This window comes from Nannobrachium achirus (genome assembly GCF_963921795.1).
Source record: "Nannobrachium achirus genome assembly, chromosome: 19".
Taxonomy (NCBI): Eukaryota; Metazoa; Chordata; class Actinopteri; order Myctophiformes; family Myctophidae; genus Nannobrachium; species Nannobrachium achirus.
In genome coordinates, this window is record NC_137826.1 from 8555568 (window position 1) to 8665820 (window position 110253).

At 43.2% G+C, this 110253-nt stretch overlaps 4 protein-coding genes across 6 annotated transcripts; 1 reads left to right on the top strand and 3 right to left on the bottom strand.

Annotated features, from left to right (window-relative positions):
* Nucleotides 1–1845: 1845 nt before the first annotated feature.
* On the bottom strand, nt 1846–43187 carry LOC308304997 (transcription elongation factor SPT6-like). The gene is made up of 33 exons (XM_080749623.1): nt 43093–43187; nt 40931–41043; nt 40130–40327; nt 38304–38377; nt 37949–38132; nt 37492–37573; nt 36415–36670; nt 35561–35662; nt 35158–35271; nt 34666–34755; nt 33464–33606; nt 33198–33343; nt 32981–33091; nt 32663–32792; nt 32027–32528; nt 31800–31933; nt 29832–29949; nt 29530–29606; nt 28688–28823; nt 27891–28028; nt 25954–26121; nt 25072–25407; nt 22865–23012; nt 21757–22236; nt 19863–20008; nt 19167–19259; nt 18798–18911; nt 18464–18588; nt 17296–17408; nt 16432–16509; nt 4451–4635; nt 3023–3318; nt 1846–2314 (listed from the first exon to the last, which is right to left on the bottom strand). Exons 2-33 carry the CDS (start codon nt 41031–41033, stop codon nt 2125–2127), a joined length of 5310 nt encoding a protein of 1769 aa, XP_080605749.1. The 5' UTR covers nt 41034–41043; nt 43093–43187; the 3' UTR covers nt 1846–2124.
* A 3968-nt stretch (nt 43188–47155) lies between these two features.
* On the bottom strand, nt 47156–70097 carry kiaa1191 (KIAA1191 ortholog). 3 transcript variants are annotated; one of them, XM_080749631.1, is made up of 9 exons: nt 68779–70097; nt 63290–63434; nt 59038–59102; nt 56374–56546; nt 55525–55642; nt 54891–55018; nt 53178–53281; nt 52747–52973; nt 47156–49529 (listed from the first exon to the last, which is right to left on the bottom strand). In XM_080749631.1, exons 3-9 carry the CDS (start codon nt 59060–59062, stop codon nt 49321–49323), a joined length of 984 nt encoding a protein of 327 aa, XP_080605757.1. In that variant the 5' UTR covers nt 59063–59102; nt 63290–63434; nt 68779–70097; the 3' UTR covers nt 47156–49320. The 3 variants fall into 3 exon arrangements, with proteins under 3 accessions (XP_080605757.1, XP_080605756.1, XP_080605758.1); XM_080749630.1 differs by lacking the exon at nt 68779–70097 and adding an exon at nt 65051–66527; XM_080749632.1 differs by lacking the exon at nt 68779–70097 and having other exon boundaries at nt 63290–63820.
* On the bottom strand, nt 66533–74882 carry LOC308305001 (protein ABHD15-like). Its single transcript, XM_080749629.1, has 4 exons — nt 74137–74882; nt 72966–73172; nt 71291–71520; nt 66533–68681 (listed from the first exon to the last, which is right to left on the bottom strand). The coding sequence occupies exons 1-4, from the start codon at nt 74710–74712 to the stop codon at nt 68645–68647; spliced, it is 1050 nt and encodes a 349-aa protein (XP_080605755.1). The 5' UTR covers nt 74713–74882; the 3' UTR covers nt 66533–68644.
* An 8814-nt stretch (nt 74883–83696) lies between these two features.
* LOC308304574 (von Willebrand factor A domain-containing protein 7-like) lies at nt 83697–109742 on the top strand (the record flags this gene model as incomplete). Its single annotated transcript, XM_080749202.1, has 16 exons — nt 83697–83888; nt 84578–84799; nt 90618–90711; nt 92324–92467; nt 93089–93275; nt 94609–94784; nt 95525–95640; nt 95778–95894; nt 96515–96602; nt 96821–96936; nt 97433–97565; nt 102241–102387; nt 102710–102802; nt 103156–103436; nt 104652–104945; nt 109284–109742. 16 exons carry the CDS (start codon nt 83697–83699, stop codon nt 109740–109742), a joined length of 2859 nt encoding a protein of 952 aa, XP_080605328.1.
* Nucleotides 109743–110253: the final 511 nt, after the last annotated feature.

The following is a 110253-nucleotide window of genomic DNA, read 5'->3' on the forward strand; positions in this document are numbered from 1 at the left end:
ATGAGCCCCAAATACATACAGGGCTCTGATAATACAATTCCTGATTTGTAGACCCAGTAGCAGGCTTTTGTACGTGAGGGAGAAACTAAAGGTGCCATGAATGTTTTTGCTGTCATTTCTCCCTGGTTTCTAGATCAAGAGTCTTCAACATTTTCAGAGAGAGATGAAGCAGGGACCCCCCCCACAACCTTTTCAGATTCCATATTAGTTTGACAGCAAAATCGTCAGTGTATTTTGGATTCATGTAAATTGTTTTCAGATATTTAACCACTTGAACTTGAACCGTCAATACTTAATACACTTGACCTTTCACGCTGTACCCCTTTTCACGTCTACACCAAACCTCTTTGCCGAAAATAGCTGATCTACAAGCTCACGTCGTCTCGCAGCACGAGCTTGTAGATCTGCAATTTTTGGCTAATGTTCTCAGAATATAGACACTACGGTGGTTAATATAAAAAGTTTCTATCACACAGATTTAGAGGACTCCCTGTAGTAACTCTTGAGGACCCCCTATGGGTCCCAGACCCCCCGTTGAAGACCCTTGTTCTAGACGTTCTTCTGCCACCTCATCTGAAGTCATTATCAGTAAATATAACATAACAGACCCCAGACTGTGGAGGTGTGTCTGCCATGTGCTATCTGTGATGTGTGAGTGTGCCTCCTTTAACAGATGTGAAGAGTGCAGGCCTTCTGGCTCAAACTGGAAAAAGGTGTCTTTATTCATTTTGCATATGAAACAAACAAGTGTGGTCAACGTCCTGATCGGCTTGGCAAAGCGCTCGTTTGGCAAAAATCCACCCCTCACACGAGGGGGAGGAGGCAGGGGATCTGGTGGGTCTTTTGAAAGTAGAAACTAGGAGAAAATAAAAAAGCTATGATTGCCCACTCTGTCAAAGCCACTATTTTTAACCAAACAAAAGCCACTGATTACCAAAGAAGATGAACTGTTACGTTGTCTGACTATATATACAGTAGGTCCATGTCCTATTTGCAACTGCTGTCAGTCATTTCAAGTGTATTTGTGTCATTATCACGGCTGGCTTGCTGAGCGACATGATGACACAGTGTTGCGCTTACTATATAAAATACCGTGTGGCCAGGGAACAGCAACAGTAGCTGAGGGAGGAGAGATATTCATTAAAAGAACAGGCCAGATAACGGAGGGATAAACTGAAAAAGGAGGGAGACAAGGGAACATAAAAAACACACCCTCACACAGGGTGTAGTAGAGATGACGTTAGCAGGACAGTGGGTCTCAAACTTCTTAACCCATTTAGGCCTGAACACATTATGACGCAATATTTTATGCTTTAAATATAAAAAAATAGCAGATATACAAGCTCACAGCGCGGCACCGAGTGCCGCGCTGCGAGCTGGTAGATCTGCTATTTTTGAAAAAGTCGTGAAAATGTGTTCACATCTTTGAATATATGTATTTTCAAAGCGAACGTTTGTAACTCAAAATTTGCTTCTGGGTGGTCCCTGGAACTAGATATTTTGAAATGGGGGTCCGTGGCCAAATAAATATCATTTTGGGGGTCCTTCACATGAAAAGGTTTGAGCACCACTGACATAGTAGTCTCTCAAGAACACACTAACTGAGCTCCAGGTTAAGTGAAAAGGACCTTTTCTTTGACGATGGCCGGCCAGATTGATGACATAGTTTTTCCAAAAACCTTAGAAGGATTCAAAAGACACTTATAGAATCGGGTCAAAATTCTAATTTTCACGATTTTTCCAAAATAGCAGATCTACAAGCTCGCAGCGCGGCACTCGGTGCCGCGCTGTGAGCTTGTATATCTGCTGTTTTTTTTTATATTTAAAGCATAAAATATTGCGTCATAATGTGTTCAGGCCTAAAATGGGTAGGGGCCCCCTGTGACTCTTTTTAAGGATCCACCGAACCCCACATTGAGAACCACCGTTGCCGGAGATGGATAGAGTAAATGTTGCAGCTGGATAACAACAAGATGGATGCAATGATTGGGTGGGGGTGTGGGTGTTCGACAACACACTGGTTGGATGGAACCCAGAAAAGGACAACAAAAGAAGTGTATGCAGATGAGGAGATGGTAAAAAAATGGAAGGACAAAGGTCTTGGGTGAGGGGGGGGAGCCGGTCCTATCGGTCCATTTCGTCCAGGAGGGGCGTAGCGTCCCCGGCGATGGACATGGGCGTGCTCTCGATCATGGGGCTGGGCGAGGGGCGCGGGGTCATGCGCGGCGTCTTCTTGCGGCCCTCCGCCTCCTTCTCCTTCAGCCACTGCTCGGCCATCTTGCCCCAGTCCACCGCTGAGCTGCTGGCGCTGGACCTGGACGACGGGACACGATGGGGGAGTTGGTTACAGCAAAATATCATACCGTTTGGCTTTGTATTGTTTTATAATGCAAATAATCGGTATCGAATCGTTTTGCAATGCAAATAATCGATTGTATGGATAATAAGTACTTGTGCCTTGTATTTAGTACATTTTATAAGAAAAATTAAAAAGAGGGGTCTAATTACTTCTCCATTCCATATAGCTACTCTGGTCTATCAATATATGTGTGTAATCACAGTGTTCATGTCAAGGTGCGAGTTTGTCCATATGTGATGAAATATAATGTCCATGTATTTGCTAGAGAATCACAGTGTTTAGTTATTTATATACATAATAAAATGTTTCCTACTATATCGATTTTAAATCATTGAATCGAATCGTATCGTCATGAATGAATCAATATCCTTCATGTATCGTATCGTCAACCATGTATTGTGATGCGTATCGTATCAATGTTAAATGTATCATTACACCCCTAGTAATGACTAAACGTTCGCATGTGCCCTGCGGGAAAATGCGAACAGATGCGTTTGCTAGCTATTTCCACTACTTCTTCAACATTTTGTTTTCTAATTCAGGGAATTTCTTTGATATTTTATTCTATTCATGAAATTACTTTTGAAGAGTTGTTGATTTTTTGAAGAAATGTTTTAAAATAACAACTGACAAGAAAAAATGGGAAACAAGTGTTCCACATACTTAGGCTGCTGCGGTTGTGGCGTCACCGGTGTGCGGCCCCTGGAGGACGACGTGGTGGAAGACGGCGTGCCGGACGAGTGTCCTGACGAGTGTGCGTGGTGACCGCCGTGGTGTCCTCCGTGGTGCGACGGGTGTCCTCCCCCTCCGCTGTGGTGCGGGTGGGCGTGGGCGTGGGGCGGCTGCGGGGTGGAGCCGGGGTACTGCGGGGTGCCCAGCGCCTGCTGGCTGGGCGTGGTGTAGGAGTAGCTGGGCGTCAACATGGGCGTGGCCATGGGCTGCTGGGGCGTGGCAAACACCTGCACGGGAGGAACATGGGGGACACGTGTGACCGGAGTTCACCGTTGAACGTCATGTTCTCAAATAAAACACTTAACTCATTTAGCACTAAACTTCAAATATTTATTCAAAATTACAAAAAAATCTGTGTTGCTATACAGATCCATCTAAAAATAATAATATTGTGTACAAAAAAGCATTGCAGATGCCCCATCACCCCAAATCATAACTGACTGCAGAAACTTCCACCTGGACTTCTGAAGTCAGAGTGGGAACTCTGACTTCAGAAGGTTGACATTTCTGTATTATACATCCTCGTTTTGACTGGTCTTGTGTAATATATTTTTTGAAATATGCACTTTTCACATTCATGTTGTATGCCATAAAAAAGGTTTGGAATAATTCACTGCCTGTGCAATGTATCTAGAATATATGAACGTTTCAAGAAAATCTACTTTTACTCAATATTTTTTAGATGGATCTGTATACTGTACATAGCAACAACTAACCCAAAAGGGTACATCAAACTTTCCATAGATTTATACTTGCAAACTGGTGTTGGGCACTGCGAATATACGGTAGCTGATTTACAAGCTCACAAAATCAGCGCAAGCTTGTAGATCTGTTCATTTCAGGCAGGCAAAACAGTGTGTAGCCAAGTATATAACGGGCCATTGGAACCCTTTAGAAATCCCTCACATTGCAACAGACAGGTGCATTTCTCTTTTACCACCCTGTAGACAATATGCCTTCCGGTGTGTTCCACGATTTCTAGCGGAAGTCTGCGTTTAACGGACGTTACGTCATGCGGTGCGGGTCTGTTTACATTCCCCAGCGAAAAAACTAAAATAGATTGTAGCTCTTAACTCGCTCTTAGTAGGTGTAACATTGCTTGAATCAATGTTATTGTTTGTATATTGTTTATTTCGAGCGCAACCGACGGAGCAGGAGACGTAGACCAGAGTTTTTCGTGCAGGGAATACGTTTGCAAGAACACCGCACTGTGAAAAAAATACAGCTTCCGGTGAAATTCTCACGGCGGAAGTTGAACGCTTTCTGCCTTCTATTGTCACCAGGCTTTTCTCTTCGGAGATGAGTAAGCCTGGCTACGCGAGGCTACTCTTTTACTGGTAAGAAAACCCTAACACTCACGTGATAGGCCGAGGAGCTGCCTCCACCTCCCCCGGTGCTGCCACCGTAGCCGTACTGACTGGAGCCCCACTGGGCCGGCGTGGTGTTGGCGTTCTGGTTCTGGCCCTGGCCCGTCACCGCAGCTATGGCGTTGAACATCTGGTTGGTCATGGTGCGGGGCAGAGCGTTGACGGCTCGCGTCAGGTCTGGGGAGGGAGGAGATGAGTTAAATCAAAACGGGTAATCAAAGTCAGACTAATTCAAAACAGCATTGTGCGATGATACGGAGAAAGTTTGATTTATTAATGTATCTGATATATTCTTCTAACACTCATCTGGAGGACATTTGAGTTGTGCAAGAAACCCAAGACCATCCATTATGTGTCATTGCTGTCATTTGTATTCTTAAATGTTTCTCCCAGTTTAGGAATAATTCCCAATCCCCCATGTAGTCACTGCATACACCAGCTGGTCGGTCTTGGGGAAGGTACTGTACAGACAAACATGTGTATCCTCCAATACAGGGGTTCCCAAACCTTTTTGTCTCAGGGCACCCCATAAATATTTTTTTAATCCAAGGCACCCCAACATTATAATTTTCACGCCCAGCACCTTCTATTTATAGCATATTGTTGTTGTCGGGTGGAAACCTTGTATGTCCAAAACCATTTCTTTTGATTTATCATCTATAAAATGTACTAAACTAGTGAAAACAGCAGATCTACAAGCACACAACGCCTCGCATCGCGAGGCGTTGTGTGCTTGTAGATCTGCTGTTTTCCCTAGTTTTGTGCGACAGTCTTGTATGATGAAAGGCTTGGCTTTACCAAAAGACGTACACATTTGAAACTTGGAGATACAAGGTTTCTGCCCGACAGTGACGATATTTTAGTGATTATGTTGCAAAGAAAACGTTGATATAATTTTGGTTAGAACTGACTGAAAATAACTTTGTACTTCAAGTTTAAAATTTTACGAAATAGTTTTGTGTCCAAGTGGCCAAATAAATTCCAAATATTATCAAATTATCTCGCGGCACCCCTGGACTGCCGTCACGGCACCCCAGGGTGCCCCGTCACCCACTTTGAAAACCCCTGCTCCAATACACGTGATGTCACCAGGCACTTCATTTCACCTGACAAAGGAGTTTCAACTGGGAGGACGCAACACGCCATCCTTCCCAGTTCCCCTCCCTACAGAACAGGCATCCCGAACAGACCTGTAGGAATTGCTACTTGCGAATGCAGCGACTGAGATCACCCAACCCTACCAGCGACAAACAGAGACGACTCTTTCTGTTGGAGCACCCAGCCAAGCCAATCCATGGAGGATCCAAACCCGGTAAAACGAAAGTTACGTATGTAACTACGGTTCTATGAATCCCGAATGACCGCCAGAGGCGGTGCTTAAAGCACTGAATATCTCCCTTCGCGCATGCGCATTCGAGTATGAATACCAACAAAGTCACTTGTGACCCCTGGATGACCCCACAGAGGGTATATCATCCGGGGTTATCCAATGGATCATTTCCTACAGAATCTTCTCGCGAGACCACGAGGATTCTGAGTGACCCAGTGCTCTGGCGGTCATTCGGGATTCATAGAACCGTAGTTACATACGTAACTTTCGTTCTATTTCATCCCTCCTGACCGCCAGAGGCGGTGCTTAAAGCACTGAATGACTATGCCAACAAAGTCACGAGGAATCCTGATTACAAACCTCAAAGAGCAGAATCGAAGGATTCTGGGAAGAGAACCACCCCCAATGGATATGGAGTGGCAACAATCACCCAATAGAACCTGGAGAACGTGCCAATGACTGCCATGAGGCAGTGGCACCAATATCTTCCAGGGGTACTACTCTCAGGTAGCCCATGATGTGGGGGCACTATCATTAGAGTGGCACCCTATACCAGATGGCAGGGGACGATTACTCGCCTTGTAGGTGTGGCTGATGGCACCCACAATTAAAAATGGGGCAGGCGCTGTATGGGGAGCGCAATATCTGGGCCATCATAGCCACGGAAGAGCTGTTCTGGCCGCCGAAAGCATGTGGCAGGGCTAACATAAGCTCTATGGGCCCACACTGGGCACAACAGTTCCAGCTTGTCCACCCACTCTCGTGGTGGAGGTTAAGCTGGGCAAGCCTTACAGGCTGGTTGAGGTGCGGCTGAGACAGCACCATTAAGGAGGAACGCTGTGTTCGGCCACATAGCGACACCTCAGCCGTCTAAGAGTCACTGACAGGCAGGGTGTGTAGCTCACTGACACGTCTGTTGAGGTAATGGGCAGGATGAATGCCTTCTCACCTGACCCCAACCTAGACTGCCTGTGTCAAGGGCTTGAAAGGGAGGCCTGCAAAGGGTGTCCCGTACCATGGGAAGATCCCATGATTGAAGTTCTCAAGGCTCTTGAAGGATGCAACCTCAGAGCCCCCTCCGGGAAAAGGAACACTTGACTGTTGTTCCCCACTATGGCTGTGCCATTGTTGATTCTACCATGTCGACATGGTCTTGCAGCTACGTAAGATTTTAGAGTAGACGGAGAGTGGCCCCAGTCTAGGAGGGACTGGTGAGATTCCAGAAAAGCAGACACAGAGCACATATACCAGTTGGAAACAACTTCCAACTGTTATCTTACTGTAACCTAGTGGATGGCCTTGGCCCTCTAGCATTCAGGATGGTATGCATGACTGGATCAGCACAGCTGCCCCGCAGCGGTTCAGCTGGAGGCGTTGAGGATTGGGATGCCAGATCCGACCTCCTAGTCGAGAGGAGACCTCTCCTGTCGTGGAGGGGCTATGGCGCACTGCGACTGAGTCTGTGCAACCGAGGAAACAGTCCTCCCTGGCCAGAAGGAAGCCACCAGTCAAATGGTGTGACCCTCCTGAAGAACTCTTAAGCACTGGTCGTATCAGTGGAAGCAGTAGAATGCATGTGCAGTGCCTCTGGGCATGTGCACATTTCAAAGGAAGGCGCCCTTCGGGCGGCAACCTACTTGGGGCTTTTGAGGTGATTCTACTCACCCGGTAGATAAATTGCCCTTAGGCTAATCGGGCAGGGGGCTGCCCAAGTCATGAGGTCCATGGATGCCTACAGCAGCCGTGCAGACCTGGTTCCGCCCCGATTTACCGGATACGCGGTCAAGGTGTTACGTGCCCGCATGAGAATGTGCTTGCCTCTCAGGCACGGCAGAAGGCACTGTAGAGCCAAATACACCACCTGGTGCTGGCTGTTATAGTAGTGGCATTTAAGGCCACAGGTGTTATTGATGTTACAAATCAATGTTATGGTCAGAGATGCTCTAGGCAACTCCTTCCCTTATTTACTGAGCCCTAGATGGGCCATGCAGGACGGGTGACGTGCTGCAACTTGGACACCTGATTCTGGGATGGTACGCAGATCAGCCAGTTGCCCAGGTACGACGGGACCCTCATACCCTGAGACTGCAGCGGCACAAGCGCCGCTGCCAGACACCTTGTGAACACCCTCTGGGAGAGGGAGAACCCGAAAGGAAGCATCCTGAGCTTCCAGTGATGGCCTTGATAGGCATAGCACAGAAACTGCCAGTGTTGACAGGCAGCGGAAACTGTGGGTATCAGTTTGCAGATCATCTGCTGAGGTCAACATATAAGATGACATGACCTTAATATACCTCTTGGGACCCCCCAGACTCAAGAAAGTATGTCGATTAGAACTAGCCTAGCACAGCTAAACAATCCACCCATGTTAAAACAAGGTGGGTACGCTATACTATACTGCAGTTAGTTAGCTGCATTAGTATATAGTCTGGCCAAACCAGGCTAGATTAGAACCTCCTTGTCTGACAGAGGGTCTACAGCCTCGATGGCACCCTTCGTCAGGAGGACGGATAGCTCCAATGTTAGGATTTTTTGCTGGGTCACTGACTGCCTTCTTTGCCCCAGCCAGATGTGGGGGGCCGGTGTCGGAACTGATGCTTATATCCGGCGTTTGAGGTGGCAACCACCAACACGTCTAAAGTGTAAGCAGCCCAGTATCTGAGCTGCAGATGGGAAAAAATATCCGACAGCTGGCCCAGTAGCCTCAGCTGCAGCCTGGTCTACTTAGCCTGCATGGTTCGCTTCAGTGCTTCCATCACTGCTGAACCAAACTCTACTTCCAGCTCCACTGGGAGACTACAGAGTTCTCCTAGGTGCCTCCATCAGGTTTAACTGTGAAAGCCACACTCTGGGATGAGTTTGAACTAGGATGGGTATCATCAATCCGAGTTCATGGAAATAAACCCAATGCCTCTGGTGACACGTCACTGAGGGTGATGGGGTCAGCATTCCCATTGCCCTTTGCAAAGACGTTGAGAGGGCAAGCATAAGGTATTATAGGGAGTTGCCCAAACACCTAGCATTCAAACCCCCTGCCACACAGCCCCCTCGGGGAACACAACGTGGAATGTGATGACAGGCTTGATAGCTGGCCTGCAACCCAGGCGAGCACTTATTGCATCATTCATGGCTGACAGGGGTACAGGCATGAGGAACAGAAAAGGCAGTGGAGGGCGGCCTGTACCTGGCGAGGGTGCTTGGCCTGGTTAGGTGCTGGCATTCCAGGGCTATGCGAATGATAATGCGCATGGAGCTGTACTATGTCCCAGCCAATGGCTCTGAGCTGAGGAGTGGGAGCTTGGCTCTAAGGCCTATGCATCTTCCTTATATTCATGGAAGTGTGTAGCTCAAGCTGCAAGGAAGATCACATCATCCTCTGGAGTCAGCTGTGGCATTGGAGGAGTAGGCACTTAAACATCCTCCAAAGGTAAACAGGTTGGCGGGCAATGGCCCTCATGTAAGCCAACTCAGCAAATAGCCAATCCAACATGGTTGAAGTCAGACCTTTTCTTCCTGGTACACAGGGCAGAGGTCATGGCCAGCATCCGGCTGGGGAGGAACCTCACACGAGGTGCAAAAGTGGGAGCTCTCCATTGTGGTGGCACCGGTTTCTCTGCACCGGCCAACACACACCAGTCCCAACTAGCCCAGAGCGCGGACGCCACTGGTTGCTAGACAATATTGACCATATGCTGGAGGGAGGGAGCGTGTAACGCTGCCTATACCAGCAAAGGCCATAATTTGAGCAGGATAGACAACTCTTCAGCTTATCAGAGCGCGAACGTCACTGTTAGCTGGAACGTCGACATTAGCTAGACTGTAGAACCTGTATGGTGGGGGGAGGAGCGCGTACGCTACCTGTACCACCAGCAGATGCCCACTCATAAACAACCGGCTTGTAGTAGCCGTTAATCAAAGTCTGCTACCATACATCTTTCTTTCAATGCTTTAAATGCTTATTGTTGCACTGCTTGAGATTTACAAGTTAAGTGCATTATAAAACCAGAGCGTGAAAGCTGCTCTTAACTGGACTGTGGAACATGTATGCTGAGTGTAGAGGGAGCGCGTAGGCTGCCTGCACCAGCAGAGGCTGTTAGTTGGTCTGTGGACCACTTGCTGGGGGGAAGGAGCGCTTACGCTGCCTGCACCAGCAGAGGCTATTGTTGCCAAGAAAATGTCTCAACAAAGATTATAAATATATATTACTTAAATGTAACAATAGACTACTGGTAGCTAGCTACACAGTAGATTAGCTGCAGTAGAGGCTATAAGCTGGGGGGAGGGAGCGCTCACGCTGCCTGCACCAGCAGAGGCCGTTGGTTTGGTCTGAAGACAACCTACTGGGGGAAGGGAGCGCTCAAGCTGCCTGCACCAGCAGAGGCCGTCGTTGCCGAAAATTGTATGTCAACCAAAAAAGTTATATAAAAAATATAAAAATATAAAGTTAGGCTATGGAGTACCAGTAGCTAGCTACCAAGTAGGCTAGCTGCAGCAGATGCCTTAAGCTGGGGGGAGGGGGCGCTCACGCCATCTGCACCAGCAAAAGTTTTAATTACAGCATTTAGTCGGCTCTTCAGATAATCAGGACTGATAACTGCAATACCGCCGCGCTGTTAGTTGGAACTTGTTCGGTGTGGGAGGAGGAGCGTGTACGCTACCTGTACCACCAACAGAAGCTGACTAATAAACAACCAGCTTACAACCTTCAATAAAGGTTTGGATGCTGCCAATCATGTAGCAGTGTGAGATGCTTCTTATGCCAATGCTTATTGTAGCACTTTGAAATCTATCCAAATGTAAAGTTGTTTACTATGCAACTTACAAACAACCAGCTTATCACTCTCAATAAAGGTTTGGATGCTGCCATTTATGCAGCAGCATGAAATGCTTCCATTGAAAGCTACCCAACGTAAGTTGGTTTATTATTATAAGAAAACGGCAAGTGAACACAGCTTAATATTGACAATTGTCAATTCTTGTTATGCTTGCATTTACCAGTAAAAGCTAATCAAGTAGCAAACTAACAACACTACTTCCAAACACGCTAGTCGTAGTAGTCTGAGTTACAGATCCATGCTGGGATGAGAGAGCGTTATGCAATCTACACCAGCCAAAAGTTTAATATAAAGTTTTGGAAATTAAGCTATGAACGAACTACTGGTAACACCACCAGTAATGGGAACATGCTGGACGAAGGGCGCCCGTATCAGCACTCAGCAGTGGCTAATAAACAAAACAAGCTGTATACAATATAGTTAAGAGTTTGAGCTACTTGTAGCTCCACTTAGTAAAGGACACTTGATGGAGGGAAACAGTGCGTACACTGCCTGTCCAACATAGGCCAATAAAAAAGACAGATAGACACCATTTATAAAAGCGATTGCGCTACATAGTACAAACTATCGGTAGCTACGGTCAATCAATCATGAATAGAGACCATTTTGCTGAGGCAGGTCGCGCTATACGCTGCCCGCCCTGTACCAGCTGGCTAATAACAAGACAAACTATACAAAATAGCCGTTTACGAAAGCTTGAAGCAAGCCTGAACGCTGCCAAAAGCTATTAGACAATGTCTACCAAAAAATCATAGTAAGTAGGCCGCCACACACAGAAAAATAATGGTTCTTAAATGGTTCTTTAAAAGGCTATATGGTTCTTTGAAGAACCATCGCCTACTAAAGAACCATTTTATTTAGCAAATGGTTCTTCAGATTCCTCATATGGTTCTTTGGGATTTAAAAGGTTCTTAGGCCTATATGGAGGTTACAGTATGTATTTTGCAAATGTAAATTATAACCTACATATTAAAACAATTACAATTTTCAATGTAGGCATTTGGCAGATGCAGAGATGGAAAGATTTATAAAAAACAATATCCTATATTAAAATTGTTTTAAAGGAGGACCTTTTAGCCAGCCGGCAGGCTTATCTCTGATGTCACTGACTCAGCCGTAACCATACAGCTACACCCAAATATGAAGTGTATCTATCCTAAATGTGTTGTCATGGCATCAGGTGCAAACAAATCAGTCTGCTCCATATAGCCTATGGGTACAAAGGTAGCATGCCCATATATGGATATATATGACATCAGGGATATAAAAGGGATTGACAGATACAGAGATCTCCATGTATGAGCATATCAGTTGGCTTGGTGGCGCAACATAAGTGTGAGCATGCCCAAACTATATTATGTGGGGCACAGCAGTTGCGGTCATTTTGCTGTCATAAAGATTTCTGAAAATATGCATATAAATTATTATAAACCTGGAACCAGAAGACATCCAGTCCTGGTGAAACATGACCATAAAACATCTTATTCTGTCAAAACATATTTGAAAAACACCCAAAAATGGGTATTTATTAAATATGTAGGCTAATATAATTGTATATAATATATAACATATAACATCATTTTTCAAATAGGCCTGTCTAGAATCTAATGTTTTAGGCTATTGGTGAATCATGACCAAACTAAAACCTGTTGTCCCTTTGGGCATAGCATTACAGTTATTCTCTCTCTCTCTCTCTCTCTCTCTCTCTCTCTCTCTCTCTCTCTCTCTCTCTCTCTCTCTCTCTCTCTCTCTCTCTCTCTCTCTCGCGCGCACACTCGCACACACGCACACACACACACACACACACACACACACACACACACACACACACACACACACACACACACACACACACACACACACACACACACACACACACACACACACACACACACACACACACACACACACACACAACAAGCGGGCCAGCATTATGTCGGCCCCGCCCACTTTTTCCTTCTATGCTGCGTCACAAACTGGAGTTTTATTTAGCTATTAGTTTGGCATCTCCATCCTTCAACATTTCCTTCATTCTGGAAGAAAGGTAAGGTTTTTTCGACTTTGGACATGTTTTAGTTGACGTTAGAATGTTCCACTGCCATCATAACGAGCAGTAGTTACATGTGTTTGTTGTGACAGCCTGGAGCCAGGGCAGAGGGAAGAGACAATACTGTTGGTTAGCTGTTAGCTGCAGCTGCTAATTCAATTGACTGTTAGCTGAAAGCTAAGAAAGAAGGCATGTAGTTGAACATTTGATGTAAACTAGCTTAAAAGTCAAGTTTAGTAAAGTTGTTGAAGGCATTTTGAGTAATGTGTGGTCTGTGTTATGTAAATGACAGGTCAATGTGTTTAAAAAGAGGGGGAAATTGACTCAGTTGAGCTCTGTATTTCTCTGTATCCAGAACGTGTGAAGAGATTTGCTGGCAGCAAATGAAGACAAAATGGGCTGTGAGAAAGCAAAGTAAGTTATCCTGTGTGTGTGTGTGTGTGTGTGTGTGTGTGTGTGTGTGTGTGTGTGTGTGTGTGTGTGTGTGTGTGTGTGTGTGTGAGTGACAATTGCATGTGTGCAATGACACATCCACACAAGATAATGGCACAAAATAATTAAATGTCAGTAATATGGAAAATTCTGTGTTTTTAGATTATAATTTATGTAGGCCTATGTTTTATATTAATGGTGAAATCAATGTTTGACAAGTATTGGACTAATGTTAAATATAAACATTTTGTTGACCCTACTGTACATTAAACTTCATTTAATTGGTCCTCACTAATGTTCATGATAAAATAGCAAAATTCATAGAACTCCGTCTACCAGTGACATCATCGATGGGGAATCAAAACAAATAGAAACTAGGCTTTCTATTCTTGAAAAGTTGCAATGTTATAATGGAAGCCATTGTTTTCACTATAATAAAAATATTTAAAATATAAAATAAAAAGAATCTTCCAATCGATGTCATTGGTAGATGGATTTCTGAACTTCCCACAGCCCTCCTATGAGACACAGAGTAGAGACAAAATTGCGAGCATTAATGAAGATGGGTTGAAAAGTGGGTCATCATCAAAAGTGGTAATTAAGGTTTATGCAGTATAAGATGACTTAAAAGGTTTATACAATTCTGTAAATGTAATTTACATTTTAAAAGAATGAATGCAGCATTTTTTCTTTTTTAAATCATTTCAAGAGTAGCTGCCGCTGCCAGGAAGGGTTCTGAGGTCAGCACTGTAAGCTGGGACAGGCCACCACCATCAGCATGTGTCTGCTGCTATTCTATGGTAAGTGGAGGAAGGGGTCACTGTGTCCGCACTGAAATTACTCAGTATTGCAAATGTAACCAAACTAGAGGTTCTGCTAGTATCTAGTAACTAGTAGCAAAGGCCCTCACATTCAGTAGGCAACGCTATCGACTATATATAGCTCTGAACACAGCACCACCAGTTCTAAAAGATTAAAGCCAGGTACTTGGAAATATCCTCATCTTTGGTTTTGAACTGCTGTTATTCTGGTTTATCCCCAGCATCATGCAGGCACTATCCTTTTGCACATACTGTCTTTTACCCACAATAATTGTGTGTGTGTGCATGTGTGTGTTGCAGCTGTATTGGTAGCAGTGACCGTATGGAACCAGAAAGGCAGTCGTCCCTGCTGAGCACGAGAGCTGGGAGGATATCAGACAAAACAACCTCGACTACAACGTTCTGTATACAAAAGGTACTGGCATAAAAGTAAAAAATTCAGAATCATATAAAGTATTTGTATCATGATGTTGGATAAGGGACACACTAGACCCCAAAAGGGCTGAGAAACTGCACTAGATGCATTGAAATCAGATTGGAGCAATCTGTTTCCTCAATTGTAATTCTAAGTGTAAACACTAACAGGATAATAAATGCACTAATTGTGCATGCACACATACATCTTTTTGGCCCCAGAAAGAGAAAGTGAACATTTAGAACAGTAAGACTAGGAGGTGCTGTTATTCCTATCGTCTATCATCCACACAAACCTACCGCTAACCATTTTCCATTTTGTATGAAAAGGATAGACTTAACTATCTTAAATGTGACTAACTGAACCTCCCCCTTCTTCAGAACGCGTACGACAGTGTCCCCTGTGCTCCAGCCTGTCCCAGTCGTCCGCTTATCAAGTCCTCCCATGGCTCCTAGGAGGATGTGCACCCGGCTGGCTTCTCCTGCAGCAGCTTGGGTGCCCTGTACCTCAGCATTCCCCACCACCATCACCACACGGCAAACAGAAGCTGCACTAGTTGTGACGCTGCTTACGACGCCAACGAAACTGGCCACGGCACGAGCGGAGACGTGAACGACGCCGGCTACGTGGATGTCGCCCAGGCAGGACGGCAGTCCCACGTCGACTTCAAGAGCTATGTGGCGCGCTTCAGCAGTGTTGGGATTGGAAATCTCATCAAAGATGATACACAACCAACAGTCAGTGACTTGTCCCTTCAAGAACTTCCAGTGAACTTGCAGGCTCATTTTAAGAACTTGGAGGTACCCATTGCTGTTGATGAGAAGCTCTGTAAGAGTAAACACATTGTTTTGAACTCTGTCAAGTATGCGGCTGGAGCCTGTATGAGGTGGACTTGCTTTGTATTCTTCTTTTTTACTTGCACAGCACTTAAGAGATTTAAATGTTTTGAAACTGTTGTACTGATGTTGAATTTTGATTAAATGATGATTTGATTAAATTCAAAGAGTTATAACTAATCTCGTGTTCATCTTTTCCTACAAATCTGATAGTGTAGTGAAACATTTAATACCCTAAGACCCACTTTTTTAGCTGAAAAAATTTTTTTAGCTGAAGAACCATTTTTTAGCTGAAGAACCATTATAAAGTTCATTTTCCAAAAGGTTCTTCAGAGAACCATTTTTTGACATGGTTCTTTGAGGAACCAGAAATGGTTCCTCAAAGAACCATTTTTTAATGGTTCTTTGAAGCACCTTTAATGGTTCTTTATCGAACCATTAGAATAAATGGTTCTTTAAAGAACCTTGGTGAAAAAGGTTCTTTGTGGAACCAAAAATGGTTCTTCTATGGAATCGCTCTGAAGAACCATTTTTGGTTCCAGTTGGAACCTTTTTTTTTCTGTGTGCATGCTGTGAGCAGGGACGGCTATCGAAACAAACGATAAAGAAACTCGCTAAAAGCAGCGTGTTTTAGCAACAAGGAAAGTAATAATAGTCTGCATCCTTGATAATGGTAGAAACGGAGCGCTAACGGTCCGTTCACAGCAAACGAGAATCTCGTATTGGAGGGAGGCAGCGCCCGCAGCCTTTCGCAACAGTTTATTCTCTTATACAAACAAACACAATGTAACTTTAACCTCATCGTAGTGCGGAACTTACCGCTAACAACAGTAACCTACCTCTTGTCCGGAGAGTTAAGACCCTCGTCAAGATCGGACGCTTTCGCGTCCACATGAAATAAACTCCGCTTGTAGAGGAGATAAAGTCGCAGTTCCTGGAGGGCGAACTCTCGCTACCCCGACCAAAACGGCCACGGAACTACTAGCGACTTCAATAATAAGGTAGGTTGCATAATAATGCATCGTATACTGATGCATATTGTAGCTCAATGCAGAGCTTGCAAACGAAACTCGGCGCGCGAGAAGAAAAAAGGAAATGATCCATTGGATAACCCCGGATGATATACCCTCTGTGGGGTCATCCAGGGGTCACAAGTGACTTTGTTGGTATTCATACTCGAATGCGCATGCGCGAAGGGAGATATTCAGTGCTTTAAGCACCGCCTCTGGCGGTCAGGAGGGATGAAATAGAACTTACCTGCAATGTTAATATTAGCCGGCGTGGCGTTTAGGGATGCGGGTGTCCTTGTTCTGCTGCCAGAGCTTGGGGTGATGCCTTTAACAGAAAAATAAAAAAAACATGATCTATTGAAGACATGGTTTATTGTTTATGTCAAGACTTCATTCTTAGGCCTTCTGTGGGTGCCATGGCCTTATTTTAACCCATTTAGGCCTAGAATTATTGAATGCTTTAACCAGTGAAAAATAGCAGATATACAAGCTCACAGCGCGGCACCGAGTGCCGCGCTGCGAGCTTGTAGATCTGCTATTTTTGAAAAAGTCGTGAAAATGTGTGCAAATATTTGAATATATGTATTTTCAAAGCGAACGTTTGTAACTAAGATTTTGCTTCTGGGTGGTCCCCTGGAACTAGATATTTTGAAATGGGGGTCCGTGGCCAAATAAATATAATTTTGGGGGTCCTTAACATGAAAAGGTTTGAGAACCACTGACATAGTGTAGTCTCTCAAGAACAGACTAACTGAGCTCCAGTTAAGTGAAAAGGACCTTTTCTTTGACGATGGCTGGCCAGATTGCTGACATTCCAAAAACCTTAGAAGGATTCAAAAGACACTTATAGAATCGGGTCAAAATTCTAATTTTCACGATTTTTCAAAAATAGCAGATCTACAAGCTCGCAGCGCGGCACTCGGTGCCGCGCTGTGAGCTTGTATATCTGCTATTTTTTTTTTATATTTAAAGCATAAAATATTGTGTCATAATGTGTTCAGGCCTAAATGGGTTAACATAACTTCTGTTGTGTTTTGTAAAAAGAAATGTGGTGTGATAGGGAATTGATAAACCTTGCATTTCTAGTCAGACTGGTAGCATGGTTACACACCTGGTAAGGGCTCTTGGTAATGGTCTTTGAACCATCGGAAGAGTCCGTTCACTGAAGGGAACATCTGAGAGCGATAACGGAAGCCATCTGGGGTGATGGTCACATATTCAACCCTGAGGAAGCATGACAGTGACGACAGCATGTGAAGATCAAAACACTGGCTTTCCTGCATAGCCTTTTCTTTTAAATGGTTCCCTATTAACTCTTTGAGTGCCACCTTTTCACCACTAGAGGGCGCCCAGTGGCCATAGAAAATCCCATTTCCCATGCTGGTATATGCTGAAGCCCTGCAGCCATGACATGCCTGAACACTTTCCTTTGTGCATGTACAGGAAGAGGATGAAGTTAGCTTGAAGTTAGCTATTGGCTACCAAGCATTTTAGAAGATCTATTTTCGGCAATTTAGCCACGATTAAACCTTGCACACCTCATGCATGGGAAAAAAAACAGAGAAGAATGAGCTCTAAAAAATCCAATGCAATCCTGGATTGCATTGGAGTGGATTTGTGCAGTTTGTTCACAGCTTTCAAACAAAAAAATCCGATTGGAAATCCGTTCAGGCATTCTTGAGATAATAGCCATTATGTTTTACATGTTATGTAAACAAACATGGCTGCCCTGTATGTTAGATGGGGTTGTATGGGGGTGGAACATGCAAAATCGCGATTGAAATCATGTTCACTAGATTTGATGGGGTCCAAAAAAAAAAATTCAAAAAAAAAATTTCAATTTTTTTTATTTTTTATTTTTTTTTATATCCCGAACTAGTTCGGGATAGGCACTCTGGGATGCGATAATATATCCCGAACTAATTCGGGATAGGCACTCAATGAGTTAACTCAATGAATGCCCCCTCAAGCGCATTTTTTTTGTTTGAAAGCTGTGAACGGCGTGCACACAAGTGGTGCATGATCTATGCATGGGCGTGCATGATCCATGCACTATGAATTACATGGAAGTCTATGGAGACTTGTGGCAGCCTGGCACTTTAAAATGGCAAGTTATGTGTTAAGCGGCAACAATGACTCTACATTTAAATCATCCTAGTTTTTAGAAATAAAATGTATTTGATGTACAAAATGGATATGAAAATGAGTCAAAGTGAGGGCTTATGTGGTATAATGTACGAGCAACTGACAACAGAAGAATAAAATACATTGAAACTGACCGTGGTTTCCCACGAGGCTGGTAGCCCAGAATAAATTTCCCTGGCAGGTCTTTACAGGCCGAAATAAAATATGGAATAAACGTGGGTTTCTCCCTCTTCGTCTTGACCAGCATCTCTTCCATTTTCTATTGGAGAAAGAGAGAAAATCAGCACTGGAGATATGGCAGATATTCTGTACATCATGTCAAAAAGGCAGTAGTATGAGGGCTGAGTAATATCTAACTACAACATGAGAAAAAACAGCAGTAAAATACACAGTAAATTACAATTAGTCTTTGGACTAATTATTTTACTCAATTCGAGTATCTAAAAGAAAAAAGTAACGTAACGTTACCTTCCTGTCTCCTCCATTACAATCATGGAAGTACTTGTGCCCTAATAGATCCCGAGCAAACGCCGCCATTGGCTGAATGAAGCGAGCAGTGATCTCATCCAGATCTTCAAACTCCTGCAGATGGAAGAAAGGGTTAGAAGAGGGCCATGTGAGAATTGATGGTGGAGGTTGTGGTTTGGCAGGCAAGGAGTGTGTGTGCAAAATTTGGCATGGATGGGGGCAACGGTTGCGGAGATATGAGCAGGGCAAAAGTGTGACGTGTGACGGACAGACAGACAGACAGACAGACAGACAGACAGACAGACAGCCAGCCGGTGGAGGTTTTGATAGTAAGTGCGACCTAACGGTCGCAACTAAGCGAGTGCCTACCTCCGTGCCGATCCATAACGTGTGTCCCAAGCTGAAAGCGTTCTCCTTGCCTTCCTCTTTCACGTCCACGTGCTGGTAAATTCCATCTCCCACCTACCAAAATGATTAATGCAACAATCATCAGACCAAATGTCAGGGTTTAAATAATCGCTCAGTGATGTATCAAGTAAAGAATTTGATTATGTTCCACAGAATTTACAGGTATAGTCTGCAGTCTCTGCACTCTAAACTGAACCCATTTCTGTCTCGCTGCTGCAACTTGTGGGTAATGGGGGTATTGCAGCCATCAGATGGAGCAAAACGGGACCAAATATACAAAGGTTCTGAATTTGATCTGGCTTTATATAGTTTATAGATGATAACCATCAATTCTGGATGTACCGCAATGGATTTGGTCCAGACAACCGTCAGTGTGCATGCAGGTACTTGGCCTCTTGAACCTCCCAAAATGTTCAAATGCTTCCGTCATACAGTTTGTACATACAACCGAGGTGTTGAAAACAATCCGGTGTAAAGTGGATGTAAAAAAAAAAAAAAAAAAACGTAAGTGAATGGAAACTGCTGACAGCTTCCGGAATAGCCTTCCAGAGGGTTTAGTTCCAGACTCTATAGCATTTGGACATTCTGGAATAGTAGTATGGCTACGCAAGACTAGCAGGTATTAGACCTGAATGCTATCCCTCCATCAGTGCTTACCTTCCAGGTCACAGTGAGGTGGTTTTCCCCTTTGCTGCTGGGCCTGATGACCAAGTCTCCCTGATCCAAGGTCTCCATCATCTTCTCTGCCTGCTTGAAGCTGATGTTGTGGAAGTTGGGGTGGGCGATCACACGCTTTATGTAGGCTGGAGAGAGAACAAAAGAGGAAAACATTAGTTATTATTAGTAGTGTACAGATTCCTAGCCTGGGATCGAGACTGATTCGCTCCGCTTGGCGTTTTTATTTCTCACTTTGCTTCTCAACAAGGTACTGATCCTATTTCCAAGGGGCTGGACGGGCACCCACGGGAACCCAGGCACCGCTAGAGCTGTCACGATATGACATTTTACATGACGATTAATTGTCACTCAAATAATTGGCGATTAACGATTTAATTGTGTTTTTGTCGTTGATAATTACATTTGTTTGGCTTTTAGGCTTTGGAGTTGTACATGGTAGATATGACACATAACCTAAATATACAAAGAAATTACTGACATATTTGACAACTTACTACTTAAAAAATAACTTTGATAGTGGAAATAGCCGATCTACAAGCTGAGCTTGTATATCTGCTATTTCCACTATTTCGGAAATTTTTCAACATTCACGATTATGACGATTATGACAAAATAATTGCGATGTCAAATAATCACGATTAGACGATTATGTAATAATTGTGACAGCCCTAGGCACCGCGTCTTCTGATTGGTCAGCTTCCAATGTAAAATTCACTTCCTGATTTGCCAACTTAACAGGTGACGTTTTGAAAAAACGAGTCAAATAGGACCATGGCCGGACTGACAAGCAAAGTGAGAAGAAAAAAGAAGTCTGCCTAACCAGGCTGGATACCAAGCTAACAGATTCCAACTATAATCTTCCATCCATTGAGGCACATTTTCTCCACATTATCAAAGTTTAATAGGGTTTGTGATCTTCCATTGTTACTGCCCGATTATACTGACACTTTGCTCTCTGTTCCATGTCTGGTTCCATCCTCAAACTGAATTAGGGGGTAAGACAAATAGCTGTCATTTAATCACCGATTTATCATTTGACAGAAAACCAAATGTGTAATTTTTGAGCGGTGGTCACAACGCTCCTATACGTGGCCGTGTGTGTGGGTCTGTCTGTCTGTCTGTCTCCGTGTCTCCGTGTCTGTCTGTCTGTAGCCTGCAGTAACCTTTTCTGGCCACACATGTTAAGGGAGGGGCGCTGTTGCACGCGCGCGCACACACACACACACACACACACACACACACACACACACACACACACACACACACACACACACACACACACACACACACACACACACACACACACACACACACACACACACACACACACACACACACACACACACACAGCTCAGTTCAGTTCACACGAGTGTGATTTTTTGGAGCGGTGAAAGCGCTCCCAATAGACAGGTATGTCCGTGGGTATGTCCGTGGGTGGGTGGGTGGCTGGGTGGCTGGCTGGCCGTGTCCGTAGCCTGGCAATACCTTGAGTGGCCACACACAACACACTAGTTAAAGGAGGGGCGCTGTTTTGTGCAGGCCAGGCACACTCACCACTCACTCACAGGCACAGTTTACTCACTCACTCACTCACTCACTCACTCACATAGGGTACAGCTGCTCAAATTCACCGCTCCACTTCGAACCGAGGTTTGATTTTTTTAATATGTGCTATTCTTTACTTTAATATACGTCACCAAAAATTAAGGTAATGCTTTTGACTACTGGGTAAAGACTGAATATAAGCAATAAATAAAAAACAAGACACCCTTATAGCCCTGCCACTAGCATTGCATGAATCAAATCAAAAGATAAAATAAAGTCTATTGTATTATGACAATAATTCATAATTGCAGCAGACTGTCATACTGACGTGTTCGCTGTTGTTTCTTCTTCAGTTCCTCCTCCTTCTTCTGGTCTTCCGTCTCGACGTCAAAGTCGTAGTAACTGTCCTTGGGGAGCTTCCACTCGTTGCTCTTGTCCATCAGGTCGGAGGTGCGACACGTCAGGTCAACGCTGAACTTCTCGATGTCGATCTTCATGATGCGGCAGTGGACCGTCATGCCCACCTTGACCCTCTCCTCCGGGTGCTTGACCACCTTGTCGCTGAGGAACTTGGTGGGGATGAAGCCCTGGACGCCGTTGTCCAGCCTGGTCCGCACGCCGATGGCCTGGCCCGGACAGGAGCCGCTGTCGAAGTGGTTCCACACCTCGCTGAGCTCGGGGAAGTTGTCCTGCTGGCAGAAGGGACACTGCCACAGCCCCGTGGAGTCGTTCCGGATGGCCTGGTCGTAGCTCTCCCCTTGAGGCCTCCGGTGGGCGATGCCCGTGACCGAGCTGGTGATCAGCTTCCCTGGGAAATTAAAGAAAAGGGAAGGGTGTTGATTATACTGTCATGGATACAGAAGCAGGTTGCTACAGCTGCCTTTTTGTAGGAAAGATAAGAAAATGCATGAAATGCATGCACAGAATATGACGTAAACAAAGCAGAAAGAAATGCATGCACAGTGGCAGTTTCTCATGCTTCCTTTTTATTGAGGCAGCCTCTAATTTAATCTATCAACAAACGTTGCTGTGTGTTTCATGCTTTTACATCGTATCTATACCAACATATAGCGCCGCCAAGATAGCGCCGCCCATGGCTGCTGTGGTGACTACGTGTTGCGTTCTGTCGGTGTTTTTGTGTTTGTCTGTTTTTTGTTTTTGTTTATGTTATATGTGAAAAAATTGATTTGAATGCAAAAATGTAGTATGCCAAAGCAAATTCCTATGTGTATTACACAATGGTTAATAAAGAAATCTGAATCTGAATCTGAATCTGAAAACATATGGGCAATATTTCAGCCCGAAACTACGGGTAGCTTGTACAAGAATTGTGTCGCTCATCGGTCCAACGGCTCGCAAAATGAGCCTCAACTCAAGAGCCTCTTCTACACAGCTTGCCCTACAAGAGCCACACCATAAAGATGTATTTGGGTTACCTATATAGAAGGTCTCTGGCGTCTCCTTGGTGAGCAGGTTGAAGACCTCCTCTGTGTTGGGCATTCTGTAGGTAACTCTCAGGTCTTTGTACCTGCAGCTCAGCTCAGCGCGGATGTCATAAAGAGTGATCCCCTTGTTGCCATAACCCTACAGGTGCAGAGCAAACAAAAGATACAGTCATTTCTGCCGTGGGTGAAGGCAAGTGTACAGTACACGTCATGCCACTTTTTGATTATAATAACCAATAGGGGTGGGCGATATGGTGATTAATATCGTGGAAAGGATACAATGTCTCCATGATATGCCTTTTTAGAGATATCGTATGTATCATGATACAATGAGGGAGCCTCATTAAAAATCCTGTTGAATTGTTAATACAGAGATTCAATGAAGAATTCAATTTAAACCTGCATTTTTGTCTAAATCAGTAGTTCTGAAACTTTAAAATGTCAAGGTCTTCCCTTAACACCTTCTAAGCCTGGCCGTACTCCCTCGGACTTCCTACTGGGTCCCATCAGCCACACGTCTATTCCCGGACTTTTGATATAAATTATAATAAAAAAAAAAAAAAACATCGGAAATTCTTCTCTGTGTCTTTTTGGAGCGATCTGAAAGGGTTAATATGCTCTGACAGTCATTTTCTGGTGCTGGGTGTGATACTCCTAATATCCAGCAGGCCACGCCGTTGACTCACATTCTGGATGGATGGCTGGCCAGGAGGAGCCTCATCCTCTCCCCAGTGTTGAAACTCAGCAAGAAGCTCAAACAAGATGGCTGGTCTTTGTCTCTGTTCGTGGATCGCGGTTTCAATCACGTTCGGGCGCCGCTTCTCTATCGCTCCTTTCCCTGCTTCGCCGCACGTAAACGAATGGAATTGATCTCCCCTCCGCCTCGCCAAAGTAAGATCGCCGACCTCTGCAGGATGAATATGTACGCTGTGTCGAGCACTCCAGTACGTGTTGTTATCATGTGGGCTTTGTTTTTTTAAAACATGTTTGTAAATAAATGGCTTATTTCTTCGGCGCTACCTCTGTTCAGAGGGTTCTGCCGCGGCTTGCAACGTGTTAACAGTATACTGTTAAGGGTCTTCCCTTAACAGTATACAAATGAAACCAAATGGACCCTTACGGGTCTATTTGGTTTTATTTGTATACTGTCAGAGTTACATACTTGTAAGGATCAATTTAGACCCCCCAAAAGGAACCCAGAGAGTCCCTGGACCCCACATTGAGGACCACTGGTCTAAATGGTCCGTTACTCTTTTTTCTTTTTAGTTTTTGTTACCTTTTACTGTAGGTGGTTGTACTGTTAAGTAACTTAACTTAAAAATAACCATAAAAACCAACATGAAAAAGAATCGTGATAAGATCGTGTATCGTAAATACAGCTTGGGAAACTATCGTGATATTGTAATTTTCCATATCGCCAACCCCTAATAACAAACAATAATCGGTCTAATTTGACTGTGGGGAACAAACCCGTGCCAATTAGAAATCAGGACTTTGACGTTATTGTGTGTGAAAGAAGACATAGTGGAAGAAATATGTAACAAAAATAGGCTAATATGTTCACTTCCGGCAGAAAGCGTGAAAATTTGCACCTAGGGGTATTTTTGTGCGCCGAATTCAAAAATTGACGGTCCCAAGCACTTTTCCCATGGGATCTGGTGGCTCTAATTCACTTACCATACTAGGGATAAAAGACCCCCCAAAACATCTTCTTTAAATAGCATGTGAGGGGTCTATCTAGGGGGTTTTCATGATTCTGAATCCATTGCAGCATTTGTTTTGCACGAAAAACATTCCTTGGGCAAGAAATGGACCCTACACAACTGTGAAAAGTGATGACTCATCACTAAACCATAGTTTTGTGGGGTCCATTTCTTGCCCAAGGAATGTTTTTGTGCAAAACAAATGCTTGGAATGGATTCAGAATCATGAAAACCCCCTAGATAGACCCCTCACATGCTACTTAAAGAAGATTTTTGGGGGGTCTTTTTTTCCTAACCCCTAAGGTAAGTGAATTAGAGAAAAGTGAATTTGAGAAAAGTGCTTGGGACCGTCAATTTTTGAATTCAGCGCACAAAAATACCCCTAGGTGCAAATTTTCACGCTTTCTGCCGGAAGTGAACACCCTTTTCACATATTACTCCCACTAACAAGAGCTGTAAGCAAAGCAGCGTGTTCTGCTCCGCAGGGAGACTCACCTGTCTCTCCAGCTCCTCTGCGAAGGCGTCCAGGTCCAGGTCCTTGAGGCGCTCGGGGTTCTCCAGGATCTCTTCCAAGGCTCCGGCCGGGTTGGCGTCCTCCGCCGACTCGTCATACTCCAGGGCGTCCACGGCCATCTTCCGAGCCCACTCGTACGTTTCCGGGTGAACCCGGGAGCCGTCCAGAACCTCGATGTACGAGTCCGTGCTGTCTCCGAGCGACGCGGTGTCAATCTTGACGAAACCGGCGCAGTTGATGAAGACCTTGGGCCCCATGTGGCACATGGTGACCAGCTGGGTCCTGTTTTCCAGACGAGTGTTGTTCTGCTTCAGAATCTGAAGTGAAAAGACACGAGAAAACTAAAAGGATGATCTGCATAATCACAATCATATAGCTGTATAAGCCATAAACCCATAGCACTACTGTAACAATCCCCTTCCCTCGATGACCACACATGAAGCTAGATAGCATTTTTAGGTTTTAGAAAAGATTTTTTTTTTACTGATTAGGTGCGTGGTCTACCTATGTTTTTGTTTTTTCTAGATTGATATTCCTATGCATTTGTTGTTGATGTACTGCGACATATTATCTTGCAATTATATTGATGTATTATCTGCTTATTGTAAGTCGCTTTGGATTAAAAGCGTCTGCTAAATGCCTAAATTGTAAATTGTATAGCAGGTATAGTAAAATGCAGTACAGAAATGGAACTCTCACATGTAGCCGGTGCAGTTTGAATTCAGAAACAGAACTGCATAGTACCAATCTTTCGTTCATAACATGACCTGCTCCACAGTCCACACCCCGTTACATCATTCTGAACAAGGCTCCTCCCATACATGCTCATGCTGACATAACGTGAAATCCAAACCATCACACACCTTGAGGAGGTGAGCTCCCTTCCTGGGTCCAAGGCCGCACACAAACTGGACCAGGCTCTGGGTGTAAGGATGGGCGATGGCTCTGTTCACATCCACTCCCACCTCATTGACCCGGTTGATGAATTCACAGTGCAGAGCGCTGAGCAGTTCTTCTTTCACGACATGCTCCTGATGCGTGGGGAAATTAAACATAAACAAATATGGGACAGCATAACAGAGTTAGTTCAGTTAAAGGACTAGACCATCATCCAAAAAATGTATTGTCCATTCAGAGCTTTAAGCAGTCCGTATATCAGACATCAGTGATTCTCAAAAGTTTTAATTTCAAGGACAGATAATTTAGCCGGGGACCAATTTGAGAACTATTCCATGCATAGCTTAATTTTTTAGATTTTGTGTTTGTTTCCATTATTCACAAGTCATTAAAAGTTAATGTTTGCTAAAGATTATTGCGAGGTTAGAAGGTCATGAACATTTTGTTTGGAAGTCAATCTTGACTATTTTCAGCTAGACTTTTCAAATCAACCCTCTTTTTAAAGCAGCATTCCCACTGGGCAAGATAAAGATTAAAAATAGTGTTTTAAACATCGTTCTCAACTCAGGTGAATGGTAGCGTCCTGACTCCTGTTGTTTGCAGGATTAATTATCTTTATAGTTATCTTTATCGTGCCCGGTGGGAATGACGATAAAAACGCATTAAAAGGCAATAATATTATAATAGCAATTTGACAAACTACTATGCATCATTGATATTTAGTACATTGTAGGCCTGGGGCGGTATGGACATTTTGTTACCGCGATTACCGTCTTCCCATTTACCGCCGGTACTGCGGTAATTACCGCACCCCCGTATCTATTAATTAAGGTTCGGCGATAAGCCAAAATATTGCAATCATCTTCCCAAAAGTCGCCTCTCCACAGTGGAGAGGCGACACAGCCTGACCGCCCGAGTTATAATTCTCCGTACAGCACAGCGGGTCTGGCTTTCAAAGGAGCAGATCTACAAGCTCACAACACATCGCATCCGCGACGCGTTCTGAGCTTTTAGAGTTACCATAGTAACGTAGGCTAGCTACTTGGGCTTTTCAGACACAAACAGCTGTGTAAACAAACCAGAAGAGGAAGGGTAGTCAGATCGTGTACAGTGATTCTGTAAACTCACGTCACGTCTCAACCCTCAAATCGCAGTGATTGAGTGCTGCTATATACAGGTTTTAGTTACAAGACTTGACAGAAAAGGTTATAAAATCGCCGACGCGCCGCCGGACGGGCACAACGTGCGACGCGGTGGAAAAAGTAAAATAGTTTCATTTTCGGTTTTAGTCCACGCGGCCCGCGCTCCGCCAGTAATCCGTATGAATAAAAAAAGATATGCCACAACACAAGGTATGTATTAACATCCTTGTGTCGAGTGGATTACAGAGAAAGTTTATGCTGCTCCGTCATAGAGTTGTGCTCCGTACTCTCCTGCCCTGTGCAGTGTGTACTGTGTGCAGGTCTGTGTCTGAGTGACGTATGTGGCTTCCAACGTGTGGTACACGGCCCAGAGCAGAGCGGCATGGAGCGCATGCGGTCCTTGCTTCTCCCCCGTTTTAAAACTCGCTTGTTTTCCAATAAAAAATAGACCTTTTTTTTGTCTTTTTACCGCGGTAAGCACAATGACACCGCGGTAGACCTCGGTATACCGCGGTACGGCGGTTACCGCCTCCAACCCTAGTGCATTGGATTATTTATCAATTCGCAATCTCTGCAAATTGCTTCCAACTTTCGAGCAAGCCACTGGCCTCCTCGAAAATCAAAAGCTAGCTCTGGAAAAAGGTCGGCAGTAATACTCAGTGGGATAAAGATGCCAGACCACAGTTATGTCACATGCCATTATCATACTGTACTTTTCATATAGGCCTACCACTGCACCCACCATGGTCCCCATCTCTCACCTGCAGAGGGTGCAGTTTGAGGCAGAGGATGTCCTCGTCGGTGCTGCAGACCTGAGAGTACTCCACCAGAGGATCCTGGATCTTCCTGGCTATGGACACAGCCTGTCGCAGCATGGGAGGGTAGTCTCTGAAATCAGCCTGAACACAGGGACAGACAGGGGGGGGGGGGGGGCACACATTTATTACAACACATCTGGTGCAAGATACGCCATTAGCTGTGTCGGTGTGTTTATGCTGTGGTTGTTGGTGTTCATTGAGTTTTACAAGCTGGGCTGAATTGAAATGCATCATAGCAGACATTATGTAGAGATTTTTTACTTTCAGGCGCAGAAAGATTGTTTTGGAGAATTGTGCCACTTATACATACCTGGCATAGTTAGTGCTAAAACCTACTTATAGACTCAGAGGTAAAGGCCAAAACAAATCCCAAGACTGACATTTATTCTCAGACCATGTCCAAATATGTGACTTTTGAAACAATATTTGGGGTTTCCTTGAAGTCCAGAACTGCCTTCACTGAATGTGTGTGCATCAATCCATGCTTCATTTTATAGAAGTATCTATTGAAGTTCTGTTGTATTACATTGCTAGTCTGGCCAATTCAAATACTCACATCTTGAAATTATAACTGCTTTGGAGATCACTTGACTAGCATTTTGACGACTCTCACGCCACGGCCACCTCTCCCTTATTAATTTATTTTTTGGCGGATCTGCATTGATCTCCCCAGGACTGAGAACTTTAACCCTTGTAGGCTTCTTACATGGTGGTGTGTGTGTGTGTGTCCCATTATTTACCTCAGACTTCTTGCTATTCATGTACAGTGTAGCCAGCTCATTGTCGACCAGCTCCACTCCCACAGGAGGCAGCGAGGTCTCCTGTTCGAGCTCACTGACGGCCCTTTTGATGTCCTCCATTACCATATGAGCATCTCTTCAGACATATGAAAAACAAGCTTGGCATCAGTACTAAGAAAACCCACTCGTGAGGAAGCTGCTTAACCCATTTAGGCCTGAACACATTATGACGCAATATTTTATGCTTTAAATATAAAAAAATAGCAGATATACAAGCTCACAGCGCGGCACCGAGTGCCGCGCTGCGAGCTTGTAGATCTGCTATTTTTGAAAAATCGTGAAAATTTGAATTTTGACCCGATTCTATAAGTGTCTTTTGATTTTTTTTTTTAGATTTTGGGAAAAAACCTAGGTTTCTATGTCAGCCATCTGGCCAGCCATCGTCAAAGAAAAGGTCCTTTTCACTTAACTGGAGCTCAGTTAGTCTGTTCTTGAGAGACTACTATGTCAGTGGTTCTCAAACCTTTTCATGTGAAGGACCCACAAAATGATATTTATTTGGCCACGGACCCCCATTTCAAAATATCTAGTTCCAGGGACCACCCAGAAGCAAAATTTGAGTTACAAACGTTCGCTTTGAAAATACATATATTCAAAGATTTGCACACATTTTCACGACTTTTTCAAAAATAGCAGATCTACAAGCTCGCAGCGCGGCACTCGGTGCCGCGCTGTGAGCTTGTATATCTGCTATTTTTCACTGGTTTAAAGCATTCAATAATTCTAGGCCTAAATGGGTTAAAAATAAATAAGACCATAAAAAAGGGAATTCAAACACTCACCTGTTCTCTCCAGCTACTGCCACCACATGAGGTTTCTTGCCGTTCAGAAACTTCTTCAGGTTTTCAATATCGATAGCCTGAGAATGCCAGGAAGAAATACAACGTAAATGCAAGTTCAAATGCAGTAAAGCATGGCATTAAAGAATGTAATTCCTAGGTAAAATGCGTGTGTCATATGAAAGTAGAGTACTCAGGTGACAGTTTAGGAGTGGGATTCGAACCTGTGATCTGTCTGTTTACTGTCAGATAAATGTACCAGCTGGCTGTCGGAGCCAACGTGTTGTCTTGTAATCGTTGCCTACCTTTTTCTCCCTCTCATCTTCTCTCCAGGTGTTCTTCTTCTTCATGAAGTAGGGCAGACGCAGGAAGTCAATCACCTCTCCTTCACCGTTGATCAGAGCACAGAACACTGGCGCATCCCTGCGGCAACGACATGCAAGGATGCAAGTCATCATGATTTATATTTTACTTAGCTTTTCCCATTGTTTTTAAAGAAGACATACAATGAAACGACTTTAACACACTGGCTGCCTAACCCGACTTAAGTCATGTTAACTCAAATCCAATGCTGGATGGCGCTGTTCGCTGCCTGTGGTCACCGAATATCTTTTGATTCAGGGGCACGTCGCCGATGACGTCATGACATAATCGGCACCAGAATGCCTCTTTCTTTTTTTAGGATTAAAAAAGGAAAACACACACGTTTTATAGGGAGTAGCTGGGAGCAGTGTGCAGTGAGACGGTTGGATCTTTCACGTGCGCACTCGCCGTCGGACAAGGATTTTTTTTCTGATTCTAGCAGATCCGTGGGCATAATTTGAATCCTCTGGTGCACAGATGCGCGCGGATTGACAGAAAAACTATACAAATATCCCCCCAAAAAAAATAAAAAAATATATATATATACACATACATTGTAAATTGTATAGCAGGTATAGTAGAATGCAGTTCAGAAATGGAACTCTCACATGTAGGTATACACATATATATACAAACAAAGCATCAGTGCTACCAGTAAGACTCCCTAATCGGGAGATAAGCGACCGTTGGTCGCTTATCTCCATAAATAGGCCAAAAAGTAGTTTGTGCAAAATCGTCCTGATGGTGGCGCTAGATGGGACAGATGCGTTGTGATTACATGACTGTAGAGATACTGTGTACTGGTGTGCATGATTTTAGGGCAAAATCTGTAGGAGCAGGGTGACTGTAGAGATACTGTGTAGTGGTTTGTGTGATTTTAGGGCAAATTCTGTAGGAGCAGTGTCCAAAAATGTGTTTTTTAAAAGTCAGCCAGATGGTGGCGCTAGATGGGACAGATGCATTTGATGACATGACTGTGTAGTTATGAACAATAGCTAATGTATACAATTGAAAGTGAAAGAGATGACCTTTTTAACATTCCAGCATTTACAAAAGCAGTTTCTGTTAGCTAAAGGGTGGGCATCTGTATTTATGGTTGCTGTCTTCAAATCTTGTGTGTTGTCTTCATTGAGTTTGGGAGAAATGCCAATACTAGCATGCAAGATGCAAGCTCTCCTGCTAAAAGTAGACACACCCACAGGCAGATCTTGATAGTGGACCCAGGTCTGTTTATTTAAGCATGGAGGCTCATCCTTCCTGGAGTCCCTGGTGTGAAGGGGTGTGTGTGTGTGTGTGTGTGTGTGTGTGTGTGTGTGTGTGTGTGTGTGTGTGTGTGTGTGTGTGTGTGTGTGTGTGTGTGTGTGTGTGAGAGAGAGAGGACAGTGGCAACATTCCTTGCCACTTGGCAGGTCACACATTATGTTTGAGAGAGAGAGAGAGAGAGTGTGTGTGTGTGTGTGTGTGTGTGTGTGTGTGTGTGTGTGTGTGTGTGTGTGTGTGTGTGTGTGTGTGTGTGTGTGTGTGTGTGTGTGTGTGTGTGTGTGTGTGACACAGAGAGAGCAGCCCCGTTGGGGTGGTCATTTGGTCATTTTTGCACATTTGGTAATTTTTTACACCTGGGGGTCCCCCAGGGACCTGGGGGTCCCCGAAACTCCGGGGGTCCTTGGAGGTTGTAGTTTGGCAGGCAAGGAGTGTGTGTGCAAAATCTGGCATGGATCGGGGCAACGGTTGCAGAGATATGAGCAGGGCAAAAGTGTGACGTGTGACGTGTGACAGAGGGAGTGACGGAGTGACGGAGGGACAGCCGGTGGAGGTTTGGATAGTGTGCAAGTAACTGCGACCTACGGTCGCAATTATTTAAAAAAGAAATACGATAATAACCATAGTATCACACCCTGAGGGAGACCCACCTGCTCTCGGAGAAGGCGACTCCCAGGACTCGGATGCCTTTGCCTTGATCATCATCATCATCATCTTCCTCCACCTGCTGATCTGGCCTGTACGGAGACACCTTCAGCCAGTTGTACAACCGCCTACAGCAGGACTAGAAGCACAAATGGATAGGAGATGTGTCACAGGAGATGTGCAGTGCATGTGCACAATCATGCGAAGCGTATCAGATATCAGGCTCACTTACCCGGACAATGTTCTCCTTGGCCTCAGCAATGAGCTTGTTCTTGAGCTCCTTGGACATCTGAGGGTAGAGGAACTGGGTGAGGGATCTCTCTATGGCCAACGTCCTCTGCCTGTTCCATTCTTGCACCTGGTGGCTGAACTCATCCCTGTAGTAGAACTGTTTGATCTCATCGAAGTATGTCTGGTCGCCGGGAAACCCTTTGACGCCGATCATATCGATACAGATGTCTATGGTCAGCAGCCCCTCCTCCTCGGCCAAGCACATCTTGAGGAACTGGTCGCCGTTCAGCTCTTTCACAGGCTTGTTCTTCAGGTACTTGAAGGAGTAGGAAGGGTGAGCCTCGTCTATCTCCTTCTTGCCTTTCTTGGTAGGCTTGATGTTGACCTTGGCCCTCTCCTGGAAAGTCTGCCGGAGAACGTGTCGAACGAGTGGCTCCCGAGCGATCTGCATTGCCACCATGTACCTGGTCCCTTCAAGCACCGCCTCGGGAGTGGTGAACTGACTGGAGAAATAAACAAGAGGGGTGGCAATCAGTCAGTCAGTGTGAGATATTTCTTTCCTCTCCACTTCCACACCCAATTCCAAATGTGCAGAGATGTTTTTATAGAGACAGAACGGAGGTCAGGGGAAACTCACCTGCAGCAATAATCTTTGGCCAACTCCACAGGCTCAGCAGGGAACTGCTCCGTCTCGTGGCGCTGGTAGCTGTCTCGCAAATTCTCTCCGAACTGCTCTGGTGTTAAGCCAAACTTTTTGGCTAAGCCATCTGACAGAGGCAGATTGTAAAACGAAACATGAGCGTGAGTGACGTTAGAGAACCTTTGGGCAAGAATATATAACATTTTAAAGTGATTTCAAAGGAAATAGTGTGACTGCGACGTACGACTATCGGCCAGTGATTACAGAATACACCAGTGCAATCTGAACGCTGGGGCTGCAGTCAGTGTGACTCACCAAGTCCGACACTCTGGCAGATGCTGTACATGTCCCTACGTGACGCCTGCTTCAGATCCGGTCCTTTGTGCTCCTCCTCCTCCTCTTCTACTTCCACCTCCTCCTCCTCACCTGCCAAAACGACAAGCATTTTCATCTCTCCATCACCGGTCCTTGCTTGACCTTCTATCCACCGACACCCATCCATCCATCCGTCCTGTAATCAATCCCTTCTTACCGTCCTCGTTCACCTCCTTGATCTTCTTGAGTCTCTTCTTGACGACCTTCACAGAGTTCTGCATCTTAGGGATGTCTCGGCCGTAGTACAACAGGAAGTGGTGGTACACGTCGTTCAGTTCGTCGAGAGTCTGGACGTCTTTCAGCCTGCAGCAAATCAACAGCAGTACAACTTTGACTGTGGTGTTATATGGATCTATCTTTATGATCCCAGTTCCCTTGCCGTGAGCGTCTCAGTCGATTCTTTAAATGTTTAACCACAAATACCTCTCCATGTCGGCGGTATCCAGTGGACGGATGCCATCTGCCAGGGGTTTGTCGGGGTCCGCGGAGATCTGCTCAAACTGGTAAGACTGCATCCTCTGAAATAGCCGCGCCAGGTTCTGCTTGCGGTTCTTCAGCTGAGTCCACTGGAGAGGGGGTCAGGAAGTTGGTCATTAGGACGTCAGTAAGTGAACAAAAACTGCATACATAATAGCATGAAAACCTGTATGTTTGAGCACACCCAGACCGCACAGAGCTCTTTAGCTTCATGTGATCTCTACGAATGTAAACACGCTGCCAATTTTTTTTTGTTTACATCTGTTGGGTTTGTGGAAAGCTGCAATGAAAGTTTGCTTGCAAATACCATGCGTCGCGCAGACAAAGAAACAATCTGTGTTTTAAATAGCATAAGGATTGGGAGGATCATTTTAATTTTGGGTGAATTATTTCTTATAGTTAACTCATTGAGTGCCAATCCCGAACTAGTTCGGCTTTATTATCGTATCGCAGAGTGCCGATCCCGAACAAGTTCGGCTTTAAAAAAAATAAAAAATAAAAAATAAAATAAAAAATAAAATAAAAAATAAATTTGAATTTTTTTTTTTTGGACCCCATCAAATCTGGTGAACATGATTTCAATCGCGATTTTGCATGTTCCACCCCCATACAACCCCATCTAACATACAGGGCAGCCATGTTTGTTTACATAACATGTAAAACATAATGGCGATTATCTCAAGAATGCCTGAACGGATTTCCAATCGGATTTTTTCGTTTGAAAGCTGTGAACAAACTGCACAAATCCACTCCAATGCAATCCAGGATTGCATTGGATTTTTTAGAGCTCATTCTTCTCTGTTTTTTTCCCATGCATGAGGTGTGCAAGGTTTAATCATGGCTAAGTTGACGAAAATAAGGCTTCTAAAATGCTTGGTAGCCAATAGCTAACTTCAAGCTAACTTCATCCTCTTCCTGTACATGCACAAAGGAAAGTGTTCAGGCAAGTCATGGCTGCAGGGCTTCTGCATATACCAGCATATCTCTATGGGATTTTCTATGGCCACTGGGCGCCCTCTAGTGGTGAAAGGGGTGGCACTAAATGAGTTAAGTATTAATATAATTGAACTTTTGTAGAAAATAAAACAAGTGTAGGTAAGTGACATGTCATGGTAACAAACAACTACAGAGCAATACATAATGCATACCTTCTCATCCCACTGCCACACTTTCCACAGGTCATTGATGTTTAGTTCTGGCTCCACATACTCCTTCCTGTAGAACGCTATGAATGGAACCTGGAACATTGGCAGGGCGATATAGAGACACCCACACAATTAAACTGGTTCCTGGGGACAGCGTGCCAATTTGTCTTTACGCTATTAAGACCTGAGGCCGATTCTACAAAGTCTTCTAAATCACATTAGTTTTCAGAAAAACATATGTTGCTATATCAGTGGTTTTCAAAAATAGCAGATGTACAAGCACGCAGCACTGCACAAAGTGATGCGCTGTGAGTTTATACACCTGTTACGTTTGAAAAGAAAAAATGCTACAATCTAAAAATGCTTTCCTGCTTTTAATGGGTTAAGCCATCTTGACAAGCTTTATCACTAGCCATGTGCTTCTGGTATAGACCACATGGTATGGGTTAGTCTGAAGAGGAAACAAACATGGTTCAGTGTAGGACAGGTCTGTACCTCAAAGTGCTGGTTCCTCATGAAGTTGAGGGCCTCCTTAATCTTGGCAATCGTGCTTGGGCCTTTCCTGCTGAAGTTTGTTGTCGTCCCTCTGTCTAGGTAATCCGTGCTCTCCTGATTAAGAAACAGACGTTTCGTATTGTGTCACATTTTAACCTAATAGATGTTTGTGGGATGATGAAAATGGCATGCGAGCTACAATTTGTATAAGCTAGTAGTTAGTAAGACAAATCAAAAATATCACTGAACAGCACATTCGGCCTCAATTTTTATTTATCAGCTCTTGGAAATTAACATTTCAAATATGGTTGCATGTGCGACTGGGAAAACAAAATGTACATCTTAGCACAAAATGACGTCTGTGTGTTTGTCTCATACGTTTACAGCTGATGTCGTACAGTACCTGCATTGAAATGGTTAGGGTGGAGAAGCCGTGTCTAAAGATCCATTCAGCTTCCTCCTCCAGCTCGTCATCCTCAGCAGATTTCACTTTGATTGCGCGCAACTGCGTGACAGAAGACAAAGGGGTGAGAGAGAGAACAAATGAAAGAAACAACAAGTCCATAACATACCTCACGTGTCATCTCATACTGTACATTAGGGGTGTAACGATATAGTAACTGAATCGAAAAATCTATTTTAATTTGCAATGATCTACTATATCGTTTGCAAAAGCAAAATATCGTACCATTTTGGCTTTGAATCGTATCGTATCATTTTAAAATGCAGATAATCGGTATATCGAATCGTTTTGCAATGTAAATAATCAATTGTACGGAAACTAAATGTTTGCCTTGTATTTAGCAATTTTAAGAGGGAAAATGAAAAAGAGGGGTCTAATTACCTTTCCATTTCATATAGCTACTCTTGGTCTATCAATAAACGTGTGTAATCTCTAGTGTTCATGTCAAGGTGCAGGTTTGTCCATATGTGTTGAAATATAATGTCCATGTATTTGCTAAAGAATCACAACGTTTACTTATTTATATCCATAACAATAGATTTTTGACACGGTTCACAGATTTAATTTCTTTGCAAAATAGTTACTATATCGATTTTAAATCATTGAATCGAATCGTATGAATGAACCAATATCGTCCATCATGATGCGTATCATATCGCTATTAAAATGTATAGTTACACGACCCCTACTGTACATGCAATTGAGTGATCCAAAGCATCCGCAGTAACAAAAAAAGACATCGCACAAATCCGGTATCCAAAGCAAACCAAACCACGCAGTACAAGAACACCCACCTGGAACCTCTCGGGCATGTCGGTGGAGCGGATCTCGTTGTCCTGGTCCGTCATGTGGCTGCTCTCCAGCTCGCTGGGCTCGTAGATCTCAAAGATGCTCTTCCTGCCCTGCCGCCTCTTGGTCTGCTTCTTGGGCCGATCCCAGCCTTCCTCGTCCTGGTCCTCCTCCTCTTCCTCCCCACCCTCGTAGGTGTCTTGCACAAAGTCGTTGAAGTCAAAGTCCCCGCCGAAGATCTCCTGGGCCTCCTGCAGGGCTCTGGGGGCACATGGACACAGGAGGACAGTGATGTAAATAGCATGAATAAGGATTAGAGAAGGCCATCCACAGCATTCTGTTTATTTACTATATTTTCATAGAATTTCCCACCCGTTACATCTCATTTAGTTTAATTTCGTTCAGGGATGTGCGATATATCGGCGGCCGATTAATTATCGTCTGTTTTTAATTAATCGGTATCGGCGCGACATTCAAAAAGCTCCGATTATTTCAGCCGATTATTGATTGAGTGCTTCTGTGCGCCAAAATGTCAATTTTAACACAAATCTTTTCCAAATTAGCCAACAACTACCGACAATAGAAAAGGATTTATAGTGGGATCGATAAGGAACCCATGTTTAATCATTAAACATGGGTACAAAATCTCCCCTGAGATATTGTTGTCTTTGTGAGCCTTTTTGTTAATGATGAATTGGTCTTAAAATCGGACTTTCCTAGACCTGCAGATACCCAATTACATGTATTCTTCAGAATTGGCAAAATTATTATTATTACTATTAAATACAATGAGATCATATTGATATCGGCAATAATCGGTTATCGGCCATAACACAGATTAATTATATCGGATATCGGTATCGTCCAGAATTATGATATCGCACACCACTAATTTTGTTATGGCTGACTTTGTCACACTGTTTCGTTATTCATTTCTTAGTTTGAGTTATTCTATCTGCTGTTTTAAAACAATTGTTAGGCCCTGTGTGTTTCTTCCCACACACAGCAGCTGATATTTGTCATTTTCTATTCATTTCAAACTAAACCAAGCCAATGTTACATATTTTAGTGCCAACACTCACGCATCTGTGTATGCAGAGAATTTCTTGCCCCTCTTCTTGGTGATGGGTTGGCCGTCATCATCCACAATGAAGTCATCTATGTCTACAAGGAGATAAAAAAAAGAACAGTAAAGATCTGTGTGTGTGCAGGATTCCTTCTGAGAGGAAGGATCTCCTTCCTGGAGCTCCCCGCTTATCTCAGGCATTATGTGCAAATATGTAGATCATTTGTTTGCTTTTCTTTGATTGATCTCCTTTCCCCCTTGGCACCCGCCCCCATTTCTTTTTTCTATGGAAATAAAAATACGGCGGGAACATGAAACGAATTTCACCCGGTGTGTTTTTACTTCTGTAAACCTGTGACGTGACAATAAAGCAATAAAATAAAGACAATAAAGAAACTAGTCAAAATGAGATGAAGTTGATACTCATACATGATAGCTTCCCCAGTTGTGAATAAACCCTGGAGTCAACCCACCTGACTCCTCATCTCCCTCTCCCTCTTCCTCGTCCTCTCTTTGAAGCGGCGCGTCAACCGTCTCTCCCTCCTCCAGCTCGCCCTCCCCGTCGCCGTCGCCGTGTGTGAAGATCTCGTCAGCGATCATGTCCTTCTCATCGTCCTCGTCGTCGTCCAAGGTCTTCAAACGGTCATATTTCTTTTTCTGGAAGAAAAAGGCAGGGGAAAAAAATGGTTTACGCATTTTGTAATGAATATTGTATATGCCATTACTGCTCTCTAAACCTAGGTGGAATGGGTTGTGAGCAGGTGATAACATGGGAGGGTAAACAGTTGTCTATCGCCACAACAAGTAAAGACAGAAACATGGCCTTACCCTCCTTTTCACTTTGACACCCAAGTTCTCCTCAATGAGATCTAGATCGTCGTCATCTAGGTAATCATCATAATCTGCAAAGGGGAAAATTAAGTCTCAGACAATTTTTCAGGACTATGCCTAAATGAGTGAAAGTAGATGTACAGACATCTGCAGTTTAGTCTAGTTGTCACAAATCAAGATTGTTTTTATTCCATCAACACAATCTTCTCCAAACTAATCTGGTAGATCCTAATGCCTCCCAAGTGGCATCTCATCGCAACGTCCATAGAACCTACTGTATGCATTCCTGCAGGGTGTTCCAAATTTGTAGCTTCGCTATATTCTGCTAATATTTGACTTTGATACATGGATGCTTGACATTGCATGTTATGATCTGATCCATTCTTCATGACAGACTCTGGGGTTTTCTCTTTATACGTAGTTGGGGTTTACTACAACTCAGCAATGAGAACCAAAATGGAAATGGGGCTTGGCATCATTCGCTTATCAAACATATAATTTTCCGAATGTCTGTCTGAGTGTCTGTCTGAGTGAGTGTCTGTCACAGCGTTTCTCTTCGGTGGCTGGAGCAATTGATCTAAAATCGTATCACCATTAGCATATGAACACACCTGACATAACTGTGAAGCCTGTTTGTCACTTTCACAAATCATATGCTATCGATCGATGCTAACGATCTGAGAAGACTGAGATCGTTTGGCGTGTGCAATAGGATGCTACAGATGTTCTACCAGTCTGTCATGGCAAGTGTCCTCTTTTTTGGAATAACCTGCTGGGATGGCAACAACAGAGCGGGCGACACCTTTAACCTAAATAGACTGGTGAGGAAAGCGGGCTCTGTTGTTGGGTCCTCTCTGCAGGGGGTGGAGGAAGTTGCCAAGGTGCGAACGGCTAAGAAGTTGGACTCCATCTTGAACAACTCCTCCCACCCCCTCCATCTTGAGATCTTCAGTTACTGGAGTAAGAGAGGAAATGACCGTTTTGTCTACCCAGGGCGGAGATGCGAGAGACTAGGAAAGTCTTTTGTACCGCTTTCTCTCAAGTTGTACAACGAGACACACAACGGTCGATTGACAAGGACTACCTTCCTAACGTAGGACGACGGTAGCCTTTTTTTCCTTACTGGAACTATATCTGCACTGACTTTGACCTCTAAGGACCTTCCAGGGAGGGTGTTTTTTTGTGCGTCTTGCCGCATCACCCTTTCTTGTTTATTTTTATTCTTTATTCTTTATTCTGGCCCTGTTACAGATGTTGTCCAAAAATCATGCAGATCGGTACATGCAGATCGGTACACAGTACCTCTATAGCCATTAAACGAAACGGGTATTTCTTACATTGATGCTCTTATCATGCAAGCAGCAGTTAAAGTTACTTTCCATCCCTCATATACTGTGTGCACAGTGCACATCCCATAACCCACACACTGCACATCATTTCGGAGCTCATATCTTTGAACGGGTAAGGGCTAGTTGTTATAGATTACTGAATTTGCTCTTGTAGTCCTTAAAAGCTGTTCAATTCAGCAAATACACGTTTGTTATGAATGGCTGGAATTCTTAAGAACACAGCTATAAACGGTGTGATAAACCATTCTAGAACCAGTATGGAAGCTCCCCAGTCCGCCCCTCCACCACGGGTCCCTGGCTGACTATGACACTAATGGAACACCCTTGCATTTGCTGTCAAACATACCCATTTATTGGAAGTTAAATTCAGTTGCTCTCTGGATTCAACTGTATGGAATACACTCACATACACCCTGGTTTAAACGTACATACGTTGTCATGTTCAATCAGACTTTTAGGTGAGGAGGCACTTACGGGGGCGCTTCTTCCGTCTGTGTCTGACTTCCTCGTCGGAGTCGCTGCCTGCTGGACTCCCACCACTCCCGCTGCGACTCTGACTCCTCGGAGGGGCCCCCCCCTCCTCATCCTCCTCCTCTTCGTCTCCATCGTCGATGAGACCCCTCAGGTTTCCCCTCTCGTCCTGGTCCTCCGTGTTCTCCTCTTCATCTTCATCTGTTGTGAAACATCCGAGGAGTGGATCAATGACAAAACTCATACATTGCTTGCTTGCTCCACACAGTTCCCAAGCCCACCCCCACAGCACTCACACACGTTTTTAGCTCATCGACTGCCCCAACCCGAGATTCCCAGTGATATTCCCGTTCAGGGTCCAGGCTGCCATACCTTAGATTCCCGAGATTAGGGACGGGACGTTACAAATTTCATATCACAATTACTGTGACCAAAGACATCGCGATTTACGATATTATCGCGATAATCAAAATATCCCCAACATCCATTATTCTGGGGCGGAACATTTGCCAAAAAAATAGCAGATCTACAAGCTCACAACGCGTCGTGTTTGCATCGCGTTGTGAGCTTGTAGGTATATTATGAGTAGGTTTTACCAATAGAAGGTTTAAAAGGTACCGGATATGCAGCTTGACAAATAAAAGGTGAATTGATCCCAGTGCATGACGGAGGACGATTTCACGATAAATTAAATCTCCAAATACGATTATCGTGAGTGTTTTATATCACGATAACTGATATTGCGTATCGTCCCATCCTAACACACACACACACAGCAGAAGATTGGGGTTATGTTATCTTTACCGTCATCCTCCATAAACCTCTGCGTCTTTTTGGGCTTCAGGTCCTTCTCTTCAAACTCTTCCTCCTCAGACTCCTCCGCCTCACTTTCGATAAAGTCGGACATGTCTGCAAGTCTGGAGAAATAAACACAAATGTCATCTATAGTTAGACATTTTCTATATGACGTTACTTCAGTTCAGTAGTGTGCAAAGGTCTAGTTTAGATAAAGAAGTCTGATAAAAGATTAGTGGCTTCCTGGAAAGCTTTTTTTACACTATGGCTCCTAATAAATGTCAGGTCACGTTATCCGCTTTGATCTCTCTTTTCTAACCGACAGCTGTTTTTTATTTGAACACTGTTTTGAAATCTTGCTGTCATTAGGGCTGTCACGATATGACATTTTACATGACGATTAATTGTCACTCAAATAATTGGCGATTAACGATTTAATTGTGTTTTTGTCGTTGATAATTACATTTCTGTTTGGCTTTTAGGCTTTGAAGTTGTTCGTGGTAGATATGACACATAACCTAAATATACAAAGAAATTACTAAACATATTTGACAACTTACTACTTAAAAAATAACTTTGATAGTGGAAATAGCCGATCTACAAGCTCACAAGATGCGACGCGTTGCGAGCTTGTAGATCGGCTATTTCCACTATTTTTGACATGGAAACGATTATGACGATTATGAAAAATAATCACGATTATGTCAAATAATCACGATTAGACGATTATGTAATAATTGTGACAGCCCTAGCTGTCATGCTGACTAACAGCATCATAGTAGCTCCCTAGAATCTAGGGCCTCCTAGACAACTGTTACTGAGGTCCGGGGACCACCGGTGGCCCAAATGGACCCTTACAATTGGAACCAAATGGACCTGGCTGTGAGGATCTATTTGGTTCCATTAGTACACTTAATTTGCATACACATAGCTATGTTACATAATATTTAAAGCCCAACATTTCAAAAAGAATTCTACAACCCCAGTGATAGCCAGTAATTTGGAGGATAAACAAGACATTGACGTGTACATTTTGGTCTAATAATGATGTACCATGCATGTTTAAACCATATACTTCTCTTAATATCAACCAGTTATCTATCTGTACTGTTATTCAAGTGGGGACCATATGACTAGTTCAAAGTATGGTCGTTTTGGCTATAATCCATCGCACGCATTAAATAATAGCAAGCAGCTGACAATCACCTTTTGAGTGTCTGACTTGACTGTTTCTTTTATTGATTAGGCTAGCGTTAGTCAGTGGTGTAAAGTAACTAAGTATATTTACTTAAGTTCTATTACTCTATGTACAATTTCGAAGTATTTGTACTTTACTTGAGTATTTGCAATTGTCAATACTTTTACTTCTTCTCCACTACATCTCAGGGGCAATTATTGTACTTTTACTCCATTACAATTATATGATTGTGAATGATGTAGTTACTAGTTACATTGTAGATTTTGATTATTATAATTACAAATCACTTCAGCAGCCCTATACAGCACTGTGACACAATGCGTCACAGATCTGCTATTTTCAAATGATTTTTATACGTTTTATTCATTAGAAAACTAGTGAAATGGGACAAGTCTCCATAATGAGTACTTTCTACTTTTGGTATTTTAAGTACATTTTGATACCAATAATGTTGTGCTTCTACCCAAGTAAATTTTGAATTCTGAACTTCTAACTAAGAAGAGTATTTCTACATAACATTGCAGTATTGACACTTTTACTCAAGTAAAACAAGCGAGTACATTTTCCCACCACACCTTGAGAGTGTCTGACTTGACTGTTTCTTCTATTGATTATTAAGTTAGCATTAGCCACAAGCTACTACTACTACTGCTAGTCACAGACTGCGGATACAAACGTACACACTATCTTAGCGACGTGTCAGTTAGTTAAAGACGAGGTGAACTGGTTGTAAATCTATTTCCAGCGGGTTTTAAAGGCCAGCCAAGAGAACAAAGTAACGACAGAAGACAAAACACAAGGCCTCATCTTCTCTGGGCCTCTGCTGCCAACACGTTTAGCATCACATCATGTTAGCCTAGCATCAAGGCGTCAACAACAGCCCAAACGGGTCATTTTCGCAGCTTAACAAACATCCCGTCGATAAAAGAACACGCGCACGCTGTGTTATGGGTTTAAATGTAAGTGAATATACCTCCACACAGAGGAGTGGGCTCAGTTCAACGGTGCTTTTCTGACGATCTTTCTCTCAGACTGTTGTTCTTGAGACAACACTGTAATGGTACCCAGTCCTCCGGCGTGACGTCATGTCCGGGATGCGGTCAAGGAAATTAAAAACAAGGTAGGGACATATACGTCATTTTCGCTATCATGCAATTCCAGACGGCAGATTCGTCTCACCATGGGAGCCAGACCTGCGGCCGGAAGTTTGGTGGCCTGCATTGGATTCCATGGAAGTCCGTGGAGAAGCTCATGAACAAACCAACAACAAACAATTATTCTGACTGTCTTAGACCTTTGTCAAATAATCACTTCTGGAAAATAAAAGACATCATATAAAACTTTTTTTCTGCTATGTTACTTTTCAATGTGCACACTGTGCAATTTTATAGAGGTATCTAAAGAGTACAATGTACGTTCTGAACGTGCCAAGGATTTAGTGTTGCCATGTGTGCTTATTATAAGCGACTTTGGACTTATTTGTCTGTGAAGTTGCTTGTAAATATTGGTTATTGCAGGTGGCGTCTTGGGAGTGTGTGTGTGTGTGTGTGTGTGTGGGGGGGGGGGGGGGGGGGGGTCGACGACCCCCAGGGGGTCCGCGGAGGTTGACATTGTTGATAGTATTATTGACATTGTTCTCAATAAGGTATGCCTATGTATTCATGTTAAAAAAAAATACATATGAAACACAATGTCATACATGAATATAGCCTACCCGAATGTTCAATCTGCTCCATCTGATGGAGCAGATTGAAGACCTCTGTTCTAAAGTGAACAAGTTGCTTATTTATTTATTTTTTATTGATTGAAGAATGTATTAACAGCCTGGAAAACGTACAGTTTTATGACAGTAGGCCTACTTGTAGCCTAATCATTGGTACAAGGTCAGCTAAAAGGAGATCCTAGTAAGCTTTTCGTCTTATTTTAAGCCACTTTATGTATCTCATAACATTGAAAGAGACCGATGGAGCACAGTAGGCTACTTTGCATAGGATATGCAGTAACAAGGGAATGGGATTTTTATTGTTTTAACCAGTGGTTGTAAGTGGTGGTGGTGGTACCAACGTTTTTTACTTGAGTAAAAGTATCATCAATATTATCAACGTTTCGATCAATTGAGTACAAAGGACCCCATGGAAACAAGCCATAGCCTACTTGTACTTTTTTGGAAAAATAATTTTAGCAGAACTTGTACTGTAGCCTACTGTAGCCTACTTCTCTGTACCTGTCTCTGCAAACTGTAAGTAATCAATCAATACAGCAATTTAGAAATAATCTCACAAGTTAAACTCAGGAATTAAAAATGAATGATATTAAAATAAAATATTTAAAAAGTACCAATATAGAAAGTGCTCATTATGCAGAAAGTTATCAAATTCTTAGCAGATCTATTAGCTTGTTGATGGTTATTTTCAATACAGCAGTAAGTGCTCATAAAAGCCTAGTACCTGCCTGGCCCTGGTTGGTTATTTTGGTCTTGTTTTCCTAGGCCTGGTTGCTTATTTCTCAGAACCTGGCAACACTACCAGAAACGATACATGACGGAGGATGACGCTGTTTAGATGCCTCAATAAAATTATACAGTGTGCTTTTTTTTGATTGAAGAATTTATTAGAAGTTTGCAATAGAAAAAAGTACAGTTTCATGACAGTACAAATCACTGGTACAAGGTCAACTAAAAGGAGATCCTAGAAAGCCGAGGCTTATTTCCACAGGAACCACACTTTAAGTATCTCATATAACATTGAAAGACAGACGGATAGAACATAGTACTTTATCTAGGATAATATCAGTTTCAAAAGCATAACATCAAATACAAAAGGCAGGATACAAAGAAAAAAGGGGGGGGGGAGCACATAAAAAAACAATTGATTGGAAAACAACCTGTGATATGCATTCTTTTATATTCCTGGACCGATTAACTGACAAAAGAGACAAACGTTCAGAAATAATTTATTCACAAGCATGGTCCAGCTGGCTGTCATCCTTCTGCCATGGACTCCATTGCAGTTCACACAACTTCCGGTCCCAGTTTTGGCTCCCATGAGCGTCAATGGCGGATGCCCAGCCGTTTTGGTGACTCTACCTTCTTTATAGTTATCTTGGATGCGGTGAGGAGGAGGAATGGCTCTTCCAGTTCTTTCAGTAGCAAGAAGACGACCCCTGCTGGCGGAACATCTACTCTGCAGGTTGTGGTTCACATCATTTCTTCAGTGTTTCTCAAAAATGTCAAGGTCTCCCCTTCTGACAGTGTACAAATGGAACCAAATGAACCCGAACTGCCAGAGTTACAGACTTGTATGGGTCAATTTAGACCCCCATAAAGGAACCCACAGAGTCCCTGGAATCCACTTTGAGAACCACTCTTAGCTACTCGAGTCAAGAATCAGGATTACTTAGCGCAGTGTTTCTCAAACTTTTTCATGTCAAGAACCCACCACTCACATTTAATTACATTTCTATCTCTTGGACACCGATTTATCATGTACAATCAATGTTCATTTAACCCTGAGACTGAGAGTGCACAAATGGAACCATTTGTTTCCATTTATACACTCTTTGAGTTAGAGAGAGTGTATTCTATTTGGTTCCTATAACTATCATTTAGCTGGGGAGACCCATGTACTCCCTCAAGGACCCCTGGAGTTCCCCGACCCCACTTTGAGAACCACTTAGCAGATGACTTATGACAGGCCAAGCTACGGAGCTCTGACTGAGACTGAGTCACCAAGCAAAGGACACCTGCGGTTTGTCACTATACCAGGCCTGGAATTTCGTCACTTTAGGGGCAAGACAACTTGGTCTTTGGTGTTGTCCATTTTTTGAGGGCACAAATGAAATGCCTGCAAGGCAGGAAGGCCATCAAATATAACACGATTTTAGTCCATTGTAAGAATTTGTTGAATTTAGGGGTTAGGGATGATAACCTAATCTGCAGTAAATTATGGTATTTACAATCTGATCCATGCTCAGCCCAGCACCAATCAAAGTCACTGGACTGGTTGGGGACTCGGGGGAGTTAAGATTTCATAATCTCAAAAAAAGTGGTGTACATGACAAGACAGAGACACCGGTGTCTACTGTATAATATATTGACAAGAAAGAGACAAAGGAGAAAGTGGTACAGTCAGCTGGGGCATTAAGGCCACTGTGGCTTCAAGTCATGCCTTTGGTTTGAGGGGCACAAGGCCAAACTGAGGGGCAACGGCAGCCATGGCCTTCATGGCCTCCATAAAATTCCTGCCCTGGTCACTACGCATGAACGCATCAGTGGCAGACACTTCTCCAAAATGAGTGACAGTCACAACACCATGATCTGACTGACTGGTAGTGATACCACCTAAATATAAAACGAACTGGGAGAAAATCTCATTCTACTACTCTTCCACCACAATGATTCCTGAGTCCTGACTCCTGATAGCATCCATTAAAGGATGTGAATCACTGGTTTCTCTCAAAACTGTCTTGAAAAGGCATCTGTGTAGAATAGATCGATATTAAATCCACCCTTTTCAGGCCAAAGGTCCTTTATTTGAGAGAGAAATGAAGCAGGGAACCCCACCAAGGTTATTATAGTAAACGAAAACAAACTAAAAAATGAAAACTAGAATGGAAAAACATTTTAGTTAACTGAAATAAAAATAAAAACTAAGCTTTTTAAAAAAAACGAGATAAAAAACACAAAAGACGTGTATTTTCACAATATTTTATCTGGAATCTAGCCAAACAAAATGCAATGCCTCAACTCCTACAATAATTCCTTGTTAAAGTATTACTATTGGCGTCCACAGTTCAAATATGATTATTTTGGGGTCACGGCCTGAAAAGGTGGCCTATGGCATAGTCCTGACTCCTGTGTAACAGACATAGCACACAACACCTTCCAGAGCTAAACTGTATTGTAATGTGTTTTGTTTTTTTTGCATTAGCTATTAATATCTGTAGCTTTTCCAGGGTCTTAGAAGATTCTCACTGTCTCACTGAGACACACTCAAATCAAAATAGCTGACACAGTGTATGGGTAATGAGAATTAAATAGAATATTTATTCCCATATTTACAACAGAACGTGTACTGTACAGGGGGTTTCAGTCAAATACACGCATGAACATTGATCAAACGACAAACAAAACCAAAGAGCAGTCAGAAACATCACATAGCCTACTTCAATCCACATGGCAGTACAGTGGACATTAAAAATGTGTCATGTTACAGTCAGTCAGGGGTAATTTAAAGGTGATTTACTCAAATCATATACTTCATAAGTGTAACTAAAGATTTATGGGAATGTGATTGGCACTGTAGCCTCGGCTACCAACAACGATATTCAGTTAGACAAGAGGACAAAGCGATAACTTTACTTCATTTGCAAGGGTAAACAACACTGGCCATGATACAATGACATTTCTTCCGGGTTAAGCAACCCCTGCCATGATCAATCGGAAAGTCCAGTTACAGGAGAGCATTAAAACATGTGACCACAAGAACAGTAAATTATCTTTCGTCCCACATGTATGTGGAAATATTCAAGTCCAGCTTTAAACAAAACAAAACAAAAAGTTATACTAAAATGTCAAAAACACTTCATCCAAATAATCTCAAGTTTCTGAAATTCTGATCTCTCAGTTGTTTTACTTCAATATACACACACTGGAACATTGGTCATTGCAACAAGGAACAGGAAATAAACATCTAAACAATAAAGTGGAATGTTCCAGCAAGTGGGAGGCAGCTAACTACCTGAGATCTTTTTCTGTAAAAAAAAAAGGGGGGGGGGGGAAGTATTTGTTCTGGGTTAATCCATCAAGAAATAGTGACAAAGCCATCTTTGCTTCAACCTCAAAACAGCATTAATGGCCTCCATCAATTTCTTTGTCCTTACATCAGCTCTCCCAATCTTGCTTGGTGAAATGCCCCTTTATGTAAATCGATACAAGGGGTTTTGAAATCCGTGGTATCTGATGTATACTTAGCGGTGCGCCAGTATCATGCGCGAAAATAGCCCATCTACAAGCTCACAATGTGAGCCATTTTCGGTGTGCAATACCAGCGAGCAACTAAGTATAATTCAAGCTTTACTTTCACTTGGACTATTGTGCATCCCCAGCCTGCACTAGCTACAAGCATATAATTGTCTTTTGAAGGTAGACACAACATCGAGTGAGAGCTAAGTTCAAGATCTACAGCACCAGACAAGACCAATCTAATGGATTGCCTTACAACAGGTTTGCAAATTGTGTGTTACATAAAAGGCAATATGTGTAGCAAAACTCTGATTTGGAAACAATTAAAAAATGGGGTAGATGAACATTATCAGTGTTCTTCCCGTCTTGAGAAGGCTACACATGGTGGCAGTGAGATGCCTATGACATTAATAATCAGCACAACCAACATCAGTACTTCGTCATCACTGACAGACAAACAGGTGGTTAGTGCCTAAGGTCTGAGAGACATTCAGCACATACAGCAAAAATATTTATAAACGCACTAAATACACACACACACACACACACACACTTGCATGGAAAACAGGGAGAAAATGTCATTTTCTGAACATCAAATACATATCACCCAGAAATGTATAGGATTTCAAATAAAGTGCTTTTACACCGCAACTTATGTCATGGAGAGATGGAGAGAACAACGGTTGGAGATTGACTGCAAGTGAACAATCTTAAAGGTATGGGAATCGTCAATTGTGTTTTAAAAAACTGTTATTTGCTTGTTTTGTTGCAGATGGCCATGTTCTTCAGAACCTCCCCGCGTAGTGATAGAAAACAGACGTTATTCTAAATCAGCAAGGAATGGCTAGATGTGGTCATCAGTCTTGCATACCGTAGACCGGTGGTTCTCAAAGTGTGGTCTTAGAAACCCCAGGGGTCCCAGCTAAACTGTTGATAGTTAGGAAACAACTGGACCTTTACAGATCCGTGTCTCAAGAGAAGATACAAACGGAACCAAATGGTTCAATTTCTACACTCAAGATTTACAGGGGTCTGTGGCCTAATCATGCATAGCAAACTGGGGGTCCTTGAAATTAAAACGTTTGAGAACCACTGCCGTAAGACAAGTAATACATTGATTGAATTGAATACAGATCACTGTTTGTCAGTTTGCTCCTAATGAAACTAAGGTGAATTCACCATGAAGCTGCTTCTGTGAAAGCTAAGGAGTGAGGTGAGACCAGGAGTGACACAACCATTCTAGAAGCCGGAGGGAGTGAGGATGTTCATGTCTCGGGGTTTGAGTTTGTGGGGCCTCCGCTTCCGCCCCTCCACCGTGGGAATCTCCATGACGGGTGGGGCAGCCTTCTGTGCGGCGTTGTCGTCAGCCAATCGAGTGGCTTGCGCCTTCATCACTTCCATGGCGGAGGGCTTTTGGGCACCGCGGTATGCCTGCAACGCAAAGCCTGCTGGAAAAAAGAAAACGTATAGTTAATTGCCGGAACATTTAATCACTTTAACCCAGGTGTCCTCTGTTAACCATAAAAGAACAATGATTTCCATGATAAATAATTATGAATATATAAATCCTAGTGTCCTTGCAACAAAAAGGTAATAAATTGCATCATTTGCTAGCAACTGCTGATCACGTCCTTACTAATACCAAGAAATCCTTACACCGGCTCCCTGACCTGTGTGTCAAAGAATTGAATTCAAAATCAAAATAAAGGTGCCTTGCTGTTCCGTCTGTATGTCGTGTATCTGACCTGAGATACTGGAGTGAATTTGGGTTTCGACATCAAACAGTTCCATATACACAACACATTACACATTATAATACAGTAAACTGTATACATCTAACTATTCTTCAATGTCTCTAAGATGTATTTCAAAGGACCATACCAGTGGATTGGCATGTTTAGCCCACTAACTACAATGACTCACGGTATATACTTGATGTTACTTCATTTTCCAGTGTTTCTTTTTTTAAAGTAAGAAAGCCACTGGATACCATTAATGTAATGAAAATAAAAATAAAAATCTTGGATCACGTTTAGCCACAATAGCCAGCATTGACTTAATTACTATTGCGACCGAAAATATGAATGAATAGTTTTAATGGCAAAGTGGCAGTAGAAATGTAATTTCCCCCAGATTCCCTGAGATTTTTGGCATTGTTCTGTAATGTTTTCTGTCTCTCATACACATTATAAAGGCATGGCTGCAAACCTAGAAACCTACAAGAAACTAGGTTAGTGCAAATGCACTTAACTGAGACAACAATATGAAGCTGATCTTTACCATTTCCGAATCCCTTCAGAAACAGAAAAAAAATGTGTTTTGTGTTTAGTACCTACCCTCCAAAGTCATCCTGAGAAAGTGATTCAAATATTTTCCAAGTCAGTATAAACCATCCCAAAAATCAATATTAAGTGTATCATACAGTACATCACATTTACACGGCTTACATCCCTGGTTGATGGAAGTTGTGAATTTGTGTTGTTGCAACAGCTGGGACACAGATCACTGTTTGCCTTAGGTTTGAAGATCATTCAAGGCTCCTTTATCCAAACAGTGTATGGCAGTGTTTAAACAGACTACTTACTACATACGGTACAGGGTCCACTCATTCTCTCCTGTATCTCACACTATAATTACAGCAACCTGAACTTGGGCTGCAACTGCAGTGTTAGGGAAAACCTTGTTGTGTGGAGATGCCAATAAATTAAATATCTAAATAAATAAAGGAACAAAGAATCAAATTAATTCATATACAGGGTGTATATTGTATTCAATCCGATTAACAGAAATGTACCAAATTACATTTAGTTATATTGCCTCGTGGCATAATTGCCCAAGTCATATTTTTAAGCTTTTCAGGAAAGAAGAAACAAACAAAAGAAAAATCACTTTCTGCCCAAATATTTAGTCATCATGAGTAAAAAAAAATTTTTGCCCAAGTCATGTTTATCTTCCTTTATTTATATCAGCCTTACTCTCCAAACAGTGGGCTGAAGAATTGTACATTTGACAAAAAAAAAGAAAAAGGCTTTGAGGCTAACAAGAAGCCTTTATTCAGGATTTCTTTTCTCCCTCCCAATTTCTCTTGTACTGTAAACCCTTGTCGCTGCTGACCCCTGCTGGTTGATTAGTTAAGTAGGGAGTAGAATAGACAACCTGTCTCCTGATGCAAGTGATGATGTCACCACTCGCCAGTCCCTGTGAAGGGCACAATGCGTGCAGAGGATCACCGATGCTCCCGGCCTCCCTCCCGTGAACAGGGTCAATTGAGGGACGCACCGGAGGAGGATTTGAACCTCTAGGGTCTTAACAGTATGACTTAACGTGGCCAATGCTGTTTGGCTGTTTTGAGCGGCCAAACAGCATTGGCCACGCCTCCAGGTCTTAACTCATTTAATGCCCAGACATGAAAGGGTTAAATGTCCAAGCTGCCGGCCGCCTGCTCCGTCCGCAGCCAGTCTCTTATTTTGAAGGCCGGAAGTAGATCGAGCTAACTAAACAAATTCCTACTTGACGGAGATTCACCCGGAAGTACTTGTGTAAACAGGGGTGGAAGATGGATCCCTTTATACTTTTGCTATTTTAGCGAGAATCCAATGCCATCCTTGGCATTAAAAGTGTTTTTTGGAGAAAATGGACTTGAGAAAGACCGTTGGCTTCCATGTTAAGGGATCACTATTGTGTGCACGTGGATGCGCGATGATGATGATGAATCGGCGATTCCACCTGTGCCAGCACTTTTCAACGGACGGTACGTAGCCATTGCCAGCTTTACTGTATATACAGTAAATAGCCCACGACATCGCGTGATCGGCACTCTAGAAACCTTTTAATATTTCACGAGTATTCGCGGGATCGGCTACAAATGAGTTATGTTAAGACATGAGCAAAATAGTCTCTGCAGGCTTTCAATCTGATCTACGGACAACTTTTCCATCTCAAGCCGTTAACAATTTTGCTGCCATTTTAAACATAGCTGTAGTAAGCAGCTGCCAAATTGTCCTTACCTTTTAACGTGGGCACGTGCACGCATAGTGCATGATCTGTGCGCGACTCATGTAGTAGACCGGTAGACAATATGACAGCTTTCGAATAAAAAGAAAATCCTTTGGAATAGACAAATCCGTTGCCAGGCTGTTACCCCTGCTGTAGCCGCCGGTGTTACATAAGAAAACATTGGAAAAGGCCAGTTGTGCGCTATGGTAACACGTGGACTCGTTCGCGCACATAGCAGACGATATGTGCACGGATCATATGCCAGGCGGGCACAAGAATCGAAAAGCTATCAAATAAAAGAAACCGCGTGAAAAAAAACGATGAAATGAACGTGCTGCTTCTTCCTCTGTTTACAATGTAAACAGATGGGACGGAAGCTACGATTGGGCCTTGGACAGGATAGCGAAACCTAGATCTGGTCAGAACTGGAAATACAGCAGGATACAGTTAGGGGGCGGGCCTAAGACTCCGAAGCGGCCATATACAGCGATCATACTTTTAATTGTTTCATAATGATTAAAGCTAATGAAATTTCCGGGAACGACGGGCATCGCAGAGAGGTACAGCGGGAAATCAACGGTTTCGACGGGGATCACAGTATATGAGTTAACAGCTGAAGGGTGTACTGAAGTTATTTCCATGCAAGCGTGTATTCAGTCTGTGTCATACCTGTGTTGGTTGTGGACTCAGATCCCAGGTCAGAGGCTGACCTCTGGTCGACGGTTCGTGGTCCAAACGCGCTCCACCTTTCGACCACTCCACCTCCACCTCCACCTCCACCTCCACCTCCACCTGCTGCAGCAGCAGCAGCAGCAGAAGCAGCGTCTGCTCCAATCGTGTCCACACTGGTGTTTGAGCCCACACTCAACTCTGACCCTGTACTACTGAACCAGCTTCTGCACGCACACACACACAGTTAAGTGGTTAGGGCATAAGACCAACATTGACAGACAAGAAACAGGCAAACACGCATGAATCTAGGTACACACATACACACAAATGCCTTTCCGTTGTAAAATCATTACGCATTAGCCTCGTGCCATGAACATATATATATTGTTTTAGATATTGTTACATCAGGGCTGTGTGTGTGTGGATACCTGCGTTTTTGTTTAGGTGAGCATTGAGGGGTAGTGGAGGGGGTGGACTGAGTTGATGAGCTCTGTTTCTCTTCCTTTATCTCCATGCTCTGAATCTGCATCTTCTGCATGACCCAAAACAAAAAGGTTATTGAAACCTGGAGCATTCACACACTGTACAATCCTTAGTGTTAATTTAAAGCAGTGGTTCTCAACCAGTGGTCCAGGGACCACCAGTGGTCCTCGTAGAGGTTCCAGGTGTTCCCCGGCTAAATGATGGTGTTGGTAACCAAATGGACCCTATAGATCTTTAACTCTTGAGAGTGTAACATTAAATCTAATTGTAAAGGACCCTTACGGGTCTATTTTTGGAAGAATTGTTATTTTGATTGACCTGTTATCAGTCCTATGGCACCACATCAATAAAGCATGGAATTGTGGACACAATCTTATCCAACGACAACAAAATATGCCAAGTTTTGGGGTCTGAGAGGCAAAATCAAATGGTGGTCCGAGGCTCAAACACAATAAATAATGGAGGGGTTGAAAACCACTGATTTAAAGGAATACCTCACCCACCTGCACCACCTGGGCGTGCGTGTGGGGTTCAACAAAAGCTGAGGTTAAAACTCATGTTCTCACCCAGCCATGAGATATTTATCCCGGAAGTGTTAATAATGTTGCAGCCAAAATGCAGTGTTTTGGAGGTACTGAGCATACGACAACATACAAGACACAGGGATTATACCGAGAGTTGTTGATATAGCAATGGAGTGGCTAATCATTATTTTTTTTTCTCGAATTAATCAAGTATCTTTGTATTTTAGTTCTTGGATTCTGCATTCACTGAATCACTGAAGGAATGAGTAAAAGCACAGATTCTCCCAAGAAGTGTGTTGTGTGTGTTAATGGATGGGAACTGTAAGGGTCCAGATATACAGGAGCTGTTATCATGACTAACAGTGTGGTTAAAACAGTCTGTATTATGACCTGGTGTGTTTTGCTTGCATTCCAGATAAATAATTTGCGCAAAAAAATGACTTGTTTTCTACCAATCACACATCACATGAAGCCTTGAATTTTTGTTTTCACATTCCTAAGCATTTCTAAGCCAATAACGTTATGACCAGCGGAGTCTCCTACCAGAGACATTAGCATCTTTCTGCCGGTAATCAAAATATTGGCTTAGGATTGCGACAAAAACATCTCCATGAGGATTTGGCCCCCAAAACACGAGTTTGACACCCCTTGTGTCAAACTTGCACTCATGTAGATGCACACTCTACGTTGTAGATGCACACTCTACGTTGTAGATGCACACTCTACGTTGTAGATGCACACTCTACATTGTAGATGCACACTCTACACTGTAGATGCACAGCACACTCTACATTGTAGATGCACACTCTACATTCCAGATGTACACTCTACATTGCAGATGTACACTCTACATTGTAGATGTACACTCTACATTGTAGATGCACACTCTACATTCCAGATGTACACTCTACATTGTAGATGCACACTCTACATTGCAGATGTACACTCTACATTGTAGATGCACACTCTACATTGTAGATGCACACTCTACATTGTAGATGCACACTCTACATTGCAGATGTACACTCTACATTGTAGATGCACACTCTACATTGTAGATGCACACTCTACATTGTAGATGCACACTCTACATTATAGACAGTGCATGTGCCAGGGACCAGAGTCTTAACTTACCTGGAAGGAGTCAGGCATGCGGTGGTGGTATCGCGTCTCCTCTGCGGTGAGGCCCTTGTGTGGAGTGTAGCTGGTATCAGTGAGGCCAGCCTTCTGCTCAAACTTGTACATGCTGTCATGAGTCTGCTCTACTCAGAGAGAAATAGAGAGAGGGAGGGAGAGATTGAGACACAAAGAGCGGAAGAACCAAAAGTGTTCCAGAACCAGGCAGTATCTACATGAATATTACTATACGACTTTATTCAACTTTTAAAATACTAATTAATACTGGACAAGAATAATATACAATGTAAAGAAAAGGCCCCCACACACCTATTACAAGCTCAAATAGTGTGTATTGTATTAATTGGCATGCCATTACATTTCTGAGTGCATACTGTAGCATTGCTTATTGATTAGGATTCACTATGGGAACAGTTTTACATTGTGAACAACCTATGAAACATCTACAACAACATAGGATAACATCATTCTCACACACACACACACACACACACACACACACACACACACACACACACACACACACACACACACACACACACACACACACACACACACACACACACACACACACACACACACACACACACACACACAGTATATATATATATATATTTAAAACAAATCTCACTAGTAATGAGAGAGCTCATGATGATGGAAGATGCTTTGGTTTTCACTACCCCTGATGACCTGGTGGGGGCGCTGTCTGTCACTGTGGTATGGCTGGAGGAAACAACAGCCCCGTCCTCCTGCAAAGCAGACACCACAGGAAATCCATTTAACCACTAAACCTCATACGCTGTCGAGCAGAGTCTCTCAGCCAGGGCTCCATACTAGTGACTATCTGTGTTCGCTCTACATTAAATACAGTCTATGAAATTAGCCGATCAACAAGCTTACAATGTGACGCGCTGTGGGTTTGTCAATCTGCTATTTTCTGCCAACGCTGTCCCCGCATACGGATGCTGGGGTTTAAATGGTTAACACAGAGCTGACCAAGGCTTTTGATTGCAATGCATCACAAATCAAACCAACAAATCTTTGCTAAATCAAAGTATTTCACGTGTATTTTCCCGGGTGGGCCCAGTCGTTTAGATGAGCTGCTGTACATGGATATTTATTTTAATAATATATATGTTTCAGTTTATTTGACGGGGACAACACAAAAAACTATGTACCAAGTTATACAAAAATGAAACCGTTCCATTGTATATGGGGTTTCCCCTGTCCCTAATTAGGCCTTTCTATACAACTATCTACCTAGTTGAAACATAATCCAATTACAATAAGCACTTGCACGAAGCTCTAATCTAAACAAATACACAACGCAAATAAGATTCCCAAATTACAGTCATGACATTAACCGTTTATAACGTGCTTAACATATTAGATTTCTTTCTCCGTGCGTGTAGTATCGGATTCGTCTGCACGACAGACACGCACAAGGATTCTTTTGTGCAGGCTGTTATAATCGGCTGACCTCCAGGTTGGAGAACTTCCTGTCCGGTATGATCGGCCGTCTCCACAGGTTGTTGATGCTGATGTCAGGAGGGGGCGTGGACATGGGAGCCTCCAGGTTGTCGTCGTAGCTGAAGGCTCGCCGCGACATCCCCAGAGGCAGGGACATCCCGCCCATGCAGGAGCCTTCGATGGCTGTGGACACAAGAGTAGTGATTCTCAACTAGGGATGGATGGGACCATATGAAAATGTCATATCACGATTATTGTGACAAAATAAATCGTGATTTATGATATTATCGCGATAATCAAAATCCATTATCCTGGGGCGGAACATTTGCCAAAAAATAGCAGATCTACAAGCTCACAACGAAGACATTTGATAGAGTGAAAAAAAGAGACTGCATAAAGTACGTATATTATAAGTACCTTTTACCAATTATAGAGGGTTTAAGTGATACTGGATATGCAGCTAGGTAAGGTGAATTGATCCCAGTGCATGACAGAGGATGATAGCACAATAAATTAAATCTCTACGATACGATTATTGTGAGTGTTTTTTATCACGATAATATCACTTATTGTCCCATCCCTAATCTCAACTAGGGATTGTCCCATCCCTAATCTCAACTAGGGATGGGAGGATATGAACATTTCATGTCATGATTATTGTGACCAAAAAAAAATGTAGATTTATGATATCGTGATAATCAAAATATCCCCAAAATCTATTATCCTGGGGCAGAACATTTGCCAAAAATAGCAGATAAATAGCCGATCTACAAGTGGAGAGATTTGGTAGAGTGAAAAATTATTTTGTAATATTAAATACGTTATTTCCAGGTCCATTTTACAAATTATAGAGGGTTTGTTTAAATGGTACCAGATATGCAGCTCGGCAAAAAAAAGGTGAAGAGGACAATTTCACGATTAATTTAAATCTCCACGATATGATTATTTGTGAGTGTTTTTTATCACGATAAAGGATAATAACGATTAGCGTCCCATCGCTATTCTCAACCTGTTGATCCTGGGACCACTGGTGGGCCATGAGGATTGAGGATTATAATACGGATTGTAATGATGATATTATATTTAGAATGTATGTCAAAGAAATGTATGTCTAATAAAATGTCAAAGAAAATGTCTTTAAAAACTTAAAAAAATGGGTTAGGGTTTCAATGGAGTTTTCAAGCACTTTCAGCCAATTCCCTCCCGGGAATTGGCTTCGGGACCCGTCATCCCGGAGATTGTTCTTTTTTTTCTTATAAAATTAGGCCTAAAATGCGGCTATTAGGCTGCTTGCCACATTATCCTCGCCTCCTTTTTAACAGGAAAAATATATAGGCTATCAGAATGAATCAGAGTCCAACCACAAATTAATCTCTCTCTGATTTGCACTGCCTCTTTGATAAGTGCAGCGCGCACATCTCTTAGCTGGCTCATTCTCAGAATGAATGGAAATTTAGTTTGGCTACTGATATCACGGGATGCGGCGAGTGCCATGGAATTCCAAAGCCACGTCCCATACACTAGATAAACGTAATTGATTAAATATAACGTGGCGTGGCACCGGAAAAAACTCATTATACTGCGTTCAAACAGTCCCTTTACCATTACAGAGAGACAGCCTGCAAGCATGTTTATTTATAATGTGATGTTTTCCAGCAGCAACAGAAAATTATAGATAAGTCTGTTGTTGGCAATCATGAAGAATATAAATCCACGTTACATGATCCAACTGCTGTAGACTACTGTAAGTAATACGTTATTGTGGTCTACCTTGCTTTCTTTGGGGTGAACTATGAAGAATGATCTTGCAAGCGTTATATCCCCCAAAATAAATATCCATGTTGTGTAGGTAATGCGATGCTTTATAATGAGCCATTGAGGAACATTAAGTGTTTATTTTTGCGTTGGGAAGAGCTGTGCGCATCCAACAAAGGCATGTCCCATTAGCTTGATTATATAGTTTGTCGTGCAAGTGTGTTGCGGCATGCTAAAAATACCGATCTGCAAGCCCACATAGCGTCTAATCTAGGCCTATGACGTGTTGTGAGCTTGCAGATCATCTGTTTTCACTGACCCGTGGAAATTCAGTCGATAGGCTACGCAATGTCACCCCCTGGTTGGTTAAAGGCTGAACCACTGACATCATAAGAGGATACTTGACAGATAGAGATATTGTCACATTAACCAGGAAATAGTCTCTCTCATAAACGGATGTTCAGAGATCTCCCTGTACGTAACGATATATCTGGGAATATCTATTCTACATCCAAAGTATGGGCTAGAACGGTGGGAAACAAACTTGTTCCCACTGCTTTGAAAACCAAATCTGATACCATCCCTCAATATGAGTAATGTGTAAGTAATGTGTAACTTTAGCCTACTTTGTGGGCATTCTACACTTAGTAGTTACACTAACACCTACAGATCAGAAGAGATCAAAAATAAAAAGCGACATGAAAAGAAATGAAACAACAGAAGGATAACCATTTGAAGTGCTTTTAAAAAGATGGAGAGATCTCTTGGTAGCAAAGGAATGAATCTTGGGGGGCCCCGGAAAAAATGCTAATATAGCATCAATGTTGGTTAAAAAATGTTTATACGTATACAGTACATTTGGGGGCTTGAAAATGTCAGAACCACTGAGCTACAGCCAGGACACAGAACCACTACGCACCTGGTAAGTCTCTGGAGCCGGACATGTTTCTGGCGAGTTCTGAACAAAGTCTACGAAGACCGGGCCTAGAAAGAGAGATAAAGGTTATTTGTGTAATAATTAAAATCTGACCTCCTTTCTATGGACAGAGAGGAGGGAACAAAGAGCGTCTTTGACTGAATGAATGAGACAATCAGACAAAAGGCAACGTTTAGCTGTACAGGCTGAAAGCTGTAGCCTGGAATCTGACAGAGAAAACGAAACACGAGCTAGCAGACGCCAACAACAGATTCTTCAGGTTTCCAGGCTATGAAAGCTATACCATTAAGAGTTATATTTTGGCAGCACTGACAAAACAGTATTGGGTGTTATCATGCATTTCTTTTACTGTGTAAAGTACTGTAACTTTAGTTAAACGATCTTTTAAAACTTGTCAAATATAGGGATGGGTATCGTTCACCTTTGAATCGATACGATACCTTTTTCGATACCTGGGAATACGATACCCTTTTCGATACCATTTACGATACTTTTTATTTATTATTATTACCAGTAAGACTCCCTAATCGGGAGATAAGCGACCGTAGGTCACTTATCTCCACAAATAGAGCAAAAATGTGTTTTTCCAAAATCTTCCTTATCCATGTTGATGACATGAGTAGGGATGTCCCGATACCACTTTTTTGCTGACCGAGTACGAGTACAAGTACTTCATGTTGAGTACTCGCCGATACCGAGTACCGATACGAGTACAATTAATAATACAAAATGTATTTAAATTACGCTTTTTTTTTTTTCTCTAAAAAAATATATTATCCAATTTCCGCAACTATAACATAATGTCAAATTATTATTTTTTTCTGGTATTCTCAGAAATGCATTCATTGATTTAGCCCACAGCAATCTGAGTTCCCAGAGGTAATTTCTTCCACCACTAGGTGGCGAAGCCCACAGAATCTCTATTCTCTTCAATCAATCGTCTTTTTTCAGCTGTGCTACACTGGCAGGCAGGCACGTACACACATTGACAATTTGACATCAACGGGGGCTTGAGCCCCTGCCAGATCAGTCTGTAAAAAGTGTCCATGAATGCATTTTTTTACTATGGTAAAAAATGCAAATGTCCCCGGGCCCTTTCCATACCATAACTGAAGGCTGCATTCAAGAGAATTGTCCACCAAAAGGCCTTCTAGAAATATCAGCCCCTGCCTCTCTAAAATTTCTCTGCACGTCCCTGCAGACAGACACACACTTCACCGAGAGAGCGAGCTTGCAAGACAAGAGCGACAGAGACAAACAAACAAACACACACACACACACACAGCTTTCTAGTGGGAAGTTTAACTTACCTACAGTAGCCTATACTTTGCAATTTGCGTGAGGTGGTGAAGGATATATGAAAGAGATTCAACTTTAGAGGTAAGTTTAGCGCAACAAGGCATGCCGTGATGCTGATGCCTTTAAGTGGTCGCAGCTGTATCGTTGGAGCACTGGTGCCTCGTTCGCAGTGCGGCACTGTGAGCTTGCATATCTGCTATTTTTCAATAGCAAAAGTATAAAATAATTAAGGCCCTGGCTTTCACCTTGAGCCCTAGTAACTCAGTCCCACTTTTCTCCCCCTTGTGACGCCCCAGCAGAGTATCGGGCGCTGCCGTGAGAAGTATCTGGCGAGTACGAGTACAGCAAAATAGGGTTGTATCGGGTCGAGTACCGATACCACGAGTACCGATACCGCATCCCTAGACATGAGTGTAGACATACTGTGTAGTGATTTTCGTGATTTTAGGGCAAAATCTGAATCGGCCTCATGGTGGCGCTAGATCGATACCATTAAAAGTATCGCAGACGATACCCATCCCTAATCAAATATATATTATGGACATATTCATGAATCATGATTTTTTGTGTAAAAAGGTCAAAGGTGAAGATAATAATCGAGATACAAAGAACAAGAGATGTTGATGCAGCAGGGATTTCACTCCAAGGTACATTTATTTCGTTTAACCATGCACTGTGTCAGCTTTTGTTTTTCATAACCACAATTCAGGCAGCCATTGTTCTACATTATAGAATAACCCGGTTCTCAAAGTGGGTTCGGGGACCCCCAGGGGTCCTTGGGGGAGTTCCAGGGGGTCCCCAGCTAAATGATAGTTAGGAACCAAATGGATCCTTATGGGTCTGCAACAAGAGTGTACAAATGGAACCAAATGGACCCATTTGGTTCCATTTGTACACTCTCTGAGTTAAATTAACATTGTTTTACAATATAAATTGGGGTCTCAGAGATGGAAATGCCATTAAATGGATGGGGGTCCGTAGCCTAAAGCATGTCAAACTGGGGGTTGAAATGGTTGGGAATCACTGCTAGAGCCGTAAAAAACTTCTCATATGGGGTCCCTGGCATCTTTTCAAATGGGGATCCGTGGGCTAATAAGTGTCGATTTGGGGGTCCTTGACATGAAAATGTTTGAGAACCACTGGAATATAGAATGCATTAAACTAATATGGCTACAGTAACATATCTCATTGCTGATATGTTCTTTGTTGAATAAGTACTGTACAAGTAAATTGATTTCTGTTACCTACAATACATCCCATCTGCTTTTATTTTTTTAAGATATGTTTTGGGCTTTTCTGCTTTTATTGATAGTACACACACAGTAGACTCAGTAGAGAGTAAAAAACAAGGGAATGATAGCTACATCCTTATCTTTTAAAAAATATTTGTAATTTGTTTGCAATACAGCTCAGCTATTACAGTATGTCTAGTTTGTAACGACAAACATTTTGTGTATTGCATATAAAGGTAAGCTGGGTTAAAAATTGCACATCATTGAGTCTAATATCCAAGAACTGTGCAAGAAGAAAGAGGTTGTCCAACAGAGAGAGTAAACGATTCAGCAGTTTTGCATGCCAAGTCTGCAGTAGTCAAAACAGTGCCAGTATGAGTGAGTCAAAGGCTGTGGAACTAATACTATGTACAGTGACAGACCATTTCTTAATTTTTCTTCTATTCCCCCCTGCTTGAATAATATATAATCATATGTACATGAATAATACAATTCAGGACCACTTTAATTATAAATCATTGGGATTCTTGACATTACATAGGTATTACTCTACATATGTACATAGGCCTGGATCTCATTATTTGGAGGGGTCTAGACGAGTCAAGCCTCTTTCATATGTTTTTGTTGTTGCTTCAGGCAAGTTATGGATCAAAGCTGAACCGAGCCCTTAACTTACAGGCAAATATTAAACTTCAAGTGACTCAACACTAAATCTGGACTCACTCTGAAGCTGATATGTATGCCAGGCAGTGACTAACGTCTACCCTTTGGAACTGCCATGAAGACGGCATCATTTTTACACGAGTGGCCCCAGTGATAAGTCACTATACAACCACTGTCTGCTAGATTCAGGCAAGCGATCAAATGCCAAATGAACAGAGTAAAAATGACAGTTTCCACAGTCACGCCATCAGGCTGCGGAATAGGTGCTAAGCCCTATCAACATGTCAGACTTACTGTACATTCTCCCATTACTTATTGTCACCTGATTGTGAATACATTAGCATTCACATTCATTTATGAATACTTGATATCTGCTGCTATGTATATGATATCTGAGGCACTTGTCTTTATTACACACATTATATTTGATATAGGCATGTTTTGATATTTGATATTTCTTTACTCCCAATTCTTTGGAGTAAAAATTGCATCGTGTGTAAAATAATCGGACCCATCCTTTTACACCCTGTGAATTTGTGATGCGGCATGGTGAAGTTAAGTTCAGTTGAGATGCTGCCCCGGTACTTTTGGGGGGATTTGTTTTGAATAGCCTAGCATGTTGTGATTTGAGAAATCCAGGGTCAACCAGATTATTGCTGGCGTCCTATTTTGGGCCTTTTTGGTTTGGCCCGCACCGCCAATCCTGTTTTTTCATAGATTTTTGGAGCGGTGCTAACCGCTCCCACGTCTAGGCTTCGTGTGTAGGTCCCTATGTCCCCATGTCCCCATGTGTCCGTAGTACGAGACTAACGTCAGAGAGAGTATGCAAAGACAGATCCCCACAATAGAGTGGTTATTTCATTCGGCGATGGTGACTTGACTATGTGCGCATGTGGAAGGGAATAATGTTATGGTGTTATACACCATAACATTATGGAACACACCACTATTATGGAACACACCAAAGCATAGACCACACCACTGGTGAAACAGGTAGAAAGACCAACATTAGACCGTAGACTAGACAGAGCGATACCTACCAATGCTTGTAGAGGTGCTGCTGTTGTGTGGAATGAGTGGAGTGGCTGGTGAAGCTATCGCTACAATAGGCTGGTTTGTTCTGTGTCAGTCACACACACCTTATGGCAGTGCATTGTGGGTAAGCGGCAGGGTCAGGGAAAGCAGCTGGGGAGAAATCAGAAATCACATTTGAGGTCAAACAATGGGCCGATCGCATACTCCACTTTCAGAGACTAATATGTTTCGGATCAGCTCTGTCCAAAGAAACTCCAATATGACGTCATTCAGAGGTTCGGAGGGGCAGGTACTGTCATTAATATGGCTGTTGGGTGCTGCAGAGATTTTGTGACTGTCCGAAACCAAAATAAATTTGGCTCTAAAAGTGGAGTATGCATCAGCCCAATCAGTGTGTTGTGATGATGATCGTATCACATCTTCATATCCAAGTCAGAGGGGGCTCGGATCCTGTGTAAATAAGCCGTAAAGCTTACTATAATCTCCTTTTAGTTGACCGTGTACCAGTGAACTGAACTGTCATGAAACTGTACCTGTTCCTATGCAACCTTCTAATACATTCTTCAATAAATCAATCCTCTTAAATACTATGTCAAATGTCAAACAGAATGTCCCATTATAGGAGAAGCCATTATAATCATCATCATCATCATCATTCTTAGATTGAGAGCTTTTCAATACGTGCCTTTTACATACTTGCAGTGTGGAAAAAACAAATTAGATGGGAGATAATTAAGGTGAAGGTGAAGATTTACGTTTTCTTCTTTTTTTTAGGTCATTATAAGCATCCAGATGACAAACAAACAAAGGGTGAACCTAGCTAGGCTTGTGGAACCCTTTTTCTTTGAATGTTTTCATTGATTGTTTTCATTGAAAGACAGACGGACAGAACACAGTACTTTGCATAGGATATCATATCATCAATAACAAAAGGGGGAACAAACATTAAAAAATAAGAAAAAAGGAAAATAAAATAAAAACAAAAGGAAGATATTTACAGTGGAAAAGGGAAAGCCTGCTGCTATACTAGACTGGAGGATTATTTCTGTCGTGTGGATTATTACGTAATAGCATGGTGCAGCAGGCAAGCCATTGATGCAGATCGATGTACACTACAGAGAATATTGTATTTTTGCCTGGTTGATTCAATCTCTCATTTGACAAATTAAAAAATATATACATAAGCTGATATTGATAACCTACAGAAGGCAGGCAGGCACCAACCACACACACTTAAAATAAAATGATCAAGGAATTGAAAACACCACTAGTATTGCCATTGCGGGTCCAAGACACTTGACTACAGACAAACAAAGAAAGAAAAATAAATAAAAATTAACGGTTGCACTGGCTCCAGTAGCATAATATTATTCAGAGTGTATCACAAGAACATGTTTGTATGTGTGACACTGGGATCAGAACTTTCGTTATTCGATGGATGGACGAATTTAAGGCCCAAGTTCAACTGTCAAGGTTTTTGTTTTGGTGACGAGGCAGCCAGCCATCAGAGCAGAGCAGGACACGAACGCTAGCGGCATCCTTCTACATGAAACGTCGCTCATAGAAAAAAAGTCAGATCTACAAGCTCACAACGCGTCGCGGTGCGACACATTGTGAGCTTGTAGATCTGCCTTTTTTTCCTGCCATCCTCCTAAAAAAGATGAGGTAGTTATAGTTAGACAGGAAACCGTTGGCGACCGTTGAGGACACACCATGTTTTGTGTAAACTATATGCTCTTCTTCGCATATTTTCCATAATAACTTACCTCTGTTGAATAATGGCAGACGCCGCACGCTAGCAGGACACAAATAAAGGCCGCAAACTGTCTCTGTCCACGTCAAAGAAGCAGGGGAAACAATAAAGTCTCAGACACACGAACGCGGCGGCCATTCTATCCAACAAAACAAGAATAAAATGACAGGGCAGGATGTTTCCGCTAGCCTAGAGATAACTCCTGTACGTGGCTGGCTTGATCTCGCGGGAGTTGGGCTCGAGAGCTCTTTTGTTATCGATGGAATTGCGTTGCTAGGGAACAAGCTTGGGGTCCAAAATTAGTTCCTCCTCCGCGCCAAGGTGTTCCAATATAAGCGAATAAGCATTTAATTTTTCATCCATTTAGTTGACCTTGTATCAGTGAACTGTACTGTCGTATTCCTTTTGATTTGCAAACTTCTGATAAAGTATTCAATCAATCAAACCACTTAACCACATAGGCCTACGCAGGGCCGGATTTACCATTGGGCAAGGGTGGGCACGTGCCCAGGGGCCTCAGGGGGGTGGGGGGCCTCCAAAAAAAAAAATTTTTTTTTTGGACCCCAAAAAATTTAGTAGGCATGATCGCGAAATTCCATGTTTAACCCCCATACCAACCCCATCTTTCAAACATGGCAGCCACGTTTGTTTACATTTCAAGAAAACATAATGGCTGCTAGCTCATGAATGCCTGAACGGATTTCCATTCGGATTTTTTTGTTTGAAAGCTGTGAACAGTGTGCACACATGTGGTGCATGATCTAGGCATGGGGGTGCATGATCCGTGCACTATTAATTACATGGAAGTCTATGGAGAGGGAGGTGGTGTGGAACTTGGAAGCCATTTTGAAAAGACCCTGAATGAGTTAATGATGACATTTTAAAGTATTGCTATCCAAATAAAGTGATATTTGTGTTTAGTTACTGTACATTTTGTTTTATTATGGTATTAACATTGAGAGCTTCTGCTCTGCTCGCCGCACTGCATGTAGTTGCTCTGAAAGCTTAGTGCAGTCTAAAGCCCGCCCACTCTATGTATCCGGTACTTCGCGTGTGCGGTACTTCGCGTATGCGGTACTTCGCGCGCGCACAAGGGCCTCTTTATTTCCCCTTGCCCAGGGGCCTCATGTCATATAAATCCGGCACTGCCTACGTAAAGTTTGATGAAATATTAGCCTACATTAACAGAGCCTCGATCATTGGCCTTAAATAGGCCTACATCTTCTAAAATGAATTGCTTTGTCTGGTCCGTGTTTATTTCTTTACATCATGCACAGAGAAAGAAAAAAGCTGGCTATTACAAATCTGGACAAACCTTCACATAATTGTATAGCCTAGTTGGTACCTGGACGGGTGAGCACCTGGAGACTGAGAGGTGCGCACCAGATGTCCCTAGTGCCTATCCACTGATTGCTGGGTGCCAATAAGTGCTTCCAGTGATCCCTATACTTCATGTCCAGTTAACTATCATTGAAGATGTGGTGAAATTAAAAATGAAAAAATGTGTGTGTGTGTGTGTGTGTGTGTGTGTGTGTGTGTGTGTGTGTGTGTGTGTGTGTGTGTGTGTGTGTGTGTGTGATACTGACTTCCCCCTCTGCACACCATTCCCTAAGGTCCTCTGTTATCAGGAAAAATCAAACCAGGGTGAAGTGAGCAGTGCTGAATGATGAAGATGCCATATATGGGCATATCGGTCCGGACAACCGGGATTCCATATATGCCCACATGTACTGTATGTATGCCCCTACTATGTTATGTATACCTATATATGGGCATATCTATACTATAATTTTGCGAATGTCTGTCTGAGTGAGTGTCTGTCACAGCGTTTCTCCTCAGTGGCTGGAGCAATTGATCTGAAATCGCATCACCATTAGCATATGAACACACCTGACATAACTGTGAAGCCCGTTTGTCACTTTCACAAATCATATGCTGTATATTAGCATTTTTATGTATAGCTCTTAGTTGGTAAAGTTAAACAGCCCAGCATTGAACCACAGATCAACTGGGACTTGAACTCAGGCCTCAAGGCTGAGAGTCCAATGACGAGGCCACCATTCTATGCCCTCAGTCACTCTTGGTTCATGTCTGTTACTATTAGTACTGTTGAAGCTTTCTTTAGTTGTTGTTGTTTTTTAGACTTGAAAATATTGAACTGCAGGAGAACAGGGATTTGAACATCTCTGAGAGTCTGATTATTGATCAAGGGCTGTTGAAATCAATCAGTCTGTTCTCCTCTATGGCAGTGAATGCTGGACCCTGAAGCCAACCCTGCAGAAGTCTCTAGACGGGTGCTACACTAGAATGCTGCGTGCAGTACTCAACATCAACAGGAGTGCACATGTTACAAACGAGAGCCTGTATGAGGGAATACCAAAGGTAAGCGAGAAAATTGCCACCAGAAGAATGAGACTAGCAGGACACTGCCAAAGACACCAGGAGCTTCCAGCCAGCAAATTGGTACTGTGGGAGCCAACACACGGGCACCGACCGCGAGGACGTCCCACAAAAACATACGTGGACATACTCAAGGAAGACGTAGGGACACAGAACACCAATGAGCTGGCCAGATGTATGGAGAACCGAGATGACTGGAAACAACGATGGAGGGCTCGTCTGAGGACGACCTAGATAGATGTTGAAATCAAAATAGTTGTGTTGCAAGGAGTTGCATGACAAAGCATTGGTGTGGTTTGGGCTTTAGTGTTGTTGAAGAGTTCTTTTGTATGTTACCCTTCAATTATTATTATATATACGGGTATGCAAAAAACGAATGCAAAAAAAACAAATCACTTGCCTACACGTCCTGCCACCGGCCACTTATCTCTTCCTTTTGTGTGTGTGCAGGGCTACCCCTTCACTTCCTCCTTCCCCCCACCCCTTTGGTTCCATCATGACACAACTAGAAGACGCTCCAAAAAACTACAATGACAACATCAGCTATTTGATACTTTTGTCAGGCTTAATGGCATGACATGGGTACAATTTCAGCCATTAAAACGCCAAATGTGTGTGTACATACATCGATTTGATGCATGGGGAAGACGGCACGGTCATCAGGACATGAATGACATTAGGGGTGCCAGCGTTGTCATCTAAGGTCATGCACGATGCAAGCATGGTGTGTGCGGTTTAGCTGGCCAAGGGCATGAAATTACATTCTGAGTGCGTGGCACGGAGACCCGGGTTCGAATCCCGGGCGTTACATTGGTGCCATGACCCGGATCGGGTTTCCTTGTGGGAGGAGGTCAAAAGGGGGGTGAGTGAAGCAGAGTGACTCACTGCCTCAGTCTGATGGCATCAAAAGTCTAGTATCTCCCTTGGTCCATAGGGATATCCCTTTGGATCAATGGTTAAGATATTGGACTTTCACGTGGGAGACCCGGGTTCGAATTCCAGGCGTTACGTAATGTGCTGCTTAGATGGCCATGGGCATGGAAATGACATTTAGAGGTCATCACCACACGTAAGCTTGTAGTGCAGCTTAGATGGTCTGGCGCACTGGACGGAGGATGGCAGGTGTGGTTAGGAAGGGATGTGAAGGAGGGAGGTTCCGGGGGGGTTGCAGACCCAGATACTTTGGCTTAAGGGTCAAAAGCACATGTCAGAGCTGAAGTAGGTAGAGAGACCCCACCTGGAACCTGTAGAAGAGGATAGAGGTAGAAAAGAAAAGAAGAGGGAGGGTGGGTTACTGGAAACTATGCACACCACCATTTATTTCAAGTTGGGTTTATTTACCACCATGGATGGTAGAGGAAGAGTTGTCAGCTTTATAGGAGATGGGTGGGTGGTTGGCACTGGGTGGCATGGGTGGAGTTACCAGTGGCTGGTTAGAGGTGGTTGATTGTCCTCTGCTTGGCCACACCTCCCGAACTTCAGTTGTACCAACTCCATATAGTTCATTGCTGTTTGACATTTTGAAGGCTAAAATACAAAAGAACAACTCAAAAGCACTAATACAAACCTTCTTAGAGCCCAAAGGTAATGTCCTTGGACAAATGAAAAACAGAAAAAGGATCAAAATCATGCCGCTGCATCTTTAGTAATGTGTTAACCCCAACACTGTTGATGAGAAGTGGTTTATTGAAAAGGGCCATTCGGAAGAGAGGAGGAAGCATAATTATTTAAGCAATATTACACGAGAGGGTGTGCATTATCACGGTCATTTCTAACGCCAGCCTTACTGCAGGAACGAGCCGCGAGTTCTGTAGGCAGAGGGAGCTGAAGTGCAAATAACGGTGAAAAGGTAGACCCTCGAGTGTAATATTGCGATTTTACAACAGTTGCCCTTAAAAAAAACATGTCAACTTCATTTCACTGTAATACATTTTTAATGTCTCATTTAGCTACAATGTCTCTGAACTTCACATGAAAACTGCTAGCATAGTGTGGGGAGGGGGCGCGCGCTTCAGCTCTGTCTCAACCAGCACAGCTGAAATCTTTGTTTGATGATGCAGTAGTGCTCATTAATTGCACGGGTAGAGAGCCATTTCAACCAATCAGATTGCTTTGTCGGAACTACCTGTTGTATAACTGAAGAGAACGCACACTTAAGCCCGGATCAGAGTCTACAGTGGAGAGCTATCCACCGAAAATTTGAGGTGGAAAGCTCTCCACCTCAAGTCAGAAAATAAGTGCAGGCCATCATAGTCACGGCCCACGGTGAAGTCCTTTACCCCGTCTAGACCGGTGCAGGTCGACCAATCAGTGAACGGGGTGTAGAGCCTGTCTGTCTGATAGTAAAAACAGAGAGATGTGTTGGGACTCGAGGTGGAAAGCTCTAGGCCTACACCGTGAGGAATGATGTAACGTTGTAGTTTCATGACTCAAAAAGACTCGAAAAGACTACACCGCGGGGACCGCGGACCCGACTATGATCCGGGCTTTACTCCCCAAGAATCCCCATCCCGTCTCTCTCCTCGCTCAGCGCGTGTAGCACCGCCTCCACGTGAACTCGCCGCTCTCCTCTCCCTCAGAGAGGTGCTGGGTCTGTGGCCTGGTCCTCCGCACCACGGCGCCTCTCCTCCTGCGAGGGGGCGGCAGCGTGGCTCCCGGCCTGCTCCTCCCAGGATGTCCCCCATGCCCCTCTCGCCCCACCGCCGTCGCCCCGTCCCACCTCACGCCCCTTCTCTCCTCCTTCAGGAAGTCGGCCACCAGCCTGAAATACTCCAGCACGGCGGCGTGACTCCAGTTGCCCGAGGCGTTCCCTGTCCCTCCCTCCTCCGCCGCCTCTTCTAGCGTGAAGCCGCAGTGCCCCCCCGTGTCACCGAGTGCCGCGCTGTGAGCTTGTAGATCTGCTATTTTTGAAAAGTCGTGAAAATGTGTGCAAATCTTTGAACTGATCGTTCCCTCCAATTTCCACATATTTCTGACCATTTGTTCTTGATTTTGCCCCTGACCTTTGCCTTTGACCTTTCTCACCCAAATGTTAATCATCTGTTTTGGTCAGCCTGCTGACCAATACTACTACTCAATTTTGTGGGCAGTAACTAATGACCCTTCTTTTCTTAATGAAGATGTCTGACTGATTTTTCCAAAATTGAGATGTCTTAGAATGTTTGCCACAGGCTATGAGATCTGTAGTTGCGGTATTATGTCTGCACATAGTTTGGGTTCATGATGCATCCCTATGGACTAGACTGGAATTTATCTTAATTAAAAATATATATATTTTAAATGTTAAGTATTCTAATCTAAGTATTCTAATCTGCATGCTGGAGAGTGTTAGTATAACTAACACAGCTGCAGTGGTTGGAGGTGGTCTCTTTACTCTTACGAAATGTAGATCCTGTGGTGGGCTTATGAGGCTCAGGGCTCTATTTTGATTGTCTTAAGTACCAGCTCTTATACCTTAACCTAAAGGCCTGTCCATACTGTCTTTGACCACCGAACCTTTCGTCTGAAAGGTCCGGTTCAGCTACAAAATTGACGTCACTCGGAACTTCTGAAAAGCATTACCCCGAATTAGAGTTCGGAAAACTGCACGTCGGAAAGTCTGAACTCTCGGACGAAAGGTTTGGTGGTCGGAGACAGTATGGACAGGCCTTTAAGTTAAGGCACAAGAGCTGGTACTTAAGACAATCAAAATACAGCCCACATGTAGACCATATGCCCAAAATCACCCCCTGGCCAAATCACTCTTGTATGACCGGCGGCAGATGTCCCCCCTCAGTGACCTCACCCAACTTCCATCATCACCGTCTCCTCCAGTCCACACATAGTAATCATCAAACTCCCCCCTTCACCTCACCTGCTGAACTGCAGTTTCCTGTGGAAGAGCGCCCCCCAGCGGTACATGGGAGGCATGGGCGTCTGGAACCACAGCTGGCCCTGCAGCACCGGAGAGATGGCCGCCGCCGCCATCAGGCGGGAGCTGGAGCCACACTCCCCCAGGTAGGACAGCAGGACCCCCGAGCCAGAACCCTCACTCACCGCCACGAGCACCGAGGACGGGTGACAGTTATGCACGTAAGCCACTGCCTGGAAGGGGATTCAAGAATGGGGTGTTCAATGGTGAAAACTGAAAAGTAACTAAGTAGCTTACATTTCGTAAGTTCTACTTAAGTACCATTATGAGTTATGACGCATTTTTACTTGAAGTTGACACTTATTATCACCTAAGGCGAGTCAAGGCCAGTCCATACGCTCTCCGAAACCGAACTCTAATTCGGGGTAATGGTTTTAAGAAGTTCCAAGTGACGTCATTTTGTAGTTGAACCGGACCTTTCAGACGAAAAGTTCAGTTTCAGAGAGAGTATGGACAGACCTTTAGGGCCGATGCATACTCCACTTTTAGAGACAAATTTATTTCGGATCGTTTCGGGGAGTCACAAAATCTTGGCAGCACCAAACAGCCGAATTAATAGCGTTACCCGCCCCACGAATCTCTGAATGATATTATGTACTTTAGACAGAGCCGAACTGAAGTCTTTAAAAGTGGAGTATGCAAATGTTAAGCGAGACTTGCGTCTTAATCTAAGGCTAGGAAGCTCAAGCTTGTAGATCTGCTATTTCCAAAAGATTTTTGAGCAGTGCTGCTGTTAACCGCTCCTACGTATGGCTTTGTGTGTAGGTAGGTACGTATGTGTCCATATGAGCACGGAACTCCATATATGGAGATAACTGACGTCACGGACAGAACGGCCCATACAAGGAGATATACACGTGAGGGAAAAAAGAGAGATGGTATCAGATATGGTCTGATACCATCTCACAATTTTTAATAATTCTTTGGGAAAATGGAAAAAAATGAATACAATAAAAATATATAAAAAATAAATGAAAAACGTTATGGAAAAAACATGGTCTGCTCACGTATTAGGAGGGTAGTATGAGTCAGCAGAAAAAATAATGGGTGTTTTTAAATAATCTATCATGGTTAAAATGGAGTTTGAAGTTACAATGAGTGTGTGTGGAGAGAGGCCCTTGGCCTGGAGGGCCTGGTAACATTTACATCAAATATCTAAATACTGAATGAAGAAAATTAAAAACTGTTCAGGGTGTTCATACAAGCCTGATAAGACCATACAATGACAAAAAGTTTCTTGAAAGTGGAATATCCCTTTAAGTACATTTTGATACCAATATACTTGCAGTATTGATACTTTTAGTTAAGTAGTACTTTTTCCACCACTGTTGGGTGTCCAACAGACTTGCTTACTGACGTTACTTTAACCTTCCACACCAAATCTCTTTGACGAAAATAACCCATTTACGATCACAACGTGTAGGCCTACGTGTGTATCTATGTGTTCATCTACAAGTTCACAAAGCACCGCATGCTTTGTGAACTTGTAGATCTGATATTGGACATTACTAGGGTTTAAAGTGCTTAAAGCTGTCAGTGAATTAGCTTTTATTTCAAGTGTGATATAATAGTACATACAGTAGATCCAGTGTAAAAGCTCACAGTCAAACCTCCGTACCTGCTCAAGGTCGGACGGGTCTCCAAACTCGGTCAGCCGCGGGGTGGTGAGCGGGCAGCCGGCCGTGCCGCGCGGGTGAACCACCACGGCGTAGAAGCCCTGTGCCAGGGCCAGCTGGCAGAGCTCCGTCAGGTGGGGGGTCAGGCCTCCCCAGAAGTGAGGGACGAGGACGAGCACAGGAGGGGTGGAGGTGAAGCAGCCCAGCGCCTTTGTACAGTGGTGGGAAATAAGTACTCACATGTTATACTTGTGAGTACAAAAGTGAGTACTGGTGAAAGTATGTGTTACAATGAAAAGTCCGGAATTCAAAATTGACTTGAGTAAAAGTGCAAAAGTATTGGTATCAAAATATACTTGAAGAACAAAAGTAAAATTAAGCACTCATCGTCCCGTTTCACAAGTTTTCAATAATACTACATGGATGAAAATCCTTTGAAAACAGCAAATCGTCTATTTTCAAATGGCCGAAATGTATAGGGCTGAAGTGGGTAATGTATGATTTATAATAATAATCAAAATCTGCAAAGTAACTCAAGTTTTCAAATCATTTTAGTGGAGTAAAAGTATAATGTTTGAGATGTAATGGAGTAGAAGTAAAACTATTGAAAATAGGAAATACTTCAGTAAAGCAAAAGCCCCTCAAAATTGTACTTAAGTAGCGCCCCCCCATGACCTACTGGTCCAAGCGCATATACATAGGCTTTATGTAGCCTGCAGCAGGTCACTGATTCGATTCCCAGGCCTGACCCAGGTTTGCTGCGTGTCTCCCCGTCTCTCCCCCCATTTCCTGACGATCTACTGTCTGTCAATAAAGGCATAAAAAGCCCCCAAAAATATCTTTAAAAAAAATAAAAATACTTAAAGGGGTACTGTCACTTTAAAACGTCATCTTAAAATATGAGTTAATATTTTTATGATGTCATTGTGGGAATGCTCAATCATAAGCCAATCAAATTAATTGACTGTATACTACTTATTGTATTGGTCAGCTGTTGTTGGGGGGCGAGGGGCAGATTACATTGTGACATGAGCTTCAGACTATTTCAGACTGTTTTCAGAGAGACCATGTGACCTACTGTATCATACTATTATGATTTCGGGGCGTATCAGCGGGCCTTTAAGTAGCCTACAGAACTTGAGTAAATGTTCTTAGTTACTTGACACCACTCACCTTTGCCCCCAGCTGATGCTCCCTCTCTCTCTTGGCCTCCCCCTCGCCCCGCCTGGCCTCCACGGCCCAGTCCAACGCCACCGTTCCCCCGTCTCTCATCAGGAGGTGGTCGCGGCTGAACTGCACTCCACTCCGCTCCCCGCCGCCGCCACCGCCGCTCCCCCACAGCAGCCCGCGAAGCGTCTGGACGTGGGGGTCACCCCTGGGCCAGGCGGCCAGCCTCGGCAGGGCCAGAGCGCCGCAGTGCTGGAACAGGTGTTGGGCCAGAGCGGTGGGCTTGCACGCGACGCCGCGGGGCCAGTGTTGAGGCGTGCTCTGTTCAGGGCCGGAGCGGTCGCCTGTACATGTCCCCACCACGTAGTCTGGGCCTCTCTCCTCATCCCAGGCTCTCTCTGCTGTTACGTTTAGTGGGAGTTCCAGAGCCCAGCAGATACCGCTCCAGAGCCTCCAGGCGGCAGCCCTCGCGGCCAGCCTGAGCCAAAGCTCTGCCCTGGGCCAGCGGAGGCCCAGCGAGAGCAGCAGGAGAAGCAACGATGGAAGGAGGCACAACAGACATTCACATACCGAGACTGACATAACTGGTGCTACTGTACCCCAGTGTATTTCTTTTAAGTCCTAACTTGTCACTCTAAGGAGGGTACAAGTCTTGAATTCCCATCCGATATTCCCAATCGTCTTCTTCCTCCAAGTCCAATAATAAGCATAACCATCTGTGTTGTCTGGATTTATTTAAATGTCAGTCTATGAATCCATACAGTTCAAACTCTCCTCTCCGTTTGCTTTGCCTCCCCCTGCCCTTTCTCCTCCATTCATAAATCATTTGCCACCAGCTCCAGCAAAAACAGAACGTGAGCAAATAGAAGGCAACACACAGTATCTCCAATTAAAGGAAACAGAAACACTTTCTCCATTGTGGCTTGTCCTATACCTGCCATATTTCTGTTTGAAACTTGTATTAAATACAAAGAAACACAAAACACCAGCATGACCGCACAATCACTTAATGACAATACAATAAGAAATAAGAAAGTCATACAACAAAATAATCAATTATTCTCACAAGGGCATTAACCTTAAAACATTTTCAAACCATAAAGTGATACTTGGAGGGCTGTCATCAATCTAAGGGTATTTTCATTCCAATCAATTTAATAATTTCATCTTGAATGGATTGAATACCCAAAAGGATCAATTATATTCCACCTGGGATAGACTCCCGTAAATGAAGCTTACTACGTTTTTGGTAGAGTAGTTGCGTTTGTTCTAATAGATTCTACATGATTCGGACGTGTGCTCAAATCAGTCTTACATTCTGATAGAGTTAATGTCCTCTGACATGCCGATCACCGAAGAATTGAGGTTGTTGAAAGGATTGAAGTTGTTGGAATGATTAAAAACAAATTCATTATGTAGCTCTTAAATAGTCAAGATAGCAGCTACAGTAGCTCCCTCTTTTTTCTAGTTCATCAATGTCCGTTGAGAGGTTTTTCTTAACCGGTCCCTTGGTCAACAGATAATAATGAAAATGACATGTGTCCACTTTGCCTTGGCACACAAAGAAAAGCACATGTAAACATCCATATCGTACTCCAGTGTGTGGATGTTAATTACACAGTTATAGTAGACCTGTGACCGTGACTATACACAGTTTACACACAGTTTTATAGTATGTCATTGTTTTATTTGTGTGAATGAATATCCTCTCCTGAAACTCTACTCGGGGCCTCAGGCAAATTATCATGCCTGTTTGTTTGTTATTTTTTTTTTGCCTCTGCGATATTGCTGGAGGGGTGTTATTTTCTATTCTGGGCAGAGCAGAATTCCAGCGATATTCACCTCTCAATGTTTGAGATCCCTGGGGTCAGAAAAAGGCCCTAACGGTTTGTCCTGCAAACATGTTATGTTCAAGTAAGGAGACTGGGAAGGGATTTTCCATTATGCACAATTTACACATCGATTGTGTCACGCGCTGGTGTAGTGAGGACCCAAAAGCAGGACAGCCAAGCAGGTTGTGCATCAAAAACCCATGGTTGGGTCAGTGTTTTATTAAACAATAGGTGAACACTGAACAAAACAGAAATCACAAATACAAACTAACTAATGCAGTGACACCAAACAATGACTCGACAAGGACTGACTGGGGAACAAGACTAATATACACATGATGACTGCTTACACATGAGATACAGCTGGGTAGACAACATAGAACCATGACAACTATATCATGAACACAGTACATAGAAATACAAGACCTAGACACAGGGACGTGCTGGGCCCCTGATTCAGCCCGGGAAAAAGAGTTGGAGAGGCCCTCATTGCGCGCTATAGAGAGAGATCTCTCTCTATAGCGCTGTTGCTACTCAAAGATTTGCCATTTCAGATCATGACAAGTGACAAGCCAGTGGGCCAATTATTGTACATGAGTTATATTTTGTCGTTGTCGGGTGGAAACCTTGTATGTCCAAAACCATTTGTTTTGTATTTATCATTTTAAAAATGATTTAAACTAGTGAAAACAGCCGATCTACAAGCACACAACGCCTCGCATCGCGGGGCGTTGTGTGCTTGTAGATCTGCTGTTTTCACTATTTTTGTGCAGCGGCCTTATATGATGAAGCAGGGCTTTGCTTTGCGAAAAAATGTATACATTTGAAACTTGGAGATACGAGGTTTCTTCGTCTTTTTGGACAAGGACCCCTTAGCTGAGAGAGAGATGAAGCAGGGACCCCCACTGTACTCAAATTGTGTTGCAGATTACATTTATTGATAGATTTCATAAATAGCTTCATAGACTTGTTTGACATAAATTACATGTTTCTATGAATATGTTGGATCCACGTTCAAGTGTATTTTCAGACAGTTTTAACCTTTTAAAAAATATTTAGTCAACTTGACTGTTGGCTCTGTACTTGGCTTGCTCCTTTTCCCTCAACAGTCCAGAGGTCAGCAACCTTTTTTAAATGAAGTGCCATGTTTTCAGTGTGCCATGTCATTGTCAACAATGACACCCCATCAAATAATTCAGACATATTTTGATTGCCAGGACATTGTTGCGACCGTCAGGGAGCAGTTTACTATGAAAACCTCCACCGGCCGTCCGTCCGTCGGTCGGTCACACGTCACACGTCACACCTTTGCCCTGCTCATATCTCCGCATCAGTATATAGGGCTTGTTTGTTTATTGTATGACATCACGCCACATCATCAGCTGTGGACTCTGTGATGTCATCGTATCGCATCAGTATATAGGGCTTGTTTGTTTATTGTATGACATCATGCCACATCATCAGCTGTGGACTCTGTGATGTCATCGTATCTCCATATATGGCCATCTCCGTATATGGAGATATAAGTCGTCCATGCCCAAGTATGGGCTGGTGAGGTCAGACTTTGTGTGATGCGTAGGTTATCTCCATATATGGAGATTCAACATTCCAGGCAATGCTCTCTTCCCTGGTGAGAATTGCCCCTTTATATAGGGCTTGTTTGTGTATTGTATGACATCACGCCACATCATCAGCTGTGGACTCTGTGATGTCATCGTATCTCCATATATGGCCATCTCCGTATATGGAGATATAAGTCGTCCATGCCCAAGTATGGGCTGGTGAGGTCAGACTTTGTGTGATGCGTAGGTTATCTCCATATATGGAGATTCAACATTACAGGTGTAACTATGGCTACCCGTATGACGTGAGAGGTGGAGGTTGTGATATTTGTGGAGATAAGCGACCAACGGTCGCTTATCTCCCGATTAGGGAGTCTTACTGGTTATAATTGCGACCGTAGGGAGCTACTTACTGTAGAAACCTCCACCGGCTGTCCGTGGGTCAGTCAGTCAGTCAGTCCGTCCGTCACACTTTTGCCCTGCTCATATCTCCACAACCGTTGCCCCCATCCATGCCACATTTTGCACACACACTCCTTGACTGCCAAACTACAACCTCCAAGGACCCCCGGAGCCCCAGGGACCCCCAGGTCCCTGGGGGACCCCCAGATGTAAAAAATGACCAAATGTGCTCACACGTCACACGTCACACTTTTTCCCTGCTTATATCTCCGCACCCGTTGACCCGATCCATGTCAGATTTTACACACACACTCCTTGCCTGCCAAACTACAACCTCCAAGGACCCCCGGAGCCCGTGACCCCCAGATGTAAAAAATGACCAAATGACCACCCCAACGGGGCTGCTCACGGGGAATTCCCGGGGACCACCGACTCCTGGTGCTCCAGAACGGATGCAAAAGTGGTGGCGCCCCCAGTGGAGGACCCCCTGCCACTGCAGCGCACATAAAATGCCGTAACTCGGGCTAGGAGCGTCCGGGAGAGCCGGGGCCGGTACCTATTCGTCCGCCAAGGCAACGCGGAGACCCCACCCCTCATTTCTCACATGGCCCTATTGTAGTGCCACCTTCAGGCCGATTTTTAAAACACATTTTTGGACACTGCTCCTACAGTTTTTGCCCGAAAATCACGAATATCACTACACAGCATGTCTACACTCATGTCATCAACATGGATCAGGAAGATTTTGGAAAAACACATTTTTGCCCTATTTGTGGAGATAAGCCACCTACGGTCGCTTATCTCCCGATTAGGGAGTCTTACTGGTGATCATTAGACTCAGAGCAATAACTCAGCTATCTCCCAGATTCCCTCCCCATGTCAAAGTTCAGAACTTTAATGAATGTAAAATTATGTGCAGGATGTAATTTGCTGAAAAGTAGGCAGACTTCTGCCAGTGTGCCAGTGATCACCCTCCCCAGTGCCAATGTTGGCACCCGTGCCTAAAGGTTGCCTACCCCTGCTCTACACCAACTCTCCGAAAACAGCTGATCTACAAGCTTGTAGATCTGCTATTTTCGGCTAATGTGCGTTCCCGGACCCCTTGTTGAAGACGCCTGGTGTAGACAGTCCAAGAAGTGGTTAAATACTCTTTGTAATGGAGATATGTTTGGCACAGGTACTGAACCATCAACACTGTAAGTTGACAGCAGAAACACTCCCTGCTGAGTGGGCCATCTTAAATGCCACTCTACAGGTATGCCGAAAGCTGATATGATGGACTGATTTTCGTCTGTGCCACGCCGATGCCACGTCGGACACCGCTGGCGGAGAATGCACTCGTTCCTTCCGCATTTCAGAGAAGTAAAATGTTTACAAACCAGTTTTGGCATACTTTCATTAACAATGGTTGTATCAACATCATCATCATTATTATCATTACTTGCGCCCATAAGAAATGTGAGGCGCAAGTACTGCGTTCAGTTGAAGGTTTTTTGTCTGTGGCACACATAGGAACACTGAAATATACTGTATATAATACTTAAATATAATATATATATATATATATATATATATATATATAATAGAGGGTTTCCGGTCAAGTGAGCATTTTGCCTCTAGTACGGAATAAAATATTATTTAAAAACCTGTGACACTGCCTTTTTTTTCCTCCTTCTTTTGTCAACGTTGCTGTCATAACAGGCCTGACAACCCCAGCAAGGTGCTAACCCCGCCCTGATGAGGTATAAAGCATCAAGGCCACCATGTAGATCACAGCAGGACTCCAGTGACGTGACATATGCTCCGGACTGAGGATGAAATGAAAGGTACTGTAATTATTATTAAATATAATTCAAATATAGCCTATTTAATTCTATTATAGCTCTTCACCGTACGCCATACTAATAGCCCCAACTGTAAGCATTTGTTTTTTTTACAGCTATAGTACAAAGAATCCAATTTGAAGGTGAAGAAAAGAGGGTAAGTGAAAACGGATCCGCCTTATGATTATAACATCGGCCCAGAACAGACAGGAGTCCGCATCCCTTTTCATTATTTAGCAGTCCTATAGCCTGGGGGAAGAAGCTGATCCTCAGCCTACTTGTGAAAGCGTTGAGGATCCGATAGCTCTTCCACAGTGAACAGGTTGTTATGGGGGTGGGTGAGGTCTTCCATGGCAGGGAATCTGGATGTCCTGTATATACTGCATACATACGTGGATACACGACACACGTGCGCAGACGCACACAACCCCACACACATGTTCATATTTCACCAATACAATACTGTATGCAGCGTCATTTGGGGCATCCGGGGACGGCAATGGGCCTAGTGTTCACATTGAACCTTAAACCGGAGAGACGCAGCTGACTGAGCGAGGCAATCAGCGAAGGGCCACGAAGAATGTGAGTGACTGAGTGTGTTACTGTACTTGATTAGCGTGACTCACGGACGGACGGACGGACGGACGGACAGACATGAGGTGAACGTTTTCATACCATTCATTTATTAACCACTTTCAACGTGGCATCCCTATTTTGGGAATAGGCGAACACACACACACGCGCGCACACACACGCACGCACGCACGCACGCACGCACACACACACACACACACACACGCACGCACACACACACCACAGCCACACATACACATACACACACACACACACACACACACACACACACACACACACACACACACACACACACACACACACACAAAGATAACTCATGGTTTATTTCTATAACCCAATTTCTGGGTTGCTTCTGTTGAGGTAGATTTCTGGGTTATTTTTTCAGAGCGATAACTTTTCCTGGGTTATCCCTATTTCTGGTTGACAGTTTTAGTTATATTCTATTGAAATTGTTGTGATTGGTAAACTGAATCTTGAATATGCATTGAATTTAAGGGGATTGGAGAAGCTGGGGTGTATAAGTGTTTGTTTGTGGGCTTAGTCACAGGGGGAGGTGGTGAAGCTGGGTTCCAGCTTGGTCCTGCTATGATGCACTGCCTCATATTTGCTCCCATAGATCCTGCCATTACACCATAGATCCTGCCATTACACCCAGACTGACAGTAAAATGGAGGTGAAAAGTTTCCCAGTAACTGCAGGTTCCCTAGAGAACAAGAGCACCAGAAATGTTCCAGAAATTCCCAGAAATGTGTGGATTTGTTAAACTGTTTTGTATGGTTACATTTAAGATTGTGTGTTAAGTAGTGTTTCATTGTGGATATTCAGTGATGGTGGTGTGAATTTCATGAAGTTGAGTGAGGTCTCAGTGGAGATGTTAGGAGTGAGGGTTTTGTGCGTGGGGAGGTTTAGGAAAGAAATTATTCTGCATACACTCAAAGAAAAATGACTTTGAGTTCTGTGAATCTGAAATTGAGTCTTGAGTTCTGTGAATCTGAAATTGAGTTACTTTGAGTTCTGTGAATCTGGAATGTGAGTTTTGTTCTGTGAATCTAAAACCAAAATGTCTTCAGAATAAAGGGGGAATTCGGCTTGTCCTTTAGTTCTGTGATTTTGTGAAATCAAAATGTATTTAACATGTTTGATCTTAAGGGGGGAGGTGTTATGAGGCTATATTCTGATTTGTGAAATCAACATTTCTTTGAAATGTTAGATTTTTAAGAGGAGAGGTGTTATGACCCTGGGTCATTATGTCTATAGCCTATTTGTGTAGTGTTTTCTTCCCTCAGTGGCGTGGGTATGTGAGAGTGACTGATTGACAACCAGATGGTGTGAATGATGACTGAGTGGTAGCTGGGTGTGTGGCTAATTAGTAGGTGGAACCAGGCTGGTGATTGGATCCTGTGATGATGGGTGCTACTATAAATATGGCTGGCAACAGCATTCTGATGTCTTGTCTTCCTCTTGGCCAACTTCCAAACATCAGCCTTGTGCTGTGATTTTAGAATTATATTTATTTTATTTTATTATTTTATTAGTTTATTTAGACAGGACACTGAGGACAGTGCCAGTTCATGAACACAGAGAAATTGACACAAGAACATATACACAAGATCTCAGTGTAAACCAGCCAGAGTTGGCTAAGCCCATCCATAGCCCTCAGGACATAAAGCATAAAACACAACAGGACAGGGGAAAACAATACAGGAAAACAAGAAGGTAATTTGCCATGGGTTAAAGACGTTCTATGTAGGGGTGGGTGACCTTGTTATTAGTTGGTTCTGTTGTTCTTAGATTATGTTAAGATATTTGTATTTTTGGTTTCCATTTGATGTCAGAAAAGGTTTATTTTTGTATGCAAGATTTTAGGCTCCCACCCTGAGCTGAGGTAACTTGTATCTAACGTCCTGACTTTTATCTTAAAGTAAATAATAAACCCTTAAGTCTTGGGGATTATAAACCTGTGTGGCCTGGCTGTTTGGGGACTGGGAAGGAGGGAGACCATTTTGTTATGTTACACCTATGGGACCCCTAGGTGATAACATGATTGGGATACTCTCTGTGCAGTGGGAGCATAGGGGAGGAGCTGTACAACAGTACAGTTGATATGAGTCACATTAATAAATCCGGGGGGTTACGGGTGACGTCATCATCATATTATTTCATTTGATAGCCTCATTTCCCTTTTTTTTTCTTTTTGGTGTGTCATGCCCAATTTAAAGGGGCCCCACCATGAATTTTACATTTTTTCTTGTTTTTTTGTCTCTTCCAACCCCCCCAAAAAACCCAATTCATTAACTCTAAGCCTTGCCTTTCATTTCAGTGATTTTTTGAATGGGTGTGTCTGAAGGGTACTCTTTTGAAATCGGGCCCCATTCTATGTCACAGGGGGCTCATTTCCTATTGGGCCCCCTCGAGAAGGGGGCGGTACTTTTTGGGAGGCTATATTCTTTTGAGACTATATGAGGTGGAACCATGAGGTAAAGTGGTGCTAAAATTGGAACGATACAGAGAAGATTACGATTGGCTCTACATGGTTCTCATCGGGGTTCTCTAATATTCTCTTTATCGTTCCAATTTTAGCCCAAAGACAGCGCCCCGTTGCCAACAAAGGGCATTTTGGTATTGCATCTGAAATGGCTTGGAATTAGAGACAGACAGAACATGACATTTCAATATCTGAATGGTTGTTTAGGCCAAAACCTGTTTAAAACCGTATTATGGTCCGATATTCATATAAAATATATATATTTTAAAAGCATGTTGGGGCCCCTTTAACTCATTCCCTGCCAGGCCCGATAGTCCCGAGATTATTCCAATGTCTTTCCCCGCCAGGCCCGATAGTCCCGAGAATTAAAAAAAAAAAAATCAAAATCAAAAAATTTTTTTTTTCAAAATTTTTTTTTGACCCCAAAAAATGGAGTAGGCATGATAGCAATCGCGAAATTGCATGTTTAACCCCCATAGCAACCCCATCTTTCAAGCATGGCAGCCATTTTGGCAGCCATCTTTGTTAAACATAGTGGCTGTTATCTCATGAATGCCTGAACGGATTTCCATTCGGATTTTTTTGTTTGAAAGCTGTGAGCAATGTGGACACACGTGGTGCATTATCTAGGCATGGGTGTGCATGATCCGTGCACACCCAATTACATGGAAGTCTATGGAGACGAATGGCAGGTGGGAGTACGGAGGTATGTTAAAATGGCGGTCAATGTGTTAAGTGGTAACCTTTTTTTTGCCACCCCCTATTTTTTCCTGACATTACGCCTGACTGTATGCATTGTATGCATGCTATCACCATGGGTGAAAACAGATACATTTTCCGTATTTATCCCACAACAGCAGGCTGAGGAATGAGGAACTCTCCAGGACTGGCGGTGTTGGTCCTGCTGCTTCTGCAGACTGGGGGAGCTTTGGGATTTGAGATCTTCCCATCAGAGGACTCGCTGAACCACCCGACCATCACGGAGAGGGCCATCTTAAATGCCACTCTGCAGGTGTGCCGAGACCTTGCCCTGGCAGCAGGTACACACTTCACTTCACCAGTAAGGATCCATTTGACTTTTTCTATTATTTAAAACTTGAGTTACTAGTTGCTTTGTAGATTTTGATTATTATTACAAAACATGCATTTACCCACCTAAGCCCTATATACAGTACAGTACAGTACATTCCGTCCATTTGAAAATAGCCGATCTACAAGCTCACAATGTGTCGCATCGTGATGCATTGTGAGCTTGTAGATTGGGTATTTTCAAAAGATTTTTTATTATTTATTTATTTTTGAAAATATTTGTTTTATTGAGCACATTATAATTGGCAATACAGTGTATCACAATATGTCTCACATTTGCCCATATTTTCTGTTTTTTGTTTTCCTTCCATTTTATCTGAAAACTTTCAAAGGGACATTATGCATAATGAGGACTTTCCACTTTCGGAATTCCAGACTTTTACTTGTAACATAGTATTTCTACATTGCAGTATTGATACTTTTAACAAAAAGTATCAATACTATTTTCCGACCTGTGTGTGTGTGTGTGTGTGTGTGTGTGTGTGTGTGTGTGTGTGTGTGTGTGTGTGTGTGTGTGTGTGTGTGTGTGTGTGTGTGTGTGTGTGTGTGTGTGTGTGTGTGTGTGTGTGTGTGTGTGTGTGTGTGTGTGTGTGTGTGTGCTTGTAGCCACAACAACCTTTGACAGCCGAAGCCGTCATTGTCGCCTGTTCCTCGCCAAAGTCGTCGAAGACCTTCCGCCAAGCCATTATATTAATCAAGTGGCGAAACGTACGAGTGGACCTCCGCCACGCGCTCAACGAGAGCTACCATTTTGACGCAGAGAGTTTCACCATTGGGAGGAGAATCATCACAAGCGGTCTGTCTGCGGTCAAAGCCAACAACAAGCGAGGGAACTTTGAAGCGGCCAGGCAGATGCTGGGAGAAATCTTACACCCCTTACAGGTATTTCTCATATCGTTGCTGTCGGGTGGAAGCCTTGTAGGCTATATCCAAAAATTATTTTTGTATTACTATAAATATATATATATATATGTTACAGGATGTTTGGGTAACGCAGGACGTTCATTGTAAGAGCGCTTGTTTTGTCGTTCACCACACACTAATCACCACCAGGTGGCAACGACAGCCATTCACTCGCATTCACTAGTGAAGGCGCTGACGTCACTCGTTTGCGACTGTATTTACTAGCCTAGCCTAGCCTAGCCTAGCCTAGCTTAGCCATTAGCTCCATTGTAGTCACTTGGACAGGGTGTTTATCGTGGGCTTGCCCAGGCCTTACGGCCTGGGGCATAAATATAACTATTGCATTCACCACGGCTTCGTAACTCGCGCGGCGCCGCGCGGCCCTGGCCCGCTCTTCGCGGCCACTCGCACCTGCGGTGCTCGGGGGCGAAGAGCAGGACCAAGGTCCGCTGGCCTGCGCGCCGCTTGCAATGTCGTGGACAATCGAGCGGGCGCGGCTCCGCCTGGAGGATGTTGCTGTGGGCGACCGCTTGTTCCGCCCCGTGCTGCACACCGAGTGCTCCGTTTCTCGACCGTCCTGTTTCTCTTTAAAACCGTGACATATATATATATATTATATATATATATATATATGTATTTATTTATATATACTATAAATGTATATATCTATCTATAAATGCGAGAAGTCTCTGCGTGTCTGTCTGTAATCCGCGTATCTCGAGAACCGTTCATCCCACCGGCTTCAGATTCGGCACGCGCGTTCCCCGCCGCGGCGCGGAGTGCAGTTCCGGGCCTCGACCTGACCCGACGCGCTGTTTTCCCGAACCGGCGAGAAACTTTCGGAATCTCCTTATGCGGGGCTGATTGTTGACATCAGGCTGTTCCGGAGGAAATCGGCGCAAGCGCTGACTCATTGTGACATCACTTCATGAAAGGCTCTGACATCACGTACACCACATGAGTCAATGGGCACAAATGGACACAGGCAAACAGATGGTCAAAACGGGTCCTATGACAACAGGTATAATGGGGTTTGCATTAAAGGAGGAACCGGCACTGTGTCTGCAACACAGTCTGAGGCACAGACAGATACAGAGATCTCCATAATGGGCCTAAAGGGACACATCCATATATGGGCATAAAACTATGACAACAGGTATAATGGGGTTTGCATTAAAGGGGGAACCGGCACTGTGTCTGCAACACAGTCTGAAGCACAGGCAGATACAGAGATCTCCATGATGGGCCTAAAGGGACACAGACAAACAGATACAGAGATCTCCATATATGGGCATAAAACTATGACAACAGGTATAATGGGGTTTGCATTAAAGGGGGAACCGGCACTGTGTCTGCAACACAGTCGGAAGCACAGGCAGATACAGAGATCTCCATGATGGGCATAAAGGGACACAGACAAACAGATACAGAGATCTCCATATATGGGCATAAAATAGATGCAGACAGACAGATACAGATATCTCCATATATGAGCATAAATGGACACAGGCAAACAGATGGTCAATACGGGTCCTACAGAGATCTCCATATATGGGCATAAAATGGACGCAGAGTCGCAGACAGACAGATAACTCCATATATGGTACTAGTACTATAAATTAGGCAAATCTCCGTCCGTCCGTCCGTCCGTCCGTCCGTCCGTCCGTCCGTCCGTCCGTCCGTCCGCCCGCCCGCCAGCCAGTCCGTGCATACGTCATCCAAGGGGAAAACCCTTGAAAAAACTCATCCAATGGGATGCACTTGCAGATGAGTAAAGCCTGGCTACGCGAGGCTACCATCAAGTGCAGCCTGATATAAATTACAAGGCACGCTCTGCCGGTGCATAAGTAGGCCATAAGGGGCATACATAGGGGCGCCAGCTGGCCTAATGGTCCAGGCACTTAACCACATAAGGCATTGCCACATGGGGTAAACATAAATTAGTCAAATCTAAGTGTGTGTATCTGTGTTTATGCCATGGGCCCTTAGCCAATCAGAGAGGGGCAAAGGGTGACGTCATAACATCGATGCATTGTAGCCAATCAGAGAGGGGCAAAGGGTGACATCATAATATCAAGGCATACAAGTATATGGGCCACGAGAGGGGCCGTCTATGCATGCCTGCAGCAAATCAGATGGTCATAAACCTCTGTCTGCTAAGCTTGAGGATTGGTGGATTGGTTAACTATGAATTAGGAACAGCTACGTCAGGGATCTCCATATATGGGCATAAACAGGTGACATCACACTGATGTCAGATACTCAGAGCAGGGATTTCTCCATAATATATGGGCATAAAAGGGATTATGTTAGGGATCTCCATATATGGGCATAAAAGGGATTCTGTTAGGGATCTCCATATATGGGCATACAAGGGATTCTGTTAGGGATCTCCATATATGGGCATAAAGGGATTCTGTTAGGGATCTCCATATATGGGCATAAAAGGGATTCTGTTAGGGATCTCCATATATGGGCATAAAAGGGATTCTGTTAGGGATCTCCATATATGGGCATAAAAGGGATTCTGTTAGGGATCTCCATATATGGGCATAAAAGGGATTCTGTTAGCTGTTAGTGATCTCCATATATGGGCATAAAAGGGATGCTGTTAGGGATCTCCATATATGGGCATAAAAGGGATTCTGTTAGGGATCTCCATATATGGGCATGAAAGGGATTCTGTTAGGGATCTCCATATATGGGCATAAAAGGGATTGTATCCCAGATGATGCCCTGTTAGGAGATCCACACTAACAGAATCCATATATGGTCCTACCGACAGCTGCTATAAGCCAACCCTGGCGATAAGGTCTGAGTCGAAGAAATGCTTCTTTCCTGGCAAGAATTGCCCCTTTATACTGTAGGGCTCGTTTGTGTATTGTATGACATCACGCCACATCATCGGCTGAGGACTGTGCGATGTCATCATATCTCCATATATGGAGACATAAGTTGCTCATGCCCAAATATGGGCTGGTGAGGTCAGACTTAGTGTGATGCGTAGGTTATCTCCATATATGGAGATTCAACTTCAATGAGTAACCATGGCAAACTGTCAACTGCCCGTATGTCTTGATAATTGGTAAAACAAACTTTTGGCCTATTTGTGGGTTATCTCACAAATTAGGGAGTCTTACTGGTAATAATAAAATAACTAGAAAGGTGCAATTGGAAATTGCAAGTGTGGTTGCCCTAAAGGGCGAGGTTGCGCAGGACGGAGTTCGCACAGGACGGAATTCATTTGCAAGTGTGATTCAAGTTGCAGTTGGTTGTTCAAGTTGGACAAAATGTGGACAAAATATTTTCCCAAATATGGATATGACTGAAGTCTGACATGATAGATGTCTTATGTTATATGTCCATATATGGGAATTACAAGCTATGGGCTTAATATTGATGACATCGGGGATCTCCAAATATGGGCAGGTCAGCTATAGACATTGAGGGATTTGTAAATGAATTCTGTCTTGGCCATATATGGAGCAGCCTGCACACATCGGTGTTGTCAGGCGTGCGCGGCAACCGGTTGTGTTGTGAGTGAGGTCAGACCAGAGCATCTGCTCAGCATGTACTGTATAAGATTTGAAAATATTGTTGAATTCCATTTCATTCCACAGAAACCAGAGGATTCAGTGAGGGAGAGAATAAATACATTGTCCATTACCCAACAGACCCTAAAACTCCCTATCACTGTCCATGTATAGATGCAGATTTGATGATGAACCGCCACTCCAGGAAGGTGTGTGGTCTCAACATTCCCAGACTACGGTCTGCTGTTGTTCTGATTGTACATGCTTCAGATCTCAATCAAGTCATGACGACCTCTACTGCCAAATGCCCATAAATGGACAGATCCCTTCAGAATCCTTCCAGCAAATCACCAGAATTGTAACCAGCCAGGAACCTGGAGACACAGACGAGCCAAAATGTTACAGTCAACAAGGGTTTAACAAGAATCTAACTCAACCAGGAGAAGTGAAGACACATCAGCTGACTTATAAGAGAACTCACATCTGTAAACAGTGTGACAAGAGTTTCAGTCAGTTAGGTCACCTGAAGGAGCATCAGCGTATTCACACAGGAGAAAAGCCTTTCATCTGTAAACAGTGTGACAAGAGTTTCAGTAAGCTAACTAACCTGAAGATTCACCAGCGTATCCACACTGGAGAAAAACCTTTTCACTGTAAACAATGTGACAAGAGTTTCAGTCAGTTAAATCGAATGAAGACACACCAGCGTATCCATACTGGAGAAAAACCTTTTCACTGTAAGCAATGTGACAAGAGCTTCAGTGAGTTAGGTGGCCTGAAGAGGCACCAGCGTGTCCACACTGGAGACAAACCTTTCATCTGTAAACAGTGTGACAAGAGTTTCAGTGAGTTAGGTGGCCTGAAGAGGCACCAGCGTGTCCACACTGGAGAAAAACCTTTCATCTGTAAACAATGTGACAAGAGTTTCAGTCAGTTAAATCGAATGAAGACACACCAGCGTATCCATACTGGAGAAAAACCTTCACTGTAAACAGTGTGACAAGAGTTTCAGTGAGTTAGGTGGCCTGAAGAGGCACCAGCGTATCCACACTGGAGAAAAACCTTTCATCTGTAAACAATGTGACAAGAGTTTCAGTCAGTTAAATCGAATGAAGACACACCAGCGTGTCCATACTGGAGAAAAACCTTCACTGTAAACAGTGTGACAAGAGTTTCAGTGAGTTAGGTGGCCTGAAGAGGCACCAGCGTGTCCACACTGGAGAAAAACCTTTCATCTGTAAACAGTGTGACAAAAGCTTTAGTCAGTTAGGTAACCTGAAGAGTCACCAGCGTATCCACACAGGAGAAAAGCCTTTTCCGCTTGCTGTGGGACCGTGTTGTGGTGGAGGTGCTTAAAGTGACTCAGAGATCCTGAGAGTGATGCTGGTGGGTGGGCTCAAAACCCCTGACAGGTTCAACCATACCAGACTGGTCACAGTCTGGTATGCAAAGTCTCTCTTTATCCTTTTACATTTGATTATTTCACGGTGGTAGTGTAAAGGGTGTGACAAGAGTTTCAGTCAGTTGTTCACCTGAAGAGATAAAGAGAAAAACCTTTTCACTGTAAACAGTGGAAAAACACCATCTGCACAATGGAGAAACACGATATGATAGTCCTTTTATACCAGCTTGTATACTGTGTACAATCTTGCACAATCCCTCATATACTGTGAGTGTGCATAGCCCCCGTATATATATAATAATAATATAGTAATTAAAATAGTATAAATAGCAACAAATCTACAAGCTATGCAATGCCATGTTTTCTTTGAGCGGTGGTAAACCGCTCCATAGAGTGGCTGTGCGTGTGTCTGTAGCCTTTTTCCTCAGCGGTTTGCCATAGCAAAATGTGTGTACGTAGCATCATGTTTGTCTAGTGATGTCATTATGTCGTATGTCTGTAGCCTTTTTCCTCAGCGTTTTGCCATAGCAAAACGTGTATGTGTAGCATACCCTGTACATCCTGTACAAATCCTAGTCTGAAGACGTTATGCAAGCACGACCACCGCTCACTTCACATTGGGTGTGATTTTTTTAGCTTGTAGATCTGCTATTTTCACTACCTTTGTGCGACACTCTTATGATAAAGTAGGCCGTTAATTGATGAAAATATATAAAAAGTTGAAATATGGAGATACATGGTTTCCGCCCGACATCAACGATATACACTGTAGCGATGATTTTATGTTCAGCCTGACAATCTATTTTTTTTTCAATTGAATTAACCCATTGGTGTCTTTTGTTTTTCCTCTGTTGATCTGAAGGACTTCTACAGTCACTCTAACTGGGTGGAACTGGGCAACAAACTCCCCAACTCCAACCTGATCAGATCTGACACCAGCATTGGCAACATTGCAGGTACCAGGATCAGTAACTCTTAGCAGGAACTATGATGAAGCACGTGTCTAATCACTGTGACAAGAGTTTGAAAACCGATATGAGAAGGAGGAATGACATGCACATCTTGATCCAAAAGTGAGAACAACAATAGATTAAAAGTGCCCCTTGGAGCACAGGTCCCCGCCAGGCCAGGTAGGTTATTGTGGGCCGCAATGTCATTCCAGGCAGTGGTTCTCAACCTGTGGGTCAGGACCCCCAGGGGGGTCCCCAAATAATTTTGGGGGGTCCCCAGACGATTAACTTAATGTGCAACATTGTTTTCTCAGTAAAAAAACCATCATAAGGTTTAAGTGTATAAAGGGTATCTTCTCATTTCTAAAGTGACATTTTGAGGACTTTTTAATACCTCTAAAATGACAAATTAAACATTGGTCAAATTGTCAAATATTAGAGGCAGAAATTGTGAAAATAGCAGATCTACATGCTCACAATGTAGATCTGCTATTTTCACAATAGAACCATGTTATACAAAATGTAATGCCCCAACTCTTAGTGCTTGTCAGGGTGGGGGTCCCCAGCTAAAATATGATTATTATTGGGGTCGCGGCCTGAAAAGGTTGAGAACCACTGATTTAAGGGGTGAGTGTAATCACTGCATTCCTGATTTGAAGCATTTTGTTCAAAACGGACCACTCCTGCAAACCGTCGATGGCAATCTTGATTGACAGCACTATCATCAGTGTTATTTTTTTAACAAGGACATTTAAAGGGATGGTTCACCCAAAAAATAAAAACTTTTTTCTATTGATTACTCACCCCATGGAGATTTTTTAGTTTTTGTCGCATTCCTAAGACAACATTTTTATGACCAGCAGTCGTTCCCTTAGCTGCTCACAGACTGAGACACAGACACACACACACACACACACACACACACACACACACACACACACACACACACACACACACACACACACACACACACACACACACGGACACAAGTCTCAGCCATGCCTTTGGCCTGGCGGAGACACAAAGAGCCATCTGCGCAAAATGTGTGGAGTAAAGGTTTGGGTCCCTTGTAACTCCCCAGTTCTTAGTGTTTTGGTTCTAGTGTTGTTCTTGCTTGTGTAATATTGCACCGTGTAGAACAATAGATAGCCTATATCGCACATAATGATGGCCTACCAGCCTGGTGGTGTGGTGTGCTAGTATTTCTTTTTCATCACACCATTTATACACTATGATCCTTGCAAAAGAAAAGTTTGTCAGGCAATTATGATGCATTAGGATACATAACCTTGTAAGTAATTATAAAATGCTTTATAATGTTTTACTATTGTTATAAAACATTATGAATATGTATGAGTGCTTACAACGGATCATCATGTTTAAAATGCATTATACATTATTCATAGAAAGCCTTACCCAGGGATCAGTATTGTCTGTCTGTCTGTCTGTCTGTCTGTCTGTCTGTCTGTCTGTCTGTCTGTCTGTCTGTCTGTCTGTCTGTCTGTCTGTCTGTCTGTCTTGAGAAACAGTAAACATCAAATACTCATATTATATGTTGCTTAATTGATGATAATTTGACATTTGTGCAAAAATAATTTGTGGAACTCCTTTTTTACAGATGTGAACAGGGCAACCTGTCGGAACTGTGATGGAGAAGATGGAGAAGACTGTAGGAACAATATTTTGGAAGACATCATACAGGAGAAAGTACTGACCTCAGGATACTTTGGCATTGTGCCCTTCTTCTCAAGCAAACCAGATGGTAAGACACTCAATAGAGTCACCTGTATTTAAAGGCATTTTAACCCATTTAGGCCTAGAATTATTGAATGCTTTAACCAGTGAAAAATAGCGGATATACAAGCTCGAGCTTGTAGATCTGCTATTTTTGAAAAATATGAAAATTTGTGCAAATCTTTGAATATATGTATTTTTAAAGCGAACGTTTGTAACTCAAATTTTGCTTCTGGGGGTGGTCCCTGGAACTAAATATTTTGAGATGGGGGTCCGTGGCCAAATAAATATCAGTTTGGGGGTCCTTCACATGAAAGATTTTGAGAACCACTGACATAGTAGTCTCTCAAGAACAGACTAACTGAGCTCCAGACAGTTAAGTGAAAAGGACCTTTTCTTTTCTTTCGCCAGATTGCTGACATAGAAACATAGGTTTTTCAAAAAACCTTAGAAGGATTCAAAAGACACTTATAGAATCGGGTCAAAATTCTAATTTTCACAATTTTTCAAAAATGGCAGATCTACACGCTCGCAGCGCGGCACTCGGTGCCGCGCTGTAAGCTTGTATATCTGCTATTTTTCAATAGTTAAAGCATTCAAGCCATGTCATTACTTATTGCAGTATGTTCTCAAATCTAACGGCGAACAGGGAAATGCAGCCACGGAGGCCCCGTCGACCAGACGAGTAAGATTGAGCCAAAAGGTGGGATCAACAAGGACAAAAGGACCGCCAGCCACGGCCATCTCCATTTTGAAGCAGCACGTCTGGCTACAGCTGCTACCACAGAGCTGCTGGAGGACATTCACGCTGCAGCCGGAGACACAGACTTCCTACAGTACAGCGTCTAATAAGTGCACATAATGTAGCGCTATAAAGTTAACCCATTTAGGCCTGGAATTATTGAATGCTTTAACCAGTGAAAAATAGCAGATATACAAGCTCACAGCGCGGCACCGAGTGCCGCGCTGCGAGCTTGTAGATCTGCTATTTTTTTTTTTTTAAAAGACCCGATTCTATAAGTGTCTTTTGAATCCTTCTAAGATTTTTTGAAAAACCTATGTTTCTAATGTCAGCAATCTGGCCAGCCATCGTCAAAGAAAAGGTCCTTTTCACTTAAATGGAGCTCAGTTAGTCTGTTCTTGAGAGACTACTATGTCAGTGGTTCTCAAACTTTTTCATGTGAAGGACCCCCAAAATGACATGTATTTGGCCACGGACCCCCATCTCAAAATATTTAGTTCCAGGGACCCCCGGGAAGCAAAATTTGAGTTACAAACGTTCGCTTTGAAAATGCATATATTCAAAGATTTGCACACATTTTCACGACTTTTTCAAAAATAGCAGATCTGCAAGCTCGCAGCGCGGCACTCGGTGCCGCGCTGTGAGCTTGTATATCTGCTATTTTTCACTGGTTAAAGCATTCAATAATTCTAGGCCTAAGGAGTAGTTAAGCTAAATTATTTTATATCAATTAAACAACCCAAGAAGCCTTGAATTCATGGAGAATGTTACATTTTCGTCTCATTTCTAAGACAATAATTTAATGACCGACAGCGTCTCCTACTGAATAAAAAGTTATTGGCTCAGGAATGTGACACAAACATCTCCATCACCAATCATCAATCCCCTCACCAAAAATAACCGATCTACAAGCTCAAAGCTTGTACTGTAGGTCGGCTATATTGTTTTGGCAAATGTTCCCCCCCCAGAATAGGCAGGCTGGTGTAGTACATTAGAGATTATCATGATTGATTATGTGTGACGTCATAGAGTAGATCATGTGTTTATTGATTATATTAATATCTACTGTAGCTCTTATGATACATCATTGATACTGTAGAGCTTGTAAGAGTCTAGATGTCGCACTAGGACTGAGTAGCTATTGTTTTGGTAAAGCCTATCTTGTTATGGTACAGTTCGTCCCAGAGGCCTTGGCTACACAGTATAACTCTTGTGTCTCACAACGCCTCGGGGCAGAACTACTTTACCACTGTCCAGAGTGTTAACTGTACTTCTGTCCATGATATCATGTTACATAAACTTGACCACCACCACCTAATACATTGTCTTGTCTCCTCATTTTCTTATTGATTGATCTGAATTCCACCACACTGGGGTTCAAGTGAAAAAGATGTTTTCATGTCTATTTCTCTCGCCCCTTCTGTCAGGTTAATGGGGATCTCCAAGGGATCCAATAAAGCTCTCTGTTTTGTGATCGACGCCACGGAAAGCATGAGCGATGACATTGAGGCAGTGAAGACCGTGACGTCCAATATTATTGACAGTAAAGTTGGAACACAGGACGAGCCATCATTGTACATCCTGGTTCCTTTTGGAGATCCAGGTAGGATCTTTAAGCCATAGCTGGATTGATTGATTGATTGATTATTTTATTAGACAAAAAATGGAGAACAGTACAAGTATAGTCAATACAATAGAAATGTAGTACAATACAAGTACAGTTAAACACACTGACTAAAAGGAATCCCAAATAAGTCCTTTTACGGTCTTTTTTTACGTTGGAAGTTCTTAGTATTCAATTCATGAACATAACAAATAGCAAGCAAAGAAAACATACATGGAGCTGTATGTTGTCTCTCTTTGTTGTTGTGAATCCAAGGAATGTGTGTGCTGACGAGTGAATTATAAAAACCTTTTTTAAAGCCAAAACATTTTAATTCAATGAAAATATATATTTTTTAAAAAGTAGTTTAACAGCTACACTTTGTAGCAGTTTTCTCCAAAACAACTGAAGTCAATCCTGACAAGTTCTTGGACATCCGAAAAAGGGTAAACAATGAAATGGTTGTCTTCAGAAGAATGGAATTATGCTGCACAAGCTGTATGCAGTAACTTTACGATATCTTCTGCCATTTTTTGAAAGTCTGAGAACTGATCACCACTAACTTACGTACCATGAGATCTGATCTGTCTATCTGAAGTTAAATGAGTCTGTGACAGTTTAAATGTAATTCCAGTGTGAGTGTTGTTCTTCTGTGCTATATATATTAGGTTATATTCCATCAACAGTATTCAATCGTCCTCATAATGCTACTTACTTTTCTCCCCCAATCTGAACGTTAGATTTTGGGCCACTGATTAGGACAACGGATCCAAACCTCTTCAAAACTCACATTGATGGACTGACACTACAAGGAGATAACAATGATTTACCGGAGATGAGTCTATCAGGGCTTCGGGTAGAGTGTGGACTACTTCACTGTTTGTTCTGCAGATTGTATTTCTATGAACCATGGCCAAACAGAAATGTCTAAGAACCATGCCAAACTGAAGCTGCTCCTTACTATACCCTGTATTCTGTATTCTGTTCATCTAGCTGGCTTTGACCGGGTCCCCTCCAACCTCTGAGATCTTCCTCTTTACTGATGCCAACGCTAAGGACAGCCACCTGAAGAGCACCGTGACCGCGTTGATTGAGCGCACCAAGACAGTGGTGTGTGCCATAGATAGTATAGCCTATATATTTTTGGTTTGAGCCTTTTTCCTTAAAGGACAACTTTGTTTTTTTTTTACAACAAGGGTTCATATTTTAGATTGTAATTAGAGAAAAGAAAAAGTGTTGAAATGTTTTAATTTGCTTCGTTCTATTGTTTTATCGCGTTTACCGTGCTAAAATGTGGGGCATGCGTAGCGTACGCATGGGGGCATGCATACAAGTGGCTAAATATGTCTTTTTAGACACAATAAGCCAGCAGTTTCTACACATCTAGCCCCCATAAGTCACATCCAACCACGAAAGGTTGGGTTGTATCTTGGGAATGGGCTTATTCTGTGTAAAATTACATATTTAGCCACTTGTAATGCATGCCCCCAACCACTGAAATAAGAATCTCTAAAACAATAGAAAGAAGTAAATGAAATCATTTTAACGCTCATCTTTTATATTCTTTAATTACAATCTAAAATATGAACCTAAACTAAAGTTGGCCTGAGGCCAAAGTTCCAATAAGGTTCTTTAAGTAATGTCTTATTTCTCATTGTCTCATCTTCCTGGGTTAAAATAGAGCTATCACATTAAGTTGATTCCTAATCTACATGAATAATTGCTTGCAGGTGAACTTCATGCTAACCGGCGTGTTTGGGCTCCGTCGTCGGAGACGGTCTGACAACGGCGTACAGATGGCTCACATGAGCCGGACAGGTATCTTTATATCTTATCTAGGTACTACAGTAGGCTATGTGTAAATATGTAGATCATTTGTTTGTTTTTCTTTGATTGATCTCTTTTCCCTCTTGCCACTCCCCCCCTTCTTCTTCTTCCCTTTCTTTTGTCAAAACGAAACGATAGAACTGGCATGAAAACACATTTCACAGTAAACCTGTGATGTGACAATAAAGCTGATTGTGATTGTGACTCAGGTGCCCAGATCTACAGAGACCTAGCTCAGGCGTCTGGGGGACACGCTATTGAAGTCACCAAGAGTGAGCTGCCAGAGGCCACCAGCATCATTACGGAGTCCTCTGCTTCCTCTCTGGTAATCATTATTCATTACATGTAAAATAACAAACTATTATTTGTTAACTAATGGTCATAACTAAGTCATGACCACTGCCCTGTCCAATTACCACTGATAACTCTACACTTATTGTTCCTAATGAATATGTTTGCTGTAAATTAGAGCTGCGCTATGCGAGATATTTAAGCAAAAATATAGATTTTTAAAATGATGCATTGATTAAGAACCTTTAAGCTCAGTCCATCACCCCGAATAATACTGTAAATGCTGTTTACCACACTGAGCTTCAGCACAACTAGTATCAAAGCAGTTACCTGTCACTGCCACTTGGGGTCGCCAAAGTGTTATTGATTAATTGAATACTTTATTAACAGTTTTCAAAAAGTACAGTTATACTAGAATGCTAAAAAGATAACACAAAAAGCCCAGAGGGCTTGTTTCTATTGTGGCCCTGTGTTTTCAGTTCACCAAGATGTGGCTTTAGTACTAGGAATATGTTTCTATACTACTGTAGGTGACCATTCTGCAAGCTGCCAGAACCCCAGGAAAGCCAGATAATTTCACCTTCTCGGTAGACGAATCAGTTACAAACCTGATCATCTACATCACAGGACGCTCCATGAGTTTCACTCTCATAAACCCATCAGGTAAAGTAAACGCACTTTTGAAAATTGATTGACTTCATTCTATGGTTAGAAATGAATGTGGAAGTACTTGTGTGATCAGGTCCAGATCTGTGTGAAAGTGATACCAGGCTGCAGGGGAAGCAGCAAGTTCAGTTAACACCTGTGAAGGAAGTAACATTAATGTAGGCCTAGAATTATTGAATGCTTTAACCAGTGAAAAATTGCAGATATACAAGCTCACAGCGCGGCACCGAGTGCCGCGCTGCAAGCTTGTAGATCTGCTATTTTTTTTAAAGTTGTGAAAATGTGTGCAAATCTTTGAATATATGTATTTTCAAAGTGAACGTTTGTAACTCAGATTTTGCTTCTGGGTGGTCCCTGGAACTAAATATTTTGAGATGGGTGTCCGTGGCCAAATAAATATAATTTTGGGGGTCCTTCACATGAAAAGGTTTGAGAACCACTGACATAGTAGTCTCTCAAGAACAGACTAACTGAGCTCCAGTTAAGTGAAAAGGACCTTTTCTTTGACGATGGCTAGCCAGATTGCTGACATAGAAACATCGGTTTTTCAAAAAATCTTAGAAGGATTCAAAAGACACTTATAGAATCGGGTCAAAATTCTAATTTTCACGATTTTTCAAAAATTGCAGATCTACAAGCTTGTATATCTGGGTGGGTGACGTGACGTAGCGTTTTCGCTGTCCTCGGTGTCAAACATGTATAAATAAAAAATATATTTGTCAAAAACCTTCTGAATATTGTGCAGGACATTAAGCTTTATGTGAACTTACTCAAGATTAAAACATTTGATTCCTCATTTCTTCAGAATCTTCAACCAAACATGGTAAATGTCATCTGGTGTGACTGTCCCGACCTTGTTTCTCAAAGTGGGAACTTGAATAAAACTAAGAAAAAGAATTGCTAAAATTCATTTAAAAATGAATTTAGGCAAAACAAAATGTCTATTTGTGAGCCTATATCTTTTCAAAGTCCAAGCATAATGTTTTCAGTCATTTCTGATCAAAAAGATTTTGTCCCCCAAACCAAAATCATCTGGTGTGACACTAGTTTGGAAAAATTAAACAGGCAATAATTTGGACACCTACTGGGCTAGAGAGGTCCTTCTTCTGTAAGGCTATTCAGCACTCCCAGCACAACTGCAAGACAGGTGTCTGAGGTGAGTTATGATTTTAACATTTTCATGAAATGCCATCTTGTTGAAACTTTGACAAGTGTGGCACTTCTGGATGTCATCTGGTGTGACACCTTTTTCATTAATAAAGCAAAAGTTATTTGAAACTTTGGTCATAATTACATGTAAATCTAGGTTGTTTTGTTATAGCTAGCATGTTGTTAGCATGCTAATGTGTACCTGGTAGCCTCAAGGTAGTCCTAAATGCAGAAAACGTCATCTGGTGTGACACTTCGTCATCTGGTGTGACATAGCTGCTTGTCACGCCAGATGACTTGATTGTCACACCAGATGATATATACTGTATTTTCCTACAGACATAACAATAAATAACAAGTCCCATGTTTCTTTTGTCCATTTAAAACATTTTAACATGTTTAAAACAACGTTTTAAACATTTTTACATAATTTAATTTAGCTTCATTCGGTGATACAGCAAATTCATCAGACAGAGCAGAAACCCCTTCACAGAAACCTAAACCTTATATTGTGGTAACACTTTATAATAACTATCCGTTATAAGCAGTTAATATAAGACACTTGACAACAGAAAATGGGTGGTACAGAAAATGTGATTTTATTATTTCCAAAATACACAAACATGGAGAACTCACTGATGTGTTCAACCAGAGGCTCAGTGCGATTGCAAGTCATCAGCTCAACTGGCTTCATCAGGTGAAGCAGTTCAGACACATCAAGGAGAGCATCCAACCCAATGAAATGGTCTTGCATATAGACTTTTCTGAGAACTATGCATGTAAACTAAACACAGAGATTCAGGCGTTTCATTTTGGTGGCAATAGGCAGCAGGCAACAGTGCATACCGGAGTTGCCTACTCAGTCAGTGGCTCCCAGTGCTATGCCACCATTTCACAGTCCTTACGCCATGATGAGCGTGCTGTGTGGGCACACATCAAGCCAGTTATTGATGATTTTCGAGGAAAACAAGACAATGCAATTGACACCCTGCATATCCTCAGTGATGGGCCAGCAACCCAGTACCGGAATCGCACAAACTGCTTCCTCATGAGCAGCATTCCTTATACATGGGGATTCAAGAGGGTCACCTGGAACTTTTCAGAGCGTTCCCATGGAAAGGGCGCACCTGATGGTGTGGGAGGGGTGCTGAAGCGTAAGGCAGACATGTATGTCCTCGGAGGCAGTGACCTACAAACACCGAGGGATCTGTGTGAGTATTTACAGAAGTCCTCTGAAAAAGTCACTGTCATGTGGATCGAAGAAGAGAAGATATCCAACATGGATGAAATGGTCCCTCCATCAGTGCGTCCAGTGACTGGCATCAGCACTACGCACCAGGTTCTTTCTATCTTCCCGGGAAAGATAGTTTACAGAGACCTGAGTTGTTTCTGCCAGTTTCCTCAGATCTGCACCTGTCACAACCCACGGAAATTACAGTTCGACCAAGTCTCCAGGGCTGAGGTGCCAGGTGACAAGACAAGTGATGAGTAAGTATAACTAAATCATTCTCTTTGCCAATTTTATGATACCTGTAATTGTACCTGTTTAATGACAATAAAGTAACTTATGTCATCCATTCATTCCTTTTCTTCCTTAACTAAGTGGTGGCCCATCTGCGGAACTGCCCCCTTCCCAGGTCAGCTGCAGGCCCAAAACAGCTTCCGGAGCTCAGTGAGTATAACATACTTGGCAAACTTGAGGACTTGCTAGTAATTACATTTTACTACTAAAAACAATCTACCTGACAAATAAATTACATTTAAATGTCTCCTCCTGAAGGTCTTCTACTCAGGTGCTGGACACAAGTGCATCTATTGGAGAGGCCCAAGCTGAGGATTCAGACACCTCCTCAGATGAATACACACAAGGACAGTTTGTCATAATCAAATATGAGGGAAAGCCATATGTGGGGCAGATTGTTACCATTAATAAGGAGGGGCTAGAGATAAACTGCATGAATCAACTTGGAAAAATGAAAAATGGTTTTGTCTGGCCAAAGGGGCGAGACTGCATTTTCTACAAAGAGCAGGAAGTTGTCTGTGGCATAGCAGAACCGCAACAGGGCAAACGGTTTGCTACCCTCACCAAATGTGACTGGCTGATGTACAATACAGTCTAAATGTCTATACCCTCACCAAATGTGACTGGCTGATGTACAATGCAGTCTAAATGTCTATTCTAATCTAATCTAATACTTTTGTACTTTCACTCACTGGACTGGACAATGAGGTAAGGTAGGACCCGAGACAAACATAGCGAAAATAGCTGATCTACAAGCTCTCAACGCATTGTGCTGCGAGAGCTTGTAGATCAGCTATTTTCGGAGTTGCACAACCCAGCACTCTTTAGCTAGTGGAGATGTGGTGTAACGACATGATTCGTAAATAAATTTGTTCAACTCAAAATGCTGTGTTCAAGTTCAGGAGACTTCGGAAAAAAGTATTACACCTGAATGCTGAGTTGTTTCCAATAATTGGTGTTAATAAAATGTTGCCTTGGCTCCCAGTGTGGCTATGCACCTTATTGTCTCTTTAAGATCCTTCTGCCGTGGGCCGGCAGAAGACTTAGGTGTGCGTAGCATTCCTGTGCACATCCTCATCATCCATCTACTATTACAATTCTTTGTTATCCTATGTTAAGGCCCAACAATACTATCCTGTTCAGAAATATTAAGGCCATGTTATTTAATGTTAAAGCAATTTTACTGTTGCTGTTTTTCCTGGGTAATTGTTTAATCAATCAGTAAAGTTCAGTACTCACTAATAGGTAGGTTAAAACACAGTTTGCTTTGACACATGAAGATATGGTCATCTGGTGTGACACTAAGTCATCTGGTGTGACATTCCAAATAGTGAGAAATCATACCTTTATTAATGATGAAACCGAAAAAATGTGTATGGTTTACATAGAAAATAGTATCAGGAAGAGTCACAAATATTTGTGTAATTTTAAAGAAAGTTTTTGTCAGAATAAAATTAAAATATGTTGAAAGATCGACAACATGGGCCTCACACAGAGTGTTGATTATGAAAAAAATATACAGATTCAATTAATTTTCACAAAACTATAGTGGATCACAGGTTAGTTATGATAAAGGACTTTGATAAAGTGAGTAACTTAAGAAAGGTGTACTCCATTTTCATTTTATGAACAATTATTGTCATGTCACACCAGATGACGGTTTTAGGCACAAGTACAACAAACTGCTCAATAAAGTCTGATTCCAATAAAATATCTAAAAACAAAATGTGTTTCCATAAAGTTGTGAGTGAGTAGAACAAAAGTAAATAATTTTTATGCCTGCTATTTAAAGTTTTTTAAAAAACATGTTTTTTGGGGCGTCACGTCACTGACCCATCTGCTATTTTTCAATAGTTAAGGCATAAAATAATGATACACAATAATGTGTACCCGTTCTAAATGGGTTAAACAACTATGTTCCCATATGGCTGCGGTGAAAAGGGTCAGTTCTTTGCTTCCACTCACTCGCACTCTGTTGGTTTCCAATGCGTGTGTTCACAGGAGCGTCTCAGAGCAGTGCTGATACCACAGGACCACTGGGTTCCATCCAGACTGTAGGGAACTTCATAACCATGAGGCTAAACAAACAGGAGGGATCCTGGGAGATACGAATGGTGTCCACAAAGCCCTACACTCTGAAGGTTATAGGTGAGGTGACGTGCATATAGGCTTTTACCTATTTTGAGAACCAGATAAGTAAGCAGCAGGGCTGTTATGCGCTGTCGTTTTGGCTAAATTGTTTGTGAAATTATGCTATGCAAGACGCATCGCATGGATGTTTGGAGGCAGACCTTCTCCTCAAGAGGTTTTCTACGTACACTCACTCTACTTGGTCTACCCAAGATTAAAATGAGCCTCAGTATTCTGAAACGTGTGAAAAGACTCCCACACACTGTCTCTATGTCTAATTCTCCTATGCACCTGTCAAAAGCACATACTTTTTTTCATGTATAACTTTTTTTATTTTCAGGTCAGAGTGACATTGACTTCCTGTTTGACTTTGTGGAACTGGCCCAAGGTCCTTTCAGAGGATATGATGTTCTAGAGAGCCGTCCCAGAGCTGGTAATGGCTGGTCAAATATGATATATTTTTAGAAAGATATATAAATATATACCACATATATAACGCAGCCACGCTGCGATGCGTTGTTCGGCTATTTTCAGCAAGCAATCAAGTGTAAAATCAGGCATTTCGACGCCATCAAGGCCCACCAATATACATGTTTGCCTACAAAATCAACCGTAGCCGACTAGAATCGTATGATATTTAGACGAAAACTAAAACCTTTCAGATAAAATGTGACTAAAACGAAATAACATTTTATCCAAAAAGACTCAAACGAAATCTAAATTTCCTGTCAAAATCAACACTGACTGGATGACTGTAAGCTTATCCATGTCTTTTTTCTTTTGAAGGTGTTAATGGTTCGTTGGTGGTGTCGGTCACGGGGAGTGACTCGGCGGCGGTCACTGCGGTGTCTCTGGTGGAAACGTCGGGGGCAGGAGAGGTCAGCGGCAGCGTGACCTTACAGGAGGACGGAGACTACTTGGTCCAGGTGGACAGGGTCCCGTCAGCGGAGTTTGTGGTGCGCGTGAGGGGGAGGCTGGGCGGCAGCAGCAGAGAGTACAGAGCGTCGGCTGATGACTTCCAGAGACAGTCTGCCACCAACTTGAAGGCTTCCAGCCTCACTGTCACGGTGAGTGAGTGGTACCTGCCATTAGGGCATTCACCAAATATTCGAACATTCAAATATCAAAGTCACTATTCGACGTTGTTCACCGAAGTCGAATATTCGCTTTTTTTATTTTTCTTTAAAAATATGTATAGTTTTGAGTTGTCAATGCCCATGGTGGATGAATTTGTTAACCAGGGGTTCTCAAACATTTTTAGGCCGTGACCCCCAAAATAAACATATTTGAATTGGGGACCCCCACCCTGACAAGCACTTGGAATTGTAGGTATTACATTTAATGTGACTCGGTTCCGCAGATAAATATTGTGAAAACAGCAGATCTACATGCTCACAACGCCTCGCGTTGCGAGGCGTTGTGAGCATGTAGATCGGCTATTTTCACAATGTTCGCCTCTTGCTTACGTAATATTTGACAGTTTGGCCAGTCCTGTCGAATATTCGACTATTCGAATACTTTGAGGTCCAATAATTAAATTACTAAAAATCGCTATTCGTGAATGCCCTACCTGCCATCACTCCATGAATCAATGGTTTTCCATTTCAATGATAAAAGTGAGATGTGTTTGGCCAATGAGGGACATTGACATGATACTATCATCACCAGTATGGCAGTATCATGGTCAGTAAGTAGGCCTAGCCGAGCCTTTGAGCCATAGGAGTCTTTGGTATGACCCGGCAGGGGATTGAGCCCCGACCTCCCAGTCTCAGGGCAGACACGCTAACCACAAGGACACTGAGCTGGTCGTGGTCAGTAGCATGGTCAGTAACACCAGCATAAACTCTATATGCATTCAGAAGATATTTCTTCCAGCAAATCTCTTGTTATTGCTAAAGAATTAGCTACAGCATTAACACACGGCCAATAAGATGTACATATCTCCACATGTACACAAGCAGAACGCCTGTGTAGTGATGCTTCACCGCTTAACATTGAATTGTGATTTTTTTCATTCACACTTAATAACATAAGCTAACTACAGATAGCGATGGGTAGTCCATTGTGTTTAGTGGATGTTTTCTGTCCCTTTTCTGATTGGACAATTAATGTCCAAATCAGACAGGATTGGTCATGCTTCATGTGACATCACAATATGTAATATAAATGTAAGACGGAATTAATTTCCCAGTGGATTCCTTGTGACTCCATCAGTGCAACTATATGAAAATTGCTTGATCACAACTCACAGTAATTGTTGTATCATTCCTCCATACATTTAGGCTGACTCAGATGGCATCTTAGAGCCGGGAACTCCGTTCGTGGTCCCTTTCACTGTGGCGACTAACGGCACAGGGGGAAACGTCACCATCCGAGCCACCAATGACCGTGGGTTTGACTCCACTTCACCAACCAGCCTCCTCCTTCCAAACGGAGGCAGTGCCAACGGTACAGTGACCCTCATGGCCCCTCTCAACACGCCATCTGGAAGTGACGTCACCTTGACCATCGAGGCCGAGGCTCCAGGGAACACAGATACCAACTACGCTGTGCTGCTTTTTTCCATCGTTAACACAGTAAGTCTCCCAAAGGGTGACATCACACTAGCATAAACCACTGGTTCTCAAGCACAGGGTCGGGACCCATTTGTGGGTCGCGGACACATTTTTATGGGTCCCTTAATTTTTGTTTCCTACATTTTGTTTTGAATTATCAATTATTTCAAAACATTTTTAAAAAACATCCCCCCAAAAGCTGAGATTTTCATGGAAAAAAACAAATGTAAATGATTTTTCTAAGTAATGTCATTAACACATCGGGTGCCCCTGGATTGCCCCATTTATCCCCTCTTGCTGCCCAGGCCCACCACCATTGTATTGAATCCGGCCCTGCTGCGTCAATGCATGCGTCATGACGTCACTTGGTCACATGAGCGCAGACAGGATGTTATTGTGTAACTTACTGTATGGGCCAGTGTTGATCATAGCTGTTCATTGCCGATCAAAATTTGGACATTTTGCCGCACCACGCCACAGTTTTAGCCATAAAACAAACATCAGAGATAAAGGGCGTTAAAGATGGGGAAATGCATTGGAGTATACGGAGAAAAACGGCCGCGCGATGCTCTCAGCGTCGACTCGAAGCGACTAGCGGCTAATGGGCTACATCCAGGCGCAGCCCCAACCTAACGGTGAGATTTAAAGTTAATACTGTAAATACAGTAAACACGTCAACGCGTCGTGGGCCTCCAGAGACATCAAAGAGATTGGCGTGTAGACACCTCGTGGGCACCCGCTAAGTATAATAAGCATCTAAGAAATTCCATAAATTGGACAACAAATGTTTAAAAAGTGGTGAAAATAGCCGATCTACAAGCTCTCAAGGCGGCGCGAAGGGTAAATATCTAATCTCTCTTTTGGGTCACAAGCTAAAAAGTTTGGGAACCACTGGTATAGACTATCTCTCTTTAACCAGTTTCAACCTGGCAACCCTATTTTGTGCCTGTCATTATAGCCGAAGTAAATAAATACAAATCAAAAATTGTCTGCAAATCTGCAAGCTCACGACACAGTAAGCTTGTAGATGTGCTATGATTGTGCAACACTGTTGTCTAACTGGCTTAAGTAATTCGCTGCCGCTCGGGTAAAACGTTGCAGATGTTGCGAGACAGAACAGCAGCCAACCAGAAAGTGCACAGTGGATGAGTACAATTTATTCACGCTTGATACTATTCATATATATATGATTGCGACCGTCAGGGAGCAGTTTACTATGAAAACCTCCACCGGCCGTCCGTCCGTCCGTCCGTCCGTCCGTCCGTCACACGTGACCATCAACAAACGTCACACCTTTGTTGATGTTTAAATCGAAGAGTCTTGGTCAAATACTTCTGTTGGTTTCTGCACTGATCATTTATACAATTCAGCTGTGTTTGCTCGTGTCATCATGATGAGGTCATAAATCAGCCATGCCCAAATATAGATTTTACGGGTTTACATGCTTACTCAGTTATTCGTTATGTGAAAGTCCTATGACGTCTATGATATCTGACATCATCATACATACATTCCCTTTTATGCCCATAAATGGAGATCCCCTCTGTAGAACCAGCCACTGACATCACTGTAATGTCAGGGGAACCAAATCCCTTTTATGCCCATATATGGAGATCCCTGTGATGCCAGGGGAACCAAATCCCTTTTATGCCCATATATGGAGATATGGAGATCCCCGTGTTGCCAGGGTAACCAAATCCATTTTATGCCCATATATGGAGATCCCTGTGATGCCAGGGGAACCAAATCCCTTTTACGCCCATATATGGAGATCCCTTATGTCATCAATATTAAGCCCATATCTGTGAATATCTTTGGGTACCAGATGTCTCCATATATGGTTAAATGGTCCGATATACATCACTGGCCAGAAGACCAAGAAATGGTGCAACCTCGCCCTTTGCTTTTCTCCCTTAGGCATCTTACTGGTAGGTAGTTTAATGAGGAATGCAGTATGGTGGTAGGTAGGTAGTTATGGCCTTTGATGTAAGATTTTCACTTTCTAGGATAACTATATTTGCTATTCCCAGATGATGCCCTTTTAGGGTACCCCTCATGCCCATATATGGAGATCCCCAGGCTTTACTAATTAACATAAGTTTTATGCCCATATATGGAGATCATTGTCCCAATGTCATCAGATATATGGGCATAAATGGACACAGGCAAACTAGATGGGCTGTATGGATATCCAGATGTGTGATGTAAGTGTTTTATTCCAAATGTGGCACCCCACAGACATATTTCCAGAAACAAAATCCCTTTCATGCCCATATATGGAGATTTCTGATGTCATCAATCCCAGGCCCTGTAAAAAACATGGTTGCTATGGTAAACAGTTGGTTGCTAGGGTAAACAGTTGGTTGCTAGGGTAAGAAAACATGGTTGCTATGGTAAACAATTGGTTGCTAGGGTAAACAGTTGGTTGCTAGGGTAAAAAAAACATGGTTGCTGTGGTAAAAAGTTGGTTGCTAGGGTAAACAGTTGGTTGCTAAGGTAAAAAAACATGGTTGCTATGGTAAACAGTTGGTTAGTAGGGTAAACCTTCAATGATTTTGACATCTTGTTACTAATCTGTCGGTAGATAATGCCGGTCTTATATAAGGGTCATTTGTGTACGGTGTGATGTCATACTGATGTCAGCAGTGTGACAGGAGATAAGCGACCAGCGGTCGCTTATCTCCCGATTAGGGAGTCTTACTGGTAGATAGATAGATAGATACCTTTATTATCCCACAGGGGAAATTCAGTTGCCCAGAGGCAGCGCAGCAGTTAAGGTTACAAGTTACAGAGCTGTACGCACCCTGGCTATTTCCTCCACCCCCTGTAAGGAGGACCCAACGACAGAGCCTGCCTTCCTCACCAGTCTGTTGAGGTTGGCAGTGTCACCCGCTCTGTTGTTGCCCCCCCAGCAAGATATTCCAAAAAAGAGAACACTAGCCATAACTGACTGGTAGAACATCTGAAGCATCTTGTTGCACACTCCAAACAATCTGTCTTCTCAGGAGGAACAGCCTGCTCTTCCCCTTGCTGAGGATCGCTTCAGCGACCAGTCCAAAGAGCTGTTCAGGTGCATTCCAAGGAATTTGTAGTTGTCCACAAACTCCACCACCTCTCCGTTTATGGTGCTAGGCACCGGGGGAACACGATTAGTCCTACGAAAGTCCACGACCATCTCCTTGGTCTTGCTAGCATTAAGCCGGAGATGGTTGGCCTCGCTACACTGCACAAAGTCCTTCACCACACCATCATGCTCAGACGTGTTTTCACCGGAGATCTGGCAGACCACCACGGTATCATCTGAGAACTTCTGTAGATGACAGGTCTTGGAGTTGAAGCGGAAATCAGAAGTGTATTCATATAATATGTCCCTGGCCATTTCATTGCAATTTGCGATAAAGCAGAGCCGAGCGATATAAATTGCTGCCCTGGCTGGTGTGAATCCAGCATAACTGTGCTGAAAGCACTGTTGTTTAATCTGCTGATGGAGTATAGCAGGGGTTCCCAACTTTTTTGTCTCAGGGCACCCCATAAAATATATTTTTAATCCGAGGCACCCCTACATTATAATTTTCACTCCCAGCACCTTATATTTATAGCATATCGTCGTTGTCGGTTGGAAACCGTTTGTTTTGTTATCTAAAATATGTACTTTCGTAGTTTCGTGCGACGGTCTTGTAACTTGGAAATACGAGATTTCTGCCCGACAGTGATGATATTTTAGTGATTATGTAGCGAGGAAAACATTGCGATAATAGCCATTTTGGTTAGAACTGACTGAAAATAACTTTGTACTTCAAGTTTAAAATGATACAAGGGGCACGGTGGTGCAGTGGTTAGCACTTCGCCTCACAGCTAGTCCTGGGTTCGATTCCCGCCGGGGGAAGCTGTGGGCGCTGGGGGCGTGTTCCTCCACCCGCGTCATCAGCACCCACACCCTAGGTGGGGTTGGCGATAGGGCCTTTCTGTGGTGAGTTTGCATGTTCTCCCCGTGTCTCCTTGGGCATAGGCCCTCACACAAAAACATGCAGTAGTCCTGGTTTCTATACTACCTCCCCCTAGCCAGCCGGGTGCTCCCCAATGTCCCCTGGCGCGGCAGGGGGAGAGCGGAAACCAGGACTACAGGTTAGGTAGTCACCGGGTGAGAAAAATGGGTTGCAAAATTAAAAAAAAAAAAAAAGTTTAAAATGATACTAAATGTTTTTTCAAGTGTCCAAATAAATTCCAAATATTATCAAATGATCTCGCGGCTCCCCTGGACTGCTGTCGCGGCACCCCAGGGTGCCCCGTCACCCACTTTGAAAACCCCTGGAGTATAGAACAACTGACTGATGCCTCCGTGTATCCTTCTCCTCATAGGTGATAGACTTCACTCGGCCAGTGTGTCAGCTGGCCTCCCTGCAGTCTGAATGTTCAGAGTCAAACTGCAGTTCGTCCACGTGGCGACTCTCCGCCAGCGTCAGCGACGGCCCTGAGGGCACGGGCGTGGAGCGCGTCAGCCTCAAGCAGGGCAACGGAACCCTGAACACCAACAACGTGGCGGTGAGCGGCGCAGGTAACCAGAACGTCACCCTGGTGTCCTACAGCGCCTCCTGCTGTTCACCCGACGTAGAGCTGCAGGTTGTGGACGAAGTGGGCAACGTGGGCTCCTGTTTTTACACCGCCAGGGAAGCCCCCGCTACCACCAGCTCATTACCGGACCCTGTCACTCCAGCTGCCTTAGCTGAGGCTACTAGAGCCTCTCAGCCATCCTATCTTTGCCTCAACGTGGCCATCACTCTCACACTGATACTGGCCCCCCTACTAGCCCCCTGCTAGCCCCTACTAGCCCCCTGCTAGCCCCTACTAGCCCCATGGGGCTTTTAAGCTGTGACATCATTTTGTAGTCAGACCTCCAAGCAGATTTATTGTCAATCTGGGCAGTGCTGTGTTCCTCGCTATTTCAACAGATCCGAGACAAAAATAACGACTTAAGTATAATTCTACCACTTTCCTGTCAACAAGTAAGAGAATAAAAATGTGTAAATAGTACAAAGAGTCACGGGCGCTGGTGCCTTTTGGCACCAAAAGTTCTCCTCTGCCTACAAAATGATGTCAGACTTAAGAGCCCCATACTAGCCCCCACCTAGCCCCTACTAGCCCCCACCTAGCCCCCTACTAGCCAAATGAGCGTGGCATCCACTGAGTCGTGAATGTCAGTCCTCACAAAGGGAATTTCTGAAGTGTGTCAATAGCGATAGCGATAATGTGTGTGTAAGTAATCGACTGCACGCACATATCAATCGATCAACAGTAACGCACTTACCTGGAAGGGGAAAATTCAAGGTTA

Coding starts and splice junctions, on each gene's coding strand:
- LOC308304997 (XM_080749623.1), bottom strand. CDS start 41,033: ATGTCCGACTTTATCGAAAGTGAGGCGGAGGAGTCTGAGGAGGAAGAG. Junction 35,272..35,560: donor CCCTAACCATTTCAATGCAG/GTACTGTACGAC, acceptor TTTCTTAATCAG/GAGAGCACGGATTACCTAGA. Junction 33,092..33,197: donor CAAGGAGGTGAACGAGGACG/GTAAGAAGGGAT, acceptor TCGTTTTGGCAG/GTGAGGAGGAGGAGGTGGAA.
- kiaa1191 (XM_080749631.1), bottom strand. CDS start 59,062: ATGTCCGGCTCCAGAGACTTACCAG. Junction 55,643..56,373: donor GGAAGTTCTCCAACCTGGAG/GTCAGCCGATTA, acceptor TCTGCTTTGCAG/GAGGACGGGGCTGTTGTTTC. Junction 52,974..53,177: donor TCACCTAAACAAAAACGCAG/GTATCCACACAC, acceptor GTGTGCGTGCAG/AAGCTGGTTCAGTAGTACAG.
- LOC308305001 (XM_080749629.1), bottom strand. CDS start 74,712: ATGTCAGTCTCGGTATGTGAATGTCTGTTGTGCCTCCTTCCATCGTTG. Junction 71,521..72,965: donor ACCCGTCCGACCTTGAGCAG/GTACGGAGGTTT, acceptor ATCCCCTTCCAG/GCAGTGGCTTACGTGCATAA. Junction 68,682..71,290: donor AGGAAACTGCAGTTCAGCAG/GTGAGGTGAAGG, acceptor CCTCTTCTACAG/GTTCCAGGTGGGGTCTCTCT.